At 38.0% G+C, this 128,576-nt stretch overlaps 4 protein-coding genes across 6 annotated transcripts in view; 2 read left to right on the forward strand and 2 right to left on the reverse strand.

Annotated features, from left to right (window-relative positions):
* Positions 1-6,834, reverse strand: part of LOC117294484 (proteoglycan 4-like) — a 15,285-nt gene extending 8,451 nt beyond the window's left edge. The window contains exons 1-7 of the mRNA XM_033776911.1: positions 6,699-6,834; positions 4,445-4,539; positions 4,083-4,164; positions 2,558-2,673; positions 1,973-2,079; positions 703-1,100; positions 1-215 (exon numbers count right to left, since the gene is read on the reverse strand). The exon at positions 1-215 is cut by the window's left edge and continues 14 nt beyond it. Of these exons, the coding sequence (XP_033632802.1) occupies positions 1-215; positions 703-1,100; positions 1,973-2,079; positions 2,558-2,673; positions 4,083-4,164; positions 4,445-4,536 (1,010 nt within the window). The 5' untranslated portion in view covers positions 4,537-4,539; positions 6,699-6,834. The remainder of the gene's footprint in view (positions 216-702; positions 1,101-1,972; positions 2,080-2,557; positions 2,674-4,082; positions 4,165-4,444; positions 4,540-6,698) is intronic.
* Positions 6,835-12,819: 5,985 nt separating this feature from the next.
* LOC117294789 (fidgetin-like protein 1) lies at positions 12,820-24,899 on the reverse strand. Of its 2 annotated transcripts, none has more exons than XM_033777313.1 (16): positions 24,765-24,899; positions 23,725-23,929; positions 22,866-22,951; positions 22,370-22,423; positions 21,981-22,063; positions 20,813-21,647; positions 20,453-20,622; positions 19,711-19,871; positions 19,108-19,234; positions 17,442-17,542; positions 17,125-17,204; positions 16,484-16,554; positions 15,990-16,151; positions 15,331-15,550; positions 14,447-14,547; positions 12,820-13,857 (listed from the first exon to the last, which is right to left on the reverse strand). In XM_033777313.1, exons 2-16 carry the CDS (start codon positions 23,886-23,888, stop codon positions 13,732-13,734), a joined length of 2,541 nt encoding a protein of 846 aa, XP_033633204.1. In that variant the 5' UTR covers positions 23,889-23,929; positions 24,765-24,899; the 3' UTR covers positions 12,820-13,731. The 2 variants fall into 2 exon arrangements, with proteins under 2 accessions (XP_033633204.1, XP_033633203.1); XM_033777312.1 differs by having other exon boundaries at positions 23,725-23,932.
* A 36-nt stretch (positions 24,900-24,935) lies between these two features.
* LOC117294790 (TM2 domain-containing protein 2-like) lies at positions 24,936-31,805 on the forward strand. Its single transcript, XM_033777314.1, has 4 exons — positions 24,936-25,120; positions 25,745-25,838; positions 27,763-27,884; positions 30,582-31,805. Exons 1-4 carry the CDS (start codon positions 24,945-24,947, stop codon positions 30,793-30,795), a joined length of 606 nt encoding a protein of 201 aa, XP_033633205.1. The 5' UTR covers positions 24,936-24,944; the 3' UTR covers positions 30,796-31,805.
* A 28,030-nt stretch (positions 31,806-59,835) lies between these two features.
* Positions 59,836-118,050, forward strand: LOC117294893 (fibroblast growth factor receptor 3-like). 2 transcript variants are annotated; one of them, XM_033777441.1, is made up of 21 exons: positions 59,837-60,087; positions 70,516-70,601; positions 87,688-87,907; positions 93,312-93,490; positions 93,897-94,038; positions 94,704-94,826; positions 95,294-95,446; positions 98,731-99,015; positions 99,899-100,146; positions 101,752-101,878; positions 104,416-104,594; positions 108,114-108,209; positions 112,006-112,147; positions 112,590-112,810; positions 112,993-113,120; positions 113,762-113,877; positions 114,222-114,332; positions 114,808-115,118; positions 115,603-115,811; positions 116,225-116,330; positions 116,740-118,050. In XM_033777441.1, exons 3-21 carry the CDS (start codon positions 87,736-87,738, stop codon positions 116,854-116,856), a joined length of 3,165 nt encoding a protein of 1,054 aa, XP_033633332.1. In that variant the 5' UTR covers positions 59,837-60,087; positions 70,516-70,601; positions 87,688-87,735; the 3' UTR covers positions 116,857-118,050. The 2 variants fall into 2 exon arrangements, with proteins under 2 accessions (XP_033633333.1, XP_033633332.1); XM_033777442.1 differs by lacking the exon at positions 108,114-108,209 and having other exon boundaries at positions 59,836-60,087.
* Positions 118,051-128,576: the final 10,526 nt, after the last annotated feature.

Below are 128,576 nucleotides of genomic sequence, written 5' to 3' on the forward strand. Positions count from 1 at the left end.
CTGGGCGGGGTCTTGGAAGCAGACTTGGATGGGGTCTTTGCAGCAGCCTTCGGGGAGGTCTTGGAGGCGGCTTTAGGTGAGGCTTTGACAACCTTGGGTGAAGCTTCCTCTCTCTCTTCCTTAACAGGAGCAGAAAGACGTCTGAGCTGGCCGATGCTTTTCTTCAGAGATTTTGCTGATCCTTTGGGGTTTCTGGGGCTGTCAACATTTGGTTTCTACAATGTGAAATAAAATTTGTTTGTTAATACACAGAATATTTTAAAAGCATGCTGCCATTAGTGCTACTCTTCTCCGAGGGTTGTAAAATACCAAGAAACAAAACTTATTTAACACAACAAAAATCACTTGGGACTTAAGAATCACCAGAGACTTTTGACATGAGGAAACCAAACCCAACCACTTTACCAGATGTGAACACGTTGCTCAACCATGGGGAAGGACTAGCTGTTTCCAAAAATTGGTTAACCTGCAAGTTTTCTCAGACTAGAGGTGTGTTTAATTGTACATGGTGTTGCCAAAAAAACAACTAGACTGCCCTTCCCTAATGCAAACCGTTTAATCCTATAATAATGGGTAACTGTGACCGTTTAAGAAGAAAAAATCTGTACTTGTTACAACAGCCGGGAAGTACACTAAATAAAATCCCATCATTTTTTATTATTTTGTGCCATCTCTTGATGGTGACATCAAAGCACTGTTTACCTTTGATGCGCTCTTCTTGATCGATCCGAGAGAGCTGCGCTGGTTCTTCTTGGCAGAGGTGGGAGTTTCCTTCATTGGACTTTCAGTCTTGACTTTGACCGGTGTGGTGCTGGTCACCGGAGTCTTCTTGGCAGACTTGGGAGTCGCCACCTTAGGTGATGCCTTGGGAGTCGTCGCCTTGGGAGTCGTCGCCTTGGGAGTCGTCGCCTTGGGAGTTTTCACCTTGGGAGTCGTTTCCTTAGGAGACGCTTTAGGAGACGCTTTAGGAGATGCCTTAGGAGACGCCTTAGGAGTCACCTTGGGAGATTTCTTGGACGCTGGACTGGTCTTCGGAGTCGCTGTCTTCTTGGCAGAGGACGGCGTCTTTTCTTGGCTCTTAGATGGGGTCTTTTGTGGAGCTGTTAAGATTAATCATCATAATCATTAGTGTGAGACAAAAGAATTGTGAGAATTTTGTGTAGCAAAACCGTGATTAGACAATTACTTTAAATCTATCCGATTTTTAAAGATGACTAGCCTTTTCACACTATCGACCTTCGCTCCGTGTCGAACCTTATCCGAATAAGGGCTGTGTTGGTTCGGTAAAATTTCAACACGGATACAAACAGCTTTGCTTTCACACTAGCTCTGCAGGAAAACAGCTTTTTGGTTACACATGTAACTTTCAATCCGGATATTGTGCGACCGTTTCACACTGCAAGGTCTTACACGGATCGAAGCAGGACGCGGCTACTTTTTATGTAAGCAGCGCCTTTTGTACACGGTTTTTCTTTACGCGATGGACAACTGTAGTGTGGATGGCAACTAGCACACTTAACACGGATCGAAAATTAACCCTGAGGTGTTCACACTACGCCTGTTGATCTGTGTTGGAATCTTCGACACTGATAGAGATTTATCAACCTAACTCCTGGGCAGGGTTGGTTTCGACACGGATAAAGCGACATATCTGGATCGACACCGTGTTGGAAAATTGTAGTGTGAAAAGGTCAGTGCACATTATCCGGATCGTATCCTTGTCCAACACAAAGATTTTGTTGTAGTGTGAAACGGTCTTATGTCTTAAAGATAAATCTTTATCAAATAGTGGTTTTTTCCCCACATTTTATTGTAAGCACCAAGTACAACCATCAATGACCTCATGTATAGTTTGCAATCGTCAGTTAATGATAATTTTCAACGACACAGAAAACCCTGACAGTTTTGGGTCTGGGTTAAACTAAGTGTCAGATGAATGATTTGCAATGTTTTATTTTGAAATCTTGCTTACTCTTGAGTTTAGAACCACTGGTAGATGACACAACTGGACTCTGGACCGTAGAGGGTTCTCCCTTTCCAGGCGATTGTCGGAGGTTGTGGCCTGGGGGAAACTCAAACCTAAACATACAAAAGCAAACAAGACATCTACATTTATGTATTTCTTTTTAAACAGTAAACTTGTTCAATCAAGTACCTTTTTTTTTTCCTTCTTACTTTTACTTCAAACCTCAAACGTAAAATTTATTTAAAATGGTGAACAAACTCGATAATTTGTCCAAAAACATAAACAAACTGTTCATTTTGTCATAAAGGCAGAGTTATAGTTGGTCGCGCCATGGTCGGGATGGCGGGTCAAGATTTCCATCATGCGACGGACTATACACCAGCCTTGATTGCGTCGACAGGACTAGAAATTTCCGCACTTCACCATTAGTGCACAAGCACCATTGATGTCACAAACCAACCACTAGTTAACTTTTGGTTCTTGAGCAAACTCCCTCCATGTTACACCCACCAATTATCACAACATCGTTGTGAAAAATGACTGACATCTAATGTTACAAGATATTAAAATCCGATTTGAAAATACACTCACCGGAAGGAGCGGTCAACGATGGTGAAGACATCCTTGTGCTTGAGACTGACTTTATCACTCAGGGTCTTCCCATTGATCTTGGTCGGATTAACTTCGCTCAGATTGGTTAGTGTAACCTGCAAGTTGCAACAAGAAAGTGGGTAACAAATAGTTGTCGCAATGAAGCTGTGTAGCCGAGTGAGAGATTAGTGGGCTCCCTGGGCTAAGAGATAAAACGGGGCACAGAAATTTTCTTCCAGTAAGAGGCACTTCTATGAGGACGAGGGCATCACAGCAAAAGCACCACTACAGCAATTGCTGTGGGTGATGTGGGCTATTTAGAGGCCTGACTGGGTGATAAAAGCACCACTACAGCAATTGCTGTGGGTGATGTGGGCTATTTAGAGGCCTGACTGGGTGATAAAAGCACCACTACAGCAATTGCTGTGGGTGATTTAGAGGCCTGACTGGGTGATAGAACCACAACGTAAGAACCTAGCAAACATCAGGGTCATTCCATGTCAAATCAACCAGTGGTCCCCAGGTGACCCTCTCAGATTTTGATGAAACTTCATGAGAATGATTAGATGTGGCTCAAATGAACACATACAAAAAAGCTAAGTCGTACTCCATGTCGTTTTCGAGGTATGATCCATTGAAATTTGGTCGAGGCGGCCATTTTGTGCGAGCACGAGACGCGAAATGTGATTTTTGTGATAATTTCCGATTTGAAAACTCATAATTTAGATTTTGTACCAGGTAGAGAGCTCAAACTTGGTATTCCATCTTACTTTTTGCCAAATTTCATGAATCTGCACTTCATTTAAATGTATCTCCTCAAATTTTCTAGTTATGGTCACCCAAAGTAGGCACTTTAATCAGCCGAAAATGTTTTTTGTGATAATTGGGGTCACCCTGTGCCCACATGAGGGGTCAAATGAATCCTATATTCCCTAGGTATTATCTATGGGTGCATGTCTTTATCCATAAGCAATTATAAGCTCACCAATGCATTCATTCAGAAATAGCATAGGCCCAAAGTTGGTTCCGGCCAGAAAAAGGTCAAAAAGACCCCACCCATCTTGACCCCGTTTGACCCCGCGATCAATTGAAACATTTTTTGAAATTGATACCAGTTAAACATTTATATATCTTCTTATACACCAATTTTCAGCTTTGGCACTCAACTCCTTCATGGTGTGGTGGCAATTTGAATATTATATGTAGGGAACTTTTCTGAAAACTGGTTGATTTGACACGGAATGACCCATCAGCAACAAATCCGAGAATAAGTTGTGACATGGTCAACCTTAATCAGTTTTAAAATTGAAGATATGAGTAGGTACAAGATATAATGAACCATTATGCTAATTACATGCATGAATGCAGACACGGTTGGCATAAATTGGATAGAATTGTACACTTGGTAGACGCACTGTGTCTGTGTAATGCGTCTCTCCACCATCAGCCCCTTACAAAAAGGCGCAATGTTGCCTTACTCTAAAATAATTATTAAGTGACATGAATACAGATTCAATCTACTTACTTTGTCAGTTCCAACAACATCAATGCGACAATGTTCCTTTGACACATTAGGAAGCTGGATCCTGATGTCACATTCATTAGTCCTAAAAAATGAAAAACAGATGCAAAACTTTAATTAAATCGTATACAAATGGACTTTATCTATTGTCTATCAAAATTTCCCTTTTGGTTTTAACTTCCTTGTTTTTAATAGTCATAAATATTTTAGCCTGATACTTCTATCTTGTAAGATAAAGGGGTAAGCAGGTAAAGGGTTTCCCTCAGTAAAAGGAGCCTTGAGGGGCATGCAAATTGTACTCTGAGGGGTCTGAAGGCAATTGCCTCAAATTATGGTTTTTTTTTAAAGTAGGCGTACAAACTTACCTTCCAAATAAGCACTGCTTTAGAGTGAGTGGAAAGTTGGCTCCATCCGACTCGTTCCGCTTGATAACGACTATCTTCCCAAACAACGGCATTTTCTGCAGATAAATGACATTTTCGACACAATTCTTATGATTAAAATCTGCAACTAACAACAAATTATAGGCATGACAGACAACAGCTCCACAAAGCACTGAAGAGAAGGTCGTATGTCAAGGAAATTGTCAACTACACCACAGACAAGAAAGATTTTACTTAAAAAACTCCCAAACTTTTTGGAGGAGATTCCCATTGTTATGCTTAATTGTAATCTGTGTCTCACTGTCTGGAAAAACACTCAGAACGTGTACACAGTCGTTGGGTTACTGGTCAAGTGCTAAAAAATACTGGACTGACTCTGGTCACATGTCCTGTCCTGTGGTTTGAGTCCTGCAAGTTCACAGACCACTTTCCCAGCTGTACCAATTCAGTAGACTCAACATAGTCTGTTTTAAGATATTTTATGCCCCCTCGTTCTAGCCCAGTGTAGCATTGATCACACACAAGAAGGAGAAACTTACAGTGGACTTCCGTTAATCTTGTCTATTGAGCAGGCAGTGAAAATCTGTTGAATCTATTATTTCCCATGACCCCAGAGGCGTCCTTAATTTTTGTTTAAAGAAATTATTAAGAAAGATTTAGACTGCACTCTGTCCATTCTGTCCATTCTTCTCACTTGGTGTATCCTATCATAAACATAAAGTAACAAGCCTGTGAAAATTTGGACTCAATCGGTCTTCAATTTCAAGTTGCGAGAAAATTATCACACGGCAACTCCACCCTGCCGGCTTTAAACGGCCGTGTAAGAACTCGCCGCTACCCTTTTATTCCCTTAATTAAAATATGAACAGTGAGTCAGTGATTGTTCATGTTTGTTTACTCAACTTTCTGTAACTGTACGTACAAACAGATTTGTGAAAGTTTATTTGTTGCAAATTGAACGAGGCATTGGCAGTTTATTTCCTGTGATTACAGCTAAAATTTGCTAGCTGATAAAAAAATTGTCAGAGATTTTTGTTAACAGTTTTCCCAAAACCTTTCCGTCCGCATGCGCGGTCAGTTTTTAAAAGTTGTTTAAAAATGCGGTGGAACTTTTTGAAACGGGCTTTGACGGGCTTGAACGTGTTTGGTTTACGAGTCGATGGACGGCTACAGAGATTTTTGCTAAAAAGGTGATTTAACGGAGCGTGATTTGCCGAATAAGGTTTATCGCAAATAGCAAAATATGAAGAGAGGGCGCTGTTGAACCCCCACAATGTTATAGGCCATGTGTGCACGCCATGCATGGCACATACACCGCTGTAGCAAGTGCCCCATCTGCCTACCCATAACGCATTGCGGTTCTGAATCTCGATATATACCTTATGGCGGGGACTTTTTGCCCGGCGGCCCAGTCAACGATTCTGTGCATGAACCCTGGTTGACTGTGCACACTGATGAACGTCGCTTTAAACTTACGATTATGACGCAGTTGCGTAAACTTTTGTGAAATCGGCCGCAGGGCACTGGTCCAACCCAGCAATTTTTTCCAATATTACTAATAATATTATAATAATTAGACAGTTAGACTATTTGTAATATATTTTAATTGTGTATAATTATAATATTAATTAACATGATTAAGGCTGAATAAAACTAGTCTTTAGCCTTTTTAACCTTATTTTACGGTAGGCCCCCTTCTTAAAAAAGATTTGATTTTTCAGTGCAAGCAAGAGTGATTTTTCTTTTTTGTCCCGGCCGTTTTCGGTAGGTAGGTGCCGAATTTTTATTCATTTTGTGCATGTGCCGAGTTTGCTAGGTGCCGAGTTTGCAAGGTTCCAAAGTGACCGGTACTGTACCCCGCCGTCGTCGTCAGTCACGTCATAAGAAACTACCTCAAACCTGACACATTTCACGTGTTCTTTTTTTAGTAATTTTTATGAAAACATTTCACAGAATACCACACACGAAAGCCTAGACTAACATTAAACAAAGTTTACCACAATTTGTATAACTCTTTAAACGACCTAACTTAATGAATTATACTGAGTGCACGTTTTTAGTTTGTACGAAGAAAGGCGAAGGTTTCGACCCCACGAAATGCCCGGTTGATTGTGCACACTCGACTGGGTCAACCTTGCACTCAGTACAAACGGTACAAACACAACACGACATGACAAAAGATTCAGAAAATCACTCATTGAAAACCATTATTTTAAGCAACCAGAATACTCCTTACCTTGATTTTAGTACCTAGATTATTTTGAATACTTGATAACACTAAAAACGAACATAACTTGATGAATTTGGAGTACAATTGCGACGAAACAACTGCAGATTTTGTACTCCCCGCGTTCGGACTGTTTACCTATCGCTTTTTTCAACCGTTCAATTCAAAGCTGTGTATTTTTTTCACGTTAACCGCTTTGGGGCCGAATTTCACAGATATTCATCCGCGTCGTGAAATTAGTGCTCATAATTTGTTTACATTTTTTGAAACAAAATCGTTGAAAATTCAATAAGTTGCTTTTGATTTGTTGTTATATTTAATAGTATCTTATTTTCTGGAATCAATGAACAAATCCATAGTGAAAAATAATCGAGAAATATTTTATTGGCACCAATCCGCGGACGAATAATTTTCTAAGCCTCTCCGCCTCTGTCGTCATTCATAATAATAGAAGGATAAAATTTAAAATTCTATAATTCAATTCTGTGATTGGATGACCGCGGGATATTCAATTATGCAAATCAGATGAACACCTGTAAAGCTGAATTATTCATAACAAAGGATGCCTCGCATAATACGTTAATTATGTGTTTTCTTTTGTACTCGCTAATTACACTTAAAGAAGTACATGTATGGTGAAACACTGTTGCTATTGTTATTTAAATGTATTTATGTTTTACTTGTTTTCCTGATATGAAGGTTATTGCGCGTATTGTCCACCAGTCTGAATGCGGGACATGTTGTAACATGTTTTCTCGCACTGGGCGTGGTTGTCAAAACAAATGATAACGGTTTTTCATTTCTCTCTTTGTGTTACAGTGCACTATAGTTGTCGCAAGTATAGGCATTATAAAATAATACGGGGTAAAGCAAAATCGAATGGCAATTAAAATTGGACTAACAACATTTTGAGCATAATAAGTTGCAAATCTACTTGAGGAAAGTAATGTCTAACCTAAGCGGACGACGTCTTACAAGGCCATGTAAAAGTATTTTAAGGCCAATATGTATAGACGCTGCTCTAAAAGTCGGGCCTCACCAAAGGCAGTTCAATGCAAGAGTTCATATTAAAACATGCATTAAAAATATAACATTATGATAATTTAATAATCATGAACTATTTATTAGAAAGCTTTGGGTTAGGGCCATACATGCACATTGTTTTAATTTTAAATAGGCTCGGGCCTATTTATTAGCAAATCGGTGTTTATTTTGTAGGGCTAGCTGATCTCTTGCAAATTAATATACAAATTTTAAAAACAAAGTTTTATCTACACTTCTTTTTCTTTGACTGAAATGAAACCAAAAACATGCGATATGACAAAAATACACAGAAATTAGGAAACAGTTGCCTCACAATAACATTCTTGTCTCCTCCTGATGATGACTAGAGCAAGCTAGTCGAATGCAGAACTGACTCCGCGGTAGTGCAGTTAATCACGATCCCATAATCTAAGGATAGTAGTCCTCGCCTATTTTCTATACTATCCGCCCGGGTAATAGTTAATATAGCGGGACAGTTCTTTTTAGAACTGAGAAGTCTCCCGAACCTCCGAACATCTAATAAGTAATAGTAGAACAAAGCGAAGCAAGACAGTTCTCTAAGAACAAACTCTACCTGGCAAGTAGATACACACATGGTGTTACCGCAAACCAAATAATATATTGATACCTCAACATGCAATGCCTCAAATTATAAATAACATTCTTATCAGTGGATTTTGTTATAGAATTTTGAGTAATTAGCAAAATTCATGCGATGCACGATCGACACAAAAGGTCAACGTTTCCAGTCCGCACCTTGGCGCCCGAACTTGCGGAGGGTATTGCTATTTGTCACCAGGGCCCAATTTCATAGTGCTGCTAAGCACACAAATTTGCTAAGCATGAAACTTCTTCCTGGATAACAAAAGGATTATACCCGAACCAAATTTCCATATTTTGGATATTGCTTGTTACTGGTATTCAGCTTTTGTTTGCTTATCCTGACAATCACGTGGAAATTTGTGACCCGCTCCAACGAAATGAGGAATGTCTAGTAAAGTTTCATTTCGTGTAATTTGACACCGAACATAATCATAACAAACAATTAATGAAAATTATTGAATTTTTTAATTTTTTTATTACTACACTTTTAGGTTGCCTAAATCTTGATTAAACTTACAATGGTCTTACCTTTTCGTCAAAAGATTACTAAAGATGTAAAAACACACGATTTCTGAGCCATGTTCTTGACGTAATTATCCAAAAATGTTCCAAATCCCACGGGACAGACAGCGAACATTCATTGAAAACACCAAATTTGGCGAGCGTCGCAAAACTTTTCACACAACTTGCATAGCGCCACCAAGAGTACCATTGGAAAGCCAAAGATTAGAGGTGTCTAAATATAGCCACCAAAAACATGTGTCAACACTGAAAGGGGTTCAAAGGTCACCAAAGGCAAACCCTGTTTTATCAGCGATGACATCTCCCATTCATAAATCCGCGTCGCGAGATTTAGTATGGCTCACAGACCGAGGCGTTGTTTATCCATGCAGCGTGAGAGTCCGATCACCCGACCCGGTCTTGTTGCCATAGCTAGTTGCAGCGCTGGTAATACGACAATGTACACACGAAGACTGCGCGGGTACCATGTACAAACTTTGCTACACGTACGACGTATGGAACAGTGGAATGTTTATCGAACGTTGGGAAAACAGTGTCTAATTTCCATCATTGTTTTGTGGTTTTTCAAGGTTGAATTGTTCCAAACCAAAATAATTCTGAATGTTAAAGGAATAATCTTTCAGTTAAACTTCATGCTGGGTAAGAAATTTCGCTAAAATCATGAGAAACATGCACGGGGAAATTGCGAATGTTCCCGGGTCTTCAAGCCGAGTATACCCGTGGGGATTGATGCTATGCGCTGAGTGACAGCTGTCTTTACAATGTTTTGACTTGACGGAACAAAACTCGCATTTCAAGTTGGAAATATCAACGCAAATTGCTCTAAAATTTCAGGTAAACATTGTCAAACTTATTGGTGAAATTGTCTACACATTATAATCTAACTTCTCGTTGAGTTGTTTGTTCATTTTGGTAATTTTGTTTGCATGACTACGGGGGGTTAAAAATTGATGTTTTCATTATCGTAAACAAAAATATTAATATTATTTTAATGAGTGTGTGAGACGTCGCGTTTTTTCAAATTAATTTTTATGGAGTTTGTGTTTTCCAAAACGGGTCGTAAAATTAAGCGTCAAGGGCGTCGAAAATTCCACATTGGTTCAGACAGGAAGGTCGTATGATCTTGATTTTTATTTCATTTAAAATATTAAGATTTGCTTGTTTGGAATATTATGAAATATGCAAATGTGAAATTCACTAGACATTCCTCATTTCGTTAGAGCGGGTCACATTTGGTTGGTAATCCTGTTTTTTTCAAGGCAAAAATGTCATGCTAAGCATTTTTTTGTGCTTAGCAGCTCTATGAAATTGAGCCCAGTTGTCCACATCAGGGGTGACGCGCTAGCCGTGCTTGTATTTATGGTTGACTGAGCAAACTTGCACACCCAAAACTTCGTTTAGTTTTGCCAACGGCTCAATTACTTCAGAATTTGAAAATTCACACAGCGGCAAAAGCCGTTGCACTGAACTGCCCGTGCCCGCAGCGAGACCTCTGTAGGACGCTTGTAAAACAAACTTGGAAGAAAAACAAACTTACCTATATTCACCCTTGTATTATTTAATGAAATAATCAACTAGGTTTCATTGATGAAAAGTAACAGTCTTTCATTTCATTTTCACACAACATGCACCGAACTTCGACTGGTCACTGCACCACCAAAGAAGCACGTGCCAATAATGTATCAAGAGATAATTAGTACCTTCCTTGATGAATTTTGACTGTGAATATCTGATGGTTGTTGTAGATCCATGGCTTCCTGGGTGGAACTGGGTAAATTCATCATACATCAAAAGACCACAAGGTTTAAAGTGACAGTCACGATTTACGATTATAGAAATGGGAATACTGGTAAAACGTATGAACGTTTTATGAAATCAAGATATCCAATCTAGTAGGCTGAACACGTGATAACAACATATCACTGGGATTTGCCAATTCACTTCGTTATAACAAAAAAAAAACAAAAAAAAAGTATTTTAAGAGGACAGCAAAACAAAGACACACCAAGCAGAAATGACTGAACATTTTTTGACTGATATTTGATTTCTCCTTGTGAATTAAAGAGGAAAAAATTGCAAGATTTTTTTGATTTTTTTTAGTGGCAATAAGTTTTTGGAAAGTTTGTTAGCCTCTTGTGATATGATTGTCCTTTAGAGAAAAAAATATTAGATCCGACCTCAATAGTAAAACTTGTAGGTACGTACAAGGAAGCCTTCCAAGTATAAACATGTGCCAAAATGAAAGAAAAATACGTAATTTTACATCACTTATGTTAATAATAATAATAATAATAAGACTTGTAATGCGCACATATCCACCCTGCTGGGTGTTCAAGGCGCAGTAAAACCAAAAACAAAACAAAAACAATACACAACACAAAGAAAAACAGACACAACAAAATTAGTCATTGAAAAATGTTAATGTTTAGTGAATGTACTCAATCCTCCCCCCCCCCTCCCATTGAAAAAAAACCAATCAAACAAACAAACAAACAACCCAACAACCCAACGCACACACTATAACAACATTTGAAAAGCTTTCCAAAGCAAAGCTATGAATGACTAATGCTCAGCACTGTTCTTCACTTTTTACCACACCTTTTAGGGCACAGTCAAATTCCTTCAACACCCCCTTTACTTTGCCATACATGTGGGAACTAGTCACCCCAGCCTTTCAATTTTTTTGTACGATTATATTGATTATTATAGTTCTCTTTAAAAAAAATATAGTTATATTTCTTTAAAAAATTGATGAAGTCCAGAGCTATAAATAAAAAGGCGCGAAAAGGAAGTGACTTTTCACATAATTTGTAAGGACTTAATAACTTTTTATGTAACTGAGGGTAGGTTCGTTTGTATCAGGGAAGCAAGAAACAGGACAAGAATTCCAAATTAACAATTTGGAATGTAAAGAAACTGGATGAGTACCTCACAGTATTTGCTACTGTGTCAAAAAGATATTGTTGGCAATTAAATTAAATAGTTTCCAATCAGAATGTTAAAGGCAGTGGACACTATTGGTAATTACTCAAAATAATTATTTGCATAAAACCTTACTTGGTAAAGAGTAATGGGAAGAGGTTGGTAGTATTAAACATTGTGAGAAACGGCTCCCTCTGAAGTGGAGTAGTTTTCGAGAAAGAAATAATTTTCCATGGATTTGATTTCAAGACCTCAAAATTAGAACTTGAGGTCTCGAACTCAAGCATCTGAAAGCACACAACTTTGTGTGACAAGGGTGTTTTTTCTTTCATTATTATCTCGCTACTTCAACGACCAATTGAGCTCAAATTATCACAGGCTTGTTATTTTATGCATGTGTTGAGATACACTAATTGAGAAGACTGGTCTTTGACAATTACCAATAGTGTCCACTGTCTTTAAGATTTAAGCTGATTTGTGGCTTTTCAAGTATTTCCTTAAGACACTGGGCACCTTTGGTAATTGTCAAAGACCAGTCTTCTCACTTGGTGTATCTCAACATATGCACAAAATAACAAACCTGTGAAAAATTGAACTCAATTGGTCCTCGAAGTAACGAAATAATAATGAAAGAAAAAACACACTTGTCACACGAAGTTGTGTACTTTTAGATGCTTGATTTAGGGACTTCAAATCTAATTCTGAGGTCTTGAAATCAAATTCAAACACTTTAGTGTAAAATTACTTCTTTCTCGAAAACTAAGTTACTTCAGAGGGAGCCGTTTCTCACAATGTTTTATACTCTCAACAGCTCTCCATTGCTTGTTACCAAGTAATGTTTTATTCTTATAATTATTTTGAGTAATTACCAATAGTGTCCAGGCAAATAAATTTGTTTATCAAATACATTGTTTTTTCTATTTTTTGTTTAGTTGATGAATGAAAGTTGCCCATGTACAAACTATACAGACTAATCTTAAAAACACACAAGACATTGATTGAAAGAAAAGATATACCACTTATTTGTTTGAATCTTACATTCACATGTGGTTTAATGCTTCAAAACAGGCAACTTCAGTTGAGTATATAACACTCGATTTTGCAAATCAAAGAGATTTGTATTTATTATTGTTTCATTTTAAATCTTTCTGTTAATGCAACCAAGAGATCCTTAAAGGTGACAGGCACTTTAACCTAGAGGCCTGAAGATATCAGTATAGAGACGACAATATGACATTTGTCTTTGTTCAACCCCCAATCATGACAACAATTTGTGAGAATTTCCTTTGAAGTTTTCCCCACTGACAGAGTCAGATGCGAAGGTTAGCTGGAAAGTCAAAGAGCCAGACGATGTTTGTTGCAGTTGCAAGGCTCATTTCCAAATGTCTATAGGTTTATTTCTAAGCCCTCACATCCGATTGCCTTAAGTTCCACTCTCGGGCTGTAACCGAACTGGCGTTTACACCTACGACTACGGCTGTTACTAAGGGTGTTGCTGAGGACCTCCTAAACCTCAACGCATAATGAAGCGGAAATCTAGCTGTAGCCCTAGCTGTAGCCGCCAGTTCAAACACAGCCTAAGGTAGATATGAAGCTGCCTATTCAAGGTACCAGTCTATTTGTTCATTTACTAGCCCCACTGCCAAAGGTCTTGTTCCACTCCAGGTAGATATGAAGCTGCCTATTCAAGGCACCAGTCTGTTCATTTACTAGCCCCACTGCCAAAGGTCTTGTTCCACTCCAGGTAGATATGAAGCTGCCTATTCAAGGCACCAGTCTATTTGTTCATTTACTAGCCCCACTGCCAAAGGTCTTGTTCCACTCCAGGTAGATATGAAGCTGCCTATTCAAGGTACCAGTCTATTTGTTCATTTACTAGCCCCACCGCCAAAGGTCTTGTTCCACTCCAGGTAGATATGAAGCTGCCTATTCAAGGTACCAGTCTACTTGTTCATTTACTAGCCCCACTCCCAAAGGTCTTGTTCCACTCCAGGTAGATGTCCAGATCTGACTTGGACACACTTGGTCTCATGTGCTGCAGAGCACCATGGAAGTCTTGATACAATATAGGACGGACCTAGGCAAACAATAGAAAGAATACAAACACTAGATTATAGGGGGTCATGGCTAACAAATCTTGTTATATAGAGTAACCACACTCTTCTTATTACCGGTAATGACACCAAAATAGAGCTGAAGACCACATTGTGGGGAAATGCGCTCAATGTACCCCATGCAGGGCCCAATTTCATAGAGTTGCTTAAGCCAAAATATTGCTCAATGCTAAAAAAAAACTGCTAAGCAAAATGGGCAGATAACCAGTTATAGATAGTACAAATGACAGTAGCCAGTAGCATTGTGTACTACGGTACTTTTTGTGCTTGAGCAGCTCTATGATATTGGGCCCTGGTCTTAAAGCACGGTGGCTGCTGCTCAAGTCTTGTTTTGTGTACAACAAACAAGGTTTTATTTCATGAACCCTTTAGGAGATTTTTTTTTGGGGGGGGGGCAATAGGTGCACACCTGGGTGTGTCATTGTCGATAATTTACAAATTCCCTCAATTATGACAAAAAAACAATTGCATCAACTAGAATCACAAAGTCTCAAAAAATATATATATATATTCACTATGGCCATATTCGAATTGATTGAGATGCAGCTTTACCTGGTCAGCACTGATGAACTGAATATCTGTTCCTTGAATACATCGTATAGGACCCAAAGCTGCCTCTCTGCACAGATTGGCCATATCAGCACCAGAGTAACCTGTTAGTCAATTCAATTCAATTCAATTTATTTTATATGTATCATAAAAATGCATGAAAATTGTCTTCTATTCTATAGGTAAGAAAAATAGGTAAAAAAATAATACAGAACTATAAAAAGATTACAGGGCAAATTACAAAGAGACATAGTTTTTTACAACCATCAAAAAATACAAGGGCGACGACCAACAAATAAAAACCATCATTCATACAATAATTGTGATGGTCCATGGAGCTTGGATGGGAAATGGGTTAACAGGCAAAAAGGGCAAAGAGGGAACATGGAAAGGGGAAAGGAGGGAGTATGCCCTGGGTGCTTCTTAAAAGGACGGCCAAACCCACCAGGGTTTTGTTGGGGTCTTTTTGTGTAAGAGGTGAGTGAGTGTGGGTCATGGTTGTAAATATCTAAAAAATAATGTTACAGTTTTCAAAGACAAGTCAGTGAAGGAGCAACATCCTGTATTATTGTCGCACATTACTTTATGTTCACTTCTCCTGCAGTTGAAATCATCTGAGCCCAATTTCATGGCTCTGCTTACCGCCGAATTCTGCGCTTACGCTCACGATTCCCCGCTTACGTGCAAGCGCCGAATTTCTGCGCTAGCCTGGTAAGCGTATAATGCCTAGTAACGTGGAGCCACACGCACAGAAGCCCTAATTCGCCGCTAAACCGTGAAATACGCTTGCCGTAAGCACAGAATTCCCTGCTTCCGTATGCACCGATTCTGTGCTTACGGTAAGCAGAGCCATGAAATTTGGCCCAGGTAAGTTTATCAGCGCTTACCATCAGTCTCCGAACACACCATGTCCAGTTCATCCTCCGTTAGCGAGTAGCTCTGTTGGGTCAGTAGATTCTGGACAATCTGCTTTCTAGCCGGAGCCTCAGGTAGAGGGATATACAGCCGCTTGACCAGTCGCCGTCGTGCAGCCTCGTCGATCTCCTGAGGACGATTGGTCGCACCAACTACAAGGAGGCGGTCTTCAGAACTGGTAGTGGCACCGTCCTGAGAAGAAAAGATTGCAATGTAAGTGTTGTTTAAAGTAGGAAAAAAGTTTGCAACATCGATGTTCTCCAGTTCACTACATTGATATACTTAATTTTGTGTACACATCTAAAAATTGTAGGAAAATTAACATCGATGACGGAGAAAAACATTTCAGAAATGTTCCAATTCAGTGTGACTTATCTCACTATTATGACCAGACCAGTCATTACTTTATTATGAGCAGACAAGCTAGATTTGAACCCCAAAATTAAACATTTACCAACTGCACCGACAAATCAAAAGCGTAAATTGCCCAAATAATAATTGTGGAGTTTTTACTTCTCTGTGGCAGCGTTTTTATTTCAGAAGAAATTGCTAAAAAAGCAGAAAGGTTGTATTCCAGATAAATAGTGGTAGTACCAGCCAACCTGGCTTCGAACCCCAACAAAACACTTACCAACTGCACCAGGAATTCTGTTTTGATCCGTCGAGATGATTCATGTTCATCATTGGACCTCTGAGACAGCAACGAGTCGATTTCATCAATGAAGATGACGGCGGGTTGATTGCATCGGGCGACAGCAAACAGCGCCCTCACCATCTTTTCTCCTTCCCCGACCTAAGGACCCAAAAGACCCTTGTCATTCCATCGTCAGAATTAAGAAGATTTTTTTTATGAAAGGTATGACGGCTGTGTACAAGGAAGACAGAATAAAGTTTGGAAAAACCCCAGGAGTGTGTTTGCAAAAGGTTTCACTGTGTCAACAACTAGTAGGTAGGACCTGTATAAGAAGCCTGCATGTGATTGTGCAACAAAATCAACTCTTGCTTTTGGAAACTACAGTGCAAGATAAGTCTCCCTATCTGTCTTAAGTATGTTGATGGGAAAGCTTTAGCCTTTTCTCGTTATTAACTTTTTGAAAGAACCCTTGAACCTTGACCCTGACTTACCCATTTTGAAGTGAGGGATGATGCACTGATGCTAAAGAACGTTGCTCCAGATTGACAAGCAATGCATTTTCCTGCAAATAATCCAAACTGCTCAGTGTATGTTCACAGTACAGAAACTAAAAGTTTCCACAACTTTGCAACTAACTCCAACAAACTTTCTATCACTATCTTCCAAACGCCAAATGATTCATTGCCCGACGGGATTATAACTGACCTCTCATCAAAGGCACACTCAGTGGTCAAGAATGTGGAGGTCATGGGTTCATATCCTTTCCAATTGTCTGTGGATTTGTTTTTCTTACAGGACTAAAAAAGGACCGGGTATTTGGTACTTATCACACATCTGTGTAAGCACCAAAGTAATTATTCTATGCCAACTGTTGATAGCCATGAGTAGGTCTCTAGCGATAGTATTAGCAATCCTGTGAAATATAACTTAATAGCATACCATCCGAGCCCAATTAAAACAATTTATGGTAACCAGAAAAAGTTGAACACATAAAATACAATTTCTCATGTAGCATCTGTGACGGGTATCCTGCTGATTGTAGCTTAGCAGATTTTGTCAGCAAGATTTCCTGCTTAAGCAGCTCTATAAAACGAGTCCCTGGAATCGTCCCACTAAAAAGAAGACTCCTTACCTATTAGAGTCTTACCAGTACCCGGAGGACCAAACAGAAGCAGGCCCTTGGGAGGCCCTCTGAGACCAGTGAAGATATCCCTGAAACAAAGAAAGGTCTCTTCAGTTTGTAATTAAGATCACCTTTTATGAAGTTACATATCTTGCAGCTCTGAAGTGTCAACATTGAATGCTATAAAACAAAGTGCGTTTAGAAAAACATTGAACTGCTGGACTTGTTTGGTTGGTAGGTTAGAGTTGAAGGTTAATTTAGGTGGAACAGTTAGTGAAAGACTACCACTGTTTTTTAATTTTATAAATGTTGTCACTTTGACTTACGGTCTGAGCATCGGCCATACAACAATTTCTTTGATAGTTGTCTTAGCGAATTCCAAGCCAGCGATGTCGTCCCAATGTATTGGAGGTCCATGATCCATGATCTGCAATCAAAGGAAATGTTAACAACAAGTTTCCTCCCCAATTGGTATTTTCCATTACATTCAATCTTCTTCTTTCCTCTCTCCCTCTCTCTAGTCGACCGGGGTCGGAATCATGCTAAGTTTTGCCCATCCCTGTCATTAAGTTGGGAAGATCAGCTGGAAGCACATTGATGTCCCTGGCAACTACATCTGTATAACTGAGCCTTTGTCTTCCCCTGTTTCTCCTTCCATGTTTCGGTGACCAGGTGATTAGCTGAGAGACAGGTTCTTTGGTGCTTCTGTATGAATGCCATGCTAGTCTTCTTTCCTACCTCCAACCATCATTGGAACTCTACGGTCCCTATATAAGGCCTTCTGTAATCTTGCTCTGGCAGGCGTGATATTTGGTTCACAGAAAAAGTAGCAACATTTTATTGAGTACAAGTCCTGGGCCCAATTTCATGGCTCTGCTTACCGTAAGCACAGAATCGGTGCTTACCGTAAGCACAGAATTGGCGCTTATGGAAACAGAGAATTCTGTGCTTTTTAAGCGTATTTCACGGGTCAGCGAAAAATTTTGGCTTGCGCGCGTGCGTACTCCACGTTACTAGGCATTCTACACTTACAAGGCTAGCGCAGAAATTCGGCATTAGCATGTCAAGCGGGGAATCGTGATTGTAAGCGCAGAATGCGGCGGTAAGCAGAGCCTTGAAATTGGGCCCAGACCTACATGAACAATGTATGTTCAACATACAATATCGTATAGGCTTTAATGTACTTTCCAGGCTATTTAGTTATACTTTTTCTAATTTTTCTTAGGGGTAAAAAAAATCACCAGGAAATTTTGTAATTTTTTAATAACTTTGATTGGGATGCCAGTCAAAAGCCATTCAAACTGTAACTGCTGTATAGACAGAGATCACACACAAGTTTATGATACAACTTTGAAAGCGGCAGAAAGGGGATAAAATGTTTTGTTCCGTAGTAACAAACCACAGGGAAACTGACTAGGTAAATTTTCCAAACTGTTAAAGGGAAGGTACACGTTTAGTAATTACTCAAAACAAATATTAACTTAAAAACTGACTTGGTAACGAGCACTGGAGAGCTGTTGATAGTAACATTGTGAGAAACGACTCCCTCTGAAGTAACGTAGTTGTTGAGAAAGAGGTAATTTCTCACTAAAATAATAAAAGACTTCTAGCAAGAAGTCTTTTAAAGACTTCTAGCTAGAAGTCTTTTATTCTTATCTGAAAGCACACAAATTCGTCCAACAAGGGTGTTTTTTCTTTCATCTTTTTCTTGCAACTTCGATGACCGATTGATCCAAAATTTTCACAGGCTTGTTATTTAATGGTTCCGATGGGATACACCAAGTGAGAAGACTGGTCTTTGACAATTACCAAACGTGTACCTTCCCTTTAAGGTAAGATTTAAGACGATGGGTTTCAACTTTCTAGCATACCTCATTTGCAATGAGAACAATCTTTTTGGGATCGATACCTTTCAGAAACTGACTGGGTAAATTTTCAACAACTCTTCAAATAAGATTTAAGGTGATCATGGATACACAACTTTCCACATACCTCATTTGCAATGAGTTCAATCATTTTGGGATCGATTCCTTTCAATCGCTCATCTGTCACCTCCTCCTCACCGCCTCCAGTCGTCTTTGACCTACCACCAACCCCTGGCTTTGCTCCTTGGTGACCTCTGAGATGTTACAAACGGAAAAGGTAAGTTTACATTGTGTTTAGCAAAGTTGAATACTCCTCCAGCTGATAATGAATTTGTTTTCATGAAATTACACAAACCTAATGAAAGGAGAAGTGGTGATGGCCTCAGGCATCGACCCTAGCATAGTCTTTCTCTTTAAGTTTTAAAGAAAGTTGTACCTGGATTAAAAAGCTCCATGCAAAATAATTGTATCTTGAAGCGACTCAAGTATATTTTAAGTGTGATTCGATGTTTTGACAATTTCAAACTCCCGCATAATAGACGTGTTTTTAGCACACAAAAAAGTTGTTAATGGCCTGATGTTCCGACCCCAGCAGAGTCTTTCTCGAAGGCTAAATTGTTATTTTAGGAGATACAATGTTTTTGACAGACACAACGATTTGTTTCATTTTTTTATCAACAAGTTAAATATGAAGAATTTTCAGGTATGAAAACAAAACCAGAAATCTCACCTTTCAGCCTCCTCCTCGTCTCGATTGATCACCGGTGGAACAAACTTACTGTTTAATCCTCTCCTGGTGCTTCCCAGTGATTTCTTGTTGGTTCCGTAAGCTGAAGGCGTAGGGGCACCACCCCCTCCACGACCACCAAACTTCTTCTGGTTGTTTATACTCTGTAAATGGAGGACAAATTTTATGGGGAATAATAGTTGATTGTATTTCACTTTTTACTGCACTCGTTACAATGAAGTAATACACCTAAATGCATAGGCATCATCCAGCCACCATCTTGGAGGTTAAACAATGGAAAATGCGTATGTACATGCAGGGCCGATGAGCAGCCTTCTTTTGACTTGAGAGGGCACTGAAAGGGCGCCTGACTCAAACAACACTACATTGTGCAGAAGACATCTGCTTTAGAATGCCAGGGGTGCTGGATTAAAATCAGACCTGAGTTGAGTAGCAAGTTGCCTGTGGATTGTTTTCCCCTAGGATCAAGATTTTGGTCAGGATTTTGTACAAAAGGGTGTCCAAATTGTTCACACACAATACAACATAATAACAGAAAAAACAGGGTGTCCAAATTAAAAACAGGGTGTCCAAAGAGTTTGCATAGGATTCAGGAAAAGTACCTACCTGTGTACGAGAGTTGATCAAAAACGATATGTTTACCCTTATGCAATTTTTACATCTATTAAATATTGCTTGAGAACATTTTACATACTGTGAGCAGATAACACATATCTAAACTTACTAGCTGTTCAGAGGCTGTTTTAAATACATTTGGTACTGCATTGGGACAATCATCATAATCGTCTTCCCTGGGTCTTGCACCTGGACCATCATTCTGTCTTCTCTCTGCATAACCTGCACGCTCAGGGACTGAGGTACGGAAGGGCAACTGACCATCCCCATGGTACTCTACTGTATAACATGATTAAGTATAGAACATGATTAGATCTTTTAAAAATGTGATCACTTTGTGACAATTATCACAGCTCCATATTAAAATTTGATGTTTGGTACATTAGCAACATCCTGAATGCAAATTTTACTTAACATTTTGAGACTTCAGCAGCAAAAAAGTTGAAGTTGGTGAAAAATTCTCAGATACCTTCTTGAAACATTGTCTTTCTTTTCAGAGTCTGTGGTAGAGCTCCAGTCGTATTAAACACACTCTGTCGAGGACCTTGATGTGAAGGAAAGCCAGGATTCCTGTTTAAAGGTCCTTGGTTCTCAGACCTGTTGGCAGTGGCTCGTGAGGCAAAGGCAGGTACAGGTTGATGGGGGGCAGAGTAGGACCCTACAGGGGCCTGTTTGTTGGGAGGAGGTGCAGCTGCGTTCAGAACCCGATGGTGACCCCCTTGCCATGGAGTCTGCAAATTTGTTGCAGGAGGTTGGGGAAACGTCCCTCTGTTTGTAGTTTCCTGGAAGGCTGCGGCCGGATCTGAAGATCTTGAACTCTGACCCGAGTTTCTTGAACTTTGACCTGGTGGATGATTTGTGGCATTGGTTGATGAACCTGAAGGTCTGCCTGGTGGATATGACGACGAGGAGAGTGGATTTGATGGTGGATTGAATGATAGGGAAGAGTTGGTTGAACTTGTGGATCCTCTGAGGTTAGAACTGCCTGGTTGATTAGGAGCACTTGTTGACGTTTGTTGATCAACAGGCCTTTTTGTTTGCAGAGTTGTTTGATTGAGGGTGATCTTCTCATTGAGGGTGATCTTCTCATTGAGGGTGATCTTCTCATTGAGGGTGATCTTCTCATTGAGGGTGATCTTCTCATTGAGGGTGATCTTCTCATTGAGGGTGATCTTCTCATTGAGGGTGATCTTCTCATTGAGGGTGATCTTCTCATTGAGGGTGATCTTCTCATTGAGGGTGATCTTCTCATTGAGGGTGATCTTCTCATTGGATCTTACAGGTCTTCTACTTTCCGCATTTCTCTGAAAAACAAAAGTTTAAAACAACAATCCTGACCAAACGTCTTCGGAATAATCTACAAGTCAAACAATTACCAGCCACTCTCTCTTGTTCAAGTGTCGGTTTAGCATCTACAATAATAAATTGCACAAAATCAAGACATTGTGATTCAATAACTAGTTGGCAATACTCATTCAAGTAGTGGGAAATCAGCGGTTGGTAGGATTCGAACCTACAGTCTTGTGGTTGCAAGTCCTGTAGTCTAACCACTGGACCAAGGTTTAGGAACTAGATTCAAACAGACCATTGGTAGTTGCTGTGTTGTTTTGTTCCAGTTGCATAACAATGTTTCTTACCTTGGAGGTTTGCAATAGGCTCTGCACACAAGGCAGAGCTTTTAGGCTTTCAGATGTGAAGGATGTCGTCCATTCTGCACTTTCTACAGTCAATTAAAAACAGATTTAATAATCACTGAAGGTAATCAAGACACTAATATTGATTTCTTGAATCAATGACACAATTTAGAGTCAAGTGATGCCACCTTGTTTTTAACGTTTAGAATACTCTTGCATTTTACTCCAAAAATATGTTTACCAAATATTTTCTTTTAAGAAATTTATCAATGTACACTTAAGGTTCACAATATAAAACCTCTTTATTTTGGTTCAGTAAAAATGATAGATTACAAGACCAATTAGGGTTTTCGAGCAGAGATTATCTTGAATTTTGAGTCTTATCGACGTACCATTTGGATGATTTGCACACAGCGTCAGAGCACCATCAGCGTAGTTATTAAGCCCTGAAACATAATAAACAAAATATTTGAAACAATACAGGTAAAAACAATTTGATCAGATTCAAAAGAAATTTCAGGAAAACTACTTTTGAAAGGTTTGAAATGAAGAAAAGGCAGGGTTTGAACTTAGATTTTATTCATTAATTAGCCAGTCGGACCAGTTGGATTCTTGTCTTTACTTGTCTGTCAGCTTTTTTATTGCTTAGCAAAAACTGGCTACCAAAAGTCCAATTGACATTGTTGTGACGGGAGCCCTATCTTGGGCATAGCCAAGAAGTTTGCTAAGCAATATTTTCTGCCATAAATCACCTTGATGAAATGGGGCCCTGGTCTAAATCAGGATTCAAACTGGGGTCCATTAAAGAAAAGAGTCAAGAGAAGAAGCCACTTTACCAACTTGAATGCCCAAATGTTGAGGGAGAACATCATTGAAGGATGTATTTACCTGTCTCTGGATTGACACTGTCAACAATAGCGGAGTATGACTTGATGTACTGCCTTGCAAGGTCACCATGAACATCTTCATCAATACTGTCAACACAAAGAGACACAGTTTCTTGTCAAAGACAGGATTTTTTTATACTTTTTTGGGGGGCAAGTTGCTAGACACACAAGGCCTGAAGGCCACTTCAAGGTGTGGGCTACAATTGTTTTTTCCCAGAGGTCGTTGCCACCTACTCCTAGGGCTGAAACAGGGTTCCCCCTTTCACAGTCCATACGGATGTAGGCTTAGGTATCATCAGTCCGAAGCCTAGCCAGTAAAGCAGAAAGCACTACCTCCCCAATTTTACGTAGGAAGTGTCACAACCGGGATTCGAACCCACACTCTGCTGATCAAACACCAGAGCTTGAATCCGGTGCTCTTAACCGCTTGGCCATGACACGCCAATACTTTGCTTTGGTATTTTTCACTGCAATTATCTACTAATAAAACGTGTCACAGCTTAGCGGTCTAGTGCTGTAAAACAGATCAAAAGCTTCAGAATTTACAGTGAATTTACAGTGAATTTACAGCGGCGACTGATGAAAGAGAACAGGTGATGGTGGCGGCGACTCCAGGGATGCGCCCCATACATACAAAACAATTGCCCCCTTAACAATTTGAGGATGAGGCGGCCACAGATTTTTGTCTTCTTCGAATGATGAATTAATTAGGATACCCCAAAACTGTCCTAACAATTTTGAGGTCACACATCCATCTTGGTTTTTATTTCATGCTTTTCAATGTATTGTAGTTCCAACATGTTTCACCTGTTACCTGAAGAGTAAAATACTTCTGGATCCGAATCACATATATAGCCTACCTGTCTATTGTCCTGGCCTGATAAATTTGCTGCAGAATACCAGTAATACTGTCTGCTCTCACACCAGGACCAGCGTCTGGTCGCTGCAGGTCGAAAAAGCATTTCTGCCATTTCTGCAAAATGAAACCTTCTGCTTCTTTTTCATCCATGGTTTCCGTTTCCATGTCAACATGAATGAGATCTTACTTCGGGGTGGTCTTCAATTCTGCTGTAAATATAGAACATTTAATATTTCAAAATGTACAAAAAAAATTATCCTTAGTTGCTGCCATTGTTGTAGATGTCATCAGACCGATAATGTCAAAATTTCGAAAAAAGGAATACAGCGCCCCAGTTACTGGGTCTAGTAGTATAATCATGAGCATAGAGCAAGCCTTGCTCTATCTATGGTATTATGAGGTACGTTCCGCTAGCGGAACGAACCTCATTTAGGAGATAGGTCATCACACCATACATAGACTCGTAGTCTTAGAGCAAGGAACCTCTATGCTCACCACACAGTGTCACTGTACACAGCTAGACACACACAGCCCACCTCCACCATAATGGACAGACAACAAAGTTTATGTTTGACTTTTCTTTGTTGACATGGTTGATGAGTACTTCTTACTACTAACTAGAATTTACTATAACTTTTTATAAGATACAACTTACAAGCCGACTCTCAACAAAAACATTGGGTGCAGAAGGAACTTCTTTTCACAGCGAATAATTAATTATTGGAACAGTCTCCCACACAAAGTAGTAAATGCCAAAACAGCATTCAACATTCAAGAAAGAGCTCGAAGCCTATTGGAAGGAATCAATGATAGGATATGGGGTCACAAAGGCATAAGCCTAAACAATTTCTCCCATCAATCGTAAGTAAGTAAGTAAGTAAGTAAGATAAGGCTCACCCGTTTCGTTTGTGCATTCTAAATTAAACACAACCTTAGATTTTACAATATAAGTAAGACTGACAGTCGGCATGAAGCAAAGGAGACAATTTACTCATTGAACAAGTGTTCACAAGAAATCAGTAAATCACAAAAGAAACTCACTTCGCTGTTGATGAATCCCCGATTTTCACATTTCCCGCTAGACTACTCATCACTGGCTGCTTGCTGCACAGCGTTTTACATGCAACGCGCGAGATGACGATTGTGTTTACGTTCTGCTGGTGTTTTTGTGGTCACATGAGGGCGGTATGACAGTAAATGTCAAGCAACAGATGAAGGAAGATGGCTGCTCCCTGTGTGTATTTTGTTGCGACTTTTGTTGTGTTTATGTTCTTAGCTCTGTCCGAAATTTTAGCCGAAAATCGGCAGATAATTGTCCCAGAAGATAACACACGTTGGGAAGAATCTAATGGAGTAGAATATGAGCCCCACTCGCCGCTCATACGATGCGAATACGTGTAAGTGAAATGTTCCTGTTTTGTTTGTGAATTAAATTTTAAAAATTAATGTTAAAAATTGTTCAAGTTGTTACTAATTGTTAATATTAGGCCTACTGGCTAGTTAGGCCTATATATTATTAATATTATAGCGGGGATAACTTTCCGTATGGCGCCACCACTTTTTCACTAATTTTTCATAAAGGGATATCTCATTGAGGTAAATTAGATACTATTTTGGATAACTTTCCGTATGGCGCCACCACTTTTTCACTCATATTTACAAAAAGGGATATATCAATCAGGTAAATTAGATACTATATTATTTTATTTCGAATGAAAAAGTGGTGACGCCATACGGAAACTTTCCCACTATTTTTTCATATCGAATGAAAAAGTGGTGGCGCCATACGGAAACTTTTCCTTACGCAACACCCTACTTTTATGCCGTGCATGCAGTTCATATCGAGTTTGACAAAATGTAGCGCGCAAAGTTCATCCACACGCGCATTCATCCAACATTACTACTATTACTAGACCCAGGAATCAGTTACTGGGGCGCTGTACTCCTTTTTTCGCAGGCATACATGTACATAGTCACAAGTTTCAATGTTTTTCTCTTTTCTTTTTTTCCCCTTACATCAGGCCACCTGAGTATGTTGAATGCGACGCTCCAAAAGATTTAAGTTCAGAAAGTATCAATACCACAAAGAAACAGGATGACATTGGATGCACAAAGGTAAAGTATTATTATATGTGCTAGGGGAGAGTGTTAAACCTTATGTCTGACCATTCTTATTCCGATTCTTATTCTTTATTTGGCCAATAAACAATTACAAATACAAACAGACAGTATGTCAAATAGATAATTATAAGTACATGTACAAAAGTAAATACAAAGCAAGAAAAACAATAAGGGCACAGGAAATGATAAAACAACCCTAATGTGATGGCCAGGATCAACAAAAGTATAATTAAACACTGTAGCTCGAAAGCCTGTTAATCCAGTCACATAGGGAAGCAAACACACTATAAAAATACTCTCTTTGGAAAATAATAATAATTTGAAATAAATATTATTATAAATAATCTGTTTACACAAAGCACAATTTAAAATAACAAAACCAAAACCAGAAATTAGACAAGCAAATAGCAAATAAATAAATAAATAAACAAATAAATAGTTTATTAAAACAAATAAATAAAAAGTATTAACAAATGAATGAATAAATAATTAGAAAAGTACATGTAAAAAAGAGATAAACAACAAATAATTCAATAAAGGGATGGATTTAACAAAAAATAGGTCAATCAACGAAAAAGTTAATCAGGCAATCACCTTTTCCACTTAAACTCTTACATCAATAAACAGATGATTAAATATGAATAAAGCAATCAAAACAACAAAACAACAAAACAACAACGAAAATTAAATATATGGCTTAACAAATAGGTAAATCAGTAAATGAATAAATAACAAAAAATAAAATAACAACACACGCAACGGAAATGAGCTCTTTTCCAACATAAATGTATCCAAAAAAAATAATGGATTAATAAATATAAATAAATAAATATAAATAGATAAATATATTCATTATAATAATAATAATAATAATAATAATAATAATAATAATAATAATAATAATAATAATAATAATAATAATAATAATAATAATAATAATAATAATAATAATAATAATAATAATAATAATAATAATAATGTGAATGTTGTGGAACAAAGACAAGATATAATGGTCAAACCAGAATTTATTTAACAAGACCAAGGGCAAATTTCACAGAGAGCTAAGACTGATTTTAAGCCGTGTATCAATTTTAATTGCTTAGCAAAGTGTGAAGTCTCAACACAAATCATTATGGTGATATTGACAACTCATCTTAAAATGAAACTTAGTGCTTGGTGAAATCCAGCCCAGAATCTTAATGAGAAGGAACTCCACAAAGTTTACCATGTAAACTAGTTTTATTTGAACAAACAACACTAATAGAAGATTTAATCGGTCTACAAGTATTCTTTGATATTCAACAGATGTAAAACACATTCACCAGACTCTAACAAAAACTATTAAACATCATTTTTTTTACAAGATTTTACAATATGAGATAATAATATTAAAATGTAAAATACCAAGACTTGTGTGGTCTTGACTTTACATACCCAACACTAAAATCTCTGGCCCCAAGCATGCGATACAGTGTAAAATTTTAACCATGGCCTCAAAATGACATGTCAGATGTTCAGGTTAAGCCTTAGATGGTCTAGGTACTTTTTGTTGGACAAAAAACACAATAATGTCCACAGATTTCCATTAAACTTACACAGTTTGAAGATTATGATGGTAGAAAGCTTCCCTTAAAATATTACTTGCTGAGGTGCTGTAGTTTTTGAGAAATGAGTAAAACAATGTCATGAAAATAATTTTCGTCTCAGTGACCTACAGCACCTCATCAACTAATATTTTAAGGTACCCTTTCTACTATCATTACCTTCAAATGGTGTAAGTTTATTGTAAATCTGTGGACATTGTGTTTTGTGTTACAAAAAGTACCCATATCCCCTTTTATTTGCCTTCAAGTGTGCAACTCCAGCTTTGTAACTTTGCTGCTTCTTTTTTCTTTTCCTTTTTTTCCCCATTCCATAGGAGATGTATGGTAAACAGCAACACGGCCAAGTACCAACAACATCAGTGAACTGCACAGTACTTCCTGGGATTGCTTGCTACGGCAGTAGGACATTTGTCAAAGACAATGTGCCATGTATTAAGTAAGTAATCTGCTTTATGTATTATTTGTATTCACCCCTCACTTGTGCAGCATCAGCAGTTCTGCTCTGGCTTAAGATTTGTTCACATTGCTGCCGTCGATTTCACAAAGAGTTAGGGACTCATCTTATCTCGAGTTAGGACGAGTAACTCGTCCTAATTTAGGATTAATCTTAAGGTCTGCATGCTAGAGTGCAGGGTTGGGACTCGTCCTAAGTCCTAAGATTAGTCTTAAGTTAGGAAGAGCTTAGTGAAATCGACGGCTGGCCCTTACAAGTGAATGGAAACTTGCATACCACAGGAATCCAAAATGAGGTGTTAAGATTGATTGTTTTTACTTGAGGTATATTAAAGGCAGTGGACACTATTGGTAATTACTCAAATTAATTATCAGCATAAAACCTCACTTGGAAACGAGTAATGCGGAGAGGTTAATAGTATAAGACATTGTGAGAAACGGCTCCCTCTGAAGTGACGCAGTTTTCGAGAAAGAAGATAGTTTCCACGAATTTGATTTCGGGACCTCAAGTTTAGAATTTGAGGTCTCGAAATCAAGCATCTGAAAGCACACAACTTTGTGTGACAAGGGTGTTTTTTTCTTTCATTATTATCTCGCAACTCCGACGACCGATTGAGCTCAAATTTTCACAGGTTTGTTATTTTATGTATTTGATAAGATACAGCAAGTGAGAAGACTGGTCTTTGACAATTACCAATAGTGTCCACTGCCTATAAGGCATTGGCTTAGCTTTTTGTAAAGAAGCCCATTGGGCAACTAAACTGTGTATTTTTATTACCCTCAGGAAGTTTTAGTTGCTCATCAACGTATCTAATGATCTAATGATCACAACCAGTTTGGTGGTCAAATGAGCATTCAAACACTCAATGAATAAACTGCACATTTGTTGTTGAATTTTTAAATTGATGAAGTTCACATCTGAAAAGGTAGTACATTAAATAATAATAATAATAATAATAATGATAATGACGTAGCCCGACTCGAGGAGTTACCGGCACAAAGGAAAATGAGATCTTTCTTTTGCATGCTGTGATAAAATGAGATGATAATGATAATGATAATGATAATGATAATGATAATGATAATGATAATGATAATGATAATGACGACGGCGATGGCGATGATAATAATAAAACTTGTAATGCGCACATATCCACCCTGCTGGGTGCACAGTTTTTTAGATCTGCAATTGTTGCATAAACTCACATCTCTTTTGTTTGCTGCTCCGTAACAATCATCCATTTAGCATCCCTAAGGTAGATGAGTGTTTTAAAGCCATTGGACACTTTCTGAACAGAACAAAAGTTCACAGATTTACAAATAACTTACAAAGTTTACAGAAGGTAATGGTGAAAGACTTCCCTTGAAAAATTATTCCATGAAATGCTTTACTTTTTGAGAAAACATTAAAACAATTATCAATTCTCGATATCGAGAATAACGGATTTATTTCAAACACATGTCATGACACGGCGAAACATGCAGAAACAAGGGTGGGTTTTCCCGTTATTTGCTCCCGATGACCATTTGAGCCTAAGTTTTCACAGGTTTGTTATTTTATATATAAGTTGTGATACACGAAGTGTGGGCCTTTGGACAACATAGTTTGTAGTGGCCAGCAAGACAAGTTGCAGAGATGCCATGTTCAGAGACCAGCTAGGTATTTAAGACCCCCCCCAACCAGTACTGCCCCCAACCCCTCAACTCTCCATGCTCTGATGAACAAATCTGAACATCTCCCTGATTATGGGAACTTGTTTTCCTATTTATTGTTATTCTAAATGATTGTCGGTTGCAAAATCAACCTTTCAGCAGGATGTAAATGCTTGCAGCTCTGGTAGGGGTGAGATTTGTACTGGCGCCTCCTAGTAGAGGGCAAAAGAGGAATGGAAATAAACCATACGACCAACCTGATGCCCTAAAGTAAAGCGAGTCTTCTAGAGTAACCTTAAATGTAGATCTGTCTCTCATGCTGCACTTTTCTTTTTTTTCCGTCGGCTTAGTAGTAGAGTGTATGTCGTGAAGAGAACAGGACCTAAGATGGAGCCCTAAAAAGGGACCTCGTGCTTAAGGTTCCCTAAAACTAAAAAATTACATTTAAATAAGTTCTATCAAAAGGGAGACTTTGATAGCTAGTCATTTTGTGAATATGCTTTGAGATGTAATTTAAAGGAACGTTACAGAATTGGTAAGAAACAAAAATCGTGAAGATCACAGATTTACATAAAACTACCAGGGCATAATGATGATGACAGTAGAAAACATCCCATGAAATATTTCTGTCTGAAATGTCATATTTGATGAGAAATAAATAATCTAATTTCGCGTTTGGAGTTTATCGCTCAGTGAGCGTTTTATTCATTTTTGTTTTGGCATCGCTGCAATGCAAAATTTGCAATTGGTTTTTCACTATTCTTTCGTGACCCAAATGGCCGATCGATCTTAAACTTCTACAGGTTTGTCAGTTTATGTATATGGTGGATTACATCAAGTGCTTATACTGCCAGCAACTTTTTTGCTAGCAAAACCAATTCTGTAATGTTCCTTTAAGTAACTTTATTTTAAAAACAAATTCTTTGAGAATTTCTTTGCCAAAATCGTCATGCTTCAGCAACTCTTTCTTGTTTTAACCTTGACACCTGACAACCGATTTTTCTTCTTCTTTCTGACACTTGGTTAGATACAACGGCCATTATTTTGTGACAACTCTCCTCTTATCGGTACTGCTTGGATTCCTCGGAGTGGACAGATTTTGCCTCGGTCATGTCGGCATGGCTGTTGGGAAGCTACTGACCCTCGGTGGGTTAGGGGTCTGGTGGATATTAGACATTGTACTCCTGTGTACGGGTAATACCATGCCATATGATGGCAGCAACTGGTGCCCTAATTATTAAACAGATCAGCCAGGGAGCGGAAGACCAGATACTAGACATTGTACTCCTGTTTACGGGTAACCATGCCCTGTGATGGCAGTAACTGGTGCTCTAATTATTAAACAGATCAGCCAGGGAGCGGAAGACCAGGTTCTAGACATTGTACTCCTGTTTACGGGTAACCATGTCATATGATGGCAGCAACTGGTGCCCTAATTATTAAACAGATCAGCCAGGCAGCGGAAGACCAGATACTAGACATTGTACTCCTGTGTACGGGTAACACCATACCCTACGATGGCAGCAAATGGTGCCCTAATTATTAAACAGTTCAGACAGGGAGCGGAAGACCAGATACTAGACTCTGAGCTTACCCATGAGGGGTATCAATGCTACGCCAGTTCTGTGTCAACAAAGTGTGGAAGGAACATTCATTTGACTGTAAAGACTCGCGGGCGCAGGGAATGGGGCATTGGTGAAACAATGAACCAACTGTGCTGTTGCTTCAAAGCTACGCCAGTTCTGTGTCAGCAAAGTGTGGAAGGAATATTTATTTGAATATAACGACACAGAGGGCACAAGGGTTTTGGCGTAAAGGTCAAATGTTGAAATGTTGAACCAATAGAGCTGTTGCTTGTAACGAACCCATTGTGCAACTTTGAGATATTTCGCAGTACTACCATAGATCCTTCGGCGTCGGCAGCACGCAGGTTTAAACCTGCATCTCTGTGGTGTTTTGTGTGGTTGCCATAACCTCATTTGTTGGAGATTCCTGTGATTAGTCCTTCAATGCTGGGTGTATTTGTGTCCCAGTTATGGCAGGCCAACATTGGTACTGACTGGGCACACTATGCCAAAAGAATTAATCAGTTAATTTCTAAACAGGGAATCTTATAACACATACATGTATACACATAGAGTTTAATCCATCCAGTAACTGATATCGGAAATCTTACAAAACATACACACATAGAGTTAAACCCATTAAGTAAATGGTATTGGGTGGCATCTACCAAAGGGCAGGCTTCTTTTCACAAATCTTAAAGGAACACGTTGCCCTGGATCGAACGAGTTGGTCTATAAAAAGTGTTTGTAACCGTTTTTTATAAAATGCGTATGGTTGGACAGATATTTTAAAAGTAGAATACAATGATCCACATACATTTGCCTCGAAATTGCGTGGTTTTCCTTTTACTGTGCGAACTAACACGGTCGGCCATTTATTGGAGTAAAAAATTTTACTCCCATAAATGGCCGACTATGTTAGTCGACGAGGCATGTTTGTGTGGACCAAGGATTCTACTTTCACAACATCTCTCTAACCATATGCATTTTATAACAAACGGTTACAAACGCTTTTCAAAGACCAACTCGACCGATCCAAGGCAACGTGTTCCTTTAAGAAAACCACAGCACGTGTTTGGACCTGACAATGTGATGGGTCTCACTCCAAAGGGTTAAAAAGACATTCTTCATTGTTGCCTCGGCAGCCAAAGCCAGAGCTGTAGTCACCTACGAATGTCTTGCATTTATTGCCATCTGTTGATAATGCCCAGAATGGATCTTCAGCTCGTAGGCAATGGGGCATTTTTTACTGGAATTGCCAAAAAAAAATTGTGATTTATGATCTAATTTGCTTACGTCGGCCACACTTTTCTAATTAACCGTGCCTATTGTAATAGAACTGTGGACAATACATTGGAGTGTTGATGCAACTAGAAGTATTAATATGCTGTAGACTGTGTCATATTGTATCAAAGTCTAATGATTATGACTGGCCTTGGTTGTTCAGAGTAACAATGTAACGCTGTTATTGTGGTGGTTGGCTGGTTGATTGAATATTAAAAAACACAATTATAAGAGTCACAGTACAGTGTGTGCACAACGACACCACATCATGGAACCCAATTAATCATTTAATGGGGCGTGGTGTTCGTCCCCGTCCCCGGGGGCTTACCTGGATGGTTAGTGGGAAATTATACACGTATACCAGGCTTGCCGATCCAGGAATTTCACCAGGGAAGTGTTAAAGGCACTGGACACTATTGGTAATTACTCAAAATAATTGTTGCCATAAAAACTTACTTGGTTATAAGTAATGGGGAGCTCTTGAGAGTATAAAACATTGTGGGAAATGGCTTGCTCTGAAGTAACGTAGTACTTTAGAGAGAGGTAATTTCTCACTCGAATATTAAAAGACTTAAGCCATGAAGCCTTTTATTATGCATCTGAAAGCACACAAATTAGTTTGTGCAAAATAGTTTTGTTTTTCTTTCCTTATTTCTTTACCATTGAAAGTTGGAACATTTATTGGGTTGTGTGATTTGACCACCATCTGCTTTTGTAAAGTTATTTTCTCAAAAGAGAAAATAAAATAAAAAATGTACCACTTTCTATATTTTGTAAATTACTGAGTTGTGAAGAAAAATGTATCAATTAAAATGGTAGGTCAGTAGCTGACGGTTTCTACTGATTGCAAATTATTTTAGCCTCACTGAATCTTTATGTCTGTCTCCGCTAGTATTTATTTATTTATTTATTTATTTACCTTCTCCAGATGAAATAAGGACAAAATGTTTACCTTTTTTAAAGGGCCAGGGGTCGATTTCACAAAGAGTTAGGACTAGTCCTAACTTAGGACTAGTCCTAACTAAAGGACTAGTCCTAGGAGATATACAAATTGCATGTATAGTCCTAAGTTAGGACGAGTAACTGGTCCTAACTCAAGATAAGACTAGTCCTAACTCTTTGTGAAATCCACCCCAGATATTTTACCCCACCCCAAAAATTATTAAATAAATAATGAAATAAAATTAAATACAAAATGAAGGAACAACAAAACAAACGAACAAAATATAGAATTTGGTAAAAATAAGGAAAGAAGGGGGAAACCACCCTTAAAAAAGGGGGAGGGGAAACCTTTTTGTCAAAGATAAAAGTTCAGACAACTGCACAGCTGAGTCTGTGCTGAAAGAACCCCCTCTGTTGACCAAAATAATTAACTGTTGCTGACTATGACCATCGCCATCCACACACTGCAAACAAACGTCCCTTTGATAACGCTTTCATTCAACTCAAGGACAAAAGAATTACTAACTGCCTTTCGGGTTACTGCGGGGGCGGACTGAATACCGGGAAACTAGCGTGGTTTGGGGACAGTTTATTTATGCAGGGACAGCAATGAGGGTGGTTTTCTCATATTATCTGATAAATCTTGTGGGCAAATGGCAAATTAAATCCCACAACCTTGAGAGCAAACACCCGTAGATAGCTTGGTATTAGTCATCTATAACCTTACTGTTAAAATCGTCGGGAAACTTCAGTCTTTATGGGTTTTTTGAAATTGGTGGAATGAACCGATTCACATGGATTTGATTTAGTTCCACACATTGTTTTGTTTGTTAATCAAGGAAATAGTCATCTACAACTGAAATCGTCTGACAACTTCATTGTTATGTTCTTTTGGGATACTGGTTGAATGTTGTTGTTTTTTTAATAATCGATTCGTTTTGTTAGTGTCAGTTATAACAATAAACAGATCGTGACATCAACAGTATAACGAATAAACATCGTTCTGAGCCATTTTCGTGAATCTTTCTCAGAAGCAGTTGTTTGGTACACAATTAAGAACTGCTTTCTTATGTAAAAACAATAATAATACTTATGGTTGAAGAGACGAATATGAGCAAAGATCACCTTGCCGTTTTCGCTCAAGTATTTCTTCAACAGTGAATTTGAAAGTTTTATTCAAGCATTTAGAGACATAAGGAGAAAGTTTAAAGGCAGCGGACACTATTGGTAATTACTCAAAATAATTATTAGCATAAAACCTTTCTTGGTGACGAGTAATGGGGAGAGGTTGATGGTATAAACCATTGTGAGAAACGGCTCTCTCTAAAGTGCCATAGTTTTCGAGAAAGAAGAAATTGTCCACGAATTTGATTTAAAGACCTCAAGTTTAGAACTTGAGGTCTCGAAATCAATCATCTAAACGCACACAACTTCGTGTGACAAGGGTGTTTCTTTCTTTCATTATTATCTCGCAAGTTCGATAACCAATTGAGCTCAAATTTTCACAGGTTTGTTAGTTTATGCACATGTTGAGATACACCAACTGTGAAGAATAGTCTTTGACAATTACCAATAGTGTCCACTGTCTTTAAACTGGAACGTTCTCATATGAATGTTCCCAGCGTGGCCCACGTATAACATTATCCTCATAACACACACACACACACAGTGTACGAATCGTCCTTTGTTTTAAGAATAACATTGATTCGATTTGAACTTGTTTCGTATAAAAACAAACATCGCCCTCGCGGTTTAGCAATCAGTTGGCCTAGATTTGTTTTATTTAAGAACACATTCCTGGAATCAAGTGATGGAGGCAACATTATCTGACCATGGAGGAAAGGATGTTGGATTTGCTAATCTATGAGTAATTATACAGATCGATTGACAAGCAGCTGATATTTGAGCTACTATGTGGACATGACGTTTGTACATCGATTGGATTTCAACCTATTGATGACATTGTAAACCCTCATGTCACTGTAGTATTGTTACAACCTACAAACTGAACAATTTGAAAATATACAACCTACAAGCTGTAATAATTTGAAAATATATTTATATTTTAAATCTTGTTTTAAAGTTGACTTGTATTATTGTTTCTCCTAATTCAATATTTGCCCCTTTAAAAGTTTAACCCGATTGTGCACATCATGCAGGCCTGTCAAACATGGTCAAACTTATAATGTTCTTTTTTATGTGTAGGCCTACTTCACAGCCCATCCGCTTGTACATGAGCACAGAGGCACATCAACATTAGCCAAGGCCACGTGTAATTTGAATCACCCACACACATTCAAGGATTTGCTAACTGAAGCCAGAGGGGTCGAATGTCAGTCTTTTGGAATGAATGATGAGTTCACTCTAAAAGGCGAAGTTCAAATCAAACACTTTTGAAAACTGCAACCTGGCTATCTCCAAGGAGGGGGCTACCTGTATCCATGCTCTTATCATATTATCTGGATATCGTACTTAATTTTTTTTCTTCTGACCAAAACAAAGCAAAAGCGTAAGAAGGATTAAACGAATCGTGTCACGCATAATACGAGACTAACTGTGCAATAAGCAGGTTATTCTATAGAAAGACGGTCCAAACACGCAACCTTGAGGCACACCATTTTGGAAGCTCAGTTTCAACAGATCGCCAGATACTCGTTAACCTTGATTGCCTTCAAACGATCACTCGCATCAGAAGCTATCTATACCAATCCATCCTTCTCTTCCCCAACCCTCTTCCTCCGCTCCTTTGCCACCAAAACAACCCAAACCCACCCTCCCCCACTAAATCCATAATACAAACATAAGAAACCAAACCAAGACAAACATACTGCAACGTATTTGCAACCTCGTCTGCCTTCCTTCCTCATTGTAGAGGCCGAAACCATTTTTGAATTCATCTGAACAATGAATGTTGTTTACCCATGTGTCTCTTCTTTTGTACATGCCCCACTCACAGTCAAGGTCTAAACTCCACATTGTGTGTTCAGTTGACTGACTGCATACATATCAAAACCACTTTGTCCTCATTTAAATATATAGGGGAACAAGTTTTAACCCAGATTCAATCTTGTAGTTTTGAACAAAAAATACTACCCACATACGATGATGAAAATCCTGTTATTCGATGGTCTTTTTAGTGAAAACGTAAAGCTGTTTCTGCCTTTTCGGGATTTTGTGTACTTTCTTATGAGGCCTACAAACTTTCGATTAGAAAACAAAAAATTCACACATTGGGAACATGATAGGGGTAGAGAAGGCATTACACTTTTAAGGGTGTAAGATATCAAATCTGACGGCTGGCGAGAGTTTGACTTTTGGTATAAATAATGTAACATCAAAGTTTAATTCCGGACGCTTCGTTGACGTTCTAGTTGATTCTGAGCCTCATTTGCCGACTGAGGATCGAAGGGCCGTGGTTGTAATTTGGTCCCTCCACAGCCCCCCACCCCCGACCACACTCCCCTGCTGAAAAGTTGTGCCGATATGCGTTCATAACAGTAACATTAGTTCACTTTCTCGAAAGAAACTAAGTTTAACCTCCATGCCAAAGAAATATAAGTTATCTGTTGGTACGATTGTTATACTGCATCATGTTTTTGTCGTTAAGTGATGTTCTCCTTCATTTTTATGGAGTCACAGAGTTGTGTTATTTTTGTTTTACCCCAAGAGGTCAAAATAACTGACGTCGATAGGAGCTTGCAAGCATGTCATTGGTGGTCGCTTGACTATTCACCAGGGGAAATTGAGGTAAATAATGGATGTAATGCAATGGGTAAACATGCCTTGTTGTTTGCCACACGTTTCTATTTATACAAGTCGTTAGGAGAATGTCAACGTTGGTAAATGTCATTATCAATCATACGTTATATGGAATGTCATCGATTATTTAAATGTGTGTTAATGTAAGGTTTCTGGGTCTGTTAAAGACACTGGACACTATTGGTAAACTGTCAAAGATCAGTCTTCTCACTTGGTGTATCTCAACATATGCATAAAATAACAAACCTGTGAAAAGATGAGCTCAATTGGTCTTCGAAGTTGCGAGATAATAATGAAAGAAAAACACCTTGTCTCACGAAGTTGTGTGCTTTCAGATGCTTGATTTCGAGACCTCTAATTCTAAATCTGAGGTCTCGAAATCAAATTCGTGTAAAATTACTTCTTTCTCGTAAACTACGTCACTTCAGAGGGAGCCGTTTATCACAATGTTTCTCACAATGTTTTATACTATATCAACCCCATTGCCAAGTGAGGTTTTATGCTAACAATTATTTTGAGTAATCACCAATAGTGTCCACTGTCTTTAAATTGTTTTTTTTTACCACACAACTATGTTGTGACAATGCTGTGGTCTTATTCTTTTGGGAGGAGGTCTTGATCTCAGTACGGGTAGTTTGTAAACGCTGGTCCCTGGCGATCTCTTCCCACGGATTCATTTCACACAAAGCAAATTTGCGATTTTATTACACAGTTGCGATTTCGTTGCAAACGACCATCGTTTACAAAGCTCGTGTGAACGGGTTCATACAACTTCCCAAAACAGTTTTCTTTAATACGCGATTAATGTTTTGGGTCTGATACCAAACCTACAATGTGTGTTGTCATAACTTAGGTATCATGTTGTCAGGTGGTAAACGTTCGAAAACACTTTCAAACGCACGGCCCGATTTTCGCAGAAAGAATATTGTTTGTTTGTGGGGTATTTATTTTGACGTTTGTTGACAGTCGGTGCTTTTGCAAAACGAAAACATACAAATACTTTCGCTTATGCTAATAAAAATACGCTAAATACCTGCAACATGCAATATTGTTTGCACAAAACTGATCGTGAGATAAAGTCGTAAACCAGACAAGTGCACTTAATTAAATACTAACTGGAAGGAGCGTGCAACACCTCAAGGCTCATTCAGTTTTCTCGAATATTTAAAAATAGTTATTCAGAATCTATTGCAGGGGCAAAGTCGGTCAAAATCGGATTAGTTTTAAAAACAAGCTCCTTTTTTATTGGTCGCCATAGTTTTTCTTGGGAAATGTTAACCCCTATAACAGGGTTTTTTCTTCTTTAAAAATGTTTTTTTATTTTTTATAAAACAGCAATGTTGACCAAAACCAATCGATAACCATATCTTAAAGGTGTTTTTTTTATAAAAAAAATAATACAAAAAATGTAATGTTAATTTTTATATGTTTATTTAAATGTTCAAAGCAAAAGCAACAACGCCTTTCCCACCGACGAATCATCGTACCTAACTTCATTATGCCCATTCGAGTATTTTGGATAACCGCATTTAGGGGGTCACCAAGAACCTATGGCGAGGTAATTTGCCACCTGTAGAAGAATCTCATTGCAGATATTTAGCTCCCCACGAGTTCATGTCCCAGCTCAAAATCCACTACAAAAAAGGTACCTGGATTGTTTGAACCGTGGCCTGGGTACGACGGCGTTCTGTGTAGAACAGAGTCCCCTTTGCCCTGTGCACAAATAAAGTTCACCATCTTTGACAACAGTAGGATTTCAAACTTTGCATACAATCCAATCTAGTCAAGTTTGGTGTGAACACAATGTACATTTTACGTGCAAATTCTCCTTGGCGAGTTATGGATGTTCTGAAAAGAACTATGTGGTGTATAACAACTCGACGTTTCATTTTGCATATGCTCTGATCGTCATTATCATGAACACCACCGGCACATTGATTCTTATGTTGGATTACAGTATAGTTCCCACGACGTTACACAGTGTAAAGTTGGCCGGCCACCTTTTATGGGAAAAATGGAGAAAACAATTTCAAATGTACAATTGAAAGCCCGGTTCATACTTTATGCGAATACAAATGCGATACGATTTTTGACGCCACATGCTGTTTTCGCAGCGAATGTTTCGCAGGAGTTGCCCTCTGTAAACACTGGTGCACACCGCAGTCGTTTTATGATCCCTTGTATTATGGTTTGGTGTGAAGTTTGTATCATGCAGCAGCCATCTTTAGCCTTCCCATTTAATTCAACATTTTGCCGAACCAAACAGATAGCCCTAGGCCTACCAGGAACGCATGAAGGTCTGTCCCCGGTTGATGACAAAAGTGAGAACCAGTGTTTGTATTGACCAATCATGAGGGGCGGTGCACTTACAGGCGTCCATCCTTCCCGCCATTTTGGAAGTTTAAATCATTGATTTCCATTGATATAAATGGAGATTTAATTGCCATCAACATTTTTTGGAGATCAATGGTAAGAAAAAGGAGATGACTACCCCAAAAGGCGGGCATAGTAGACGCATTGATCTCCAATACAATGACTAAATAGATCGATGCGTAGATATGCATGGTGTGGAATTGTGTTATTTACCTCATTCAATGGGTCAATATTACTGTCCTAAACGGGGGCCGGGCCGATATCTCAGTTGGGACGAGTTGACTAACTTCGGAGGGAGCCTTAAGTTTTTAATATAAGACTTTGTGAAATTGACACAATCATCATGGTTGAATGCTTATGGCCTACTACATGTACGAGAGAATGCCTCTATACGTTTGGGAAGAATACAGTTAAAAAGTTATTGGTATTTGACATTCCTGTTTCGAGTTGGTCATCTCGGGCGTTCCCAGTAAGCTCTTCACTAGTCCCAGGGTCTCGGGATGAAAAGAAACATCTTCAACACAAGAGACGTCTTTGAATTCTAGCCGCCCCTTAATTCCCTTTGCTCTTTCACGATGCATTCTTCAATTCCCTTTCCCATTATACCATAAAATGCTACTCTTTTGTACCCCAGATCGCATGAGAATGATTGATAGAGTTCTCGAGTTTAGGGATCTTCATTTTGTCTCAAGGATTTTGAGTAATCCAGGTTGGATTATCGGAATTTAGTGGCGATAACTCTTTGTGTACGATTAGCACCAGCGAATGAAGGTCGGTGTGTCTTAGTGCATCAATAACGTCCACTCAACAATAAGTCTTGATGTTTCTCTCCACAATGTAATCGCTGAGTGGCGGCCTGTTATGTAAAAATACATAAAGGTGTCTGAAGTCCCAAGTATTAATTTTGTTTTTAATAATGCATGCCCAGGACTACTGGAACTTGTCGTCGTCGTGTTGTCGTTGGCGTTGTTGTCGTTGCTGTTGTTATCGTTGTTGTTGTCGTCGTCGTTGTTGTTGCTGTTGGTACTGAATTATGTACGGTTGTTGACATCACTCACGAACGCCTTGTTTGTCAAGTTTGCTGTTGTTGTTGATGTCCTTGTTGTTTGATGTTCTTGTTTTTGTTGCTGCTGCTGATGCTGATGTCATTGTTCTTGTTGTAGCAGTTGTTGTCGTCGTCTTCGTAATTGCAGTTCCAAAAAATTGTTTGATAACAGTTAATGCCACTTTAACGACACTTTTGCGTAGTTCCAAGTACAACTGCGCATGAAACACCATTCATAGAAAAACAACACGAACCCTCCGCCGACAAATCTTCAATTTTTTCCCGCCCTGCAATTCAACAATTCCAGCTCTAAAATTTGCGGCACTGCATGTCACCATTACGCCCCCAGTTCGCCCCCAACAGCGTTCATCACAGTCAGGGTCGGAGGGCATTTATTTGGAAGTGGAAATGAACCTAAAATCATCGTTTCCTTTCTTTCGTTTTGGGGATGGTTTGGGCCGATTTTTAACTCAATAATAGTTGAGGCTGGACCTCATCCGAAGAGTTACCAAGCCACGTTATGATGAACAATTGCAATGGAATGTGCTTGGTGGGTTGGTGTGTGTGTGTTGTTGAGCAATTTCAGAACTACTGTGCTTTCTTCAAGCATGCTTTTTCAACAAAACCCTACATACGTTGTTGGTGGTCTTATCGGGAAATAAAAGCCAACCATCAATTTGTCAACTTTTCTGAAGCTTCAGTACTTAAATCGGACCCGGGATTATTAATAGCAAGGTTCCCTTTAAAACACCCATGATAAAAGTAGGCTGGTTGACGACCTGACGTCGCTCTTGTTTAACCAGGACTCCGGGAATGATCATACTTTATAGTCAGTGACGTCATCAATCAACCAGGATATAGAATAACCAAACAAACACTCAGACTGCATTTCTTCAGGGAACGAATCCCTTTTATAAACCTCGGCTTTGGCTTCAGCTTTGGCTTCGACTTCGGCTCTGACTTACGCTCTCGTCCAGTCTGTTCAATCATAGAGAAAGGACCACAATGAATACCCGTTACGAAAGAGGACGTCGTTTTGAAAGAGTATAATCAGTTTTCGAAGCCGCTAGCCGTCGTTTCGAAAAGGGCCATACATTTCTTTATAGTTCAGATGTAGAACTAAATTAAGTTCAAAATGGCGGCCATTGAAACGTGTTTTTACGGTTTGCTGTTGGTGAATCAAAAGCAGTCACAATACAAAACATCTTATCCACTCGAAAACAGTGCCGTGCAGGCATGCATGCGCTTTTTAGTATTTACCTTTTTCGGCTCCAAACCCTCACCCGTTGTGTCTAATGTCTTTGGGAAAAAAACAAGAAAATAGCGACAGAGCCGCGACTAAGAAACTGTCAACAGCGTTATGCCCAACCCTTTATTCGCCGTGTCAACTCAACCTTACAGTTCCTATCAAGGAACATTTTAGCTTAAAACATTGTAGGGCCTACCTTTTGGGTTCGTCATGGTCAGGCTCATTTTTAAATTCCTTTTTTTTTTTGGAAACCTTCGATTGTTTTAATCCTAAAAGATATATACGAACAAACTAACAATGGTCGCGTTATTTGAGATATCGCCGACAATCATTTTGCTTGCCGAGGAACCAAATCTGTATTTCACCACTTAAATAGTCGGCATAAATAACGTTTTTGAATTTTATTAAACATACTTTTGGGGCACCTGTTTTTCAAAATCCCAAACCTTAAAAAGTCCTACACACCGGAAAGGGGGACCAATTATAAATCACCATTCATTGAAAGAAACAGCCCCCCTCTAGCACCGACTACTCCCAACAATAGCTCCTAATATCACTTTAGAGTATCAACATTATCCCAAACTCACGAACCGTGACCTCTGTTGACCTCTGTCGGCCCACCTGAAGTGCCGTGAGCCTGCTGGCGCTCTCTGGTGGAATTCCAATGTATCAAGTTTGTTTTAAACTCCTTCAACCACAGCAGTATTCTCTTCTCTTTTTTTTACAGTTTTGTTTAATCCAATAAATAAGAAATCGAAACTGTCTTGAAAAATTAGAACTGGCTTGGTCCGGACCTGGAGCTGGAAATGGAGACCACTGCTCCCGGGGCTCGACGCCATAAATCCCTCGTTGTTTTGTAGCGAAGGCTACGACAATACAATTGGTTGCTTGAGTACTTCTTGTGAATGAGAACATTTTTGATAGAGTTCTGGAGAGAGGTGTTTTTATTTGGGGGGGGGGGGGGCGCTGTTGTTGTCGATGTCGTCGTCGTCGTTGCTGCTGATATTGTTATTGTTAGTTTTGACGTGTTTTGTTGTTTTGTTTTGTATTTGTATTGAGACTATTTTGAAAGATCTGTTTAAAAAAATGTTTGCCTAAAGGTTTGACGAGCAACTGAAAATAATCTTATAAATAGAAATGCAAAGTTAGTCGTGTGTTTGACACCTACATGTAACTCAACCATGTACATTAACCTCATACCGAAATGTAGACGGTTATATTTTATGCGCTGGGTTGTGGCTACATTTTGTGCCACGAAATACATATTTTACCATAAAATAAAGTGTAATACTTTGTGAACCTCCAATATTGTTTGAAGTTGCTGCCTTACTATAAACTCCTGGTCAGAATTTGCCTGACCCATCTGGGGTCTCCTGACCCAAAAATTGCTCAAATTTTGTTTAGACCCGGATTCTGCGTCAATTGGATGCATTTCTGTCTGTCAGTTTGATGCATTTATGGGTCAATTTAATGCATTTCTTGGTCAAGTGGATGCATTTCTGTCTGTCATCTTGATTCATTTGTGGGTAAATTTAATGCATTTCTTGGTCAATTGGATGCATTTCTGTCTGTCATCTTGATGCATTTATGGGTCAATTTAATGCATGTCTGTGTCAATTTGATGCATTTTTAGGGGAATTTGCTGATTTCTGGTCAACTTAATGTCTTTCTGGGTAAATTTGACACATTCTTTGTCATATATTGACAAGAAATGGTTTAGGCCCACGGGATCCGGATATCCGGGTCAATACTAGACCTGACTCTAGTCCCATCCCGTGAGAGTCCTTTTATTGTCAGGGCCATCGCCTAACCTAAGAAAACTCCCCAACCTGTGCCGTGCCGCTGGATTCGGACTTGACCATCCCGCAGTTCCCTGATAATTATGTAAATGTATGTACTTATGCATATGCAAACATTGCTGCGTGATACAATCAAACGCTTAAAAAAAAACTCGTTAATTTTTTATTTTTTTTATTTTTTTTGAGGGGTTAAGTACTACGTTAAGAATTGAAACACATTTTTGAGTAAACAATTAATTACAACAAAACACACTTAACGTTTATTTTCTTTCAAGGTAACGTTGTAATATTCATTTGGGTAGTGTTTGCAAAATTTGAACTTCGAATATTAAATTGGTAAGTGCAAATCAAGGACTTTGAATAATTTACTGACGGGGCAGTGCTTCAACACTCGCATTGATTTTGTACATCTCCCCATTTGGAGATTGTTCGATAACAAAGTGCAAAGACACGCCCCCGTCAAGTCTCATTCTCGGGACCACGATAGCTGTATTTTGACGGCGGATATGCTAAGGTACCTCTCGCATGAAAACGGGACTTGAGTTAAGTCTATTTCAATACCGACTGGTGATGTTTTAAAGTGCAAGCATCGACCCATTTACGAATAAACTGGCTCTTAATCTTCAAGTTATTTCTGAGATGCTTCAACGCGGCATCGTCAAACTAGTTTATAGTTGGATGTTATGGTGATCACAGATGTCCTATAATTTGTGTAAACACTAAAATGTGACTTCTTTGAAAGTGCACTTATTTATGAGACATCTCTTTGGCGTCATTCTTACAACTCATGAACTCACAGAATCACTGGTAAAGCTTGATGACTCCTGCGTTTTCAACTTCATGTACTTTTTTGTACTCCTCCAAGCAGATTATAAATTCAAAACAACAAATTCAGGCAATAATTTTGGTGTCCGGAAATTATTTTATTAGCAAATATATTTTAATTAATTGGAAAGTACACTGCCTGGTAAACATATAGCTCTGGCTTGCTATGATGCACAACAACAAGTCTCTGTGTATAATGAGTTCATTTATAAATAGATTTATAGGTTTATCTTCGATTAATGGATGGGTTAGTTTCTTTAAATTAAAAAGGGCAGAAACAAGTTACAGTGCCATCCTTGAAAAAACATTAATCAAAAAAATAAACCCACCAAAACAGTAAAGGCTTTTTTTCTACTAATTTACGGAATTTGTCTTAGTAGTATCGCTGTGCAATTAATACAAAAAATTAGATGACAAGAGTTCTCTCTATCACGTTAAACACAATCCTGTTCAATTTGTAGAAGCTTTTATGGCAACATTGCTTATAGTCTTGTATATTGAACTTTGTCAGATCTCACATACATCAACAGTGCTTCAAATTTATAACGAGATTTCGGTTGTTTCCAATGCCAAATAGTATCGATGACATGACAGAACTTGACCTGCGGTTGCTTGAAGAATTTTAGGGGGCCTTATTTTGGAGGGCCCGCCCATGTGCCGCAGTCCCAGTGGACAATAGGTGGGTCGCCCCCGATGATGGAATTACCAAAGATACAAGAATTACCCCTTCCCTCACGTCTATATTAAAGGTACTGGATACTATTGGTAATTACTCAAAATAATTGTTAGCATAAAAACACACTTGGTAATATAGAGAGCTGTTGATAGTATAAAACATTGTGAGAAACGGCTCCATTTGAAGTAACATAGTTTTCGAGAAAGAGAAAGTAGTATAATTTCTTACACATTAGCTTTTTAACGCATCTGAATAAACATTTTCTTGCAACTTCGATGACCAGTTGAGTTCAAAATCTTGCAGATTTGTTATCTATGCATAAATGTTGGGATACACTACCAAGTGAGAATACTGGTCTTTGACAATTACCAAAGGTGTCTGTACCTTTAAACAGTCATATGAGAAATTGCAGCTGTGGTTTCACAAACCACCTAATCAGTTCACTTTGCTCTTTTTTGTGATTGTACATTAACTCTAGAACTATCAAATTGTCAAATTCATTTCCAAAGCTGTGGTGTATAGTTGTTTACTGCTCTGCTATTCTTAAGGGTCAATTCCGCAGGCGGCAGGCGCACTGGGCGCGGGAGTAGGCCTACGGTGTACCCTTTTTTCAAAAGAAAAAACACAGATTTTTTAATACTATTTCCAAAGTGCCGTATCAGGTTGTATTGCCGACCTGTTGTTATCAAGTTCAGACCCAATTCATCACCAGATTGTAGATTCATGAATGGGTTGTATAAACTGTAACCGTGACGCAGTTGTAGGTATTGCTTTTTATTTTGTGGGATTTGAGGCATTGCGAGCTGAGGTATTAATGTATGCTTTGGCTGCCAGGTAGATTTTGTTCTTCGGAGATTTTTCTTGAATTGGCTACCGCGGAGTACATTTTCGGAATTCGGGAGACTTCTAAGTTTCAGAACTGTCCTGCTTGTTTAGCTACTCTGTGTGGAAGGTTTATAGTTTGTTTTCTGTGTAAGGCTATATAGATCGCAGGGAGTGGAATCGGTCTTTCTTTTAGGCCAAGGGGAGGGTCCGTGCTAGGGCAGGGTGCCAAGTCGGTATGCTTCTCGCCCAGTGACTGTCTCGGTCGGTGGTGTAGCCCTACCGCAGGCATACAGAATTATTGTTAACAAAACCCGAATAGGTATAGGCACGGTTTCCACCCTCAAGGTGCGGGTATAGACTCGGTAAGTTTATTTTAGCTGAGATAATGGGTTTTGAAAGACGAGAGAGGGTACCTGACGACAGAAAAACCCTGATGTGAAATGGATACTCTTTAGACCCATAGAGCGACCAGACCTTGCTCTGTCTCTGTCTCTAAATGGTAGGACCTTGCCAAATGACTAGACGGCCAAGTCGGACTTTGAATAATTATGATCAAAGTGCTACCGCTAATCCACAAAGAAACACATGACGTCAGCCAGTTCATAGTTGCATAAAGCCTATCTACAGAAGCCCAAAACTTGGGCTCAGGGAAATCCTGCTTTAGCAAAATAAGGTTACCAGCCAACATTTAATGTAGTTTACATTGTTGCAAATGGTGTCCACTACTATTTGTTTTGCCTAGCAGTCATTATAAAATAATAAATGCAGAACACAGCACTTTTTCAATCTCTGTCTTTCATTGTATGATAAGTCTGACATTATAAAAATTGTCTTATGCGATGATAGAGAAATAGCGCACTGACGGTCCTCATTTATCGCACAATTACATTCATTCACGATTAGTTTTCTCAGCTGCCTGCAAAGAAACAGAAATAAACACTGACCCATTTATTTTTTAAAGAGAGAGAGAGAGAGAGGGAGAAGTACTTTGTGTTTATGCATTTCGACCTCCATGCCGCCAAAGATCATATACAAACACTCTCACAATGATGTATACCGTTATCATTTTAATCGATTATAAAGTACTTTATGAAACAACTGTTTATTGTTTGAAGAAACAAAGAAACTCGACGTGGAGATACGCCTTTCTTAATATTTATGCATGAAGTGCGTCACAATGCTAATCCAAAACGAGGCGATGGGCGCAGCCACTGCAAGTGGTGGGGAACGTGCGCCCATAGCCTCATTTTGAATTATGACGTCGTGCATAAATATTAAGAGAGGCGTATTACCATTAAAGAGTGTCGTGACGTCATGGACAGCATGTCCGTCGATTTGGGTGGTTTTTGTCAGGCACTAAAAAGACAGTTATCAAGAAAGATACGAAAAAGAAAGCTCCAGCTTATTACTTGTGTCTACTTGCTGAGAAAACAGCAGGAAAACTGTTGGTGTTTTCATCAAGAATGATGAAAGTTTGAAATTCATCCGCGTTTAGCGAGGCGCGGGTACCAGCCGCATCTCTGGCTGCACATTCGCTTACGGACACAATATAAATTGGAATTTTCAGTCAACAATTATAGTCTAGTCAATCTGTGGTTTAACCTATAGACAAAATTGCAACAGAAATATTTTTCCCATGAAATAAAATCATGTGAAAAAAAATTTAAAATGTCTACTTTGTATAGGGTGTACATAGAACAAAACCGGTAAAGTTCAAGTTGTGCAAATTATGAATATTTTCCCTGCCCACTTTTTTTCTACTTTTTGGATGTGTTGTTTTAGAAGGTTTCAGGAGACACTTGAAAAAAAAATTTTTTTTGTTGCAATTCAAGTCATATTTCAGCTTAGATTGACTAGACCATTTAGTCTAAAGCATGGGCTAAATGATCCATGCATGAATCGGTATTCAGACACGACACTTTGGGGGTGAAAAATTATCCATTACTTCGAATTGATCTTTTCTCAAATGTGTTGCTTTCAACAGCTGCAGTGCTTCTTAGTCTTAATCTTACTAAATAAGTTTTATGGCCATAATGTTTAGAGTATTTACCATCCATGACCAAACCTTTAAAGATGCATTGCCACAGACTTTTGGCCGAGTTGACCCCAATTTGTTTTTTAAACAGCTGTTCTCCGAGGAGCTAATTAGACATTACACACACAACGAACCGCCAATGGTTACTGGGGTACTGTAGTTTATTAAAAATTATGTGTGAGATCCTGACCTTGTATCACGTGACCGTCACATGCATAAAGGAGAGTTGATTGCTTATGTATGATAACTTTATCTAATTAGCGAAATTGCCTGTTTAACTTTTCACTCACAAATTTCAGGTCAAATCGTCATACAACTGGGCGGTTTACAAGCTTCACAGTGCGCGGAAATAGTTTAAAGGGAGGGTACACGTTTGGTAATTGTCAAAGACCAGTCTTCTCACTTGGTGTATCCCATCATAACCATAAAATAACAAGCCTGTGAAAATTTAAGCTCATTTGGTCATCGGAGTTGCGAGAAAATGATGAAAGAAAAAACACCCTTGTTGGACGAATTTGTGTGTTTTCAGATAAGAATAAAAGACTTCTAAATAGTGAGAAATTACCTCTTTCTCAAAAACTACGTTACTTCAGAGGGAGTCGTTTCCCACATGTTTTATATTATCAACAGCTCTCCAATGCTCGTTACCAAGTCAGTTTTTAAGTTAATATTTGTTTTGAGTAATTACCAAACGTGTACCTTCCCTTTAAGGACATTATCTGTATGCCTCCATCCATTATGTTTTATATATTTTATAAGATTTTTTGAATAAAATAACACAAGAGAACAGAAGCTGACATTATATGGGGAAAAATTATCCAATAGTCTGCTAAACTGACCCCCAAGAAAACAAGTAGCAATGAAAGAATGTCATCATGATATTTGATCTTCTTTCCGTAGGCCTCTATACCGCCCGGGCCTCTAACCGCTCCTCAGCCGCAAACTAAAATTCCTGTTTTTGCTCAGACTCTTTCTGACATCTCCGCCAAATTGATAAACGACATAATTGTGTGAAATACGTATTTATTGGATGGGTCTGATCCCGTTGGCTTCACTTGGTGAGCGGCTAGCTCCAGGCAAAGTGCCCAGAAAAGTCACCACTGCACAAACAAATCCACCGCAGTACAAACCATACACAAAGAAACACTATAACATGAATTATGATAGCGAATGAAACAACAGCGATGATGGAATGAAGTGTTTGGTCTCTTGTCTCGAAAGCGAAAGTGACTTGGGGAATGCTTGGATGCTAGTTAACATGGTCGCAAATCACTATAGTGTGTATACTCAGTACTATGATCAGTCTATACAATTAGGCGCGAATTCCCCGTATTTCAAGATAAACTGGATTTACGATGGAACGGAACATTAGACGGCAGAGCAGATCCAATTGAGATAGCTATAAAGCTGCATTTTCCCAAGAAATCGTAAATGGAGCAGAATCAGTAAAGCGAGCTAATTATGAGAGACTAGACCACTGTCCCATGTGTGTACTGTGCTAATTCATTTGAGAACGTGTACATAATCTATCCAGGAAATTCCTGGCTTTGCAAAAACATCACCTATTTTGTTCATGGGCTATAATTGGGGGTAATCAACCGCTCCCAAGAAGTTGAGTGACTTTTGCAAACACATCGACCTTAAATCGAGAACTTTTCTTTTGTTCTCTTGTAGATTTTTTTGGTGATGTGCAAGAAAACGAATCGATGACGTCGTTGTTCTGTCGCAGCATAAATAACATACATGCGAACATTTTGGCTCAAATGGCCATCGAGTTGGAAGAGATAATAGATGAAAAACACCGTAATGAGCTTTCTTCAGATACCCGAGAAAGGCTTGCCTTCTTGGCTGAAAAGTTTTATAGACTGAAAAATAAATAGAATTTGCTGTTAATTGCGAACTGCCAACCGAAAGGACCTACAGTATAAACGCAAAACAGAAGTTATAAAACAACAAGGGGTGTTTTCTTTTGTTCTCTTGTTTATTTTTTTAGCGCCGTGCACAAAAACGCATTTAGGACATTGTTCTGTCGCAACAATTCTGATTTATTTCTTAAAGGCACTGGGCACTATTGGTAATTGCTCAACAAAATTGTTAGCATAAAAACTTACTTGGTAACAAGCAATGGAGAGCTGATGGTAGTTAAAGGAACACGTTGCTTTGGGTCGGTCGAGTTGGTCTTTGAAAAGCGTTCTGTAACCGTTTGTTATAAAATGCATATGGTTAGAAAGATATGGTAAAAGTAGAATACAGTGATCTACACAAATATGCCTCGAAATTGCGTGGTTTTCTTTTTACCTCGTCGACTAACACGGTCGGCCATTTATGGGAGTCAAATTTTTGACTCTCATAAATGGCCGACCGTGTTAGTTCGCGACGTAAAAGGAAAACCGTGCAATTTTGAGTGATACTTGTGTGGATCATTATATTCTACTTTTACAACATCTTTCTAACCATATGCATTTCATAACAAATGGTTTCAAACGCTTTTTATAGACCAACTTGACCGACCCAAGGCAACGTGTTCCTTTAATGTCCTAACGTGTCGCGACGTTTACTGTTAAATATAACAAAGTCTTTTTATATTTAAATAGGATTACAACAATAGAACGGCTCCAAAAACCAAAGGTATAATTGTTCCCTTTAATACAAAAATTAATTTAAGACCAAATTCCGGATTCATTTGTATGTGGGTGGGGTTGATGGCATCCAACCTGATATCTCTCACTGATTAAACTGTTGATATTTCATTATCTACTGTCTGAGAAATATTTCTGCCTAATTGTTTTTTTTTTCTGACCGGCACTTCACTTTTGCGCTTCACTTTTATTTTTGATTAGTTGCCGCAACTTAACTAAGTCGGACATGAACTCTGCGTAGAATACGTGAACCTTTTGTTGTATTATGTTACGACCACAAGATATAACCAAGTTTATGAAGGTGTGTTCTTAAAGGAACACGTTGCCTTGGATCGGTCGAGTTGGTCTTTGAAAAGCGTTTTGTGAAAGTTTGTTATAAAATGCATATGGTTAGAAAGATGATGTAAAAGTAGAATACAATGATCTACACAAATATGCCTCTAAATTGCGTGGTTTTCTTTTTACCTCGTCCAATAACACGGTCGGCCATTTTTGGGAGTCAAAATTTTGACTCCCATAAATCGCCGACCGTGATAGTTCGCGACGTAAAAAGAAAACCGTGCAATTTTAAGTGCTACTTGTGTGGATCATTATATTCTACTTTTAAAACATCTTTCTAACCATACACATTTCATAACAAACGGTTTCAAACGCTTTTTATAGACCAACTCGTCCGATCCAAGGCAACGTGTTCCTTTAAGAAAGAGTAGGCCTAAACTTAGGATATAAAATGGCAAGACGGTGATATTTTGAGCGGGCTTATGCATGCTATTCAGTCCGGACGGATTAATAATTCATCCGACAAGCGGTATTTTATTTCTTTTATATACGCTTCCGTTCGGAAGAGTTAATGCGCATTGAGAGAGAAGGAAACTAGCAGAAAATTATGACTTGGGGAATAAACATTATTATGACTTTTATATTATACATTACTTGTTAAATATGAGATATATTAAATAAATAGACCTATTACTTCATTTGCACAAGCCAAATTGATGACTATATACGTTCACTCATAATATTGTGAGATATGACTCATGATGACCGATGCTTATTCAATGGTTATATAGGGAGAGTAAGCTGGGCCTATATTGACTGGTACTGTTTAGGTCCCCTAGAGATGTGGGCCCAGAGTTTAATAAAACGTTTTTCTCAATTTTCTAAATATCTAATTGATTAAAATTGCGTTATAGTGAACACAGGATGAGGATGGAGTTATTCGTCCGATGTCAATCGTTGATGTACATGACTTGTTGTACATGTCATCGTGTATAGGTGTCGAACCCTAGAATTACAACAGCGAATCATGATAAAGGAGTAACAAAACAGGTACAAACAACATTTCCAAAATCATTACTTTTCCCAGGATGCTTTACCTCAAATGATGCGTTTAGAACAGAACTCACGCGTCCCCTGTTGTAGGGATTAGTCTATAATAGAATTAATGGGAAACGATTTACTTATATTATGGGGGAACTTGACTATGGAGTACCGAGAAAGAAGCTGCTGATGCAGTATAGTCGCTCATGCGAAAAAAAACATTACCTATCTCCCCGTAAACCAGCTGTTACCCCCCCCCCCGGTGTTATTGCTTAAAATATCCTCATTTGATGATCGGCGGTCATGCGTTTGCTTGACTTTATTTAACAGAAGCAGATATTTTCTTAATTAAAGGATGACGTGTTTACATTGCTGTATGATTGTTTTTGTATCATCCCGGTATGACGTGCTAAGTTGTTTCTCGCTTCGCCGGGCAGGGTGCAGACCATGTGGGTAGATCAATTAAACAGATTGTGAATGTGTGTTCTTGCTCCGGTGCACAGCTTATAAAGCTGTTAAAGGGGCTGGACACTATTGGTAATTACTCAAAATAATATTTAGCGTAAAAACTTACTTGGGAGGAGCAATTGAGAGTTGTTATAAAAACATTGAATGTGAGAAACGGCTCCCTCTGAGGATTTTCAGATGTAATTTCTCACTGGAATATTAGTGACTGCTGTTACAAAGTAGCTATCTGTTTTTGTTTTTCATCTTATGGCTCTCCATAGTTTTCCAATCTCGGTTGACAAAAACTCGGGCCGCGGGGCTTTGAGTTGCAATATCTAGAACTCTTGAAGTACGTTTTGACGTAAGCGCAGAATTCCCTGCTTCCATACGCGCCGATTCTTTGCTTACGGTAAGCAGCAGAGCCTTGCAACTGGACCGCAGACCGATGCGTTGACTTCCTTCGGTATCTGAAATTTAAGATTTGAAACGTGCCTGTACACAGTGCAAATATTTTCATGTATGAACAACAGGCCGCTGTGGGGGCACGCCAGGAATTCGCCAGAAGCGATGGGGCCCGTCGCTCCGCACCATGGTAGCCTGACAGGCCGAGCGATAGTAGAGGAGAGGTTTAGCCTCGCTGAGATGCTGTGAGATGCCGTTATCTGTCAAGACGCATTACCTCGTGGGTCTCATCTAGGGACTATCTTAATTGAGGATGATAATTAGAAGGATGCTGGAAGACAGAGGGGGATTAGAGTGTTGATTGTCGTCAATAAGAGCATCATACATTCACGAGACCTGGGATTTCAAAATGCAAACTCACACTAAGCCATTTCCCAGGAAAATCAAAACCCCGGAATTTACCGGGGAATTTGTATATGCAAGTCCACTGCCACCCCATATTATTCGTTTCACACTTTTTTCAATTTTACGGTGATAAGTCCCGATCTGACGATGCCGACCGACCGCTCATTAACTTCGAGAACGAGGTTGAAAACTGGATCATACCCACAGCTCTCTGTCATGACGCAGTACACAGAATAAACTTCTGATTTCACGCAGCAGTATAATATCATTTTTAAAGCCGGGGCACAAAGGGCGCACCATTTTTTTTTTTTTTTTTTTGCCAGGGGGCACTTCTGGCAAATTAATTGTTCATTCTTTAGCAATAGATAATCATACATGGAGCCCGACCGGATCGGGGTCAGTATATGACCCCAAATCTTTGTCAAAATGACCTCTTCAGAAATAGGTCAAACCTACGCAGTTTTAATTTTCCCGGGATAGCTGAACACAGAATCCGATCAACAAGCACCCCCACCCCTCACCCCAGGTAGTCCGGGTCAATTCTGACCAGTGACGGTTAAGTGGAGGTTAAGGCACACCTGGGTCGGGGCGGGGCACCCAGGGAGGGGCTCCCTTTCCCGCCCCGCCCTCAGTTACGTCACTCAGCCACCAATTGCACACACAGTACATTGGATTTCCAACAGAAATACAGTCATGTTACGTTTCTGTAACTGGTTCTCATCTATTTTTTCCGCTAAGCAAATAAGTGTGATAAGCAGTAGTCGCTGCTCAATATTAATAGGTCTATACGAACTTTGGGCTCTGTGAAAAAAACCCATATCATTTCATGTCATGTTGGTGTAAGGCGGCTCTGCCTTAAAATAATCTAATTTAAAATTTAAAAAAAAACATTATTAACGGAAATTTAATGCAAGGCAAAATTACCCTTTTAATCTGTTCCAGCGTGAATGTTTTGTTCTCCACCTTTTCTGTTTTTGAAGTGAAGCATAACAGGCTGATTAGCAATGGATATTTGGGTTTGTCAAGGACATTCATTAACGTAGAAAAATATCAATTGACTTATTAGTATTATATGCCCTTGAAGGCACTTTACACTATTGGTAATTACTCAAAATAATTGTTAACATAAAAACTTACTCGTATAACGAGCAACGGCGAGCTGTTGATAATGTAAAATATTGCAAAAAACAGCTCCATCTGAAGTAACGTATTTCTTTTAAGAAAGAGGTGATTTCTCACTCAAATATTAAAAGACTTCAGGCCTGAAGCATTTTTAGGCATCTTAAAGCACATGAATATGTGCAGCAAGTGTTTTTTCTTTCATTATTCTCTGCAACTTCGATGACCAATCGAGCCCAAATCTTCACAGATTTGTTTTTTATGCATATGTTGGAGTACATAAAGTGAGAATACTGGTCTTTGATAATATTACCAAAGGTGTTCAGTACCTTTAAGAGCCGACCGAGTTTTTAGCTAATTGAGTTGTTCATGCAACCTTGTAATATTGATTTATGCACCAAACCATGCAGCAGGGATTGAGATTACAGGGGCGTGGTTCCACCCTTTCATTTTGAACGAGTCAGTGGAGCAACAACGAACCAAAAAAAAATTGAAATCTCAACGGTTATGTCCCCACAGTATCAATTTCTGCCAAACAACGTTTGAAATTGGTAAATTCAGGGCAACCCTTAAACCACTCTTGGTATTTGGCAGATGTTCCAATGTTTCTATATACCATGGAGCTAATTCAACCTCCATGTATATAAATACTTTCCTTCTCTTGCTCAGTACCCACCCCCCTCCCCCAACCCCCCCCCCCCAAAAAAAAAAAAAAAAAACACACCAAAAAACAACACAAACACAAAAATACGAGGGGAAAATAAGAACAAAAGTAAAAAACCACAAATACCACCACCAAACAAACAAAAACGAACAAATACACAAACATCAACAATCGAACGCAGACAAACAAATAAACAAACACCCCAGCACCAACAAACAAACAACGTGCCACATAATATTGAGCATCGAAAGGCTCACATTCTTATGATGTGTGGGAGGGCCTATATACACAACTAATTGTCAGTGAAAATTGTAGTTGATTTGCTCATTTTCATCTCGTTTCATTTAATTTTCTCAAACTGTTCACCAAGGTTTTACATTGTTCATGATCCTCATAACAATAGGCAATTCGGCATCTTAAAGTCTCACTGTGTATAGACGAAGAAAATTCCAAACAGTTCATAACCCCCAAAACTCCTTTGGTTTCCTATTACTCCGTGAGACTGTTCCGTTCACTTTTGTGTCAATCTTGTGTTTGTTGTTTTGGCGACAACTCTCCTCGGAATTGGAACGGACTCTTCGGGAGAAAAATCAGACAATGTAACTGCTCATCAGCGCCCTGGGACGGCTCTGTGGAAACTCATTCGCCGTAACAAGCGACCATAGCCAGGTCTGTTTCATTCAGACAACAGAAGGTCCGAAGCAGGGGAGTAAATAGCTTGACCGGCAACCGTCTTTGAAGCAGGTGAGAGCACTGACCTGCCCGGACAATACAACGGCTCCACGTCCGAACACTTCTAGGTTCTGTTTTTTTCACTTGTTCGGAACACCCGGGTAGATGATATTAATTAGCCGTATATGACTAGACACTTGAAAAGGATGCTTTGAAAGTACAACTTTAGAAAGATTTGATTACGGTAATCACAATAATTGACCAACACTGTCGCGTAATAAAAACCTTACCCATCACAAGTAACAGAGGTGTACATAAAACATGTTATGTCAAGACATGGTTTGTTGTTATTGTGTGTCAACAATTCAAATAACTTGGGGATGTATTTTTCATTTTTGTTTTGTTTATACGACGCAGTGCTTATAATATTGTTGAAATATCTTTTATTTTACTGTGTCTTTAATTCAGGGATTCATGGTAGCCATGTAGAACCGATAATACGGATAAGATTTGCTAAACTCCAAAATGACGATGTTGATTTCTTTGGACAACCACACAATCAATCAGCCAATATAATTCAACCAATCAAGATTATATTTCATAATGTATACTAATCTTGATTGTACTTAGAATATTAGAATGATAACCCTGCAGTTCGAAGTAAGATAAAACTAAACTGTCCTCTAACATAATATTATTTAAAACAAAACAGAGAAAGACTCTGATCTATTTTTTTGCATATACCATTAGTCGTTTGGTAATCATTTTTGCAACAGCTAAACCTATTTTCTCGTTATCCAAAAAACATACAACAAAAAACACAATTGCAAATGGCGGGGGAGGTGGGGCATAACTGCCACTACAACAACATAAACGTTAACTTTGTACAAGTATAGAAGAAAGGGGGGGGGGGGGAAGTCGTTGCATTTTGTAACGAACTACAAAAACCATTAAAGAATAATACTACATTAATAATCCGAAGGTTATATTCGAGTGCACAATCACTCATTAAGTGGTCAAACAATACAGTTTTGACGATCAAACATGGTTTCAAAGTGTTTCGTTATGACACTGATCGCGTTCACTCCCTACGTGAACCCAGGCGCAAACTGAAAAACAAACAATGACAAGTCATTTAGAAACTCCCTCGATATTACTTGATACAAAACCTGTATATCTTTACATAACACAATCCATTCCATGTTGATAATTAATTACCAGATATGTTATACCTGAATGCAGAAACCATTGTGAAATTATTGAAAGGTTTGCGGTAACACCATGTAATGACTATCTCTTATGAGTTGGGGTGGTTCTAAAAAGAATCGTTGGTTTCAACTCGACGTTTCGATCAGTACGCTATGATCGTCTTCTGGAGCCCAACTCATTAATAGATAGTCATTACATAGTGTTACCGCAAACCTTTCCATATCGTTTTTCAAACATGCAATGTTTCAAATCCTACTCATTGTGAAATTACTCATGTTTCTTTTTGCTCGAAAATATATATATATATTACTAGACTTTGCATGTGCTGAGGCACAAAATCCAGGCGCGTTATTTGGTTACCTATAATACCTGCCCATGTCGAGACATTTGTGGGCTTCACTGTCTTTTTGATGAACCCAGCCCAGCCCATACGTCACACCAAAACCTTTTATATTTTCTTGTTTATAAAGAATGCTTTAGAGATCGAGACGTTTGGACCACACATCAAGCACAGAAAGTGAATGTCGCTGAATGACCCAAAGCATCACTTTGATCTCAACGAACCTGTTGAATCTATTTAAACGCGCTGGCTATTTGAATAAGTAACTGGGTTTTTACTATCTCCATTATGGCCAAAACATGATATAAACTACTCTCGTTACTGTCCCCCTTTGAATGACTGTTCAGAACGAAGTCATTTCACGTAATAAATGCATTTTTTAAACTACCCTTTTATATTTATTTGTAGATAGAAACAAATGCTGTAATTCTTCGAACAGGTCGATTTACGATGTTTCCTTAGCCTAAACCGCCATGGCGTTTGTGACTTGAAGCAAGTATTAGGTGCATCTCCCTTGCCTGGCTCGCCAGCTAATGTTCGGGTAGCCTAGAGAATAGGCTTGTTTTCCCAGAAATGTTGACCAAACTGCAAAAACTGTGGTGCTAAAGGTGACACCATCGGTGCAATCATATGAGAAACCGAAGAGAAAATCAAACATCAATGGTGTCAAAATAAAACAATTGTTTTGGAAGAAACTGGTGTTATTGTCCACCTTGTCAAGATTTATTCTCTCTTCGGTATATATGAACCCACACTCCAATTACTAACGTATTCCTTCGGTTTTTGGAACCGTTCAATTAATCAAAACAATTTCATTTTTAAAAGGTGGTCACGTTTTTGAGATAGTGCCGAAACTCTGGGGCGAACAATTTCCACGCATGAAGAATAATCCCTAAAGGAACACACAATCTTAGAAGCAATACCCGCTTCTTATTTTCAAATTTTGGGGATACAAAGTGATATCTTTTTCTATAACCGTAATACTTCGAAAGTGATCTAAATCTCAAAATGAAATAAACTATCCAAAGCCTTTGTGCCATTTACAACGTAAGTTTTATTGCCATAAACTTTCAGAGTAATTACCAAACGTATACAACCACTAACACTTGAACTCTAATGCTCTACCACTTAGCCATGACACCATGTGACAACACCAAAGTGTCAATTTTAACACCCAAGATGTTGCAAGCCATGGATGATCTATTTCTCCAGAGTGTTAACGCACGAATGCCCACATATTAATATAATTCAAAGCACTTAAATTCAAACGTTGGAAAAATGCACAAACCAGCCTGGGAAAGAATTAGACAAAATGTATTTGAACCGGTTTTTGCCATACGAAGCCGAAATAAAATGATTGTAGAACTATGTTCACATTACCTGCAATCAATGTTCCACTGGCATGCAACACATTGAGGGGGGGGGGGGGACACGTGCTCTGACGTCCGTGCTTGAAAACTTGCCCTTTGATATTAGAATTTACCAGAGTAAGATGATACAAGGCATTTGACGCGGAGGTATCAGTATTTGGTTTGTGGTAACACATATCTACCTCCCTGCTAGCAGATTATGTTCTTTTGAAAACATCTCTTGCTTTATTTTCTACGCTGCCGCGGAGTAGATTTTTCGGAATTCGGGCGACATCTCAGAGTAGATTTTCCGGTAAGTGTTAAAGACCAGTATTGAGTATTCTCACATGATGTGTCCCATCCCAACACATGCATGAAGATAACGCATCTGTGAACGTTTTGATTCAAACTAATTGGTCATACAAGTTGCAAGAAAACCCCCAAAGAATAAACATCATTGTTGCACACATTTGTTGTGCTTTCAGATGCCTAAAAAAGGCTTTAGGTGTGTAGTATTTTGTTATTTAAGTGAGCAATTACCTCTTTCTCATAGTTACTTCAGAGGGAGCCGTTGTTTTATACTATCAACAGCTCTCCATCGCTCGAATACAAGTAAGTTTTTAACTTTTTATTTTATGCTAATATAGTTGTTTTGAGTAATGTCCAGTCCCTTACAGATCCCCGAAAGACAACTTCATGCAGTCTTAGTTTAATCTAGAACCTCCATGGTTAAATATAGTTTCTACGAACATAATCAGTGACCACGGCGGACCGTTATTCCTCCATGGTTAGCCCATGGTTAGCCCACTGCGCCATGCATGCCATTTAAATATATAAACTATAGAGAAACTAACCATAGAACAATCTTCGCGCATTGCTTTATTGTCATTTATTGCAAGGTGTTGGAACAGACTTGTCTACGACAATAAACGTCCATAGCTTCTTGACCAATGTGACGTCATGTTATAAAAAAAAGACAGAGTTGAATGACCGACCCCTGAGTTGGTTTATCCCGAGCTCGCCACACAAAGGTAACGAGTGTATATTGTGAGGCTCCATTGATTAGGGGTAAACGGTGATAACCTATGCCCACAGTATATTTGAAGCTGAAAAGTGAATTCTCTTTGCTATGATTGTTACAGTTTTTCTACACACGATGTAAAAAGTTTGGTATCTAAAGTCATGCGCTCGAAGTTGAAATATTTCTTTTGCATATCATATTACAGAGTGCTTTATTCCACCTGCGCGTCAATCAATTAGCATGTCCCGTAACTAAATGGTATCGTCCACTTTGGCACCTCCCCATTTCTGTCAACATTTCGAAGAATGTGCAGTTACAACGTGTATGGAGATTAGGGGCCAAGCGTAAAAGAGTGGTACGTAAAATACATGTACACGGTGTGTGTGTGTTCAGTCGACCAATGCACCATATGAACTGGAAACTATTGAGATCGCCCATAGCCTAAACCGAAATCATCATGGAAAACCTGCCAAGATTCGTGTTTATCGGGAAGTAAACTCTACAAAAGGCATCAGTTTGAAGAGGAATATCTATTCTAACGGTGTGTGTACTTTTAATGGCGATTTAGGGTAAGTTTTGTGCGAAGTTGGATGACTTTTTGGGGTTGTGTTCAGTCGGTTACATGGGTGGGTTAAGATGGGTTCCATTGTTAATGCATTGGTAGCAACCATTTTTTGGTGGTCGGGCCGCGGCCTCGCCGTGTGTGTGATGGGCAACGTGCTCATTCTCTGACCCCAAACCGTTTTGCCAAAACTAAAACCATAACTGTTTTTTGAAGCATGTAAAAACCTCTTTAAAGATTGATGTATGATATAATAAGCTTGTTTTCTTGTTCAGATTCCTTTATAAGATAATTCGTTGAAATAAAACAGGTACTTGATGTCTTTTGAAACAAAATAATTGTACTTTTTGAAAGTTGAGAAGTTCAGGTCGACCTGAGCAGAGTCGCTGTTCTGCAGTCGCCGCTGGGGAATAAAGGCCCCCTTTATCTGCGGCGCACTGGGCCGCCATTGCGGCTCCATGGTTCGGGTCAGAATATGGGCACTGGGTTGGGAGAGAAAGATTGTGGTAAAACACAGCTAGGGTTTTGATCGAACTTTCTCATCTTACAAATTTTAGAGAAGCCGTTGGATAACTTTCCGTATGGCGCCACCACTTTTTCACTCATTTGTACAAAAAGGGATATATCAATCAGGTAAATTAGATACTATATTATTTTATTTCGAATGAAAAAGTGGTGGCGCCATACGGAAACTTTTCCAAGCCGTTTAATTATATCTGTGTATAACGAAAGTACAGTCCATTTGGGGCAATGTCAGTTTGGTGAACAATAAAGTAAAGACATTACTTTGTAAATCCTTAACACCAATTCATGTGTTTTCTTTAAGTGAAAATAGTTTGTTGCACTAATCGTAGTACTAGTTTGTTATTACTTTTTTGTGCAAGTTTCAGGCATGTATATATTACTGTAAATAAGTGAAAATAGGCAGAGAGGATCAAGGTGATCCAGGGAAACATTAAACGGAGACATCATGAATGTGTTTCAATTCAGGTATAGACTAGTGGTATTTTGGATGAGAATTCAAGGGAGGGTTTTTCACAAAGTAAATTGGTATAATTGTAATTTTTGCAAATAAGAAATACCATATGGCTGGCTGTTTGATACAGTACTTGGAAAATGGAATTCAGTGATGTATGAGATAACTGAAAAAGCAAATAACTTGGTTTAATTTTCAATTATATTTAAAACACTAAACCCTTGTGATTGTGAGCTTAACTAATAGCATGTGGCCACACTGATGATAGTGCAATTTCTTGGAACGATGGTATTGACTGGCTGACATATGCTGAAATGTATACATGATTAGAAATAGAATTGAAAGTTAAGAACAGATGCGGAATAAATTGCAATACATTATCTCTCACGGTGATACCTTTGGGGGTTTGGGAAAGTATGCTTCTGATATTATTGGCGACTGTCTGGTATCTTAATTAGAAATTCTGGCTGTTAGAGATTGTCAATGTTGTTTTGTTTAAGTCCGCTCAATTATGGAGTAGGCCGATAATAAATAAAAACTATCAAACAAAAGGAATTTGAATCTTATTTTTGAAGGAAACTCAGATTTTAGCCTTGAAATTTATTACAAGAAAAGGATGATTGAAACATTCTTTCTCTGACATCACTTGATGTTTTTTATCAACATCAAGTTGATTGGAACTTGATCAATTAATTTCTTTTTTCTGAAATGAGTAGCTAGACATTTTTGTAAAAGATCATTTACATTGTATTTTAATGAGTTTTCTGAAATAAGTTTTCACGCTGTGTTTTATTAAAAGCAAAATAAAACCCCACCGATTGAACTACCAAACACCCCAAGTTGGCTGTAAGAGTAAAGAGGACATAAATTGGCCCTTACTGCCTGACAGTGTTCATGGCATTTACGTGACAGTTTCACCCCACTTAAAAGTCGGGCAGAATACCTCAGAGATCTTCGAACCCGCCAAGAACTGCAGAGTGTCATTTTCAGTTTACCTGACATCGAACCATGTAGAGAATGTAAAGCTGTCACTACCCCACTTGCTCAGTACAAAATATCAAATTTAAATCTCGTGTTTGTTTTTGTTTTTTCATGGGTTTGACAGCATTTAGCATCGGATAACGCACGTGCTCCTCTCTTGTATATTTATATCGACAGTGTTTTCTGATTGCCCGTCTCAAATCTCTTTCGGCATTTTATGCATCTTCGAGAAGGCAAGAGGTTAGAGTGGGTTTCACTAGATTCTTAAGTCCACACAGTCTTGGAAGTCAGAAGAGCTTATCTTGAGAGAGCGTGGTAAATTTTCCATCAGCACAGCAATCCAAATGGTAGTGTGATTTGATTACTGTAACATGTAAGTAAGGCTGACATCTGCCTGAAAGATCCGATCTCGCAGCCATGACCCCTTCTCCTTCCATCCATACTGAGAGCACAGCGGCATTCCACAACTCAGTTTGTTTACCTGAGTCAGAGCCTAGTTTGGCCTCGCTTATAAAGTTACTGTTGCAATTTCAACATCACACCCCAAGGTTTCAATGACTTTCCCACCACCCCCCCCCCCAGAAAATCTCTCGGAGAGAGAAAAGTTACAAAGAATAGCAAGGTTAACAAAGATGCTCTACAGCCAATTTTAAAAATGGTATCTACCGACTAACTATACTTGTTTTGTATAGCGTTTTGTGTGTGTATGTATTCAGAAATAATGTCTCTCCAAAAGACGAGCAGAGTATACTGTTCGAAACGTTGAGTCCCAAGCGGCTCTTTTCAGAGCCAACACTCACCCTAAGAGATTTACACATGGTTGTACCCGCAATTTTTTATATTATTTATTGATAGTTTCTTCTTAGATAATGCCAGTTTAAGGCAAAGTATACCTTTGGTTTTTGAAACGGTTCGACTATAAATATATTATACTAAGATATTATACTAACTAACCTGTGAAAATTTCATTCCGAAAGGTGGTGGCGTTTTGAGATTTGGTAAAGATCCAGAGAGAATATGTCCATGCAGGAAGGATTAATTCATGGAATTACATGTAGGCCACGCATGACCTCCATTGCCCCATGTCTTGGCCGTCGTGCCCCTTCAGAAGTTCCCATTGTCTTTATGATTTTCCAATGGAATTGCCCTTTAAAAAATGATGAAATTCTAGGCCTGAGAATTATTCCTATAGGAATACACACATTTAAATTTTGTTGTATAAAAGTGACAGTTTTTATAACCACATTACAGTGTACTTCAAAATGAAATGTTTCTCAAAGTGCTTTATATTATCAAAAGCTGCTGATGGCTCTAAACCAATGGTTTTTATTGTCAATAATTTAAAGAGTGATAACCAAACTTATAGGCCTACCTTCCCATCAAAGTATGAGTTCAAGAATCATCAGGTGCAAAATTGGGTATGACTAACTTGTAAAGTGAGAATTTTAAAGTAGTGTCAGATCTGGTGTTGCTGTTAAAGGCACTGGACAATATTGGTAATTACTCAAAATAATCGTTAGCATAAAAACTTCCTCGGTACGAGCAATGGAGAATTGCTGATAGTTATAAACCTTTTTAGAAACAGCTCTTTCTGAAGTAACAGTTTTTATGAGAAAGATGTAATTTCTCAATCAAATATTAAAATACTTCAGGCCTGAAGCCTGTTGTTATGCATCTGAAAGCACACAAATTTGTGCAACAAGGGTGTTTTTTCAGTCATTATCCTTTTGCATCTTCGATGACCAATGGTGTACAAATTTTCACAGACTTGCAGGGGTGTATGCTTCAATTTTGAAAGGGCAAGGGCACCAAGGCATTTTCTTCTTGGGAAAGGGGCACCCTATGATAAAATTGCAAATTTGTTGTGGAGCATTTCAAGGGCACCAAGGCAATGACCAGGGGACACGGAGGCAATCGCCTTCGTTGCCTCCGTGAAGTATCAGGCCTGGACATGTCATTTTATGCGATATGTTGGGATACAAGTGAGAATACAAGTCTTTGACAATTACCAAAGGTGTCCAGTACCTTTAAAGTGTGAGTTTCCTCGTGGTTTGCGTACAAGACTCTTTCAGAGCTAAGACATTAGGTTGCATTTTTTACAAAGAGACATCAAAATCCGAAGAGCCAACATTAGTTTCTGAATGGTCAAGGGATTGTACCTTGTACATCTAACATTAGGATTGTGTATTATTCAATAGGTGACAAGGCCAGTCAAACAAAACGCTGTTTAATTTGGTTGTTTGTTTGATTTATTGGCAGATAGGATTATAAAAACATTTGCATGTCTTCTTAGAATATTCATGAGATAGTAGAGACCCAAACAGTGGAGATGGGATTCTAAATAAAGGGGCATTCCCAGTGTTTGAAGGCTGTAGTGTACCTTTTGTATTAGTTTTGTTATGGTAGCCTTATAACTCCATCTGGTTGGGAGTATATTTAGGACTCGGGTTCTTTTTACTAGAGGAATATAACAAAAGACTCTGCTAGGGTCGAAACGTCAGGCCATTAACTTTTTTTTGCGTTCTTTTTACTGTTCAGTTCTTATCAATTCTTATTTAATAATAATAATAATAATAATAATAATAAGACTTGTAATGCGCACATATCCACCCTGCTGGGTGTTCAAGGCGCAGTAAAACCAAAAACAAAACAAAAACAAAACAGAAACAAAACATAACACAAAGAAAAACAGACACAACAAAATTAGTCATTGAAAACCTGTGACATAAGATAAGTTTTTTTTAGATAAGTGCCTCATCTATTGCATGTATGCAAGTTTTCCATCAGATGATTTTTTTTCATTCATTCTCATTTGTGCCATTCGAATTTGAAAACCCCCACTGCAAACCATTGGAATTATGTAGTTTCCTCTTTTGTGGCGAAGTTACAGTTGCATGCCTGCCTATTGGTTTTTGTTCAGAGCTTTAGTGTGGAATGGACAAATGTGTGCAATGTTTACAATTTTAGATGCATTCGCCACTTGAGGTGGCAGTCATGATATTTACAATACAGACTGGCACAGTGCCATCATGGTACAAAAACATTTGAAGAATTTTTGAATAAGTTACTTAGAGATTTATCTGGCAATAGAATAAGGATCTAGCCAACGCTTTAAACAGAAGATACGAAGAGAGCCGCCCATACCCCCATTCCTACCTTCTTCACTGATCCTCTTTTCTTTTGAAATTTGCGACCAGGTAAACCCTAAAGGAAAATCCACAGATTTTACATGGGTGAATAGCTTGAAGGGAAGGATTATTAGATTTTACTCTCACAATGATGAAGTCCTTCATAAAGTTTTCAAGTCTTTCGCTTCGGGGGTAAGATTCAAAAGAGATCTTAAAACCCACTGTCTACTGTTCTATTTTGGAAGCTAGTGATTTTTTTTATGCCAAAAAGTCGGTAAGATCCGTTTAGTTTTACTCAAGAGGGTGAAAAGTAGAGCCCTCAATTAAAGCTCTATGGGCAAGTCCACTTCCTTTCCAAACTTGTGAAATGAAAACCTAGTGTTACTATTTGCTTCTACTTAATGATAAGCCTATGGTGATATTTTCAGTATATATTACAGTTGAAAACCTAAAACAATGAGATCCTGAGAAAGACTTTTTGACAGAAAGTGTAGCTGTACAAATGAAAGTAATGTGCCTTTGTTTAGATTTGGTAATCACTGCACCAGAAAAACAAAGTGTGTTTGCAACTTGGCAAACCCAAGTCCCATCATGACATATGATACACTACTGCAGAGGGGTTTTATAACAATCCTCTGAAAACAGAAAAACAAGTCTGGTTTCCCGAATGGTGTTTAGTCTTAAAGCCAGCTTGTCATGATGCAATTACAAGACAATTTACACTTGGCCGCCAGAAAGGGAACATTTTGACCTCTGCATCAAGACTTCATTCTGTCCCGCTGTCTAAATAGACTCTCTGGTCAAAGGTCAAATCTCGGTGGGAAACAGGCAGAGGGAACTGTGTTTAAGGAGTTGTACATCCGTGTGTTGAACCATGGTACGAACTTTTGAGCCGATCAGACGGTTTCCTCTTGTTCTTTTCTAAACAGTGCGATGAAAAACTGAAAAACACTGTACAAAAGTTATGTGGGATCGGTCAGTTTCTCTTTTTTTCGCAATTCAAAAGTTGCATATCTGAATATTTTGACAAAATCAGTTAGGGAGGCCGATTCCAATTTTCTGTGCAATAACTTCTGCATTATGAAGCTGCTATAGCAGGGATTTCTCAGTTAAAAGCAATTGCAAACAACAACAAAAACTGTTCCCATACAAACACATTTCTGTGCCTATGTTGTCCCATCACTGCCGTGTCAATGATCATCACTCTTTTCAAAACACAAACTGAAGTAAACTGTGTCTTTCTCCAACTTTCTCAAAAGCTTGAAGTTTGACTACAATTTCAGACTGGCTTCAATTAGTAGAGGGCAATTCAAAAGTTCATGTCAAAGTTTTGCTGCAGAGATTTGAAGTGATGCATGGTGCCCCCCCCCCCCCTACAAATCAAACTGAGCGGCAAATGTGTACAGTTAAAGAGAAGACCAGAGCTTTGCCTGTGAGAAGGCCTTGGGTGACACAAAGGGGTAACTTAACAAATGAATTCAATACCTGCAGATGCAGTTAATCAGGCAGCTACTGGCTAGTCTCAGAGCTGATCATACTTCCAAATGTTATTAGATGGTATCTGTGATTGTACTTACACCCTCCTTCCTTTGTGTTTTGAAACAATCCCGAAGGACCCCAATGCAGGAAGTTGTTATTTGCGCTAAGTAAAGTTACAGGCCGTTCTTAATTGATGGCTTTTTTCTGCCCTTGTTAGTGTAATTAGTAATGAATGCAGCAGGCCTTGTAGGTTACCATTGATTAACGCCAGTCTTTTCTCTGGTAATTAATGGATGTTGTAATTATACACACATATCTGAACATTATAATGGTTCAACCAGTCACTCAAAATGCTGAGTCTTCAACATTCAACTGTTGTGGTTAAGCTGGATCAAGGGTTTATAATGTCCCATTGTTAAAAACTCTTTGTGTTTTTGTCTCAAGGCTTTTGAGGTTTTTATTGACAAGCTAGGTTATGATTAAACTTAGATATACTCTACTAAGGGGTCTGTGCTTTTGAGTGGTGACTGGTGAGCTAGCAGGATCAGTTAGCTTGTCAGTCATTTCGTTGGTCAACCAGCTTTTTAACTGGTTCGTATTTTGGGGTTTCCTTTCTACAAATACTAGCATGGGACCGTATTATTTAAATCAATACAGACAATTAGTGGTTTATGCAGTTACAACTATAAGCAATAAACTAGCCTGCTGGACTTTGGTGTTTTAAGTGCCATTTGGCCAGCAAAAAATTTGTCACGGGAGATCACTGTATTATCCTTGTTCTATGGTGTAATAATGATGCAAGCGATTTGGTGATTGGACTAGGACCTAGCTCTGTGGTCATGATTTAAAGGAACACGTTGCCTTGGATCGGTCGAGTTGGTCTTTGAAAATTGTTCTGTAACCGCTTGTTGGAAAATGTATATGGTTAGAAAGATATTGTAAAAGTAGAATACAATGATCTACACAAATATGCCTTTAACAAATATGTTGTGATAGAGATTTCACGGAGTTGATAAGGGGGCTTTTGTGTATATGGTGTTGATTATTATGTGGTTTTCCACTGAATGTAGTATCTTATTCCACTGCTATTTGCTCTTTTTTGTATTTATTGCCAAAGTACCCAGTAATTATTGTCTACAAGTTGGTTCGTCTGTCATACCAAAAGTGCTAAGATTTTTTTTTTGAAATATCAGAAAAATTATGATTAAATAGCTAAGTAACACTCAATAAAATATTCCTACTTTTTTCCAAGAACCGATTACCATGCCTGACTACGGTTATCCTCTACATTTTCCCCTGCTCTCCCAGCTTCCCATGGTATCAAACAAAATGAGAACCATCATGTTTATTCAGTGATAAATGAACAGGAAGTGGACCAACTCTAAAACTTTTGAATCAAGCGAAATTGCACCCCGCCATGCTTTCTGTAAGCTTCTTTTATGATGCTTGTTTACATAGATACTGTGAATTAAAGATACAAAGTGCAGTATAAGCATTATTATCTTGCAATTACGCTCTTCTTTCGTTTTCAAATTTGATTTGGTGTCTAATCTCACTTTAAAATGCCAACAATACTAGCGAGCAATGTACCGATATCTCTCAAAAAACGGTATTACATAACAAATGTTCACATTCCAAAGTGAAATAAACTCAAATGTGAAATTTAAATTTTGATGCCAGGATCATGTTTTACTCTTTTCTGTTGTTTAACAAAAATCAACAGCATAGCATGCCAGACAGTGATGTACCAAATTAAGATCGCCCGTAAGATTGTTAACACAAAGAATTCCCTCTTCCCAAAGTGAAAATTTTGATACGCCTGCCCTGATCATCTTTGTCAAGGCAAGGCCAGCTTTGCTGAACCATGAAGCAAACTCCTAAGCTAATGCTGAACCATGAAGCAAACTCCTAAGCTAAATGATTACCAAATGTTTGGCATGTGTTTAGAAGTCAGAAGTCCGTCAGTCCATGGTCAGTCTGACTCAATGATGAAATTAAAAAAAGTTGTTGAATGACTGAACTGTCCAAAGCTCATTAAATTGTTTAATTGTAGATTTTGTATTTGTTAAGCGCTTTGATCTAGTGTTTTGGACATAATGTGCACTTTGGCAGCACCCTGTACTATTATTATCATATGAGTTTTTAAAACAAATGACCTTCATTTTCTTTTGGAACATAAAAATCAAGATTCAAAACTCAAGTTCCTTAGTACTTAGTGTGTTGTTTTGTTGGTCAGACTCCTAGGCTGGAACCTTGTCTATCAATAGGTTTAGGGCAAAACAGCTACATAATTCTAGTTCACGCAATTCTAGTTGTCGAACTTGCATAATTTGACTTGTCCTTTTTTGTGACTTTCTCAATTACATTGTGTAAATAATTGTCTAGTTGTGGTGTACTTTTCTGTAGGTTTAAATCAACATTTTGAAACTGATTTTTCGCATGATAAATAAGTAAGTTGAATTGAGGAATTCAATCAAAAGTTTTGGTTTGTGTTATGTATTAAATTCAACCTTAACACTTTGGCATTGCAAGATTAATGCAACTCATAATGGGCCTGATACTTAAAGGCAGTGGACACTATTGGTAATTACTCAAAATAATTATCAGCATAAAACCTTTCTTGGTAACGAGTAATGGGGAGAGGTTGATAGTATAAAACATTGTGAGAAATGGCTCCCTCTGAAGTGTCATAGTTTTCGAGAAAGAAGTTATTTTCCACGAATTTGATTTCGAGACCTCAGATTTAGAACTTGAGGTCTCGAAATCAACCATCTAAACGCACACACAACTTCGTTTGACTAGGGTGTTTTTTCTTTCATTATTATCTCGCAAGTTCGATGACCGATTGCGCTCAAATTTTCACAGGTTTGTTATTTTATTCATATGTTGAGATACACCATTTGAAGGCTAGTCTTTGACAATTACCAATAGTGTCCACTGCCTTTAACACTCAGACAATGAAGGGGATTGCCTCCATGCCTCATGTATTGCCTTGGTGCTCTGGAAATGTGCCTGTAGAAATTCACAATTTTCTTTTAAGTCGCCCTCTACCAAGGAAAAAATGCCTTGGTGCCCTTGCCCGTTCAACAACGAAGCATACAGGCCTGCCACATTTATTTCAAGGTCATCGTAAACAAAAACATTTCTGTTATTACAGGAAATAAGACGAAGGTTTTAACAAAATCGAATTCCGCAGAAGAATGAAGTCAATATGATGTCAACTGTTCCCAGTACACCAGTTTCCCCTGGTGGTTTATATAATAATCTAAGGATCGCGTGCATTTTATGAATATAATTTGGTTAACGTGTATTGTTATCTTGCCTGACTACAGAAGCCTTTACAATTGAAAAAAGGGACACCCGTAAAATTCTTTTAGTGTAAAAATTGAACCATATGTTATGGTTCATTACCTCGGACTAAAACCACATTTAGATTGTGTTCTTTTTTTTAGAAAATAAAATAATGAAACCTTTGTTACAGGGAAAGTGTGTTATTGATTTCAGAGTGACTTATGTATTTTATATAACGGCTTGTTATTGACAGTAAAAATAGTTATTCTCAAATGCAGCCGCCCTTGCAGTTTTTGAGATGATGCTGATTTGCATGTTTCTTTTTTTAATTCAGCTGTGCTGTTATTGAAAAAACAGTCAATTGAAAAACAGTCCTTCTGTGGCTGCCATTTTCCTCTTTTTTTTTAACAAGGTGCCTGCGTGAAAAATGGGAGCAGTTTGTGTGAACATTTTGTATATCGTATATAATTTAATAAATTGTCATAAACAAGAGAGGGTGAAGTATTATCTTATTGAGGTTGTCATGAAACATAAGCCATCAAATTGACAGTTTTTTACTTCCATTTGTTCTTTATTGTAGATGTGTGGGACCTAAAGCCATCTGAGACACAACAAAATAATCCTACAAACATAAGACGTAGTGAGTGATACCGCTCTAGCTAAAAGGTAAGAAACGAAAGGTACCTGTTAATCCTCTTTGATCCTCCCACGCATGTAATTTCAATTTTTTTGTTTTCTATCAATTTTCAAAGAAAGGTCATTTGGATGTAGGCCTACACCTTAAAGCACATAAAGAAAAATTGCCTCAGAGTTTTGTTTAAGTGTCTGTGTTTGTTGGTAGAATATGGTAGAATGAGCTGTATAGGCCCCTAAAATACAGAATGGATTGCCCCAAACTAGCCCGATCGAGGTTCACTTTAAGGATGTCCCCCCAACAAGGTACAAAATATCCCCAAGAGGATATAGTGCTACAAGAGAATCCTCGAAAATAAATGTCCCTGTCTGTTCGCCAATCTTTTTTTAAATGAACACATTATTTTTGTAGACCTTCTGCTTTAATTATACTTCAAGCAATTCTTTCTCACAACCCCGAAACCCTCTTCAAAAGCATCTAGGCTAAAGATCAAAGATCCACCAAAATACATTCAGCACTCCGATCAGACATAACATAAGAAATGGCAGAGGACGTTGGCCCAAGCAACCTGGGAACTGCTGCCTTTTGTTTATTTGATTAGTGATGGTCCTTGATGCAATGGTTTGAAACATTGGCCAAAATGACAGCTGCCTAAATAAAACCATATCTTCTGCTAACATCAACAATATGTGGGTGGCGTAGAAAAAAGGTTGGTAGAAAAAAAGTTGGAAGGATCGTGTCCGGGAGTGGAATAAAAAACTAGCTTTGTCCTGAATTTTGAATCCTGTCGGTTGAAGGTTATCGCTGATGGCAAAGGAGAGAGGTAATTAAGAGGGAGGTTATTAGGAAGATAAGGTGCTTTTTAATCAGTTTTGTTCGATGGGGAATAAAGAATATTGCAATCAAATATATCTAAACAATATCTGTCTTTGGAATTGGATGGTCACCATTTCAATTATTTATCAATCTCAGATGTGAAATTATCTAGGGACAGCCACATAACAACTTCGATGAAATAGTTTATCAGTAAAAGGTTAGGGTTATTAATTGTCAACATTTTTACAAGCTTTTTACAAACTGTAACCTTAAATGTTTTTTTTCCCCCTAGAAAATATGAGCTGTAAAACATGACTTTCAGGCCTTTTTTGTAATGTTGGATTACACATGATTCAAGTATCTCCAAGTAGAGTTAATGTTGGATTACACATGATTCAAGTATCTCCAAGTAGAGTAAAGTGGAAAGATATTTAATTTTCTTTTTACATTTTTACTTGGGGGGCAGAGAGGGGTAGTGGAAAAGTGTACCATTTGTACGCTTGTGAAATGTTGTAACCAGTATCCAAAACATGTTATTGATGAATACAAATGCAGCAGAATTACCTTACTCTTGTATTTTTCAAACTGAATCACTTTCCATGAATTTTCAAAGCGTCTCAGTGACCCAATTGTTGGCTCTCAAATTGAAGCATTGACTGTCAACTTTTGAGTCGAACAAGAAAACAATCTGGTTTTCACCATTGCTGCGACTCCCACCCTTTTTTTGTACTATTGGGACGCATGACCTCTAAACCTATTGACAATCCACCATTCCTCTTTTCAAAATGAATTATTGAGTTAAGTATTACTCCCGATGCTGATTCCAAACAAAATGATCAACTGTTGTGAGATTCCCATTCATGAATAGTGCCAAGAAAGAAAAAAAGAGGCCCAAATTTTCTGCCTGATGTACCAATGAATGGTCACAAACATGTTTGTTTGTCTTCACTGGATCTCCTTCTGTCACAACAGGGTGGGCCTCTCTCTCTCTTGCACATGACACAAACCCCTATAACTTTGTTATCTCTAGTGGGAACAGCTCAAGTAGAGAGGTGTACAGCAGGTGTGGAGGTTCATGTATGTTGTTTGTTGATACAGGGATAGCATGACTCTGTGGCTGGCAGAGTCCAATCCAGAGAGGTACAGGTTTTTTCCCCCTTCATCACCTCTGACCTGCATTGTTGTACTGTCTTTTAGTTTGAGCGATAAAGGCATTTGAACTTTTTGAGTTCAGTAATGATAGGAGAACTTTTTGTTACTGTAACTCATTTTTAGGTGTGCGTGCACAGACACCTCTTGTTTTTCTTCATTCTTGTTTTTTTTTTTTTGGGGGGGGGGGGGGTGGGGAGTAGGTTTATTGTACAAAGCTGTTTATCAGTTAGGTGATTTAAAAACTTGTAGTTGATGTAACTGGTTGTTTTTTAAACAAACACTAGGCACGAAAAGGTAGCGTCCTTAGGAACTAGACAATCGTGTCTTAGGCTCTTTTGTTATTTCAGACATAATGCTTCATGGAGGCTATTGCCTTGGTGCCCTTCGCGCTGTTTCTTTTCAGTATAAAAACTTGGTTCCCCTCCCATGAAGGTTTCATGTACACCTTCCCCAGTACACCAACCAAGAACCAGAACTGAATCGGGTATTACGTACCTGTCTGAAATAGCTACCCTTCTTGGGTGTTGTTCAGGGTAACCAGGTGTGCTCATTTACTGATCCTGGGATTTGTGGGTACGCAAATCCCCCCAAAAGCCCAGAGTTGGGGGAAGAATGCTGAAACGTATTAGCGCATGTGAATGATTGTACTCTTTCTAATGAGGTATTGATCGGGAGAAAAGTGGTCTTTATTTCTCTTGGAAGGGTAAGACTTCAACCATACAGCCACACAAAAGGGGCGCAGCTTTAATGTCAGCCAGTGGACATTGTAGGAATTCCTTAGCCTTATTATGCAACTAACTGGACCTTTTTTTTTCTTGTGGGAGGGTGAAGAGATAGTAGAATAGCACTAGAATGAAATGAGGATCCGTAGGGAATTCGTGTGATGGGTTTTTTCTTTTGAGGGGTTAGATTAATGAGAAGTTGAAGAAGTCGGAATGCTAGTAAGGTTTCATCATCTATCGTTTTCATCTATGAATAATATGTTTGGTATTTTGTCTGACAAGGGAACAAATAAAAAGATATAGACAAAAAAAAAATATTCTACTTGCTCTGATGAGGAAACCTTTTTATAAAGTTAAGGCCGAGTCACACTGCAGCGATAACAAAAACGACACAATCTCGAGGCAAAGAGAACGCATTCTTTTGGTTGACTTGCTCCATGCAGAATACGCACACGCTCATCAACCTATAGAATGCGTTCTCTTTGCGTCGTGATCTTTGTTGTTTTACGTTAGAGCTGCAGTGTGACTGTGTGATTTCAGAGTCGACATGTTGTTTAATTGATTAATGGAGTTGATACAAGTAGCTTTCTTGGTTAATTGTGGCCGTTTGTCAAAGACCAGTACCCACACTTTGTTTGAGCATAGAGAAAGGACAGATGGTTAGCTAATATGTAGCAATATGTAGAAAATTTAACAAAATCCAGCGGACCCTTCACTCAGCGCTGGGATCACTGTTCAGAGAGAATGTTAGAGAAGTAGGTTTGACTAATAGAAAACACCACTCTGTAAATCCTTCATAATACCCGTGTAGGCTACATGTAGACCCTATGCCCCATTGTAGTCAGTGCAGTCAAAATCTTGTTTTTTTTACACAAAATACCCCCATGAACTAAGTTTCAGTTAGTTTCGACCCAACTGTTGTACTTTGTGCGACTCAATATATAATTAAAAAAAGTTTTTTCATCGGGTACCGAGGGTGGGTAAAGTTTTTATGAAAACTCCACTTCTTTGTGATAGGTTCATGGCCAGTTCAAAGTCACACAAAGCCATGGTAGTAGGACGCAAACAAAATGTCTATGCTTGGTGCAGTATTCAGTATGCCATATCAGAGTTGAAACCTCAGTTTGTGCGGTCTCGTTAAGAAGAAGGGGAACAAAACCGTGTCAGAAATGTGGAAAAATTCAATTGGGTAACAATGGTTCCTGTTTTATATTGGATTACACTTGGATCCCTAGAAGTGGTTAAATTTATAGCGTTGGGTCAAACAACATAGCTCCGCCCCCTCCAAAAGAAAAATACAAAAAAATATGAGTGTCACAATGAATAACGACCGTGCCTAATATTACAAAGGGTTTATTGTAATGCACATATTATTTATTGAGTTTTAACAACTGTAGACATTTTTGTTTATTGTCTACAATGTTCCTTTGGGGTTACCAACTTAGTTCCCAAACATAGGACACTTTGTTTACCCCAAGTTGAAGAATTGCTTGTAAAACGAAATCTAGGATATTCTTTATTTTCCCTCTTTTCTACCACCCTCTACAGACTGTTGTTTGTCTGATATGTTCTACTTTAAGTAGGGTGGGACTGAAAAAGTGGATTAAACATCACTGTTTGTTTACCCCAAGTTGAAGAATTGCTTGTAAAACGAAATCTAGGATATTCTTTATTTTCCCTCTTTTCTACCACCCTCTACAGACTGTTGTTTGTCTGATATGTTCTACTTTAAGTAGGGTGGGACTGAAAAAGTGGATTAAACATCACTGTTTGTGTGTCCCCCCCCCCCTTTTGGAGCTTATTTATTTTTCAGATAATGTTAATCTAGAATAGCATAATGGGATTTGTTAGCGCAGGGTTTTAAACAAGACAGTAACATAACGCCAAAGCTACCCAAGGACCAAATGGTAATCCTGCTAGTCAACATGGAAGCCTATTTGCATCCAAGGGATGCAGAAAGCATCAGTCAGAACTAGACTCTAGAGTGCGTGACAGGCGTCCACAAAGCCATCTGTGAAATCCTAGAAAAACACAACTGAGATGATTTCTTCCTATGAAGAAGTAACAATACTTCCCCTTGTTTTGTTCCCCTTGTTTTGTTCCACACACAACGAAATTGAATCGTTTAATTTCTTATACTTTTTAGGAATGTTACTTAGGAGAGGGTTAAGTGATAAGTGTGCCATCACGGAACCCTGATACTGGACTCGAGATTCACCCTTTAAAGTATTTACTGAGGTTGAACTTAGCTAAACTGAGCCCAAGTGAAAATGACCATCATCAAAGTCAAGTGATGTTTTTACCATGCTTTGAGTTTGGGTATAAGATAGGGATAAAAAACATTTACCAGTGGGCATGACTAAGATTGGAGTTATTTTGATTAGATGCAGTTTTATTTGCAATCGTTACTGGATGTACATATGTGCAACATCTGGCCTAAGATGAGGGTATGTAAGAGTCTTGAGATATGTATAAGAAACTCTTGAAATAAATTTGTTTTCTTCTCTAATTGAAAATTTGAAATTGGAAAGCACTTTTTAAAGTGAATTCACAAATCGTTTATTAACTTAAATACGAATGGAATGTGTAGTTACACTGCAAGCGATCTACACACTCTAAATACACATTGAAGATATAGGACTAGACAGGGTTATGCACTCCCTTATCCTTGATGATAACAATCTAAGGAACGCTCAGCTGGGGTTCTGTCTTGGAACTAAAAACATGTAGCCAAGATTGCAGGAGTCTAGTGATTGGCAGATAGCCTGGAAACATCTTGTAATAAATGTCTTGGCAATCACCTGGTGTTGAAGAATGCTACCATCTGCCTGAAATGTAAAGGCACTGTACACCATTGTGAGAAGATTAGATTTGTTATTTTATGCATATATGTTGGGATACAGCAAGTGAGAGTAGTTTTCTTTGACAATTACCATTAGTGTCCTGTGCCTTTAATGACACATCAGCTCATTACCATAATGGCATTGTAACACTTTGAGGTCTCGCTAACCTCACCATGGTTGATGTCTTGACCATTTAAGGCAAAATCAAGTTTGCAGGGACGTGATTTACGACAGTGTTGTTTGCAAAATGCTGGATAAACGATACAGCACTAGATTTGGGTAATTTTACGCAGTGCACAAACTTCAGTGATTGGAACGACCTCACCCCGAAAAATGATGTTGCAATTAGGTCGTGTCATTACAGTGAAGGACTTCATAGCTGTGGTTCTTATTATGTCCACTGGAGTGGGTAAAGCCAATGCCTTCCAAATGGTCTTCTACCAATAATCAGATGTTCAGTTTATCCAGTGATGAGCTGTCCCCCAGATGAGATGCAACTTTGACATGTGGATTTATAGACTGAAGAAAGGAAACTTAGTAATTAAAAACAGTTGGACTCCTTATCAAAAGCTGTACTCATAAGCTCGGTCAAGACGCTGGTACTTCAAGTACAAACATCCATGGGTATGTTAATGCTTGAAATAAATCCCTGTTTGAGAAGACAACAAGGAAATACTCACCACCTTGTCAAAAATATAATTATTTTAAGAGAAAAAATACTTGGCAGGAGGATGTATAGTAAATTATTTCTAAATAGGCCTACATCTTTTCCATACTTTGATCAAACCATGGAGAAAGAAACTTTTTGTTTTTAAAGTTATAGCAACGAGAATGTACTATGGTTTACAGTAGGACAAGGTAATGCTATGTTGAGAGAATGTTACCCAACTGAGGAGGTTTATTAGTGCCCAGGTTTACAAACTGATGGTGGATGCCATCTGGGCAATGGCCTAGATGAAGCCACTGTTACACTACAGTGGCAATCACTGTCAATTTGTCATTAGTGGGAACAGGTGTGGCACAGGCTCAGGTCCAGGATACAGCAGATGTAACTGACCTCAGAAATCTCTGGACTGTAGAGGTTTTGTGGGAAATAAACATAAAACGTTCGCGGTTAAAGGCAGTGGACACTATTGGTAATTACTAAAAATAATTATTAGCATAAAACCTTTCTTGGTGACGAGTTATGGGGAGAGGTTGATGGTATAAAACATATTGTGAGAAACGGCTCCCTCTGAAGTGCCATAGTTTTTCGAGAAAGAAGTAATTTTCCACGAATTTGATTTCGAGACCTCAGATTTAGAACTTGAGGTCTCGAAATCAACTAAACGCACACAACTTCATGTGACAAGGGTGTTTTTTTCCTATTATTATCTCGCAACTTCGATGACCGATTGAGCTCAAATTTTCACAGGTTTGTTATTTTATGCATATGTTGAGATACACCAAGTGGGAAGGCTAGTCTTTGACAATTCCCAATAGTGTCCACTGCCTTTAACTACTATGGCCATGTCTGGAACAGCGACTTTGGCTACAGCTATGACAAGATCTGCCTACTCTTCAACACTGGCAGACGCGCTAATCTAGCTTAGCTACAGCTAGCTGAGGTAGCCGTTTTGAACATGGCGTCAGTTTCTGAATAACAAACTAGAAGTCTTATCATAGAGAATGTGGTCCTTTCTCTTTGGTATGACAGTATGTTGCTGGGATCAAATAAAAAACACTGAGCCAATTCCCAGGGAACGCAACACCAGAAATTTGTACTGATTGCCATCTTATCATCCTCTCAAACCTTCTGCAAATTTCCTGGGGGACTATGAACAGATACATGCTAATTTTGGACGATATTAATGAAAAGAGCCCATTAATTTAAGATAACTTAAAAACCTTTTTTGATTGAGGGGGGCGGGGTTCACAGCTGTCTGATTTTGATGGATTTTGCTTGCGACTGAACAATCTTGACCTCAAGATTGACACAACTCATTGCTTAACTTGCTTTTGCATTGGAAAAATAAAAGAAGGTTTACTTTGGAGTATTGTGTTGGGAAACAAAAATAGATTTACTGAGGAGCAGATGCAGAGAGAGTTTGGTGGGCAATCACAAAATAACTGTTCAACCGTAGAGAAAGAACTCTATAGTTCAACCCATTCATGTAGGGAAAGGACCATGGATGGTTCCTCTATACAGGTAGGTCCCAAAAGATGAGTTCATTGTGTAAATTGTTCTGTGAGGGGCTTTTTGTTTGTGTTTGTGGTCGTACCAGCCATTTTGGGACTACAGCACAGTACTGGCTTACAGATTTGAATTACAGTCGGCGCCTGGGTGTTTCTGTGAATGCGCTAGGCTAGACGAGACAGTTGACTGTGAACCTACCGTCCCATAGAGACTTATTAGAAGTATACCCATGTGGTGCTAGGCACAAGGCTGGTATAGAATAACCCAGGCGCCCAAGCATGAGGCTTCATACAGGGTTTCGTTGTGACGTTTGCATCCAATTCAACCTGGCCGTCAGTCATTCCCATGTAGTAACCCATTATGGTTGTGACCCTAGTGGTAGCTGGTCTATAAGGTGCCAGTGGGAGGCCTGTATTGTAAACTACTTCAAGTTCACGGTGGAGCAAGGTTGTGGGATGTTGGCACACTCAACTGAACTGAAAACAAATATCATGTTCGGTTCTGTCATAGAAAATCAACTTCAGTTGGCCAAACCTATTGTGACTTAAAGAAAAAAAGATCATCTCTACGTGAACATGCACTGTTTATTCTCCAGCAGAGCATTTAAACATTTCTTTTGGGGGGATTAAAAGATTGAAAGGAAAACCCTTTCCTCAAAGGATTCAGCGATTACATCTAAAAGTACAAGTAACACCAACCTTTGGCAGATTAGTGGATTCATCGTTGTCACACTACATTTTCAAATGACCCTAGTTGAGCAAACCAACAAAAGAGAGACTGTGGATCCAGTGAATCTCAAAATGGTGAATAGTTGTAGATGGAAATTTAAAAGATATGTTTTGTAGATTAGAAGAAATAAATTACCGAATTATAGAAATAGTCTGGTCGGAGTCCCCCAGCCGGAAGTGAGAGAACAAAAACCATGCTATGATCAAACTACCATAGTTGCAACAGGAGGGGGGGGGGGTTCTAGTTAGAGGGATTCGGCACCCGCTATGATATAAATCAAGGTCCCTAATAAATAAAATTTCTAAAAACACAGATGAATTTGAGACTCTAGCCAGCTACTAATGGTTAAAACATGAAGTCCAAATAAATCTCAAAGATAAGCATCATTCAATAGTTTCTTTTCTCTCGGCAATTGCATATCAAATTTATGTTCTAAGTTAGTATTTCTTGATCCAGAATCATTAGAACCTTTGTTGTCCTGATCAAATCTATCTTTGTCAGGGTGTGTGACCCAAGGGGGGCAACTGCCCAGTGAAACAGTTTGGGATAATATTGGCACAGCAAGAAGGAAAAAAAACAGAGAAAGAGAAGGCCAAAATAGTATTTGTACCCAATATTAGAGGTTGGTACTTGCACGCAGAGAGAACCTTTGCTATCTACATTGTACTAATTTGGTAAGCAATTTACTTACGTAAGTAGAGAGCGGTTAGTGTTGTAAAACATTGTTTGAAATGACACCCTTTGAAGTATTGTGGTTTAAGAGAAAGAGGTTATTTTACATAAGAATTTTTTTGAATTCTTTGGGGCATAAATCCTTTCTCGGGCATCTGAAAGCACACAGTTTTATGCAACAAAGGTGTTTTTTTTCCATGGTTTTCTTGCTGCTTTGATGTTCAGAGGTTAGTAATTTTATTCATAATGTTTGGAATCGCCAAGTTCGGATACTGGTCTTGCAAATTACAAAAAGTATACCCCGCCATAAGTTTTTAACTGTAAAATTTCAGGCATACCAACCCCTCTGCCCCATTTGGAGTTGGGGGGGGGGGTAAGTTTTGTTTGATGTTAGCTTAAAGTGATTAAATAATTGTTTTGAAAACAATAAGAGTCTACAGGAAATATCATTATAAAGATCTTGTTTTGCACTGGGTTAGGTAATAGCGAGAGTGCTACTCCGTGTTTGCGTACCTGCAGCATCTAGAGGAGTTTAAGCCTGTAATTTAATAACTTACTCCTCCATTTTAATTCTTTAGAGTGCTGCCGACTAACTGCATTAAGAAATAACTGGTAAACTCATCGCAAAACTGTGTATGTAGTCGGTAAGATCAGCCTGTTTGACTTTACACGCTATTGAAATGTAAGTTTCGAAACCTGAATTGGAAAGAAGTATCTTTCAAAGTAAACCCTGTAAGATATTTGTTGTCAACATGATAAGTTCTGCTTGTTCAACTGGATATAAATGATGAAACACTTTGTTTTGAACAGGTGCCAAGTAAAATGTTGTTGTCGTATTAAAAAAAAAAAAAATTGAAAGCTTTGCCTTCTCTTTTCATTAACAAAAGAAACGTTTTTAAATAGTTGATTCATAGAATCGTGGACCCTCCAGGTTAATTTGTTTTGCTCGCAGTATCCAAAAAAGTTGCAACTTGTTGTATGCGTTATCATAACAACAAGTACGTCAGCATTCTAGTCTATTTTCAGGTGATGTTATCATTTTTTGTTCTTTTTTCCCCCACCTGTAAAGACCTCTTTGAACACGCCACGTTTATTAACATACAATAGGAATATGAATTCTGTACTTGGAATACCACTGATACATATGTCAACAATATCTGTAACCAACACTTCTGACAATTCAGTTTTATAGCCAGCTTTTCCCCCGCCTGCAAAAATGGATCTGGCCAAGTCCAAACTTTTTTGGCTGGCAAGCTGCCAGTCTTGTGTGTGATGAGAAATATTGACTTTACTGTGTACATTATTTCCCGCGCTTGCTGCTTCTCCATTGTTACTGCAACTGATTGTAGTGGACTTTGCCTGGTTTTGTACACATCAAGCGTGTTACGAGAGAAAAGTTAGAAGACTAATCAAATTATTCAAGCATAATGTTTTGTTGTCTCGTGTAGTTTGTTTTATTACTGCGTGTCTAAAAAACTGGTATCCTAGGTCTAAAACCAGGATTCGATGGCTAAACCTTTGTATTTGATGTAGCAAAATGTGGTCAGGTATCAATCAAAACTGGCAAGGGAGGATTGAAAACCGCGACACAAAATTACAACTTTTGTTGCTGCCTGTTGTTATGAGTGCCCTTAAAGTCTTGCGAATTAATTTTTAACCTTTAGGGCTCGAATATTATGCGTACTCTTGGGACGTATTACGCGAACGCATTTCTCGTTCACATACATACACACAGGGGAATGAAGCGCATGCGATGCGCGTGACACACAATGTTCAAGTCGCACTCCCGTAAGCTTCCAGTTTCGCCATTGCGATTACGTACGTGCAGCAACACTGTAGCGCTGCACAACTTGAGAAATCTTGATCTGTTTTTTTAATTTCATTTTTTCCCCTGCTCACTCCTTCTCGATGCGTAATGTTTATTTCAGCCTAACCCTAACCTAACATCTGCATATGGAAGAGTTCGCATTTTGCAAAATCAATCTCGAAGGCCTTGGCCTGAGAACAAGTGCACCCGCGCTATTTATACAAAAGTTCTTTACCAGAAGATTTCTGGGATTTCGTACTGATGCCAGTTCATCGCTGACGACTATACCACACCCGGTACCACACGTGCATGGCTGGTGCACACTTATGTGTGGGCATGGTTCTAGTGATAATGAGGAAAAGTGCTGTGTCCAACATCTTGTATAGATCTTGGAAGAGAGTCAGCAAACCACAGCCTTCTTGTCTGTTAACCACAAGACATTCCTAACATCTGAATAAACATTATTAGCGGAGTGACAATGTAATGGATTTTCAACAGTGAAGGACTGTTATTGTAGCGAGATAAGAAATCTCCTTAAGCCAGCTTATACAGTTCAAGAGATGATACAAAATTGTGATTTAATGAGTACATTCTTTTAAAACCTTAGTTCTTGTGAGTCCCCTAATTGTCACAGATCAGTTTACACTGCTATTTCTAATAATTTGTATACAACTTTTTTTTTTTTTGAACATTTCTCGCAAGAGTACTGATGAGTACTGTTGATTCAAACTGAATTTCCTGACGGTGGTTAAGTCTCATCTTGAGATTTGGAATTAACCAAAACTTTTAAGGCAAAGTATACCTTCACTTTTTGGAATCGTTCGATTTTTTTAAAATCCAATATGAAAAAAGGACTTGAGTGTACAAACAAATTTAAGTGTAAAAATTTCATTTCAAAATGGTTGCGCTTTTGAGATAACGTGAGTATTATCATGCAGGAAGTAATCCTTAATAATACTTGGTAACACTTCTCATATTCAATTTTTGGGGCATAACAAATATTTTACCACATTACTTCAAAGTGAAATGTTTCTCAAAAAGATTAATTGTCATTTATTTTAAGAGTGATTACAAAACATAAACCTTCCCTTAAAATATTTCCCCTATTTAAAACAAAGCAACACGCCCAAGAACCCAACTATATCCTATAGAGCCAAACTAAACAAACATTCATGTACCCAAGTACTTATATGGTCAGCGAAGCAACCCCTGGGAATGAGATGACCTAGATGTTTGCTGACGGTGACTTTATAACCTGCCAGAGCGCTGCAGTTTGGTGTTTATGGGAAGCTGTGTGTGTGAGCTGTCTCATGACATCATGGCATCATACAGCTCTGGGTTAACTGGGGGCCTCTGATTTGAATGAGGTGAACAAAATACCCAGGGTTGTTCAAGGGAAGATGCAGTATTGAACCCCTTTGAAAAACAAGTGCCGAAAAGATCTACTTCATGTTTGTGTTTGGTTGTTATGTATACATGTCTCTTTTTTCAAAGTGCATCAAGAGACAATTTGAAAACAAGTGACGTAAAAGATGTACGCCGTGTTTTTTTTTTTGTATGCACGTCTCTTTTTTCAAAGTGCATTTAGAGACAATGAATATGAACACAAGTGATGTAATTTGTAAAAGATATACGTCGTTTTTGTTATCTAAATATGCACGTCTCTTGTTTGAAAGTGTATTATTTGAAAACAAGTGACTTAAAAGATCATCGTCATGTTTGTGTTTGGTTTCTATGTATACATGTCTCTTTTTTTCAAAGTGCATTGAGACAATTTACAAGAGGGTTTGTACTTGTTACCACTTATGCTCGGTGGAGTTGGCTTCTGCTGAGCTCAGTAAAGTAAACGCTCGGCAGGATTAGGTAACCCAGCAAACAGGAACGATGTAACCAGTTGGTTTGCATTGCATAATATTTAGACTGACTTATTTTGGGGAAAATGAATGCTTATTTTGAACAGTGAACGGTACTGTGTGATGACAACCCATTTGTGTTGTTGTTTGCTGTGCTAATCGCTCACTGAGCCAAAAATACATCATGATAAAAACTGAGGCTGCATGGTTCCAATTGGTGTCTGTCATGCTTTGGTATGCAAAGCTATAAAAAAAAAAGGGGCCAGACTGCATGCCCTCTGTACTCATAGTCCCATTTAATGGAATAGGTAGCCTAAACACGAGATACCGAGCTACGATAAGGGGCATCACGCTAAATAAACTCATATCGACCCTAGTGTTAAAATATCCCTTATCTTTTACAATGACAGAAAACATTTAGAATTCTCTCAGTTATTGCTAAAAGACTGAATATTGTAAGCAGGGCACGTAGGTGCTTCAGCCGAAAATGTTGCTTATAACATTTCTGCTTAGCAAAAATTAGGAGGATACCAGTCGTATGTCATTAGCAGGATACCTAAGTCAAAAAGTTAAAGCACAAAACCTTGGGACATGATAATAGATCAATTGCATGACTCCCAACAATTTGTTTTATATAAACAAATATTGTTAGAAGCAAATGTTGGTTTGCAGTTTATGGTAGGCTTAATCTGTTTGTAGCATCAGTTTGGACCCCCCTAAGCCAGCTAAGGGATAGCCCCCCCTATCTAGGGGTTGACAGGAGGCAGGTTGAGACCACAGTGTATTAAATGAGAGAGAAATAGAAGGAACGAAATCCTAGAGGGGATCTTGGTATTCCAAGGCCTCGATGCATGGATAGATGAATTGTGTTAGGCAGATCTACCCAGACCTACCCTCACAAATCAGCATTGAAATGCTTCATGAGTGACCCTGGTCAACACTAGCCCATATGGGTTTAGACACAGGAACCTGTGGTCGTGCTTTACTGGGGTTTTACAAGGTTGTTCTCAATGCCATTAGATTTCCCATGCTTTATAGAATCTGGACTATCTAGAATCTGGACTTTTGAGTAAAAAGATGAACTGAGCTTTGCTTGTCAAGTGATTTTATCTCGGTTCAAAAACTGTGCTGAACTTGCAGTAAACACTCTCTTCAATGGGAGACTATTGAGACACTAGTGGCAGCCAACATAAGGGTCCCTTTTTTTTCTCTCTAACGCTGCGCAAACACGCTCAGTATTGTGCGCAAAGGTTTGAGCAAGTGCACTACTGGCGAGAACCCTTTTATATACTAATCTGAGTCTGTTAGGGAAATGTGGTCTTAAAATTAATTCCATGTTTGAAAAAAGTTGTTCCAGGTTGTTTTATTTTATATTAGCAAATAAGTCTGCATGACAGCTGTTGTTTGAAAGATGAAGGTTTACAATGTGCCTTTAAAGCTTTGTTGCACCAGGTCCTGTGTCTGTAAAATTGTGATCGTGATGATCTGAATAGAAGGGTGTTTTTCAAAATACAATTTATTGGTAACTTGTGATTTACATTGCATGGGTGATGGGTCAGAAGGTGGTAACATTGCTTGAACTAGTTCCAGTTCGGTTGTTGATAGATGAAAACATTCAAAGCCAATATAATAACCTAGATAGGCTATTGGGGAAAAAATGTTTCTCAGCTGTATCGCCCCAAACCATATCCCCCCCCCCCCTCCCTCTCCCAAAAAAAAATGGGGACAAATCCAGTTTTTAAAATAGACACAGAAGTATTGTTCTATAAGGTGTTAACTTTATTTGTTGGTTATCTGGAGATTTTAAAGTTGTAGAAACACACATTTCTTGAGCCCCACTGCACTACTCCAAACCCCCAAGAATCATCATCAGGTCTTGATGGATTGAGTATTGCAAAGTCAGACAAACTAGTTTTCATAGTTTGTATTTATTCATTCAGCTACCCATAAGATGCTGTGGAATAACTAAGGATTCTTGAAGAATTTGAGTTTCTTTTTTTTAAAAAGCCCAATACATGAAGGTGTACATTTCCCATTAGATGCATATACTCCATCATTTTGTAAACAATTTACCCTTTGTACATTCTGTGTACCACTTGCCCAACATAAACCAGAGCTGCTGAAATACACTTGTTAACAATGAACACTGGCTAGTTTTGTTTCCCCTCTCTCACGAACTTTTATTTTTGTTGTTGTTCAGCGGACTGGGAAGTGTGACACCACAATCCATTGCAGCCCCCCCCCCCCAACCACACTACCATAATAAAGAACTGTGCTACAAAATATTGACCTGAAAAGGGTGTTCCAAGTCACGCCTCACTGGACACATCTTAGCTTTGATTCTCTCACAGTGGTCAGAATTTTATATCCTGTGTGAAAAAAAAGTGCACCCGGTCGAACCTTTTGTGCCTTGATGGATTATTTCCGTTCAGATTTTACAGCTATGCACCAGATTTAACAGTAACAGCAATCAGTTGATGACGTTGTAACCCTAAGTCGTATTTAAACAAGAATTAAAATTTTATGAGCTTTACGTAAAATACTTGATTATGGACTACATAATATTACAGATGGTTTCCTTTAAAACCAACATGTGGATAAGCATTGTATGCACAGTGCTTTTCAAACCATGCAGGGGAAAAATCCATAGTTAGCTTAAGCGAGATTCTTACCTATCTTCTAGATCAAAGGTATTGATGCGATTACTTATGTAGAAAAAAAAAAACAGTAGAATTTTGAATATTTAAATGGCAAAATTATAAATTAAAGTTTTTGTCTTCTCAGCTTCTAAACAAAGCATCGAATATGTTTTGTTTTTAAATGGTAACTTTATAATAATGATTGGTTTAATAATTTGAAAAGAAAAGAAAAAATTATCAGTTAAATGAAAGTTTAGTTCTCATTGATTTGATGATAATCTTAAAAGAAAAGCAAAATTTGTCTTGTTGTCTAAAATGACAAATTTGTAAACTAGCGGGATGTTTCAAATGTTTTAATTCAATTATATATCTTATTCAAAATAGTTAAGCAGACTATTTAGTTAAATTATTTTGTTAGCCGCTCTGGCGTTGGGGGATGACCACAATCCCATTTTTTCTCTTCAGGCTTATAAGATTTCCTCAAGGAAAAGAGCACTTTAACGACTAACTAGTAATAAATTAAATTTGTAGAGTTTTTGTAGAAACAACAACTTCTTCATCTTCTACATCCGGAGTAGAGCATCTTTTTTCGAGAAGGCAGAATTCAAGGAATCAAAAATTAGAACTGCTGAATTCTCTCAATCCCCTTAAAAAAGAAGTCTCACTTGATACAACATGAAGCTTTTAATTGGCAGTTAATATAATTACCTGAACCTTTTTGTCGGTTGTTACACTCAATTTGTACAATATCCATTATCAGAACTCAGATTACCCGCAATAGTATTCAATTACAGTAATTGACTTGTAACTGAATGCCAGCTTTAATGAGATACGTATCAAGGGTTGAGTTTATTTTTCCGGCTGAAAGATTCCTCTCCCTCATCGACAGCGGATAACCAACCACCCTGGATGTCACACGCATGTAGTGTTAACTGCCCGCAGTCAAACGTTGACAGCGTCCAACATAGTAGAGATGGTTTTAATTGTATCATTTGTCTTAAGAAAAGCCTGAGGCAAGTTGTGATTGAGGATAACGGTCTAGCTTCTAAGAAACGTTTTTACAGATTGGTTAAAGATGAGATTTCTGTTGTTCAATTGATGTGTTGAAGTGGATGCTGCCAGGAAGCCTACTTTCATTTATAAGAGATGAAAGTGGTATATGTGACTTTATTTAAGTAAGTAAGGATTGCAGCGACACCATGTAAAAATATCTTTATTGAGTAGTAGTGGCTCTAAGCGTGTTTATACTGCTTGACATTTTGTTCAATGTGCTCTGACCGTCTTCTGAGGAAGAGATAAGTTCTAACAGAAAGTCTTTGGAGTTGTCTTTGAGCGTGATAGATTCCCTTATTTGGCATCACACGCTTAGTTATCAGCACTAAGTGGCAGTTAGTTGAATTGTCTGCCTCTTGCCTGCTTCCTCTCAGGTCTGGTATCATCAGAACCAATTACTTGGTCTTTTGTGAGCTGTCAAACCAGTGAAGAAGTTATCTGGATTGAGCTCATTATGATATGAAGTGACAGGTTTGATCCACAAGTTGATATCGAAAGCCGGTATGGTGACGAAGAGAATGTCTGTTTTATCATTGGAAGCGTTTGTCTGAGACGCACCATTCCTGAAATGAGCAGAACGGACTAACGACTTCGCATACTTAACTGATGGAGTTAAATACTGACCCGGTATACTTTGCATTTCTTTGTCTTTGCAGGACTGGCGGACAAAGCCGTCATCACAGCGTCTGTGAGAGATTGAGGGCATGAGCCCCTTGCCAGCGACCCCTTGCCGTTGTAACAGGGTTTGCCATGCAGTAAGACTCAACATGACGTTTGGAGAGCTTTGTAGGTTGTGGAGGCATGTCTTCCAAGGAGTTCTCATCTTGTGCCTGCTCAGCTACGCAGCAGGGCAACAAGCCACAACACCAATGCCAGGTAAATATTAAGCAGGGTAAAGAATTTGAGCTGAATTAGCTGAACTCAGACTTTTTAAAGTCTGTCTGGTAAACAAAAACAATACTATGCTTTTCTCCATACAAAATAAGTAATGCTCTTTGATACACTTTTTTAGCACTGAAGATGCTGTTCCCAAAAGTTTCTTAATAGCCTACATTATAATCTACATAATCTTCAAAGAAGACACAATGTTTTTAATCTCATGAACAGATATTTAAAGACACTGGACATTATTGGTAATTGTCAAAGACCAGTCTTCTCACTTGCTGTATCTCAACGCATAAAATAACAAACCTGTGAAAATTTGAGCTCAATCGGTTGTCGAAGTTGAGAGATAATAGTAAAAGAAAAATACCCTTGTCACACGGAGTTAATTGCTTTCAGATGCTTGATTTTGAGACCTCAAATTCTAAGTCTGAGGTCTCAAAATCAAATTCGTGGAAATTTACTTCTTGCTCGAAAACTATGTTACTTCAGAGGGAGCAGTTTCTCACAATGTTTTATACTATCAACAGCTCCCCATTACTCGTTACCAAGTAAGGTTTTATGCTAGCAATTATTTTGAGTAACAACCAATCGTGTCCACTGTCGTTAATAGCCTACTTTAGAATTTGTATACTCTTCAAAGAAGACACGATGTTTTCAATCATATGAACAGTTTAAAAAACATTTTTCAGCGAAAACTTTCTTTTATGAACTGGTCGGTTACATGTGTAACCACCCAGTTCAGAAACTAAATTATGAGTTGGAATAAAAATTGATAACACAACTGCATGTAAATGTATAACTGGATGCTTAGACAGTGTATCGTGTAACCGTCAGAGGCTGATGTAAATCCTGTGATGTAAAATTGTTTTTCTCTAAATATTTTGCTTCTTCCCCGGAGTGCAGTTTTGCCTCGTGGTATTCACATTATTATTAATTGACTTGGCATCGGAGTCTTTGTTTTGCAATCTTCAAGTTGAAAGTGATAAAGAGCATTCCTCTTTGGAAGAATTTTAAAGCGTTTATCAGCGAAGTTCGGAAGAAAGTGATTCATCCGGTCAATTGGGAAATCTTTTGGTGAAAGTATGAAGAGTTGCCTCCCAGTTTTTAACTTTTCCAACCTTCACTTAGAGAGAAAAGTTTAGAAAGATGTTTCTCGGAAGCCGATGTTCATGACACGTGAATTTTAATGCGTTGTGCGATTTACGGCAGATGCTAGAGGTTTTGTAGGATTAGTTTATCAGTGGGCTTGGGAGGGGGGGGGGGGGTTTGGTTGTTGATGCACAAGACAGAACAGCAGTCAAGTTTGGCAGGGATATACTATTGCATTGGCTGTATTAGCAAAAGATGTTATTAATGGCAAACAATGGTAATTTATGACAGGTGTTGTGTGGTGTTGAGTTTTATCGAAGAAAACACACTTTGGATCAGTTATATCAATATCAATTGTGATTATTAAAAAAATGTGGTGATACTGCTGTCAAAATCATGGTGGTATTGTTGTTGATGGATTCATTTAGGGGTCAGGAGGTTTGGGGCGATGGGGCAAAAAGTTACCTTTAGTTATTGCCTTGGTGCCCTTTAAAATGTCCGAAGGGGAATTTATACTTTCTCATCAAGGAAAAACGCATTGTTCTTAAAGGAATGAAGCGTCCAACCTTCACATATGAGGCCCTTTTGCTTTTAGTGGAGCATGGAGGTTGGTTACCTATGTGGGACCGGAGTCTATCCATAATCTAGATGAAAGCGGCTGGTCATTTTTACTCTTCCTGGCCTTTCTCATTCGGTTCAAGTTCTGGATAAGTTAACTCCATCTAGTCCTGTAACATATGGAATGTGGGATTGGTTATCATAGTAATAATCAGCCAAGAGGTCCCAGCTGTTGAGGAGTGAGGATGGTGGAGTCGTAGATGGATTGGTTTAATCTCTAAGAGAAGATAACCTTCACCTTGTTCTATTGGTCGGGGCTGTCAGTTATCCCTTCAACCTCGATTCTCAACTCCTGGTAGATGTCATGGGATGATGATTGGTGATGGACAAGATGAGATAAAGATGGTATTTAGATGTGAAAGTTGTTATGGAACACTTAGTAAGACTGCTATGGGGATATTCTATTCACCTTGACAGAAGTTTTGAGGGTTTTCGAGAACTGCTTGTGTTTTTTATGTTGAGCTGAAACTGTCTCAAGTTGATGAACCTGTCGGTGTAATTCCAACTCAAATTTACATTCTGCTTTCATTTTGTGGGTTATTTCACAAAGGGTACTTTGTGCTTATAAGTCTGATTTTCACTAACCAACAAGATTTATTTTTAATGGTCTGCTTTTTAAAGCTTTCTGTCCAAAACAAAGAAGTGAAGAATAAAAATACAGCTGATGTTCAAGTTGTTGGAATAAAACTTCAATATTTGTTGTGTGCGAATGGCTACAAATATGCTTCTTAAAAAAATGATTTTCACAAATCATGTTCTTAATTGCGAGCCCTCAAAATGTTGGTTCCTCAGATTTTTGCATTTTTTTCTTGATTTTGGGGTGTCTTGGTTATTTTTATTAATTTTTTAAAGAAGTTTTCAAATTTGTACAATTCAAGTAATTCAGCCTGCTGCTTATGTGAACTTTGTTTTCAACAAACCATTAGAATTAAATTGGATTCACATCTCTTTTAGAGTATTACATCTTGTTTGACTGGGGCCCTTGGGCATAAATCACAAAGCAACCATGACTTTTTGATAATGACTAAAGCGATGGTGGATTTCCAATTTCCAGTAATGGTCTACCATCCTTTTAATTTTGTTATCTTCACATGTTGTAGTAAGCCTATATAAATAAATCATGCCATCAACTTGTTAAAAAATAAAATTGGTGGCACCTTCTGTAGGCCTTCTGTATTTCACCAGGTTGTTTGAATTAATTATACAGTATGGAAGGTCAGGCTTTACAATCTGGTTGTGTATTGAGTGGAGGCACTTTGCTACTTCATGGGGATAAACAAAATGTTGTTTGTCCAAAGAGGGTCCTCAAAAAGTAGGGTCAGTTGGTAGATTTGTATTTTTTAAATTCGTTCATGGATCTATAAATATTATTATTAATGGTTTATTAAAATAGTGCAATACACGGGGTAAAAGCCGCAATGTACAATTTACAGCTTAGAAAGGGGGGGGGGGGGTTCCAAACACAAAATACAATACTTTCACCTTGTATAAAATGTCTTTACTAGTATTATCATATTTAGTTCAACTAACAAGATATATATAGTTTCTTCCTCTTCGACCAATTAATCAAGATTTTAAATGAAAATTTTGATCAAGAAAAACCCCCAGTAATCTTGTCCAAACACAAAACATAACACTTTCTCTGTTAACTCTTTAATGAACTGTCTTTGAATTGTTATTTAATACAACTCTAATAACTGGTACAATAACAAGATTGGTTTTTTTTCCCGGTTTTGATAACAATTATGGGAAGAAAAAAATGTATCAAAATTCTGGTCGCATCGCAAATGACAGTTTGGTCCAACGAGGACAAACAAGTTTTTATTTTGGCCCAAGCTTTCATGCATACAAGTCCTTATATAGAAAGGGAATCCGAGATGGAGAGAAACTGTGTCCTCTGGAGTCCATTTGGTGAACCCGCTAGGGAGGTCAAGGATTGTGATTGGCTGATTGTAAATGCAGCCATTCAAGGGAGTCCCTGTGCTAGGAGAGAGAGAGAGTAATCAATTTGCCTTTTGTTTCGTCAGTCACTCCGGGGTATATTAAGCTGTGTGAGATATCATTAGCTATCGGGCTTTAGTAGTTCATAGGGCAACAATGAAACAACCTAGGTACCGGCGTTCTCTTACTGGCTGCCCCCATATATCACCCTCCGGGTTTCTGCCAAAACTCTGGAACACAATTGTGTGGCCCATTGTTGAAGTTTTTTTTGTCCTGCGCTTACAATTCAGTTGTGGCGAAGGAAGAAAGAAAAAAAAGTATCAATAAAATCTGTTGACGTTTTTTGATGGTGATTTGAATATGTTTAGCTTTGTAAACGTTGCTGTAAAAGCCAATACAGCTGATGCCTGTACTACTAAGTACATTGCACTGTTTGGGGTTAAGTCCATTGTGAGAGAAACTGTAACTTTTTTTTGTCTGCGTAATTTTCTTCTTTTCGTGTTCATCAATCGTGATCTTTTGATGATAGTTTTGGGGAATAGGAGTGTTTTGTATTGTATGGAAGCTGTTAGGTAAAAAAAAGAACCTATTTTAGGGTTTGACTAGTATTGTTATTTGTACAACCATGACGATTTAATAAAGTACAGACAGGAGGTTAGATTGGGAAGTTGCATTGCAGTTCACTTACGGGTTAACTACCAATATTTGGACTTTTCCCGCTTTTCCACCACAGTGAATGTTCATCACTGCATGATGAAGATGAAATGTTGAAAGGAATTCAAGATATATATTTTTTTTCATTCTCACTTGTTTTCACTTTGTGGAGACTTAATTAAATATAAGATGTCAATTTCTGTTGCATCTCTTACATGTTGCGAATTTATTTAACAGATGATAACCATTTAGGGTGAAGTAGCTTGTGAATCATTGGCGCTCAAGGCGCTTCAACAGTTTTGTGGCGCAATGTGCTGCCAATCAAACCAGGAACATCGGGGCGAACCCCTTCTCTTTTCCATAAGTGCACTGGGTTCTTTAACGTACAATACACAAACACATGGGACCAACGGCTTTACATCCCATCCGAAGGACTAAGCATTATTGTTAAGTGTCTGGCTTAAGGACATGGGCGTTACGACTGGGACTCGAACTGCTGATCAGAAACACCAGAGCTTGAGTCTTGAGTCCGGTGCTCTTATCCTCTATGCCACAACATGCAAAAGTAGACTGTGTGACCTGAAGGCGCTTTAGTACAGACTCCAGAAAGAGAAGGGGGTCATTGTATTAGTTGCATGGTTGACTGCACATTGCGCAGCCTCACCTCTATAGACTCTTGCCATGTGTTATACATAAACATTATCTGTTAATTCGAACATTTTAGACTTCCGTCGAGGATTAATAAAGCGCTATCATAGTTTTAATTTACTTGAGATTTCCTCAAGATCAAAACTGTGATATTGAGGCAGTGTATACATTTGCTTTTATCATTAAGTAGAACCTGTTGGAGTATTACCCCCCCCCTTGGATCACCAGTCAGGATGATCCCAATCGTCAGTAACAATGATCTCAAATCATCGCTTATGATAATCACAAATCATCACTTAAGATAATCACAAATTATCGCTTATGATCCCAGTCATCACTAACGATAATTCCAGTCATCACTTGCGATGATTTAAATCATGAAGATATTCTATTAGGTTGTTGCTAATGCATTAATTGTTACTCCTGCTCATCTTTATCTTTATAGAAAGAGTGGCCTCTCGTCCAATCATATCAGAGATACCTGATCAGGAGGTCTTTGTGGGATCTAACGCCATGTTTGAGTGCAGGGTGGTGAGCGACTTGACTCCACACGTCATGTGGGTCAAATTAGAAAACAATAATTACACCGATCTTCAAGCCAGTGAGAGACTTCAGATTGTCGCTGTAAGTATTGTGTGCCACCTCGAGAAACCGTTGTTCAAGACTAACTCATGAATTTCACTTCAAATGATTCTGTGAGAGTCACTTTAAATCTCCCATGCAATTTACTCAATATAAAGTGCAAGCACAGCTGAATTTTTATGGTTTTAATATCGCTGCCAAATTTTTCATGTGAAAGACGGGATTGGGGGATGCATAGTTGTTATACACACCTCAGCAAAACGTAATATCAATCCCTGGTAACCAGAATTAAACCCATTTGTGACAGTGAAAAATCTCATGAACAGTTAAACAGTAACATTAAACCCGCACACAAAATTCTCAAGATGTAATGTTTTTGAGTTTGCTTGGTCAACTTTTCTTATGTGATGGAAGAGTTAATATGTGATTTGATCTTCGTCTTCTTTAGACTGTGTCTAAGAAGATAAATGTGTACGAGCGATCGATTGAGTTCTACAATGTCTCCATGGAGGAAGCTGGACTTTATACTTGTCTAGCTGAAAACGAAGTTGGGGTTAGTGAGGAAATGGCTGTCCTTACCGTTGTGCCAAGTAAGTTTTTGAGGAATGAAGTTATGTTGAGGGAAGAGGGAGAAGTTATAGTAGTTTTCTTGACATCAAAAGCATTAAAAAGTAAGGCAGAAGTAAATAAAATAAAAAAATAAAACTGTCTTACAAAAATGTGCCCTCCAAAACCTTGCTCAGAAGAAGAATAAAATGCCAACAAAATTTGTCTTTCCTATTTCCCTTGAGTTCTTGTTCCACCTGGAATGTCCAACTCAACCATGAATTTGTAATCTTCTGATTTTTCTTCAAAAACTGATCAATTGTTCAGAATTGTCTTCAAAAATCTGGTTTAATGTATGATTGAAAGGAGCAAAGTAATTCCACATCCCCAATTAATCCAAAGAAGAATAAAATGCAAACACAATTTCTTTCCTATTTCCCTTGAGTTCTTGTTCCCATGGAATACCCAACTCAACCATTAATTTTGTACTCTTCTGGTCTATTCTTCAAAAACGGATAAATTGTTCAGAATTCTCTTCAAAAATCTGGTTATTATGTGTGATTCGGGAGAAGTATTCCACCCCATATATTCAAGACTCAAGAAGAATCTAACATGCAAGGAATCTATCTTTCCGCTTTGCTTGGAGGTCTTTTTTTCACCTGGATTATTACCCAACTGAATAGTTTTTGTTTTTTTTCCCTTTATACAGAAACGAACAGGCCTTGGAACCTCACTATAACACCCATCAGGTCAACAGCCGTGACCCTTAACTGGAATGCTCCACTTCAAGAAGGGGTGTACAACTATGCAGTCAAATATTGCAAAGAGAAAGGTAGGAGAAGTGTTGCATTGCTTGTTTCCACAGAAAGATACTAGAAAATAAAGTCAAATGTTTTGTTTGAGTTTCACCACTTCTCAAAAAAGAACTTGAAACCTGTTAACATTCTGGGAACCATTTGCCAAAGTTGTTATGTTGTGAAAGCTAAGTTAGTTTTAAATTGAAATGTTGTGGGGCCATGTCTGCTGGTAAATTTATAATCCTTTTTTCATAAGTGTGAGAACTGTTAGGCCACTTTCTTTTGTATATTCACGCTTTTCACATTTTGGACAAACGAGTCCAAAGGCTTTCACCAAGTTTGAATTGGCCTGTAATACTATTGGTCTAAACTCATTTCATTTTAAGTTGCTCCGTCTGCAATAGAGTTTTTTTACATCAACATTTTTCATTTAAATATTGAAAACAAAAAAGTTGAAATTTACTTTAAAACCTGTCATTTTCCATTTCTTCCCTGTGTTCAGATGCATCAACATGTTCCACAAAGCACATGTTCAATAAAACATCCTACAATGTGACCAGCTTAGAACCGATGGTCAACTATAGATTTGCTGTCAGTATTGATGACAGGCCAGATCTTACCTCACAGGAAATCATTGGGACTGGTTTAACACCGAGTAAGTTCATCTTGCCTGCTGCATCCTTTGGTCCATTCATTGTTATGTTGTTTTTAAAACCAGATTACAATGGATTCAGTTGCTGCTGCAATAGGAGTCAATTTCACAAAGATAGTCCTTACTCAGGACTAGTCCTAGGACTTAACAAAAACTAAAGGCTAGTCCTAAGTTAGGACAAGTAATTTATCCTAACTCGTTAGAGACTAGTCTTAACCTTTTGAGAAATCTACCACTGGGCTGCATTTCACCAAGCATGCAGACGAGTTGTCAGTATTACCATTAAAGGCAGTGGACACTATTGGTTATTACTCAAAATAATTATTAGCATCAAACCTTACATGGTAACAAGTAATGGGGAGAGGTTGATGGTATAAACCAATGTGAGAAACGCCTCCCTCTAAAGTGACATAGTTTTTGAGAAAGAAGCATATTTCCACAAATCTGATTTTGAGACCTCGGGTTTAGAACTTGAGGTCTCGAAATCAAGCTTTTGAAAGGACACAGCACACAACTTCGACAACCAATTGAGCCCAAATTTTCACAAGTTTGTTATTTATGTATATGTTGAGATACACCAAGTGAGAAAATTGGTCTTTGACAATTACAAATAGTGTCCACTGTCTTTAAGCATTCTCCATTTTCAGTGGTCTGCCAGCCAGATGACAGTTAAAACTCGTGAGGACTAGTCCAAGTGGTTCCTGCTCGCTAGTTAATTAGTGTTGGGAAGCATCCCTATTTAATGTAACGCAAGGACTGGGGAAAATCAGACAGATTTGTGGAATGACAAGCTAGCTGGTCATGCTGGCTTGTCACTGAAAACATTTTAAGTCAAACCCTAATAATGATTTGTATTGTGACATCACACTTTATTAAGCAGTTAAGAGTGATTTGTACTGAAAATCAATCTGGCAGATTTTAGACCCAGGGGCTAAGCAAGAAATGAGTGGGGCACCAGTGGCAAAAGTATTAACTGTTAAGAATGTTGGCTGGTAACCTGTTTCTGATTAGCAGGATTTGTCTGTGCTCAGCATGGTTGTGTGCTTACAAGCTTCATGACATTAGGAACAGGACAAATGATGAAAGTTTGTGGTGTCGCTATTCTATCAGCTTATCATAGTAGGGGTGCTATTCAATGCTAACATAACCAGCTGGACCACTTTGATAGAATTGTGAGTGGTCCTCAAGTGTCGTTAGCGAGCAGTACCACTGGGGAAAACGCTGCCATTTCATTATCCATTGTAGTGATGCAGTATGTAGATACAATTTGGTATTATTTGGCAGAGCTTGAATTCCAATCTAGAAGGGGGCACATCAATTTTTCCTCTGGTTAGAGGCACTTCTATTAGGGAAATTCAAATTTGTATTGGAACTTTGAAAAGGGCACCACAATAAAAGCACAAGGCACCACGACAATTGCTGTGGGTGCCATGTGTTATTTCGAAGCTTGATTTGGTGAATGTTACACTGTACACCAGGGCCCAATTTCATAGAGCTGATAAGCACAAAAATTTGCTTAGCAGGAAATTTTTGCCTTCATAAAAACAGGATTACCAACCAAATTTCCATGTGATTTTCAGGATAAGCAAACCACACCTGAATATCAGTAACAAGCAATTTGCAACGAATGGAAATTTGGTTGGTAATCCTGTTTTTATCAAGAAAGAAATTTCATGTTTAGCAAATCTTGGAGCTAAGTAGCTCTATGAAATTAGGCCCTGGTCTTGAATGTCATTCTTGAAGGGGTACAGCAGTTTTCCTACGGTAAGGGGCACTTCTATATGAGGGAAATTTAAATTTGTATTGGAACTTCGCAAAGGGCACCACAGCAAAAGCCCAGGGCATCACTACAATTTCTGTTGGTGCTGTGGGTTAGTGTCGAGGCCTGGTACAAAACAGGGTCAGTTCTGTTCAAATTTGTCCCTCCAAACAAAACCCTAGCAGTCAAGTTATTTAAAAGAGTTTATAAACTCGCTAGCAAAACATTACTAAGTGTAGCAGAGTTACTTATCGTTTTGATTCAGTGGTAGTTGGCAGATTGTTGCAATTCACAGACGCTGGTCCCTCTATATATAGCCAGGTGTTGCAATGCTCATGTCACTTGGGCCCTCTGCTGACCTAACCCACATCCATGCACCTGTTTTTACCCTGCCAATTCTAATCTACCAAAAGAAAGTAAGAGAGAAAGATGCAAGTGATTTACCAGATCTTTCACCCGATGTAATATCCAGTGTTCCCGTTGGGAGGGTAGCTGAGATTAAAGTAGAGCTGAGTAAAATTGCATTTCATTTTGGTTAAACTCTCTCAAGGATTTTGTTGGCTAGGAAACCAATATTTCTGGAAGGTTTAAGTGAAAAGGATTGCCATTTGATATGCCTGTTGTTTATCAAAAGTGGGCAGTGTTTTTGTTTGTTTATTTGTTTTGTTTACCCAAAAGGGCTGAGTTACCCCACTTTCAATGTCGGCTTTTAAAGGAACATTACAGAATTGGTTTTTGCTCACAAAACAGTTGCTGGCAGTGTAAGCACTTTATGTAATCCACCATATACATAAACTGACAAACCTGTTGAAGTTTGAGATCGACTGGCCATCTGGGTCACGAGAAAATAGTGAAAAACCGATTACAAATTTTGCATTGCATCAATGCCAAAATAAAAATGAATAAAATGCTCACTGAAAGTAGATTATTTATTTCTCATCAAATATGACGTTTCAGACAGAAATATTTCAAGGGATGTTTAACTATCATCATCATAAGACTGAGTAAGTTTTACGTAAATCTGTGATCTTCACGATTTTTGTTTCTTACCAATTCTGTAACGTTCCTTTAAGTACCCTTTTAGGGAGTCAGACCCATTTCTTTAAACTTGATACATTTCTGAGTGATTTTGTCCTTGTCTGCAATCAGTGAAAACCAGGGTTATTGCTTGAAGGATTAGTGAAAGTTGATTGCCAGTTTGGGACTTGAGTTGTCTGGAGGTGATTCCCAGAGGGGGTGAGATCGGTTGATGGAAATGTTGTGAATATGAATCTGGAGTTTGACTTGTTTGACTCATCAACTGGGTCAACCTTAAAGGCAAATGAAGCATATTTTTTGTTATTTACTGATGAATTCAGGCTTTTGGCAAGAAAAAGGGAAATGCAACTACAATCATAAACAAACATGAATTGGAATTGCCTAAAGTTGATTCAATCACTGTCTAAAAAAGCAATCTCCTTCCAATCAGATAATAAAGACTATGTCAAAACAATTTCAAGTAACCACTAATTTGTTTTTCCCTGTGAAGGAGCCCCAAGGATTGTAAAGCAGCCAGTAGCCAACATCACCAGGAGAGAGGGGGAGTCAGTCAAATTCAAATGCTCTATCGATAGTGATCCAAGAGCGAACATAACCTGGTGGAAAGAGGGCATGCGGGTTGACGAGTCTGCCGCGGACAAGGAGGTCAAACGAAACTCGATGTCCATAAAAGACTTGGAGGAGGACGATAAAGGGAACTATATGTGCCTTGCTTCCAACAGTTACGGAGAAGTGAAGGTCAACTTTACTCTAAGGGTCATCGTAGATCTGGGTGGTAAGTTGTAAATAATTTCTATCCTGTTTGTAACGGCACTGGACACTATTTGTAATGAGAGGAGTGTTGACCATTTGTCTGAGGTCTTCAGGAAGTGAATTACAAAGTCTTGGTGCTATTTTGGAAAAGGCCATGTCCCCATAACTGGCCAAGCAAGTTCGAGGACTTTGTTCATCTCTTTAAAGGAACACGTTGCCTTGGATCGGTTGAGTTGGTCTTTGAAAAGCGTTTGTAACCGTTTGTTTTAACTTGCATATGGGTAGAAAGATTTTTTTAAAGTAGAATACAATGATCCACACAAACATGCCTCGAAATTGCACCGTTTTCCTTTTACTTCGTCGACTAACACGGTCGCCCATTTATGGGAGTCAAATTTTTGTCTCCCATAAATGGCCGACTCTGTTAGTTCGCAAAGTAAAGGAAAACCAAGCAAATTCGAGGCACATTTGCGTGGATCATTGTATTCCACTTTTACAACATCTTTCCAACCATAGGCATTTTATAACAAACTGTCCGATCCAAGGCAACGTGTTCCTTTAAAATTGAAGAACTAAAACAGAATATTTTCATTAATTTAGAGAACATAATCTGAAATCCAAGCTTAACCAAACATGGTTTTTTTTATGTTTTTTTATTTGTTATTATATATAAATAGTCTTCATGGGTATATTTGCTAAGCAAGTTCTTTACACTGTTTTAGTTCTCTGTTAAAAACTCATTTGTTTGAAGCTGCTTATCTATAACCTGCTTACTTGTAGTTGTATCTGTCACTTGTTGTATATTTGACTGTTCTCTTTATGCGCTTACAGGCTCTTTTGCATAAGGCGCTTTACAAATGTCTTCATTATTATTAATTATTTTTTGTTGTTGTTATAACCTTTAGAATCCTGGAACATGGAAAGTGATGTGTTTTCCGAAGTGGATGAGGGAGAACCAGATTACTCTGGGCCCATGATGGGGCCCGGGATGGCACCTCGATTCAAAGAAGGCTTTAGCATGCAGTACGACCTTCTACGTGTCGCAGGGGAGTCCATCAAATTGAGGTGTCCCTACACAGCCAACCCTCCCGCTAAGGTGGTTTGGCTGAAGGACAATAAGCTCAACTGGATGACTGAACACCTCGCTATTAGGGTGAGTAGTCATGTGTAATAGACCGTATTGAATATGACGTCACCATTCACATATCTGCCCTACAACATGACGTCTGTGAGCGTGTGCATGTGTGTGTGCGTGCTTGTGCCAGAGAAATCAAAGCGTGAACGCTGCACGTTGCGTGCTTTTTTGATGTACACGGTCTATAAGACAATGTTTGAATTGGCGGTTACGGCTATGGCTAGATCGTGTCATGTGGTGAAGTATAAGACATCCTTAAAGGGTCGGGGTACTTTTTGTAGACCAAAAAACACAATTTCCACAGATTTACATTAAACTTGCACAGTTTAAAAATAATGATAGTAGAAAGCTTCCCTGAAAATGTTACTTGCTGAGGTGCTGTAGTTTTTGAGAAATGAGTAAAACAATGTCATAAAAAAAAAAAAATTGTCTCAGTGATCATGGGACGAAAATTATTTTAGCATGTTTAATATTCTCTGTGTAGTAGGACCGTATAGGGGACGACCACGTACCATGTACACAGAAATGGCAGTCTCCCGCTTGTTTTGCGTCAAACTTTCTGGTGTTTTTACATACGGAATACCGCAATTTGAAAGGATTTTACAAAAGATTTTAGTTACAGAAGGTATCTGTTGATAATAGAGGCATTCATTTTAATTTCTAAAGGTATGTTGTGATTATTTTCAACCATTTTTCGTAGCTTTGTTTTCCTGTCGGATGACAGAAAATTTGAGAAAAATTTGTGCACAACTTTCCACGTAAACAAACCTTCACTTGATATGCAAACAATGTTTTCAATGTTTTGTTGATCTCTGTTATGTTTCCAACCTGAAAGCTTGGATTTTGTGAGACAAACAAAGCAACTGTGAAAATCATTCAAAAGATAATTTCATCATCTACAAAATAAACTCAATTTGTAACACAAGAAAATAATCACACCGACAGTTATACGACGATTTCTTGATACGGCCGAAAATCGATTGAATTTTCATGGTGCACCGAGGAGTGTGTGATGTTATGTTTAATGTTGCGTGTGTGCTAAAGGGTTAAGGCCACTAAACTGCAAGTCTTCAAAGACACTGGACACCTTTGCAGGCCTGACACTTCACGTAGGCAACGAAGGCGATTGCCTCCGTTGCCCCTTGCCATTGCCTTGGTGCCCTTGAAATGCTCCGGTAGAAATTTACAATTTCCTCATAGGGTGCCCTTTGCCAAAGAGAAAATGCCTTGGTGCCCCTGCCCTTTCAAAAACGAAGCATACGGGCCTGCCTTTGGTAATTGTCAAAGACCAGTCTTCTCACTTGGTGTATCAAAATAACAAACCTGTCATTTTGTTTTAGCTCAATTGGTCATCGAAGTTGCGAGATAATAGTGGAAGAAAAAACACCTCGAAATCTAATTCTGAGGTCTCGAAATAAAATTTGTGGAAAATTATTTCTTTTTCGAAAACTACGTGACTTCAGAGGGAGCTGTTTCTCACAATGTTTTATACTATCAGCAGCTCATTACCAAGTAGGTTTTTATGCTAACAATTATTTTTAGTAATTACCAATTGTGTCCACTGCCTTTAAAGGGTTTTAAAGAATTTTTTATTTGAATACATCTTCTGTTTTTTGTCTTTAGATATCCATCGATGATTTCAGGTTATTGATATCGAGACTAACTCCAGACGTAGATGAAGGGGAATACACGTGTGTCATCAGCAATGAGTATGGCAACATCTCGCATACAACCAGAATCGGCATTCAAGGTGAGTAATAATAACAATAACAAATAAATCAATCAATCAATCAGGGGGAATTTATATTGCGCCAAAATCAACCAAAGTTGTTTAAAGGTGCTCAAGACAGTTGGATGAAATTAATGTTGATACACTTGTTGGAAGAGAAAACATTTGAGGAGTTTCTTGAAAATGAGAATAGTGTTTAATAGCATCCTTGATGTGGTTAGGGAGAGTGTTATATATAACGCTCATAGCCGTCACTCAGTGATGCTCAAGGTGCTTCTGTGGAGGGGGTGACGAACGAGGCCTAAAATAATTTGAAACCTCGAAACATCAGTGGGTTCGGATTGACTCTTTAATTTGGTAACTGTAATTGGAAGTCGGAAAAGCAACCGACCAGCGACGGAGGCATTAGAATGGCACAACAAAGTTAACAGTAAACAATTAACAAGTAAAAGAGAAAAGAGAAAATAAAAGAAATCATTAGTATGATAAATACATGCAGTGTGTGTGCACCAAAATCTATCAAATTAGGTAAAATACTGAGTGTGAAATAATGCAACTCTCAATTAATTAATTTGCAACCCTTCTGTTTTGAAATATACACCTGTATCTGTAAGACCTGTATTAAACAATTATATCCAGTAGTACAGTTAGTTTCTACCAGTCAAAACAATATACATGGGATTATCCAGATCATCTTGTCCTAAAACCCTTAAGAATTATCAGAACAATGTATAGATTTATTCTAAAGTCTTAAAGTCATCAGCTTAATAATAATAGACAACCTTCTCCAAATAATACACCATGGCAAGCTAATTAACACACTATGTCAATACATGTACCAATTTCACAAGTCTACCAATGACGTAGAGGGCGCTGTTGTAGCATAACTAGACTATGGATCACCATTAATTCGTCAAAATATGCCCACATTGCTCAATCAACTTAGACTTAATACGTATAACTGTACCGTAAATTACCCATTTCACAGATGCATTAACTACAGGAATTATTTCACCACATACAATAAACCTCAGGCTCGTGTTTAATAAACGCACATGTACCAGCAGAGCGCTGTTGCTATGGACGGCGCCATGACAGTTTTATCTACTTTACAACTTTTACTGAACTTTAATTACTGAAAAATAAAATACAATCCAGAGCTTGAATGGGCTGATGGATAAATCTAAATGATGTTTGTTATACCCGGTTTATTGCCCTAAAGTTTATATATTTAAATCACACTTGCAAAAAGAAGAAAGTTTACCTGTAATTGGAAGTCGGAAAAGCAACCGACCAGCGACGGAGGCATTAGAATGGCATAACCAAACTCCGCCGCATGGTAGCGCCCTCCTAACTCACCGTCTGCCTCTCGCTGCCTCAAAGACGGCACAACGCTGCCTCCACACTTCAACATTTAATTTTTTCCATGTAATGGTTTGCAAAGTTTTGTAGCGCAATGTGCTGCCAATCAAACCGGGGGAACCCTTCTCTTTTCCATAAGCGCACTGGGTTCTTTAACGTACAATACACAAACACATGGGACCAACGGCTTTACATCCCATCCGAAGGACGAAGCATCATGGAAGTGTCTGGCTTAAGGACATGGGCGTTACGACTGGGACTCGAACTGCTGATCAGAAACACCAGAGCTTGAGTCTTGAGTCCGGTGCTCTTATCCTCTATGCCCCAACATGCAAAAGTAGACTGTGTGACCTGAAGGCGCTTTAGTACAGACTCCAGAAAGAGAAGGGGGTCATTGTATTAGTTGCATGGTTGACTGCACATTGCGCAGCCTCACCTCTATAGACTCTTGCCATGTGTTATACATAAATTTATCTTGTAATACCAACATTTTAGACTTCAGTCAAGGATTAATAAAGCACGCTACAAGATCAAAACTGTGATATTGAGGAAGTGTATACATTTGCTTTTATCATTAAAGGGTCTATTGTAGGACAAAAAACACAATGTCCACAGATTTACACTAAACTTACACAGTTTGAAGATTATGATAGTAGAAAGCTTCCCTGAAAATATTACGTGCTGAGGTGCTGTAGTTTTGGGAACTGAGTAAAACTATGTCATGAAAATAATTTTCGTCTCGTGAGACGAAAATTATTTTAATCATTTACAAACGTATTTTTATGACATTGTTTTACTCATTTCTCAAAAACTACAGCACCTCAGTAAGTAAGATTTGAAGGGAAGCTTTCCACTATCATTATCTTCAAACCCTGTAAGTTTAATGTAAATCTATGGACATTTTGAAAAGGTACCCAAATCCTTTAAGTAGGACCTGTTGGAGTATTACCCCCCCCCCCTTGGATCACCAGTCAGGATGATCACCAGTCTGGATGATCCCAATCGTCAGTAACGATGATCTCAGATCAACGCTTACGATAATCACAAATCAGCATTTAAGATCATCCAAAATCATCGCTTATGATCCCAGTCATCACTAACGATGATTCCAGTCATCACTTGGGATGATCCAAATCATGAAGATATTATATTTGGTTGTTGCTAATGCAATGTCCTGCTGATCTTTATCTTTATAGAAAGAGTGGCCTCTCGTCCAATCATATCAGAGATACCTGATCAGGAGGTCTTGGTGGGATCTAACGCCACATTTGAGTGCAGGGTGGTGAGCGACATGACTCCACACGTCATGTGGGTCAAATTAGAAAACAATAATTACACCGATCTTCAAGTCAGTGAGAGACTTCAGGTTGTCGCTGTAAGTATTGTGTGCCACCTCGAGAAATCATTGTTCAAGACTATCGTTGTTCATAGAACAAATAATCAACTTTGTGTGAAATGAAATCAGTCTATGTTTTATCTGTTTAGGGATTTCACTGCTAACCATTTTCCCTCTTCAGATGATCTCTAGATACAGATGCAATAAGTTTATGAAGGAATTTATTTATTGTAATCATGCTGTATGGTGCCATTTAGATTAACTGTTTTCCCAACAGGTGTGGGAGACACAATATCAACACTTTTTAACTTTTTAAAAAGTTTACCTGGGGATAGATGAACTTAACATGAAAAGTTACCTAACTGAAAGTCGGTTGAGAGTTAAAACCAGCCCCCTAAGAAAATGGATATTTAAAACAAAATATGTATAAACATGTCTAGTGCCTTTAAACATGTTTTACTTGATTCTTAGGAAGCAGATAGAGAATTTATAACAAAGATTTTGTTTGCTACTTGCGACGAATGCAAGTATCCTCCGTCGTCTTCAAAGATCTTTGCACCAAGTGTTAACGACTGTTGTACTAGTATGCTGAAGGAGGTATTTTGGGAAAACATTTTAAAGCTTTAATTATTTCACTGTCAGTGGCATGCTGATAAACTTTACTATGTGGTCAGGGAAAGAGAGTAGTATCAAATTGTGACAGCCTTGTTTACTGCACAATTATGTCGCTTTTTCTAGCATGTTTTCGCTCCTAGCTTGAGAATCAACAAATTCTTCACACGGTGTTCTAAGATTTTTTCTGCATTTGTTTTTCCGCTGAATGTTCTCTTGTTTTATTTATCGTGGCAGATATTAACTTGTTCTTGCTAAAGATACATAATTTAATGAGAGAATTAATATACTCCAATTTGGGTTGCTTTCATCAATTTCAGTTCTCCTTTCAAAACAAACATGTCTTACGTTTTTCCCTTTTTTAATTTCTCTCTTGGTATTTTCCAGTAAGGGAGGGTATGGTGACTTCATCAACCAAAAAATCACATAGCAGTAAAAATGTCTTCAAACATTTTTTTGTAATAGCTTGAAAATTAAATCTGGGCAATCTGTCTCAAGTGAGAGAGAGAAATTGTGGTGGATGTAATGGGGTTTGTTTTAAAGTGATTTTAGTGCAAACTGTTTTGTATCTCACAAGCACAACTGGACTACGAAAAATTGTATCAGTGAATTAGGATGTGCCATATTATGTAGCAATGTCAACTTAAAACAGACTGGACATTGGTCTTAAAACCGACAAGCAAACTTGCAAATCAAAGAAATGAATAACAGAGGAACAAAATTTTCTCAAGGTTTCTACACCTCACTCGGGTGTTTTGATTTTATCTAAAGGTTTGACAGGTCTTAAAACCGACAAGCAAACTTGCAAATCAAAGAAATGAATAACAGAGGAACAAAATTTTCTCAAGGTTTCTACACCTCACTCGGGTGTTTTGATTTTATCTAAAGGTTTGACAAGTAGAACATTTATAAAAGGTCTTGCTTTTCAACCATAAAGTACACTGTTTTTGCGTACATTTTGCAGTCTCCCAATGTAGCAGTATTTCTGAGTGGGATATTGGAATGTGTGTATACCACTTCTCTCTCCCCCCCCCCCTTTGCATCAGGACTCGATTTCATCAAGCTGTTAAGCAGAAATACGGGCTTGACTAATTTCTTGGCTAAGCAAACATTTAGTAGGGAACCTCCCACAAGGATGTTAACTTAATGTAATTTTGGCCTGTCACCTGTTGCTGTTAAGTTGTCGGCACTTAGCAAGTCTTTGTGCTTACAGTCTTTATGAAATTGGACCTAGTTGACTACTCAGAAGTGGGGATTCCGTGACAACTGTGGCTTAAAAACAAAGAGCTATATGTATTGACTATAGAGCGCTAGCTAACTTGCTCTGCGTTTTGAAGCCACCCTGGGCGCAGACATGTTTGATGTGTTGCGTGAATTCGGAATTTTAAGAGAACACACATTGCCGCGATTTGTTTTACATTTGGCGTGTGCGCTTACGTACCCGACTCCGCTTGCGTACGTCCGCGCTACGAAAACCGTATTCGACTTGATTGCCGTATTAAAAAAAGTATACGTGCCTTTTAAACATGACGCACATGACGCTCGCAGTTTGTACGCTGATCAGCAGATTGGGCATTCACATTTGCTGCATTGTTTGCTTCGATGGCACATAAAACAGAACAAACGCACTATCATGCAAATAGCCGTACAATTGCCGTACAAATTTCAAGCTTTTGTATTGGTTTGTACATAAACATGGATGCGCCCACACGGCTTCAAAACCTTAGTGCGTGTATAACGGGGTGTTAGCGCTTTAGTCAATATATATAGCTCTATGCTTAAGAATGATTTATATCTTATTTCTATTCTTTGGGTCTTTTTGTTGTTAAGTATTATTTTCCTGTTGTTTCTTGTTATATTGCATGTTAATTGATGCATTTTATGAGATAACTCGACCAGCCCAAACATTTCATTGAGGACAAAACTTAGTTTGAGTTGAGAGTGGACAATGTTAGTGTACAAAATCTTTAATGAATTATTTGTTACAATTTTGACAACTTTTCAAGTATGCTGCAATGAACTTACAGTTTCCCAGGGTTGGCTTGTTTTGGATGTTCCTTGATGTTGTCCTTAGAAGATTTCCTAAATCGCTGACTTTTTTACAAAAGGTGAACAAAAATGTAAAATTTGAGTGTTAAAGGGTTTGTGTACTTTTTGTATGAAACACAGAACACAAACTTGAAGTTTTACTTGCATTGAGAAATGAGTAAAACAATGTCACAACAATTATTTTAGCAAGTACAACAGATTTACTTGACTCTTCTGAAACATTGCCCTGTGATTTTCAACTAATTATCTCAAACACTTGACGACTAATGAGGCTGAAACCTCTATTGTAAATTATGTTACACACATCTTGATTTACAGTAAGAATGGATTCATGTCTTGGCCAAAAACATGATCTACAAAGTGTACCCAAACTCTTGAATGGCAAACTGCAATACATTGCTTTAATGATATTTTATCCCCTTTTAATTATTAACCCAACAAACCAGCAGCCTGAATGGAATAAGACGTCGACACAGTTAGCAAATCTCACTAGATCCAACCCTGCATGAGTGTGTATTTTTTGCAAGTATGTTTGTATCAGTGCTCCCAAATAGAGCAAAGAAAACCTTGTGAGTACAGAATAAAGTAAAAGCTTGGAGGAAATGGCAACAGGGTAGTGGAGTAATCAAAGAGGGATGAGAGTGGGCAAGAAATATCGTTTCTGTACCTAGATACATTTTCTAGTTAGACAACCTACAAACTATCCACTGTTCTTAATATGTACAATTTTGGGAACTACCCCCATTATGAAAAAGAACTGGTCTGATTTAGAAGACTAATTTTGCAAAGTCTCCTACAAGCTCTTCATTTGTTCATTAATCAATTAATATTTATTTGTATGTAAAACTGACTAACCGATTATTGTTGATTTTCATTGCATGCTTGGCATCGTTATAGGATGAATGGTCAAAGGGTTTGAACCAACAATGCAAAGATATCATGAAAAACCATCTCTCCGATTTCACCCTGGAATGGAAGTGTTATTCCAAAGAGGTATTATTATGTCGCCATGACAACCTGAGCCTCGCTGATCCTCAGTCATTAACCTTTGAGCTGGACTCATCAGGTCAGACTGTAAGGGGTCAAGCTCTGGTTTGCCGGCAGAGTTCTTTTTGATGGTGATGGTGCTGAAATTTGCTGGTGTTGGGGCGTTTGATAGTTGTGTATGCAAATAGCTTTTACCTTCCTTACAATGGACAAGCTTTTCCCAAACTCTGGAAAGTACTGAGAATACAGTGTTAACACACGTTGGTGTAAGGGTTAAACACAAATTAATTTTCTTTATCCCTGACGCAATGCAAATTTGTTGTTTTTTCTATTTTTAGAACAAACAAAAAAGAAAGAAAGAAGAAAATTGGCTTAAAAAGTCACGCTGACTTGTTATGTTTAATGTCACTTCTAATCTTGTAGAATACTTTAAACAAAAAGTTATCAAAAGAATCGATAATAATTGTGTTTTATTTTCTTCATAAAATTATGACAAATCCAAAATTTGCCCACAGATGAAGTAAACTGGTCAACACCTTAGTTGCAATTAATTCTTAGAGAAGTGGAGAATATGGTAAAAGTTTGCATACACAACACAAGTTACTTATAGGCTGAATTACTACACTAACATCTCCCAACCCCTCATTTTCCTGCATGCATTCTACTAATCATCTGCTGCTAATCCTTATCTATCCCAATCCACTTCCGCTAATCCTTACTCGACTAATCCTGTGCCAACTTGTGCTCTAACTGTCTTGAGTAAGCCTTTTTGACTGTAGGTGGTACAAATTTATCTGATAATTGTTCATGCACAATTATTGGTTGTTTATTTTCACATTAAAAAAAAAAAAAAAAACTGTAACAAAACAGGCGTTAAACCAGTGTAAGAAACCAAGTTTACCAACATACATTTGCCTTAACTGCCCTAATAATAGTAACAACCCCAACCTAACCACTAACCCCAAAAGTAATTCAAAAATTATTGTAAACCTTTTTAAAGTAACATAACAGATGAAACAAACTCTGTAAAAGTGTTTTAAGTTTCAAAACTGTAACGAAACGTTTCCAACCTAACAAGTTTTTTGGTTTTTTTGGGTTTTTTTACCTAACTGCTTTTTATCCGTAAGCTGAATAACTAACCCCATGTAAAAACAAAGTTACCCTAAATTAATGCAGTATTATATTCGGTGGTTGGTATAAGCCCAATATCCATGGAACTTGTTTTTAAAATCAAGATGGTAACTCTAATATGCAGTGCACTATTCTTATAATTGTTACCTTTACTCAGCCGTTCTTTTCAGCAGCACTCAGCTTCTCACTGCCACAACACGGGACACACATTTTCAGCAGCATTGTTTTCTCAAACCCGTTCCTTTTATATATTAATCAATTATTTTCACTGGTTTGCATTTCGTTCCTGATTAAAGCACATTCTCTTATTCCTGGGTGAAGTATTGAAACCTCGGTTTCCTTTCTTCTTGGAAAGTGTCGCTTGAAATTAATTTGTTGAAACTGTCACAAAATGTCAACAAAACACTTAAAAAGGTTTGCTGTCGCTGTGAGCGTCAAAGAGATTGAAGTTCTACATTAATGACAGTAATCATTTTGTGGAAGGTGACACTTTCCCTTCCTTCTATTAAACCTTTTACATGTTGCTGCTGCTGCTGCCATAAAATTGCTCGTTGTCGAGTACACTTCAGATACTCCCTTGCTTGTTAAACCTACATTATCCTGTGGCTAAGGAAGTAAGGAAATGTAGGTTTAACAGCTACGTAGCTTTTTGTGGACTTCCAAATTAACTTGGATTCAATGGATTTGAAATTAATTTCGACAACAACCAAAATGCGGACTTCATTTCAAGTACCAAATGCACAAGAGGGCGCTTTATGCTTTTTCAGCAATGCTGATTTGCTATTGGGCTGACTAAACACCATAGAGACAAACTTTGAAGCGAGTCATTTTATTAATTAAGAATGTCCACATTTATGGGCAAGAGCAAAATGGTGCATGCATGATAAAGGTTTAATTTTTCAGCTGTGACTCCTTTTTATTTAAGGTTTTTCTTCTCACAATCTTTCTCATTTTCAAATATTTATCCTCAGATATTGTTTTTTTAAATTTTATTGTTTCATGTTTCATGTGTTGTGACTTTTCTATCAAATGTTTTTTTTTTTTCAATATTGTTGTTGTTTAATGCAAGTTTATATTTTCCATAGCTCATTTTATTTCTTGATGCCATGCCATGGTTCACTTTGCTTATTCACTTTACTTCCATTTGGTTTCACTTCTAAGATCACATGCATTCAGCGAACTTCTTTTTAATTGTTGTTTCTGGCCTGATCCTTCTTAAGCCGGTTCATGTTCCCTGCAAATGCAAATGCGGAGCAAATTTTGACGTCACATGGCTGATTTCTCAGCGAATGTTTTGCAGGAGTTGAACACAGCTCAACTGCTGCGAATTATTCCATGCGAACTTGTGATGTCCAAATTTGTATTGCATTCGCAGGGAGTATAAACGGGACTTCACCTGCCATCTTGAAGCCCTTTTCTGAACACTTGGTATCAAAATTGCGGACAAGCTGAAAAGGGCTCAAGGTGTGGGGGTCAAAATCACTTCAACATTTTTTCAACTTGTTTTCCAACTATGTACTTTAAACGTAGTCTTTGTACTGATTTGATAAATATATTCACTATGAAACCAGCTTTCGCTGGTAGCATTGTTTGCGCAATTGAGTGTGGGAGGGACATGAAACACTCGCATAAGATTGGAAAAAGCTATGTTTAGTCCTTACTGCTCAGCTCTCTAAGCAGTCTGTAATAGTGGATGTATTTGCATCTTTATGGCTCCTGCTTTTTTGAATTTCTATCCATGCTTGACTTGTTCTGCCTTTTTCATTTTTTCTGTTCTTCCATTGTTTTTAATCTTGGGTGGTGACTTTTTCCTGTATCTTCTTTTGTGATTGATTAAAAAAAAAAGCATAGACTCTTCATTGTATTTGGTTCATTGATAAGCTAAACATCTTCTTGGTACTGATTTTTCGTAACATTGGTTGAGGCGTGGGTTAATATATGGGATTTAATTGATGGGTTAAGCCTGCGTCATATTTCACGCAAATTGCAAAAACACAAGAGGAATATCTTGTATCACACTTGGAAAGCAGTGCATTTTATTCTTACGTGGAGTATGAACCAAGCTTTACTAAACCCATGGTATAGTTTCTCGAATCTTTCTGTAATAACTTTTGAAATACCAAAAAGCAACACATCGATTTTGAGAGACTGGGTAGAAGTGAATTCCATGGAAAAGAAAGTATCATTCATAAAGGCATTTCTTGGTCATGCACAGTACGTCCACGCATATTGCAATTCTCAATTTTGCTGTCAACTTTTTGAATAAAGAACTCTTGAATTTCACTTCAAATGATTCTGTGAAAGTCACTTTAAATCTCCCATGCAATTCACTCAATATAAAGCACCAGCACAGCTGAATTTGTATGGGTTTAATATCGCTGCCAAATTTTTCATGTGAAAGATGGGACTGGGGGATGCATTGTTGTTATACACACCTCGGCAAACGTGATGTGTTTCACATTGAGGCTTTCAAAACTTCAAAGTTTGGACCAATCCCTGGTAACCAGAATTAAACCCAGTTGGGACAGTGAAAAATCTCATGAACAGTTAAACAGTGACATTAAACCCGCACACAAAATTCACAACATGTTATGTTTTTTCGAGTTCACTTGGTCCCTTTTTTTTATGTGATGGAAGAGTTAATATGTGATTTGATCTTCGTCCTCTTTAGACTGTGTCTAAGAAAATAAATGTGCAAGAGCGATCGATTGAGTTCTACAATGTCTCCATGGAAGAAGCTGGACTTTACTACTGTCTAGCTGGAAATGGACTTGGGATTAGCGAGGAAATGGCTGTCCTTAAGGTTGTGCCAAGTAAGTTTTGAATGAATTTATATTGAGGGAAGAGGGAGAAGTTATAGTAGTTTTCTTGACATTAAAAAGTAAGGCAGAAGTAAGTAAAATAAAATTATAAAAAAATGTGCCCTCCAACACCTCGCTCATTTAAATATTTAAACTTTGTTACACAGAAATCTAAAATTGTTGATGGAGGAGTTATAGGAGATTCAAATCGTGCAGGACTTGCGTTCCAGCGCTCTATATAGCCCTAGGTTTGCATTTTTTCTATTTTGTCAATGTCTTTGTACGGGGGTGCCAGTCGGAAGCTATACAACCTGTAGCTGCCTTGTAACCAGAGATCACACCCAAATTACAAACAACATGGAAAGTGGCAGCCAGTGGATCACCAAAAGGGGATGCAACTTTTTGTTTCAAATTGCGTTATTGCTTATGTTTGCATCACTCCTTTTATCTTCAGTACCCACCCGTGCCCCCTCCTCCAAACCTCCAAAGGTGATCCTGAAACCCCCAGATCATTGGAATCAGCAGAAGACAGTAATGATCGTCTCCATCGCTTGTTGCTCCATCATTTTGGTCCTGTTCTTCTTCATCTTTATCATGTGCTACAAGAATAATCAGCGTCACACCAGGAATGTGGGTCTGGATAAGTATCCAATCAAGAGCCAACTCACTAGACAGGTATGCCGCAAACCTTCTTCCAAGATGTCTCGTTTTCAATGAATACCTTTGTATTTTGGAACAGTTTGATTGTTTTAATCCTCTATAAATATAGATGTTCACAAACTATGGTTGTATTTTTGAGATATTGCCCTCAATTTTTGAGAAGTGCTGATTGTTTTTTCTTTTTCTGATCTTGGTAGCTTTCGTCCGAGTCCAACCATTCCTCGACTCCATTAGTGATTGGCCGAGCAAGGCTATCCTCATCTCTTACTGTGGTGTCAGAGTATGAAGTACCACTGGACCCAGAATGGGAGTTCCCTAGAGATAGGTAAGTCTGTTTTTTTTTAAACCCCATCCCCTAAAAAATAGTGCGAAAAAAAAATTATTATTTTAAAAGTAAGATCAAATTCATAAAACCATATGAAAACCCCAGATTGCTGAGTATGGTTACTCACAAGCTTGCAAGCTTTGCGCTAGAAAGCTTTCACTCTTTGTGCTCAATAGTTCATGTTTTTTTTTTACAACATCCTATCACGTCCCTGTCACTTACTGGTCTTAGGTATTGGTTTTACAGAACCAGCAATATCATTTGATAACAAGGTACATATATGGGCTGGTTACTCCCCAGGGAAATGAGATGAATTAAGGAATGAATTAAGGCCCAGTGACCAGGGGTAATGATGTTGGAAGCACTTTGAGACGCACTTCGGGTGTCAAAAATGCTATATAAAAACCGGCTATTATTAATATTGTTATTATGTTTTATTACTTTATCCAAATGATGACGTTTTATAATTGAACGTACAATTTGACTGTGAAATTAAAGCGAGATCAATGGTACATCCGTACTCTGTGACCGTCATTATATTGACAGTGGCTAAGTTTGATACAACCAAACAATTGAAAGTTAAGGAAGGGGTTGACTTAGGGTTGACTTGGTTTAATCAACAACTGTGTTTTGATTTTTAGGTTAACCCTGGGCAAGGCGCTCGGTGAGGGAGCATTTGGCAAGGTCGTCTTGGCAGAAGCAGTTGGCATCTCAGCCAAGGAACAGACAACAACAGTGGCTGTCAAGATGTTGAAAGGTAAATGCTGTTTTGTTGTTGAGTATAGACCTATCTTTTGTTTACAAACATTGACAACTTTTTTGTAGAGAAGGCCTTGGGAAGCTAACAATATGTGAACTGGCTTTGCAAAAAAAATATCTTTTTATGTTTTTTTTATTAATGTATAAGTTAACCTTATGTTTTGAATAGTATTTTGTTATTTAGTAATAAATGTGACAGTTTTTTAATGAAGTATAAATTAACCTTATGTTTGTTTAATAATTAGTAAGATTGGTATTAATTTGATAGAGTTATGGATCAAATAAGAAACTGGTAGGAGATATCATTACATATTTTCATGGTGTATTTTTGTCTATTCACAGCCAATGCAACGGATCGTGAGCTTTCTGACCTGGTCTCTGAGTTGGAGATGATGAAGATGATTGGAAAACATACTAACATTATCAACCTGCTCGGATGCTGTACTCAAGATGGTCAGTGATTATTTGTCTTGTTCCCTGTATTACAATACCAGTCACCCCCCTCCCCCAAAAAGTATAGAGAAACCAGACTTGTTTAATTTGTAGTATTAAGCCTGGTTCATACTTCCTGTGAATGCGAATGTGATACAAAGAACTGAGCTGTGTTCATCTCCTGCAAAATATTCTCGATAAAGCAGCCATTGGCGTCACAATTCGTTTCGCATTGGCAGGAATTACGAACCGGACGTAAGTATTTGGGGCCTCTCTCCTGCCCAACTGGCTATATTCACAAAGTTCCAAGAGGAGACTGTGAAGATTTAAGAAATGCTGGTATCCACATTTTACCAGTTGAGCAAGAAACCCATGCACTCAATGCTAGCCTGCTGGGTACGGTACTTTGTGGCAGTCTGTGGTTCCAGTGTTAGAAGAACGTTTTAATAGATTTGAATGAATACTAAACAAGTTGTCTGCTTTCTCCATTCTGTAGGCCCACTGTATGTCGTCGGTGAGTATGCTCGCCACGGTAACCTGCGTGATTTCTTGCGTCTCCGTCGGCCCCCAGACAACGCAGAGATGACCGTCTTACTCCCCGGCCATGAACTCCTGACCAATAAGGACCTCATATCCATGTCGTATCAAGTGGCACGTGGAATGGAATTCCTTGCCTCCAAAAAGGCAATTCACCGTGACCTGGCTGCCCGCAATGTTTTGGTTACAGACGACTACATCATGAAGATTGCTGATTTTGGACTTGCCCGAGATGTTCACTATATCGATTTCTACAAGAAAACCACCGATGTAAGTCAGGAGAAAAACCCTATTAAAGCAAAAAACATTATGTTAAAGGCATTGAACACTATTTATAATTACTAAAAATAATTGTTAGCATAAAACCTTACTTGATAACGAGTAATGGGGAGCTGTTGATAGTATAAAACATTGTGAGAAACGGCTCCCTCTGAAAAAATATAGTTTTTGAGAAGGAGGTAATTTCTCTCTCAAGTAATAAAATACTTCAGCTGAAGCCTTTTAATAGGCATCTGAAAGTACACAAATTTTTGTCCAATAAGGGTATTTTTTCTTCATTATTCTCTTGCAGCTTCGATGACCAATCATGGCCACATTTTCACAGGTTTTTTGTTTTAGGCTATGTTGTTATAGACCAAGTGAGAATACTGGTCTTTGACAAATTATCAATCAAGTCCAGTGCCTTTAAGTATTATTTGTTTGTGTAATATGAGAATATTACCAAAACCTTATTTTCCTCCTTCTATCTCCACAGGGTCGTTTGCCAGTCAAGTGGATGGCACCAGAGGCGTTGTTTGACCGAGTCTTCACCACTCAGAGCGATGTCTGGTCTTTTGGTATCTTACTATGGGAGATCATTACCCTTGGGGGTACACCGTACCCTAGCGTACCTGTAGAGAAGATGTTCGACTACCTGAAACTCGGCAAGCGCCTAGAACAACCCATGAACTGCTCCTTAGAAATGTGGGTCTTTGCCATAGTTGTTATTTATCTAAAGGGTTTGGGAGGTTTTGAAAAGTTTATTTGAGTCAGTTACGCCATACATGGATGAAAACTTAAAAGATGACTCATGGAAATATAGTCATCATTTGAGTTAATTTCTCCACAAATTGGCATGCCGTGTTTCTTAACGACAACAAGGAAAACCTTGCAATTTCGAGGCATATTTTTGTGTGGATCGTTATGTTCTACTTTCAAAACACCTTGTTAACCATATATGCATTTGATAACAAATGGTTTCAAATGCCTTTTCATAGACCAACTCTCCCGATCCAAGGCAACGTGACCATTTAATCTTCACGAGACTTGTCTGTTAGAGAGTCGCACAAGTGTTTTATGTCTTATTAACTTGTGCTTGATGTGTGACTTTGTTTTAGCTACCACATAATGAGAGAGTGCTGGCACACCTCCCCTGGACAGCGACCAACATTCTTTGATCTCGTTGATGACCTGGCCAGGATTATCTCCCTCTCGTCCAATCAGGTAAGGTTAACCAGGATCCAAGACTTGACCAAATGAGACTGCAAAATGCCTAAGGAATATTCTGACCATTAAACCTAGACCAATCTAAATCCATCATAATAATCAAACAACTTGTGTTTCATTTATATCATCAGACCCAGACTAAGGTTACCATCCAAAATACAATTTAACATGTACCATCTGTGATTGGTATCCTTCTCCTTTCTGCTTAGCAGATATCCTGCTCCTTTCTGCTTAGCAGACCATATTCAGTGCTTAAGCAGCTTTATGAAATCGAACGTCGGACTTGTGAAAAACTTAACTTTTTTATCGCAATGAAAACAAAATTCATCTGTCGGATGTGTTATAAAATAAGTCAGTATTCCTCGTAATTCTTGACTTTTTTCTTTCTTTGTATTTACTACAATAGGACTACCTTGATCTAGAGGCTCTTGGCGATGCACCAGTCACAACCTTTGTAGAGACAGAGTTTGACTCTGGCAACTCAAGTCAGCATAGCAGACATAGCAGTGAGTCTACCGTTTGAATGAAGAAGCCTCACCAAGAAAAGGTCTCCAAGACACGAAGGTGAAACCTCTGCCTTCATTGACTCTCAAGGAGAGAGTAAAACAAAAAAGAGGAGGACTTGTATTCTTTCACAATTTCATTGGACCGCTCAAGCTTCAAGGATTCATCTGAGCTATGAATGTTTGGATAATCTGCCAAGTCCCTCCAGCTATAACTCTTAGAGAGAACAATTGGACTTCGCTTTTTGGAATGCCTGCTCCTTTAAATTGTTGGACACTCTTTGAAAGTGATATTGAAACAGCAGACATCTCTAGATTATCACGCATTGCGTTGAATAAGGATTTTGATCGCAATGACTTATTTATGGGGACTCTGATAAAAAAGAGTGAATGACAGAGCCTGGTCTTTATCTCCAAGAAAGAGGACTTCATGGAGTTGGAGAAACATACCGCCTAGCCCAGGCTATGTTTTATTTTTCTTTCATGCGCTATATGGACTTATTAACAGTAGTTATAGCCTTGCTGATAAAGTGGATCTTGAAAATGCCTAGCTGGGAAAAGGAAACCAAACTTTGACTGGGAGTGCCGGCAATTTCTCAGTTTTGACTGTTTCAATTAACCCAAGTGTTTCGTCAATTTCAGACTCCTGTAGACCAGTAAAAACCTGTGAAGGGACCACAGACAACGTTGTATTCAGTGAATTGAGATTCACCCATTTCAGTAATGTTTTCTTATTCTATAATCAATGTGTGTATTTAAAAAAATAAAATACGATTTTTTATGTCTTAGTAAACAAATCCGCCCACTTTATCAAGGCAAAAGTGTTACCAAGGAAACTGATCAAGCTTTGGGAAAACAAGCAGTACTTAATAACCATTCAGTACCTACTAATGATCAGTAGAGTGTATGATATACACACAAGGAAATGTAAAAAAAAAACATGTAAATTGTAAAGGTTTTTATATGACTGTTGTTTGAGGATGCTGATGATTTTTAAAATGGAGCTAATCTGACGATACATTCTGACTTGTTGCAGAAGTTTGGTTTGTCTTTGGAGTTTCTTAATTTGTAAATACACAAAAGCACAGAGGCTCAAGTCTCAAGATGTCTCAATCACAATAGAACACTTGACAATGGTTCTATGACATTAGAACTAAATTGTTTTTCATATCAATTTTTCATCACAGTGCCTATTAGTATTTTAGACGGTAGAAGAATATATACCACAGAAACTATATATATTTTTTGAGAAGTCTAGTGGTGCAAAAGTGCACATCACTTTAGTTTGTAGGGGGATGTTTATTAGGGGGGGGGGGGGGGGGCAGAAAGTAAATTATTTCAGTTGATTATTTTTTTAAACGAGATGCCTTGATTATGTGTTGGGATGCCTCATATCAGAATTATATCAATTATGTATTTATAACTTTCATATTGTCTATAAAAGTATCTTGTTTGAATTCTGTGCCTTTCAGTGTTCGCCAGATATCTGGCAGTTTTGGATACTTCAACTTCAAAACCTAACCAGCTTGTAAGTTTGGCTGTCTGATGTCTGGTACAAATAATGGGTGGGGGAATCGAAATAACAAGCAATCGGTTTTTTGTGTTTTTTTCACTGGTAACCACATACTATTGTAACGGTGAAACTTTCTTGCAGCATTTGATTTGAACGGAATTGTACCAGTTTTATGGGTCAAGTATCCGTTTATACTTATGTTTCTATTAGTCACACACCAGAGCCCAACTTTAAGCAGAAAGTACTGCCCAACAATTGCTTGCTAAGCAGAAATGTGCAGGATATCAGTCACAAATTGCACATGTGACATGGTGGTTTGTCTGGTAACATTTTTCTGGTAAGCATAATTTTGTTGTGCTTAGCTACCTTTTGAGATTAAGCAATTCATGAAATTGGGTTCTGATGTCTTTAGGCGGAATTACTTTCACAACGGATGAAGTTACTCTGAAGTTTGTTCATCCAAGCTTTTCATTCATATCATGGGCCTAAGTACTGAGTTATGCTGCACATTTGTACGTAGGAGTTGTTAAGAAGTGAGTTTTGTATTTGGAAGAGTCGTGTAAAGTTGAAAGACGTTTTGGTGTTTCTTCAGCCTGAGCATTCACTTGTACAAATCCGCTAAGCATATTTGAGACCTTTTTATTTAAAGTCGGCAGTGGTATTGTTTCTTTTTTATATAACTGACATTTTTAAAGTGTTCTTAAGCCGCTTTCGCATCACTGTACAGTTTTTCATTGTCAGGTGCAACAGAATCGTTATGGCTGACCTAATCTTAAACAGTGAGCAACGTTTTTTAATGCATGTGATTAACTTAAAATTAAAAGGTTACTGTGTTTTTAAACAAAATCTATAAATACTTGTGCGCGTAGTGATGCATTAATTAAGCTGACTGATGTACACAATTCAGTTTACTTGAGAAAACAAACCAGGGCAAATAATCAAGTTCATGATGGACACCTAGCCCTTGTTGTTAAGTTTTTGAAAACCTGATCACCAGGAACAGGCCATTACATGCCGGAACATTTCTAGAGTCTTGGTACCCAAATCTACTATGAAGCATTATGTTACAGACAGTTGAAGTCATTGACTGTATGACTGTTTGACTTTTAAAATTGTCACGAACTGCACAATTCCTAATAAAACATCAAAGAACATCCCCATACACTTAATTTGTGAAACATTCAGGACCTTCAGGAGAGATGAGACCTTTTGTCGTGACTGGAGTGGCTTTATACAAGTTGAATTTAATTCTGTTAATTCTGTTAATCTAGTTTCCACCTGGTATTAAAAAAAGGCATAGATCATGACACAATTTCAAACAGACAATTCAGTCAAACTTTTGCAACACAAGTATTTGATCAACCCGCAAACTGATTATCTGTTATTTATACCAAGCACTGTGGGTAATGGGTCTATAAAACTGCCATCAAGAAGGACACTCGAGATAGTATAGAACATGTAATTGGGTTGTTTGTATTCGATAGTTATACCTAGATGGGGCCTTAATTGTCATCCATTTAAAGTTAAAGAAGTAACTAAAAAGAGTCTTGTATATGAAGTTAAGTACAACTCAGCGATATGTATTCAAGGTGTTTACATAAATTGCATTTTATCTATTTGTGTGTACATAATATAAATAGGTGGGGAGCCTTTTTTACAATATTTTCCATTTTAAAAAGGTGCTTAATATTGCTAGCAAATTATGTGCTTGAATTTTGTTTTCATTGCTGTAAAAAAAAAAAAGTGAGGAATTTCACAAGCCTTGAGCTCGATTTCATAGAGCTGCTTAAGCACTGAATATGGCTCAATAATTTTCTGCTAAGCAGAAAGGAGGATACCAGTCACAGATGGTACATGTCAAATGGTGCTTTGGCTGGTAACCTTTGTCTGGCTCTGGTATTAAAGCATAATTGTTTTATGCTTAGCTAGTTTTTGTGCTTAAGCAGACTCTATTAAATTTAGCCCTGGTTTGACTATACTATTTTTTTTCCAAATGATAGTTAAGATGGATGCCCATGACGGGATGGATCTTCATTTTGAATAATAAAAAACAAAGGTGTTTTTTTTTCAAGAAAGAGCTTTCACTAAAAAAATTATGGCATAAAGGGAAGCTTACATCAAATCAAAAAGAGACAAATAAGGTTTTCTGAGATGTAAGTGGGCAGTATTTGAAGTGGTGACTGGGGTTCATTCGTAAAAAGAACATGATTTGCAGCGAAGGGTGAGTGAGATATTGCATGGCAGGCATCCAATCTAGTAGCGTTTGCAGATACACCATTTTTGTAAAACTCTTTTGTTAATAGGTTCTACTCAGAAACACCGGACTCAGAGAGTTTTAAGTACACAGTGTCTCCACAAACCTTTCTAGAAACCTCAAGATGCTATGAACAACACAGCCACCAAATTCAGACACAGTCTTAAACACAAGTCATAGCGCTACTCTCATAAATGTATAAGAGTGAAAATTTCACCCTCTTGTCCGAGTTGTGTTAGTTTCACTCTTTTGAGACGGAAAGTCAATCTGTGTCGCTCTTTCTGAGTGAAATTGGAACGAACTTCACTCTACACGTACATTGAGTTGAAAGTACCGGTCTTTCACTAAAAAAAAAGAGAGTTGTCCGACATATGGCTCTTTGCAAGAGTGGTATGGCAGACGAAACAAGAGGGTTTTGTTCACTCTTTTAAAATTAAGAGAGTAAGGCAGAGTGTCACCCTTAACATCAAGTTTGTTAGATGACCATGAGTAGCACAGCTCCTTCACATGTACATTCAGATATATATATTAAGATAAATGTAGAGTGTAGAGAGGGGTAGATTCTAGTCCTAAATGTACAAGTAGACACAAACTCTAATTCTCCTTATAATCCTCCGATCAGTGTATAATGTAAAATAAGTGTATTTAATTTAATTTAGTGAAAACGTAATGAGAATTCAAAACCGCTACAGGTAATGTGAGGTTTTTAGTTGCTTTGTTTAGAGGTCTCTGATTTAAGAATTCAAACTTAATGTTTTCTATGAAAATATCCCAAACCTTGAAAGGCAATTAGTAAGATTCTCCCGTATTCCAAAAAAGACAAACTACAAGTTGTTTTCATTTGGCTTTATATATTTTTTCTTGCCATACCAAATTTTCTACTTATTGACCAAATTTGTATCCTAGTCAAAAATATCTTTGATAAAGTAAACGCGGACCACCTTTTGCTAATGTTTATTTTAAATAGTATAAAGGAATTAAGAAACGCAACAAAAGAAAACACCGGTAAGTTCATCAAACTTAACAAAGTTGACCCCCTTCTGTTCAGATCTTGGAAAATAAAGAAAATGCTTCACGCCAAAAACAAGGCTTTTTCTGCCAAAGCTTGGTAAATTGGACCAGAGCAAGGGCTTTCAATTAGAACCTAATTTGGACCGATAATGTAAGTATTACTGAACATATACATGTATCCACATAGTATTTCTCAACATTGGGCCCTTATGTCCGTGTGGGCGTCCCAATGTTTTACTAAGAGGTAGACCATGCAATAAAAACCAATAGAAAACCCAGACTTATATCAGTTATATAAATTAGATTTGAAGCATTTTATATCAATGGTGCCTATTAGTAGGTGTAGTATCAGTGTGAATTCAACCCCTTCCTTCTCCGACCATAAAATAAGTCTTTCATTTGTGGTTGTTTTTTGTTATTCATCACCTGGAAACATCATAATATTATTCGCAACAATCCCTTTCACCCATTGTGGTGGGTCTACTACTTGAGCAAATGGATTTTGCACAGATGCCTAATTCAAAAGCTCGATAACAATGTTTTTTAATTTCTTTATTTTAGCTTGGGCAAAAGTGACATCATTGCTCACTAGGCTGTGTTTTTTCTCGGTGCCTTAAGTTGACAAGAAACTTGTCTTTTGAGTAAGTCATTAGAATATTATTATTCAACCATTTTGTGTTCTTCACTTTAAGTATCAATTTGTTTGCTCGTTTAAATTTATAGACATGTTTCTACCCAATGTTTCTACTAAAAAACATCTACTTTTTTGAAACAAAAATGATCATTGTTATTTTACTTTGAAGAATTTTGTGAAATTGCCAGTAATTGAATGAGTCAATTCTCAATGAATCAGAAAAATAGTTTTTTGTTTCCCTTCGACTATCAATTAAGTTAATATGACTTTCCTGTAATGTTTTTGGAAGCAAATTTGCCTGAAGGTGCTTTACAACTTACCTGTTCAGTGTTTGTAAAAGGTGCACCACATTAATTTGTGATTCATGAAATGTTTTACTTAATTCAATAAATATTGTACAATGATTACATTTTTTCCCCAAATATCTTTAAATGAAATTAATTTTGTAGGGGCTTAAATACAAATCGTGATCTGAATTTTTATATCATTTCCTCAAAAGGTAAAAGTTTGAATGTTGCATATTTTTGCAAATCTTAGCTTTGTTTGTTCTGTGGCATACCTCCTTATGCAATTTTATTTTTCAGTTGTGTATATTAATAAATAAATTCAACCGCTTTTAACTGAGAGTTTTTATACAGATGGAAGTTTTGTTTTGTCTTCTTGGATTGTACATAACGTCATCAACCGCCCTTTTTGATGATAATGAGAAAATGCTGGACTTGGCCCTTGTGATGCCCTTTTTTGCCTTAATTTGCTTTTTAAAATGCTGGACTTCCTCTCCCCTTTTTTTTAATTTCCCTGTTTCTGTTCATACCCACCTGCTACTTATGTTATGGCATATTTTTCTGCTTGAAGAACATCTGTGGTATTGAGCAACACATGCATGCATTTTTTGACAATATGCATTGTTATAAATGTTATGCAACGGTCGTTATTCAACATTTGTTTGTGGGCACAAGGATTCTTGAAGTTGCCTACTGCACTGTGTGATGTTCAAGCCTATGTAAAACAGGGTATGCCTTTTGTTGGGTAACACCACTGACTGCCTACTGTGGCTCGTCCTAACTTTCCACTGATGGGTGTCACCACTTCAGCCTTGGCCCCATCACTGTCCAGTCAGTTCATTGGTGTGTCAGCCTAGCCCACCTTGTTGAGCTGTAAATTGCTCTCTTTTAACATCGGTATCATGGCGACTGTGAGAGCCATTTACATCTCAACAACAAGGTGGGCTATAAGTGTCAGCCAAGTAGAGACAGTGTGACTTTTCTCCTTCAAGTTGACGGCTTGATCCACCTGGTTTCTACTCTTCCTACATAGGTGGCCTTAAACTCGTGCCCCATGCCCGGTGTTGAGGCTCTTCCTAAATGGCCTAAGTAAAAACCCACGCAAGGTTTTGAGGCTCTCCCTAGATGGCATGGACCCGATCAGACCGGTCCAGTGCACCAACCGATGCTCCATCAGTGCAAGACATCGACTTGAAGAGGCAACCATAACCACAGCATATGCAAACCCAATCATCAAATTTCCGGTATTTTAGTGTATTCTTTTTAAATTAATTTTATAATAATGTTGAGTTGTTTGAATTATGTTGTTTGATCGTAAAAATTGTGGACTTACACTACCCCTTGTGATTTTTCACTTGTTGGTTTAAATTTGATAAAAATGCTGGACCTACCCCTTGAGATTTTTCACTTGTTGGTCTAAATTTGATAAAAATGCTGGACCTACCCCTTGTGATTTTTCACTTGTTGGTCTAAATTTGATAAAAATGCTGGACTTACTTGTTGGTTTAAATTTGATAAAAATGCTGGACCTACCCCTTGTGATTTTTCACTTGTTGGTCTAAATTTGATAAAAATGCTGGACCCCTTGTGATATTTTCACTTTCTGGCCTAAATTTGATACAAATTCTGGACTTGCCCCTTGTGATTTTTTCACTTTTTGGCCTAAATTTGATAAAAATGCTGGATTTACCTCTTGTGATTTGTTCAGTGTTTGGTCTAAATTTGATATAAATGCTGGACTTACCCCTTGTGATTTTTTCATGTTTTTGGCACAAATTTTACAAAATTGTTTGACTTACTACCCCTTGTGATTTTTTAATTTTTTGGGGCTAAATTTGATAAAAATGCTGGACTTGCCCCCCTTGTGATTATTTACACTTTATGGCCAAAATTACTAAAAATGTTGGACTTACCCCTTGTGTGTTTTTCTTCACTTGTTGGCCTTATTTCAATAAAAATGCTGGACTAACCCCTTGTGATTTTTTCCCTTTTTGCTTAAATTTGATAAAAATGTTGGACTTACCCTTGTGATTTTTTCATTTTTTTGCCTAAATTTGATAAAAATGCTGTACTTACCCCTTGTGATTTTTTCATTTTTGGGGTCTAAATTTGTTAAAAATGTTGTGATTTTTTACACTTTCTGGCTAAAATTTGATAAAAATGTTGGACTTACTTACTCCTTGTGATTTTTTCATTTTTTTGCCTAAATTTGATAAAAATGTTGGACTTACCCCTTGTGATTTTTTCATTTTTTTGCCTAAATTTGATAAAAATGCTGGACTTACCCCTTGTGATTTTTTCATTTTTGGGGGCTAAAATTGATAAAAATGCTGTGATTTTTTACACTTTTTGGCCAAAATTTGATAAAAAATGTTGGACTTACTTACTTCTTGGGATTTTTTAACTTTTTGGCCTAAATTTGATAACAATGTTGGACTTGCCCCTTGTGATTTTTTTTACATTTTTGGCCTAAATTTAATAAAAATGCTGGACTAACCCCTTGTGATTTTTTCCCTTTTTGCTTAAATTTGATAAAAATGTTGGACTTACCCCTTGTGATTTTTTCATTTTTTTGCCTAAATTTGATAAAAATGCTGGACTTACCCCTTGTGATTTTTTCATTTTTGGGGGCTAAATTTGTTAAAAATGCTGTGATTTTTTACACTTTTTGGCTAAAATTTGATACAAATGTTGGACTTACTTACTCCTTGTGATTTTTTAACTTTTTGGCCTAAATTTGATAAAAATGTTGGACTTACCCCTTGTGATTTTTTCCCTTTTTGCCTAAATTTGATAAAAATGTTGGAGTTACCCCATGTGATTTTTTCACTTTTTGGCCTAAATTTGAAACAAATGTTGGACTTACTTACTCCTTGTGATTTTTTAACTTTTTGGCCTAAATTTGATAAAAATGTTGGACTTACCCCTTGTGATTTTTTCATTTTTTTGCCTAAATTTGATAAAAATGCTGGACTTACCCCTTGTGATTTTTTCATTTTTGGGGGCTAAAATTGATAAAAATGCTGTGATTTTTTACACTTTTTGGCCAAAATTTGATAAAAATGTTGGACTTACTTACTTACTCCTTGTGATTTTTTTACTTTTTGGCCTAAATTTGATAACAATGTTGGACTTGCCCCTTGTGATTTCTTTTACATTTTTGGCCTAAATTTGATAAAAATGCTGGACTTCCCCCTTGTGATTTTTTCACTTTTTGGCCTAAATTTGATGAAAATGCTGGACTTACTTACCCCCTTGTGATTTTTTTACTTTTTGGCCTAAATTTGATAAAAATGCTGGACTTGCCCCTTGTGATTTTTTACACTTTTTGGCCTAAATTTATAAAAATGCTGGACTTGCCCCTTGTTATTAATTCGCCTTTTGGCCCAAATTTGATAAAAATGCTGGACTTGCCCCCTAGTGATTTTTTTGCTTTTTGGCCAAAGTTTAATAAAAATGCTGGAGTTTACCCCTTGTAATTTTTTCACTTTTTGGCCTTAATTTGATAACTGGTCTCCCTTGTGATTTTGGCCTAAATTTGATAACTGGTCACCCTTGTGATTTTGGGCTAAATTTGATGGAAATGCTGGACTTACCCCTTCTGATTATTTCCCTTTTTTGTCTAAATTTGATTAAAGGCTTTGCTCGAAAATTGATAAAAATCACAAGGCATTTTTATCAAATTAGGCTTTAAAAAAACTGAGAATCACAAGAGGATAGGTCCAGCAATTCATAATGAAAGTTTTTATTGATTAAAAAGGAACTCGGTAAAGAAACATCTTGAAAGAGTCTTTGACCATACATGGAGTGGCATTTTAGAATCTTACACTCTGGAGTGCGTTTTGGCGGCCCCATACCAAAAACTGTTCCGGTTGTTGGTCGTTGGTTCCGCTGTTCAGACTGAAGGATAACCGAGTTTTGATCTCGGTTACCATTTTGGTTATGACGTCAGAAACAATTATTGGTTACAGCCGCCAAAATGCACCCCTGTTTAAGGTTTATCAAAACAAATACACAGACACACACAGATCTTGACCCCAATGAGGTCAACTGGCCCAATAATAACAACATCACTCACAGTTTTGAAGTTTGACACATTTCTTTTTTTCTGTATTCACATTTACGGAAAATTCAACAGCTATATACAATAGAAGAATGTACAAAAAATGCCATTATGTGACGTGAAAAAGCAGCTCGTTAAATATAAACTATAAATCCCTGACACATCTCTCTGAATACACGACTTTATTTGCACACTGGCTATCATTAATGCCATTTACGCAAACCCTAAAAGTATTTCAAAATGTTGCTGATGTTTTTTTTTACGGTTTTGTGTTTCTCAGGGGTAGGGAAATACTAGCCTGGAATTCATCTTCAAGAGGGTAAGGCCCTTTTCATTTGTGAAGGGCACTTCCATTGGAAATCTTAAAGCCAATGTGAACTTTGGAAGGGGCACCAAGGCCAAGACGAGTGGGCAACGAGGCCAACGCCTTGATGGCCTGTATGTAATTGCCAGCATTGGCAATGGCATCTCAAAAACTCTCTATGCTGACTAACTGTTATGCTGATTAGATGCTTAAGAATCTTATTCACATAATTTTGTACGAAATCAGCTTAAATTTTCACACACATGAATTTCTGACAGCATGTTGTTGTTCACAGTCTGCATGACCAGACCCAAGCTGTTTAAGTGCAGCTTTCTCATACTAAAAGAAATGTGTGGGTAGGTGTGCGGCATTCCTAGGAATGCATATTAAATTATTACAGAAGTTGTTACCTCGTTTTACAAACTAGGGTGCCTAACTCGGTACGATCCAGGGTATTTTCAAGTAGGCAAGAAACTACCCATGTTGTATAAGAAATGTTTACTAATTTGCATCACTGAATCCCTGGTTCATACTTACTGCGAATTCCGACGTCACATGGCTGTTTTAGCAGCAAGGTTTGGCAGGAGTTGAACCCAGCTCAACTGCGGCAAATTATCTATTGGGAATCTGTGACCAAGTCATAACTTGGCTTTACAAGGTCAACACTTGGAAGCTTGTGGCTTCTTTGTAAACATGTCATGTCTCGGCCGGCAGAATTGTGACGAATAACAGCTCTGTGGCTTCTTTGTAAACATGTGATATCTCGGGTCACATGGTTAAAAGTTTTCAATGCAATAAAAGATGACAAATACCTAGAATAATCGCAGTTATTAAAAATAGACTAACCCTACTCTTTGGTTTCACATTGCTTAGTTCAAAACAATCTCGGGCTGAACTCCTCGAATAGAGCTGTTGTGTTACTAGTCAGTTTCACTCATCTCTCAAGACAGTTAAAGGCACTAGACACCTTTGGTTATTGTCAAAGACCAGCCGTCGATTTCACAAAACTCTTCCTAAGTTAAGACATAATCTTAGGACTTAGGACGAGTCCCAACCCCACACTGTAGCATGCTTAATCCTAAGTTAAGACGAGTTACTCGTCTTAACTCGATATAAGACGAGTCCTAACTCTTTGTGAAATCGACCCTAGGTCTCACTTTCCAACATAAAATAACAAACCTGTGAAAATTTTAACTCAATTGGTTGTCGAAGTTGTGAGAGAAAAATTAAAAGAAAAATACACTTGTTTATGTTGCACAATTTTGTGTGCTTTCAGATGCATAACAAAGATCTTAGGCCTGAAGTCTTCATTATTTGAGGAGATACCCCTTCTCTCAAAACTATGTTACTTCAGAGGGGACATTTTCTCACAATGTTTTTACTATCAACATCTACTTTTGCTCATACCAAGTAATGTTTAAGCTTACAACTATTTTGAGCCATTATCAATATTGCCCCGTGCCTTAAGTAAAAGAAGTCTGGCAAACAACTATCATCAAGGCAAGTGTAACTGAAAAATCAGTCGGAGAAAAAACAAACAATTTATATAAATACCCTCAAGTATAACATTGTTTTGGATCTACTACGCTCTCCATTACAATTGGGTACTACGGAGCAACCTAAACACAAAACCACACAACGCAACTGTTTTAACAAAAAACTGAACATACCTTAAAT

The sequence above is a fragment of the Asterias rubens genome, chromosome 9 (assembly GCF_902459465.1).
Source record: "Asterias rubens chromosome 9, eAstRub1.3, whole genome shotgun sequence".
Lineage (NCBI taxonomy): Eukaryota > Metazoa > Echinodermata > Asteroidea > Forcipulatida > Asteriidae > Asterias > Asterias rubens.

Coding starts and splice junctions, on each gene's coding strand:
- LOC117294790 (XM_033777314.1), top strand. CDS start 24,945: ATGGCTGCTCCCTGTGTGTATTTTGTTGCGACTTTTGTTGTGTTTATG. Junction 25,121..25,744: donor CTCATACGATGCGAATACGT/GTAAGTGAAATG, acceptor CCCTTACATCAG/GCCACCTGAGTATGTTGAAT. Junction 27,885..30,581: donor GACAATGTGCCATGTATTAA/GTAAGTAATCTG, acceptor ACACTTGGTTAG/ATACAACGGCCATTATTTTG.
- LOC117294893 (XM_033777441.1), top strand. CDS start 87,736: ATGAGCCCCTTGCCAGCGACCCCTTGCCGTTGTAACAGGGTTTGCCAT. Junction 94,039..94,703: donor TGTCCTTACCGTTGTGCCAA/GTAAGTTTTTGA, acceptor CCCTTTATACAG/AAACGAACAGGCCTTGGAAC. Junction 101,879..104,415: donor AACCAGAATCGGCATTCAAG/GTGAGTAATAAT, acceptor TTATCTTTATAG/AAAGAGTGGCCTCTCGTCCA.
- LOC117294789 (XM_033777313.1), bottom strand. CDS start 23,888: ATGGAAACGGAAACCATGGATGAAAAAGAAGCAGAAGGTTTCATTTTG. Junction 19,235..19,710: donor GACGAGGAGGAGGCTGAAAG/GTGAGATTTCTG, acceptor GTAACATCTCAG/AGGTCACCAAGGAGCAAAGC. Junction 16,152..16,483: donor CATCCCTCACTTCAAAATGG/GTAAGTCAGGGT, acceptor TTGGGTCCTTAG/GTCGGGGAAGGAGAAAAGAT.